The sequence below is a fragment of the Anolis carolinensis genome, chromosome 6 (genome assembly GCF_035594765.1).
Source record: "Anolis carolinensis isolate JA03-04 chromosome 6, rAnoCar3.1.pri, whole genome shotgun sequence".
In the NCBI taxonomy this organism is placed as follows: Eukaryota; Metazoa; Chordata; class Lepidosauria; order Squamata; family Dactyloidae; genus Anolis; species Anolis carolinensis.
In genome coordinates, this window is record NC_085846.1 from 71239812 (window position 1) to 71367599 (window position 127788).

Here is a 127788-nt window from a genome sequence, read left to right on the forward strand (position 1 = left end):
GGACATGCCTTCTCTACATATCCCAACTTAATGTGTAGTTATTAGCTGTATGAGGTTTCTAAGAAAAGCAAAATCCTAGTAAGACATACCCTTCGAGTAGATGATGTCCTGGTCAACTTGTTTTGTGGTTGTGCTATGCCATTTGAAAGTTCTTGTCAAAGCCTAACTAACTTCTTTAACAACCAGTGATAACTTGGATAAAGTGGATTTTGAGTCCACAACTGACTGCATGATCAAATTACTTGCAAGTACTCTTTATGGGAGGAGCCCCGGTGGCGAAGTGTATTAAAGCACTGAGCTGCTGAACTTGCAGACCAAAAGGTTGCAGGTTCAAATCCCAGGAGCGGATTGAGCGCCCGCTGTTAGCTCCAGCTTCTGCCAACCTAGCAGTTCGAAAACATGCAAATGTGAGTAGATCAATAGGTACCGCTCCGGCGGGAAGGTAACGGCGCTCCATGCAGTCATGCCGGCCACATGACCTTGGAGGTGTCTACGGACAATGCCAGCTCTTTGGCTTAGAAATGGAGATGAGCACCAACCCCCAGAGTCAGACATGACTGGACTTAACGTCAGGGGAAACCTTTACCTTACTCTTTGTGGGATTGCCATTGAGGCTGCTATTGAACCTGCAGCCAATGCAGAATGCAGCATTAGAAGTAGACACTGCTATATGTGTATTTTAGATGGGGTGCTTAGAAGTGGACATAGCTATATTTATGTTAGATTTGTGTTAAAAATACAGTTGCTAGCTATTACCATATATACTTGAGTATACGCCAAGTTTTCAGCCCTTTTTAGAGGGTGAAAAAGCCCCCCTCAGTTTATACTCGAGTGAGGGTCCTGGCCAGCTCATATTCCAGTCAGCTTATACTTGAATCTATAGGTAATCAGAGTTGGACAGTCTAATCTTATTAAAGTTTTATTATCTTAAATTATAGTTTTATGTAAATATTCAAAAACATTTAACCGACTGATGCCTTAATGTAATTTTATTGGTATATATTTTTATTTTTGAAATTTACCAGTAGCTGCTGCATTTCTCACCCTCGCCTTATACTTGAGTCAATAAGTTTTCCCATTATTTTGTGGTAAAATTAGGTGCCTCAGCTTATATTCAGGTTGGCTTATACTCAAGTATATACGGTAGTTTTCAAGTGATAGTCAAGATTCTTTTACTGAGTTATGAAGCCCTAAAAAACTCAGGATCAAAATACCTGGCAGGTCACCTTCTACAATAGGCACCCAGTCAGTATTTGAGAACTTAAGAGGTGGTGCTATTAGCCATCCTGTGACCAGTTATTCCCATGTAACAGCTCCAGAACAGGCCTTCTCTGGAGAAACTTCCTGCATACAGAGAGACACATTGATAAATTTCAAACACTTTCTAAAATCTTATTAATTAACAATAGCTTTCCCTAGCTTGTAATACTTTCAACCCTACTCTGTTTAATTTTTAATATAAATTGTTCAATGTGCTGATAATATATTTTAACATTTTAGTTAGGTGATATTTAACTGTGTGCGTAATGATTAAAAAATTTATCTAAGAGTGATGTCAGTGATTTTTTTTGCTTATTTTGAATGAATATTTTGGAATAATAGCATAGATTATTGGGGGAAAGTTGTGCTTGTGCAAACTTTCAACTTACAACACTTCATTGGTCATGCCAGCAGAAGGGTTCTGAAAGTTATAATTCAAAAAGGGAACTAATTTTTATTACTGATTCAAAGTTACTCGTTTTAAAGGTAAAGGTTTTCCCCTAACATTAAGTCTAGTCGTTTCCGACTCTGGAGGTTGGTGGTCATCTCCATTTCTAAGCTGAAGAGCTGGCGTTGTCTGTAGAAACCTCCAAGATCATGTGGCCAGCATGACTGCATGGAGCGCCGTTACCTTCCCGACGGAGTGGTATCTATTTATTTACATGTTTTCAAATGCTAGGTTGGCAGAAGCTGAGGCTAACTGTGGGAGCTCACCCTGTTTCCCGGATTCGAACCGCCAACCTTTTGTTCAGCTTAGCTGTTTAATTTGCTGCGCCACCGGGGCTCTATACTCTTTTTAATAAGAAGATATAATCTGCTTCTTAGGAACTGTTCAATTGGTAGATTATTTTAATCTTTATATTGTAAGGATAATCCTTTCCTTTTTCCATAAATAGTTACAACTCACTGCTTAAAAGAAACATTGGCCAACAGGGGAGCAAGTCCCGGCAGCATTTGTCCTAAAATTAAAGTACAGTAGAGTCTCACTTATCCAACACTCGCTTTTCCAACGTTCTGGATTATCCAACGCATTTTTGTAGTCAATGTTTTCAATATATCGTGATATTTTGGTGCTAAATTCATAAATACAGTAATTACTACATAGCATTATTGAGTATTGAACTACTTTTTCTGCCAAATGTGTTGTCTAACATGATGTTTTGGTGCTTCATTGGTAAAATCATAACCTAATTTGATGTTTAATAGGCTTTTCCTTAATGCCTCCTTATTATCCAACATATTCGCTTATCCAACATTCTGCCGGCCCGTTTATGTTGGATAAGTGAGACTCGACTGTAGCTTCACAGGTCACATTAAAAAAAGTGATTCTGCCAAGCTTGGTTTTTCAAACTGGCAAAGGGTCTTAACTCTGTGAAACAGTGCAGAGGTGGGCATCTTGAAACAAATGCCCAGAGTAAAATACAGTCAGACCAGACTTTGCAGTATTTGTCATCTTCATTTGTGTTATAGGAAACAAAGAAACACAGACACATGCCCATATTATTATCACCAGGGTTGAATGTTTTTCCATACCTTAAGTAAATTTCCTTGTCTTCTATTGTTTTTTGAGCATTACATACTATGATTGTTTGTGCAAATGTGCTTCTAATTTCTACATTACAAAATTGTATCCACTTATAACTACATGGTCATTATTCTTTGTGTTGGAAATAGCAACCTTCTTTAAGCCTCCACTAGTAATTTGTTTTGTATATGATTCTGTTTGCTTATTGTATTGTATATGTATATTTTGGTATGCAGATTTCCTTTTACTCTATGTTTCTTGAGGTTGTGGGAGGGACTGCAGACCACATGATCAGATATGGGACTACTCAGATCTCAGACTCCATTTTAGAAGACAGAGAGAAGCTATTAGACTATGGACTGAAGAGCAAACTCATGTTGTTGTTAATTGTGAGGAAGATGCCCTGTGTATTTTCAGAGAGAAACCACTTCAAATCTATCTGTAACTGGATTGATGAGTTATGTACCTGCATGCTGAATACATGATGGTTGTGAGTAAACCAGATATGTTACTTTTAACGAAGTCTACTTTATTTTTGTCTCTTGAAAGCATGATATAGAAACAAGATATTTTATGGCAGAGTAGATGTTTTTGGGCACTGAAAAGAACACTTCTGAAACTGCTGTTTTTGTGCATTGGCATAATCTCTGTTCCTAACAGATCAGAGATGACTAAGTAATCAGTCTAACAACTGAAAACCAAATCACCTTGCATAAGTACATGTGGTTATATACCACGGAAGAGATTTTACACAAACAAGTTTTTTGGCTCTTCTCTGGAAGATCATGTTTTTACAAAAGGTTATGATTTTCAAATGATTGTGAATGCTATTATTCTCCAAAAGGTTGTGGAGATTGTGGTTTTCCAAAAGGTCATTATTTCTAAAAAGAAGTCATGCCTTTCCAAAACTTTGATTTTTTAAATCTGTATTACATTTTGCTTATCATCCGGCACACATACCTGCATAATCATTATTGGGATCCTTTCGTAGCCCTTAGCCAGCACACAGTCTTATTTATGCATATCTTTTTAGGCATAACTTGAACTGGGTTCAGGGGGACTTGCTCCCTGGAAAGTAAATATAATATGGCAGCCATAGGCTTTTTCTGATCAGCATAGGTAAAGATAAAGGTTTTCACCTGACATATATTTATTTACAGTATTTATATTCCGCCCTTCTCACCCCGAAGGGGTCTCAGGGTGGATCACATTACACATATAAGGCAAACATTCAGTGCCTTAACATAGAACAAAGACAAAGACAAACGCAGGCTCCGAGCTGGCCTCGAAATCATGACCTCTTGGTCAGAGTGATTGGTCTCAGCTGGCTGCTCACCAGCTTGCGCCACAGCCCGGGCATTAAGTCTAGTTGTGTCTGGCTCTGGGGATTGTTGCTTATCTCCATTTCTAAGCCAAAGAGCTGGCGTTGTCCATAGACACCTCCAAGGTCATGTGGCTGACATGACTACATGGAGCGCCGTTACCTTCCCACTGGACTGATACCTATTGATCTACTCACATTTGCATGTTTTCAAATTGCTAGGTTGGCAGAATTGTAATCATATTGTCATCTGATTTAAAGTAAAATAAATAACATCACAGGCAAATTCATTTGTTAGATGTCATATTTCACTATAACAAGCTTTTAGAAGCTTGAGAAAACCCATTTTTTTCCCGAAGTTAAAATGGATAACAAGTCTTGTGGAGAAGATGAGCCAAACAGTTTTTAGGGGAGATGCAGCAGTGTGTGTATCACAATTATACAGACAAAATACTCTACACATTTTGCTCAGTTACCTACCTGTGGCTAGGCGTCTGTTGTTCCTAGCTGGGAGCTTTAATTTCCTGATAGGTTCAAGCTGTTCCCTGTTTATTGCACACCCACAGCTTTAATCAGTTTGCAAATGGTTTTCAGGAAAAACGAGAAAAAGAGCACCAGTCTTTGCTCTGTTCATACAGACAACAACACATTATAGACAGCAGGTAGACATGTGTAAGAATGGAGAGAGCCCAAACTTCACAAAACCTGCTCCAAGATGTTCCAGGCCCTAGATCTGACAGTATTTATTAGCTCTCGGAGTGACCCATGTCTCTCAGAGCCATCACCGAGGAGGGAAGGGAGAAAGCCCCCTTAGATCAGGCTCTTTAATGGTATTCTAGAACAGCCTGTCATTTCGGTTTATATGCCGGCATCAACAGTCCAGGGAGAGCACCGCTGTCGTCTGATTGTACGCTGCCACGAGGTGCCTGCTGCACAGGGAACTGATTAATAGATGCAGAAAGATTTGGACCACTGATTTGTCACTTGATTAAGTTTGCAATTTCTCTCAACAGTGAACAGGCAATCCTCTAAACGGAGGTAGATCTTTTAAAACACCCAAACCCATCCCTGAGCGTTTGCCTTTTTCAACAAAAAAATTCAAAAACATTAAAAGATATAGTTTTAGATTGTTGTTGTTTTATTTGTTCCTGCATTTCTTGTAGACCAAACATCAGCACTTAAAGGCAAATGGCAATTCCCTACTGTGTTTTCATTTTGTGTACATCCATACACCACTGACAGCTCGCATAAAATCAGCTGAAAAGACATTGTTTACATATAGGGTGTTAACATCAAAATATTTTATTTCAAATATAAAAGCAAACATGGAACAGCAAAAAATTGTTTGGAATATTTGTATTTTATGGCCTCATGCAAGCACGTAGTACAATTTCATACTATGGTGTAATTGGCTAGCATTGCTGAACTAAGCATCTGTTTTCATAAAAATGCAAAGCGTGTTCTATACCACAGTGGTCTGAAAGGCAAGTGCGAAAACAAAGATCTAAAGGATATATTAGCAGCTTGTCACCCTCAAAATAGCATGCCTCCGTCTCAAACTGGGAATTGCAATTTGTATTAGAATATCAAGAGAGAGCTCACTCAGGATGGTTGGAGCTGAGTGCGTCTGATTTTCAGGCAGATGTTATGTGGGTCAAACTGGTTGTTTGAAAATCCTTCATTGTTCCCCGTAATATAATATGGCCAAACAGGTTTTCAGAACAGATCAGCTGCTTATTGCAGTAACAACTAAATCTAAACCACACTCTACACAATGCATGGTTTGCCTGTGAATGTCTGATCTGTTACCCAGGACAGCAACAAAAGCCAATTAAAATGCATGAATTGGAAGGGGGGATTGCTTTGTAGTGTTCTGTGAATCATCTGTGAAGTTCTGTTGGGTTCAGGTATTGCTCCTAGGCATAGGATTGCAACCTGAGACTAAACGCTCACTTACCTGGGAGTAAGCGCCATTGAACACAGTTGGTATCAAATTGCATCAGGAGAGTTCTAAACTCAATTTATTATGATGCACTGCAACCATTTTGTGCTTCCCTGCTGTTCGTTCTACAGCAGGAGTTGGCAAAGTGTGCCTCCAGATATTTGTTGGACTGCAACATCCCAGATCCTTCAAAATTGGCTGTTCTGACTGGGGCTGATGGGACCTGTAGTCCAACAAAATCTGGAGGGCTGCACTATTATTATGGAAAAAAGAAATCTGGATTTTTTGCTGATTTGAAATTGTGGTTTTTGTATCTCAGGATAAGAAAGGTGTGTATTCACATATGCATAGATCTATCTGATGCTCTCCCAAAACAAGTTGATCACCATTTCAGTGATAATATTGCCAAAGGGAAAAAATTACATTAGCTCTAGTAGCTAGAGTCCTTTCTTTTTACCATAATTGATGTTGCCCAGTTTAGATTCTCTGTTTGCATAGATAAGTAAAACAAATATTATTTCCAAGGTCTGCTTCTTCTTTGACTTCCCCCACCTTATTTTAATCCACAGCATTTCCTAAAATTCATGTCTTATTGACATCTTTTCTAGCCGTCAATGGGTTATACGAATTCATATTATTTGGCTTGAAACATAGTAGGACAAATTTTGAATAGCACTTTATAGTCGGCCATTCCAACGTTGAACTCTGGGTCTCCATAACTGGCCCATCAAGGGAGTTTTGTTACCAGTTTTTACTTTCATTTTTTGGATGATATGTTATGTATTTTTGTTTTCCACTTGTATCATTTTAAATTGTTATATGGTTTTGTTTATTACGTGTATTGTATTGTATTGTATTTTTTATCACATTGGAAACTGCCCTGAGTTCTTTGGGGAGATAAGGCAGTATATAAATAAAGTTTGTATTATTATTATTATTATTATTATTATTATTATTGTATGGCACAGCAAACAAGATAGATATGCTGGATTTCGTTTCACAAAATCACAAGTCGAACACTTCCCAAGTGTCTAGGACTGTGTGATGTATTTTCGGATGATGCATGCAGACCCCACTAGGGTGGCCTTTTGCAGTTGACAGATCATAATTTTGTCAATGTCTATTGTTTCCAAGTGCCGGCTGAGATATTATTATTATTATTATTATTATTATTATTATTATTATTATTATTATTATTATTATTATTATTATTATTGTACCTGGCAGGAACAAATCAAGTTCTTTCTAGCTGAAATCTGAATTGCATGTGATTTTGCATTCATATATCAAGATGAATCCCTTAACTTCTCTGTAATCAGATGAAGAGTTTTACACAATTGATGTACCTGGTAATAGTCCCAAATTTTCACTCTAATGAACGGATAAAGAAGCTCTTTCCTATTTTCCATTTATATTTTCCACATGTGCATTGCATGTACCAGACCAGAAATGATTGCTTGGTTATTATTCCGGCTCTGCTACATACATATTTCCCCTCTTGACTCCATTTTTCCCCTCAAAGGCTGCAGACAGATATAGTGAGCCATCGATCGAGAGATGTTCTGCCTTTACGAGATTAATTACAAATACAGGGATGCTGTGTCTAGCCTACATGTATGATTGATCTTAGAGGAGGAAATGCAGTCGGAAACTAATGCTTCATTTTATCCAGTAAGCAAAGTTCAAAGATGTTTACATTCTGCTAGGTAAGCACAGCTGTCGAAAGACGTGAAGACGAATGGACTGTTCTGTCAGCACAAATTCACACCAAGGTAGCACAGCGAGCCCTCTCTGTGGACTTCTGCCCAGCCACGGGGCTAGAGGGCAAGAATTGCTAATTTAGCAAATAGTTTAATTGTCCCGTGTTATAATTAGCACAGAATGCATGCCAGGCCAATATGGGATGTCTAGCGAAACACAATCCAATTCACTTTATTATTACAGTTGTTTAGACTCGGTGAACGGCAAGGAGTATTTGATCTGACAGGCTGAGATGCTCGGCATTTTGCGGGGCTTTTGCAGCCGTTTCCTCGCATCACACTCAACCGGCGCTCGGTGAATAACACACTGAACTGCTGTCTAAAACTAGCTGTGCGCAGCTCAAAAGAAGAAGGCGACTTCCATCTTTAACTTTCTCTTTTTCATATCAGATAAGAATATCAGTGATTAGAAGGATGCGCTGTTGAGTTTGATGCACTTAAGTTAAAGCTCTATGAGGACTATTCTCTATTCTGCTGGCACTTAAAACACAGAAATGACATGTAACTTTTAGCAAAATGTGCAGCCTTTCCTTCCTTGTAAAATGTTCCACTCCACCCTCCACAATCCTGTTTTTTTTCTCTTTTTCTAACTGTCATTTTGATGCATTCCTTTGCTCTTGAGCATACTCTGTGGGCAGTTTGGAGGGGACATAAGCAAACTAAGCAAGAATAAGGAGCAAACTCGTAAACTAAAATGTTCTTTCAGAGACGTTGTGAAGATAGATGTGATAAGAGAAGGCGAATATTCATTCTGCTCTTTAGGGACAGAGCAGCAGAGCTACAACACAGATTAAGGAGTTATATACAATAAAGCTAGTTTGTTTTTTTACTGTAATGTATTTTCAGAACCAACATTGTTAAAATAATATTAAGTAAATATTGACTATTATATCAGTATTAAAATAATGTGTGCGGGGAAGAAATGGACTATAATAAAGATTTTAATTAGATTAGTTCTCCATATAGTATTAAAACATATTGTGTCATCATAATCAAGAATTGCAGAGTTAATGCAAGTAAAAGTACTTTAATTTTGCAAGGTTGAAACTTATTGACTGAAACAAAAACAAATGGAAATTTGAGGATACTGAAAGAAAAATACACTCTTCGACTGAATAAAAATAAGCTTTATTTATATCCCGCAAAGTGAAGTATTGTATACTGTCTTGCTTTCTATATTAAATATACTTTTAGCTGCAGTTTCAAAATAATTTGAGTCAATTTAACAATGAAAGCTTTCTGTACTATCCAGGGTCAGGTAACATTATGAAAATGTAGTTTATACAGGGAAAGGACAAGAAAGGCAGAGAAAGACTTTGAGCATGAAATACACACACAATTTAGCTATGAGTATCATGTATACCTTAAGTTAATTTTCTCCCAATATAACAGTTTATAACACTTCACACTTTGATTTGTTACGATAGATAGCTGGTTTATTTGCAGGTTCTACTGCGTTTTAGGAAATGTTATAATTTTATAATTTCTTACAAATGTATTAGTGGGATTTTATATGTATTGTTGTTTTATAATTATGTCATTCTGTGTGTGTGTGTGTGTGTGTGTGTGTGTGTATTGTTGTTTATATGTGGCACTTGAAGTGCTTCTGTGAGCCACCCCGAGTCCCTTCAGGGAGATGGTGGCAGGGTATAAATTAAGTTTTTTGGATTATCATCATCATCATCATCATCAGACTGTGACTTTAAAGAGAAGAAGGAAGTGGCCTTTTTATAAAGTTAAAAATATGAAGTATTCGCCACTTTAGATCCAGGAACGAGGCTACTCCTTTAAAAAAAGATGTGTGCAGTTTTCATTAGGGAACCAAGTGAACGGCACAAAAATGGGGTATTTTCAGACTTTGTTTCTTTTTAAACATATAAATCTCGCCTGGAAAAAGAATTAACACTCCCAAATGTTGATGTTTTTCCTTGTCTTAATGTTAATGAGCCCGCTACATGGTAAACAAGACGAAAAAAGGAGTTTTAATGTCACCCTTCCTTACATGTTTGTTTAATCTGTTCCTAAGAAAATGAATGAGCGGTGCCTTGACCAACCTCTAGTCCTTATTGTACAGAGAGTGCACTAAAAGAGATTTGAACTGATTTTGTTTAAAAAACCTCCACTTAGTACGTTCAAGCTGACTGGATAAGGTGGGGTGTCTGAAAGAGCTTGGAGGCCTATTTAATTAAGTATCTTGACATTCTGTGTCTGAAGGACATTGGCAGATGTCCAAATACAATGTTTGACTCTTAAACCATTTAATTGAAACTATATAGAAAAAAAAGAGATCTTGGCAGAGACCTTCTGTGAGGTTTTTAACGACTATTGGATTGACCAGACAGGGCAACAAAGCTCATAAAACGGGATTAGCAAAATTGGGTTGTTGGATATTACACGCTGTGTGACATGTACTGTAGCAAAGAAATTTGGCAGGATTAACCTGCAGAGGATAAAGATATCACAGGGAAGGGGTGCTGAGTTGTTGGGCTGCTATTCCCAAAGAAAGAAAGTCTCATGTCCTGCATATTAATAGCACTAATGCATTTCTAGGGAATGTTCGCTCGACTTTGGAACATTGGTGCAACTTTGGAACCAATTCTTTGTTAAATGGTTATCAGAATAGTAAAGATAGCAGGATAATATAATAATAATAACTTTATTCTTGTATCCCGCTACCATCTCCCCGAAGAGACTCGGGGCGGCTTACAACAGGGACATGCCCAGATAACATCATAAAAACAGTGATTTAAAATAGTAGTTAACACAATACAGCAATAAAATATGCACATTAAATAAATACCTTAAAACTCAACATCGATACACATATAATAAAAAGTGAATAGTGCAAGGACTCTAAAAGGGTCCATAAGTAAATTTAGGGCAGGAAGGGACGAACTAAGGTTCCAATATAGTGCTAGGACATATAGCGTGGGGAGCAATAAGAAGGTACAGTACAATTTTCACATCTGGTGGCCATTTTACTGAAAGGCACTTCGGAAAATCCATGTTTTCAGTGGATTGCATCAGCACTCTTTTTTGTTTTTAAAAAATACGATTGAAAATATAAGTTTTTCTGTTTTTACTTTGAATGTTTTGAAATTGTGACTATAATGGATGTTTTAAAGATTTTTATCTGATCGTATAAAACGTTCTGATAGCATCAGATGAGTTCCATAGCTGTGAATCTGAAATTACAGAAATGAATAAATCCCATTGAGATGGATGTGTGTGTGCATGTGTGATTAAACCATACTAAGTTGGCACAGCGGGTTAAACTGCTGAGCTGCTGAACTTGCTGACCAAAAGGTTGGCGGTTCATATTTGGGGAGAAGGGTGAGCACCTGCTGATAGCCCCAGCTTCTGCCAAACATGCAAATGTGAGTAGATCAATAGGTACCGCTCCGGCAGGAAGGTAACGGCAGTCCATGCAGTCATGCTGGCCATGTGACATTGGAGGTGTCTACGGACAAAGCCGGCTCTTTGGCTTAGAAATGGAGATGAGCACCAACCCCCAGAGTCAAACATGACTAGACTTAATGTCAAGGGGAAATCTTTACCTTTACCTATGTGATTAAACCATACTATGAGAACACAGTGAAGTATTAGACAAAGCACAGTCAAGTTTTGTTTTTGGAATGTAATTCTTCCAACCCCACAGACAGCCATTCTGACATTTTTTCACGTTTTATGTCATCCTCTTAAGGTAAAGGTAAAGGTTTCCCCTGATGTTAAGTACAGTCATGTCTGACTGGGAGTTGGTGCTCATCTCCATTTCTAAGCCGAAGAGCCGGCATTGTCCGTAGACACCTCCAAGGTCTTGTGGTCAGCATGACTGCATGGAACGCCGTTCCATCCTCTTATCACCCCTAAGTCCCCTGCTTGTAACTACAACAACAACAACAGCAACAACATAGGAGTAACAATGAAAAGCAACAATGAAAAGCATCAGTTTGAATATGTCCAAATACTTATTTCTTTGGAAATAGCAAAGTTTCTGACTCAGCTCAATTGTGGCCAAAAGTGTGTCTACACTGTTGAATTAATGCAGTTTGACAGCACTTTAATTGTCATGGCTCAATGCTGTGGATTCGTGGGAATTGTAGTTTTATAAGGTTATTCCCCTTCTCCGCCAAATAGTCCTGTTGCCTCACCAAACTACCACTCTTATGTTTCTATAACTTTGAGCCATGACCGTTAAAATGTGATGTCAAACTGCATTAATGCTGTCATTTAGATGCATCCTAAATCTCTCGGTAGCAGGAAGAAAAATTAAAACAGGGAGATGCGGCTGCAACAAAAGTGGCTCAAATGAGAGAGATAGTTGACTAAACTAATGTGACAGGCATTGCGCAAAGGTTAGTACATAATCCATGCAGTGCCAAGTTTCAGGAAGGGAACCAAAGATGTATAGGTTAATTGGGACATTTGGCTTCGAGATCGATGGCTTGTTTACTTAACCGGAAATATCTGACCATGTTTTTTATTTTTAAGAAACGGGAACCAACACAAATCATGTGTAGTACTTTGGTAGGAAAGTGGCTGTCATGATGAATTTCTGGTGAAAAAGGACTGAATATATTCCTAAGACTGGTCAGTGTTAACGTTGCCTGGATACAGTGGAATACCAAGGGGGTTGACGTCTCTGAAATAATCAGGGGAAAATGACTATGAATATCTAAAGAAGTCTTGCCTTCTCCTTATCTCAAAAATCCACAGCAAATGCTGATGCCACGTCAGTTGTACTAACTTAGCAAGGTTGCCTCGCCAAATACATTAATATGAAATAAATAAAATAGGCTGGATGCAACTTTGTTTAAACCAGACCACTCCATGTGAATAGTAGCCAATCATATACATATTTCAATATGTCCCATACTTGACTTGCAGCAACATGTTGTTGTTGTTGTTGTTGTTGTTGTTGTTGTTGTTATTATTATTATTATTACTTTGATTAATCTCAGGAACTGAGACCCAAACAGGATAGTTTTGCTCATAGAGCTGCACCATAAATTATGCAGTAGGAAATTATGCAGTTGAATACTGCTGTTTTATCTACAGCAATTGCTGTATTTTATTGTTTTTACCAGGGGGTACTGTGAATTTATGATGTTGGGTTGCTTGTTTATTGCCTATGTTTTGTTTTGCATTTGTTGTATTTTGTATGTCACACCTTGAGTGTTTTGTGAGCCGCTCCGAGTCCTTCTGGGAAATGGTGGCGGGATATAAATAAAGTTTTATTTATTATTATTATTATTATTATTATTATTATTATTATTATTATTATTATTATTATTATTATTATAAACCTGGTTTTGTCAGAGAATGTAAACTGCCTAGGAAATTGATGCCAATGCCTGCTCCCTGAAAAATGGTTTTGTGCAATTCATTTATTTGAAAAGTCATCACTCTCACATCCACACTTTATATTTTCTTCCGCCAGGATGAATATTTTCGCTAATTGCAGCGAAAGATTAATAGTTTTTTTAAAATATGAGGACATACTATAGTTATTTAAACAATACATTTAAATGTGTTGTTGAAGGCTTTCATGGCCGGAATCACTGGGTTGTTGTGAGTTTCCCAGGCTGTATGGCTATGTTCCAGAAACATTCTCTCCTGACGTTTCGCCCACATCTATGGCAGGCATCCTCAACCTCTGAGGATGCCTGCCATAGATGTGGGCGAAACGTCAGGAGAGAATGCTTCTGGAACATGGCCATACAGCCCGGAAAACTCACAACAACCCAATACATTTAAAGTTCTCCAGGGAATGACTGAACAACCCCAATGTCCTCCCTGCTCTCTTTCCATGCAGAATTCCTTGGACAGAGAGGAATGTTGAAAGAGGTCCAAACAATTCATAAATTTCTAATCTGTGGAGCAACATCATTGGCATTTGTCTTGGTTAAAAAAAAACTTGTAATTTAATCTGAGGTTTTCAATTCCTGGAACTAATGTGACTACAACATCGCCCATATGCTGTGAAAACCATCTGATGGACATTTATTAGTGCTGCTTTCATGCAAATAGATTTCCCTTCCTTGGCAATAGCCAATTAATTCAGTTCTCTTTCAGTCCTCTGCAGACAAATCTTGCCAAATTTCTTTGGTACAATAAATGCGCAGTATAAAGCAGTCCACAGGGTAGTCAACTAGAAGCAGTTTTCACCTTCCACCAACGAGCCCCCAGTGGCGCAATGCATTAAACCCTTATGCAGGTATGACTGCTGACCGACAGGTCAGTGGTTCAAATCTGGAGAGAGCAGGTGAGCTCCCTCTGTCAGCTCCAGCTCCCCATGCGGGGATATGAGAAAAGCCTCCCACAAGGATGGTAAAATATCAAACATCCTGGCGTCCCCTGGGCAACGTCCTTGCAGACAGCCAATTCTCTCACAGCAGAAGCAACTTCCAGTTTCTCAAGTCGCTTGTGACACTGGGGAAAAAAAACTTCCACCAAGTATAAGACTATTTTATCCATGCTGCATTTTAGATGACTCCTGTAATGAATGTGTTAAAAGAGCTTATTGTTACCTTTAGAAACTTAAAACCATCTTGAGTAACTGGTGCCTTCACATAATGTTGATTTCTATCTTCTCGCAGCACTAGTCAGCATTGATCCTTTTATTGAACCTACTCTGCATGTCAGTACTAATTCTTGCTTTCAGTTCTAAGGTGGTGATTTTGAGGGGACACCTTATTATGTGTAAGCCAGTATTTCTTGTTGTAATAACTATACATCTTTGCTTTAAGTGTATTCAAGCTCTGCTTTATGTGTCATTTTGAAGATATGGTAACTTTAATTTAAGGTACATTCACATAACATTTGTCATTGCTAATGAATATCTTGTTCTATGTTCCATGACATATGTCTCAGAGATGAGCAAATAGGTACATCATTTTGGCACTTTGGGTTGAATACTAGCTATTTTGCAGATGGGAATATAAAAAAATAAGAAGATGCTTGTATATTAAAAATAGAATAGTTAATTTAGTAAAGGGCAGGGGCGCTATTGGCAGGGAGTCCATTGAGCACATGCCCTGGATGTATTTTTACTGCTCTTAGGGCTCAGTGTGTTAAAGCGCTGAGCTGCTGAACTTGCAGACCTAAAGGACCCAGGTTCAAATCCGGGGAGCGGAGTGAGCACCCGCTGTTAGCTCCAGCTTCTGCCAACCTAGCAGTTTGAAAAAATGCAAATGTGAGTAGATCAATAGGTACCGCTCCAGCGGGAAGGTAACGGCGTTCCATGCAGTCATGCCAGCCACATGATCTTGGAGGTGTCTATGGACAATGCCGGCTCTTCGGCTTAGAAATGGAGATGAGCACCAACCCCCAGAGTCAGACACGACTGGACTTAACGTCAGGGGAAACCTTTACCTTTACTCAGGGCCCTTCCACACATCCCTATATCCCAGAATATCAAGGCAGAAAATCCCACAATATCTGCTTTGAACTGGGTTATCTGTGTCCACACTGCCATATAGTTCAGTTCAAAGCAGAAAATGTGGAATTTTATTCAGCTGTGTGGAAGGGGCCTAAGTCTACTAGCTGTGTTTGCAACTGGATATATGTGTTTGCTGTGATTCACTCTTAGGTAAGCATAGAAGTAGGAGAAAGAGTTGCAGATGTATGAAAAGATATTGAATTTGTAGTTTGAACTAATTGAGCAATACACAAATGGCAATGCTGGGAAGATCTGGAAGGCAAATGAACAAGAGGGGAGGAAATCTGTTAAAGGGGTGGATGTGCATGAGTTGGTGTGCTTGTGCGAATGATTCACTTGCCTTCTCTTAAAAGGCATTGCTATGCTTTAACCAGCATTTGGAGTTAGAAGCGTATATTTTCCTGTGCTTATTTAAGTTTATATTCTGCTTTTTTCCCCCCCTGAATGGTACTGAAGATGCTGAATCACAATAAAATTCAAATAGAAGCAAATACATAAAAGATAGCATAAACAAGTTTAAAGTGCCTCAATAAAAAAATAATACTTTGTATCAGACACATGATTCCCATTGTCAGTCTCATTCATTTTTTGATTGTATTCAGACATGATGCTAGCCCAGGCATGGGCAAGCTTTGGCCCTCCGGGTGTTTTGGACATTCATTTGAAGAACATTGAAACCCTTCAACTAGCAGGTTTAACTCAGAAGTATTTGAAGGGAGTTTGGGTGGGTATGTTGGAAATGTCAGCCCCACACATTCAAAAAAACGTCACTATTTGTCACCAGCAAATGGGAACAATCATTGAGAAATCCATGCTTACATGTCTCTATGTCATAAGGACAAAAGCATTCATTAGAATCTTCCAGCTCTTCCAACATAATATTCATGGTCATATTCATCCAAATGGAATATGATTTTAAATGTGTAAGAACTGAGGTTTTAAACTTATAGTGACTTATGGTGACCTAAGACAAACCAATTGCAGGGGTTTCTTGCAAAATTTGTTTAGAACTTGTTGTCTTTGTCCTTCTCTGAAGCTGAGAGTGTGTGATTTCCCCAAGGTTACCAAACAGGGATTATTATGTTTATTTATTGTTATGTTTATTTATACCCTGCTTTTTCTCTTCACAAGGAGTCCATTGTAGTCCCATGCTCAAGTCATTCCGCCATGCTTCCTCTTATAAAACAAGAATACAGTATAAACCTGCTGAACTAAAATGTACTCTCTAATTGAATATAATTCATTTGAGACTTAAAAGGGATTTGAGGGTATGTTTCCTACTCCAGAAAATAGTTGTTAAGTGTATTTTTGCTACATTATTGCTGTTGTGCGCTGGTCACTGTTTTCTAAGGCCGAATCTACACTGCCCTATATCCCAGGATTTGATCTCAGATTATTTGCTTTGAATTGGATTCTCTGAGTCTCCACTTCTAGATAATCTGGGATAAGGAGGTAATCTGGGATCAGATTTTAGGATATAGGGCAGTGCAGATCCAACCAAACTTTTATATATATATATGTATATGTACAGTAGAATCTCACTTATCCAACGTTCTGGATTATCCAACGCATTTTTGTAGTCAGTGTTTTCAATACATCGTGATATTTTGGTGATAAATTCGTAAATACAGTAATTACAACATAACATTACTGCGTATTGAACTACTTTTTCTGTCAAATTTGTTGTATAACATGATGTTTTGGTGCTTAATTTGTAAAATCAAACATAATTTGATGTTTAATAGGCCTTTCCTTAATCCCTCCTTATTATCCAACATATTCACTTATCCAACATTCTGCCGGGCCATTTATGTTGGATAAGTGAGACTCTACTGTATATAAAGCTGCTGTTTACCTTTTATTATTCTTTTACCTGTATGTGCAGTTTTGCTACTTAACTATAATATTCCGTGAATCTGACTGGACTATATTCATGAAAAGATTATCCTATTAAAAAAAATTCAGGTGAAGTGTTTACACAGCTCTACCCTGAAAAGCAAGAATGCCATTCCCAGTTTTTCTCCGTCTATTTTATGTCTCCTATTGTGGATTTTATCCAGGACGCTGGTAAAATCAGGCATAAAGTGAACAATGTGAAGTCAGGCCCCATGTATTTACTTTAGCTTCACAAAATTTGATTTAGGCTGATTTGAGGGAAACATTATTAACACTACATTGAATGAATTATAGTATTTTTGGAGTAGTGTGCTTCTGTATTTTATAATGCTTAAAAGAACAGCAACAATAACAAAGGGTTTAAGATTCGTCCTAACAAGACTTCTTTATTGTTTTTTTCTTTGTAGGCGGAAGAATCACCAAGGAGTCATAATCCCAAGAATGAGATCCAGAAAGAAAATCAGAAACAGGAAGAATGGTGAGCCAAACCATATGGCTTGGTGTAGCAGCTGGTGTTGTGAATCAGGCCGTTGCCAAAGAGAGAACGGCTACTTCACAACACCAGGGTTGCCCCCTGCCACAATCAACTGCCCTATGAATTATTCAGAAGGAAGACGCCCTGCATCCATGAGGAATGAAAGATGGATCGATTCAACTTCACTACCTGGTTGAGAAGTATTTTGGTTTTGGGCTCTTTTAGTCCACACCAGCCATCATTTGACTACACAACCAACCCACACTGTTTTGTAAATTCTAGGTGGCTGTTGTAAATTAATGTGGATGTTTGCTTAGATTTTATGCTATTATATAATTTTATTTAACTATGTCTAGTTTAATTTATTGATGTTAGATTTAATTCACTGATATTATGTTTTAATTTGGGTCCCTGGTGGCACAGTGTGTTAAAGCGCTGAGCTGCTGAACTTGCGGACCAAAAGGTCCCAGGTTCAAATCCCAAGAGCGGAATGAGCGCCCGCTATTATCCCCAGCTCCTGCCAACCTAGCAGTTCGAAAACATGCAAATGTGAGTAGATCAATAGGTACCGCTCCGGCAGGAAGGTAACGGCGCTCCATGCAGTCATGCCGGCCACATGACCTTGGAGGGGTCTACGGACAACACCGGCTCTTCGGCTTAGAAATGGAGATGAGCACCAACCCCCAGAGTCAGTCACGATTGGACTTAACATCAAGGGAAACCTTTACCTTTACTTTTATGTTTTAATTTGATGTTACATTTTTAATGTAATATAATTTTAATGTTAATGTTTTAATGTTATTTCCATATGTGGGGTTTCTTTGGGATTTTATGCCAGTATTTGTTTGTTTTATTGAGGCATTGAATGTTTGCCGTTGTATGTTGGAATCTTCTCTGAGTCCCTTCAGGGGGAGATAGGGCAGAATACAAATAACATTTGATTATTATTATTGAAACAAAGGCATAGTATGACACAGCAAACGAGATGATGTGTACAGATCCCAGTAAGGTGGCCTTTTGTAGTTGACAGATTGTAATTATCATCATCATCATCATCATCTTCATTATTATCATTATCATTATCATTTTATTGTATGACACAGCAAACAAGATAGATATGCTGGATTTTGTATCACAAAATCACAAGTCGAACACTTCCCAAGTGTCTAGGACTGTGCGATGTATTTTCAGATGATGCGCGAAGATCCCAGTAGGGTGGCCTTATTATTATTATTATTATTATTATCATTATCATTATTATTATTATGGTAAAATCCATTTTTAGAATTGTTTCTGTTAATATAGTATATGCATAAAGAGAATGATAATGTTGGGAACATGCAAAGGAATCTAAATAGCTTGTGGTTGGGAGGAGCCCACAATGGTGCAGCGGATTAAACTGCTGAACTTGCTGACCAAAAGGTCAGCAGCTCAAATTCAGGGAGCAAGGTGAGCTCCTACTGTTAGCCCCAGCTTCTGCCAACCTAGCAGTTCAAAAACATGCAAATGTGAGCAGATTAATAGGTACCGCTTCAGTGGGAAGATAGCAGCGCTCCATGCAGTCTTGCCGGCCACATGACCTTGGAGGTGTCTACGGATAACACTGGCTCTTCGGCTTTGAAATAGAGATGAGCGCCAACCCCCAGAGTTGGACACAACTAGATTTAATGTCAGGGAAAAACCTTTACCTGAGAAGAACCATAATTTTAACTCTGTGCCACATTTTCAAAATCAGTCTTAGCCTCCCATGACTGTCTCTTGCTGGTCTTTCTAGGTAAGGAACACTGTTCGGTGTTTCTTATATTGTACATTTGTTGCCATCTACAACTAATAGAAACATTGAGCCATAATTGGCATTGGTCCCAAAGGCCAATGCAAGGGCAGTGCTCTGGGTTTTTAACTTGCCCCATCTTGCAATCCCAGTGGATCCAATTATGGAATTTTTCTCTAGTACTAATACATTTCTATATCCTGCCTGTTTCATTCATGGTAACATATATGGCATCTACTAGACTTAAACCTTCGTTTCTGCAAAATGATCACAGCATGCGCTTTTAGAACGTGCCTTGAGGACTTACGTATCACAGCTATGTTGTCCATCACAGTACTTGAATTCCTAGATGCAACCACTGGCATCTGATTTAGACATGTCAGACAGCAGTAGGGTTGAGAACATTATTATTCCTATGGAGTGAAACTAGTTGAACGATAATACATTGTACTTGAATAATTCAGTTCTGTGAGATGTCAGTTTTATATGTTTGAAAGTAGAAGGAGACATTTAAACACATCCGTACAAAAGCAAGAAGTTTTACTGAAACTCCAGCTATTCCGAAAAGCGCACGTTACAGTGCTGTTTTCAAGATAAGCAGCCATGGGCCTTGTTTACTTGAATCATAGAATCATAAAATCATAAAATAATAGAGTTGGAAGAGACCTCATGGACCATCCAGTCCAACCCCTTGCCAAGAAGCAAGAAATTGCATTGAATCCCTCTTGTTTGTATTGTGTCTTTGCCATAGAATTCTTTGTAAATGCAAAAATGAATATAAATATTCAACATTCTACAAAATTATTTTCACACCTCTATGTACTGCATATAGGTATGTATATAACATATGTATTCTATAAAGGATTTAAATAGATACGTTCATGTGTTTCAGTGTACGTATATTGATAGCTGCTTTCACCCATAAACATACATTGTTGTTGTGAGGCTTTAGGTTTTTGATCTGGCAGCTCCTAAGCCAATCACGAGTTTTTCTTGATACGAGTTATTTAGAAGGGTTTTGACATATCTGTATATATAATAAAAGTCAGTGTTTGTATGCGGCGGTGTATGTATGTATGTGGCGGAATATGTGCCAGCTTTCTGATTGGCCGACACTATCACAGGCCACTGTGTCCACCAGGAACGACGGACCTGGCCCAAACTTGACACGCTTAACCCCCACGTCCCGGTGCCGTTTGCGGGACGATGGACCATGGGTGATGGGATTTGTAGTACTTTCAATCACTACAATACCCACAAGCCATTCCGAAGCCCGCCAGTGACGGAACTTGACCAAACTTGGTACACAGAACCACCATGAACCCCTTTCTGTCCTGGGGCAGATTGGGGGAGAATGAACCAAGTAGCTTCACTTACTTCTTTCTCTGGGAGTTGTAGTTCACCCTTATATAGTCAGCACTGAATCCAGCCGACTTTGAATCTGGACCAAACTGGCCACACTGCCTCATCATGCCCGACTGAACATACAGGCAGGGTTTTGTGGTGATTGTCCTTTGGTTCTGGGAGTTGTAGTTCACCCTTATACAGACAGCACTGAACCCAGCCGACTTCAGATCTAGACCAAACTTGGCACACAGCCCTATCATGCCGAACTGTGCATACAGGCAGGGTTTTGGGGTGATTGACCTTTGGCTCTGGGAGTTGTGGTTCACCCTTATACAGACAGCACTGAACCCAGCTGATGACGGATCTGGACCAAACTTAAGTGATATTTCCTCACATCCTCAAACAACTCAGTGCCGTCTACTAATAACCCGGGCACCGCCGGGTCCCCAAGCTAGTATAATATAAATTACAGCTGGACATTCAGTCAAGCATCTCAGCCCAGTCACTGAAAGCAAAATAAAGAAAGGGGGGGGGGACCTGGAATTCATCCCCCTCCAGTCATTTATCTGATAGCAGAAGGCAGGTGTATTACAGGATAGCAAAGGCGCCGTATCTGACACGCAAAGAAGAGGAAAGAGTGTGTAATGGAGGTCAGCACAAGACAGCGGCAGCACGTTATTGCTGCTCCTCTATACGGGCTTTCAAATAGCCGAGATAATGTCATCCAAAAGCACAATGGCGCTTTCAGCAGCATGGCCGTGATAAAACCAAGAGACACAATTGAAAATATAATAAATAAAAGGGGCAGACTGTTTATTTCCCCAGAGGAGGTCTGTGATTAAAGTGTCTGCTTTCTATGTTAACAATAAAAAAAAACGTAAGCAGGGGTTCCCTCCCCCTCCTGGACTCGCTCTAGGCTTTGTCCGATTTACCCACAGTCTTGGTTTACAGCCCCAGTCCAGCCTTTCAGTTCATTCTCTGAAACTATAAAAGAGCTGTGAATATACATTTAGAGTTAAAGTGAGGAAAAGTTAAGTCAGGACTCTGGGCTGCAAGGCTCCATGATCGTACCAGGGAGTAATTGAAAACATGGTTGTTCCAGAGCGCGTTTGAATGAATAGGCCCAATAGAGCTGTCATCAGAATACTTCTTTATGTTTTAAAAGCATATGGCACTTTATCACTGTTACTCATTTCCATGATACAGCACTTTATGAAACCTGTCCCCGCTGGTTTGCTGATTTTATCTGCTTGGATTTTAATGTATTGTTCACTATTTTATTTTGTGTATCATTGAAATGTTTTAAGTTTTTGTCAAATATGTTGTGTCATTGTGTCGGGCTTGTCCCTGTTGTGAGCCACCCCGAGTCCCTTCAGGGAGATGGGGCGGGATATAAAAATAAAGGTTGTTATTATTATTATTTTTAATATTATTTTTATTATTATTATTTTTATATTATTATTATTATTATTATTATTATTTTATTATGACACAGCAAACAAGATAGATATGCTGGATTTCATATCACAAAATCACAAGTCGAACACTTCCCAAGTGTCTAGGACTGTGTGATGTATTTTCGGATGATGCACGCAGATCCCAGCAGGGTGGCCTTTTGCAGTTGGCAGATCGTAATTTTGTCAATGTCTATTGTTTCCAAATGCCGGCTGAGATCTTTTGGCACGGCACCCAGTGTGCCGATCACCACCAGGACCACCTGCACTGGTTTCTGCCAGACTCTTTGAAGTTCAATCTTGAGGTCCTGATAGCGGCTGAGTTTTTCCTGTTGTTTTTCATCAATGCGACTGTCACCTGGGATGGCAACATCAATGATCCAAACCTTTTTCTTTTCCACAACTGTTGTTGTTGTTATTATTATTATTATTATTATTATTATTATTATTATTATTATTATTATTATTATTACCACTGAAAAGCACTGACATTGCTACTGAAGAAGTACGTCAAGGTCTATGCAGGTAGCAATGCTGCGAATATTTTTTTTTTAACCTGGACTTAACCCTATAGAGTTAGCACTGTGAAGCACCATATGAACACATTTCTCAACAGACATAATTCCACAATGCACTATCTTTTCTACATTCATGATTTCTCAGAGCATTTTCTTCTCAACTACAGAATAAAGACCTGAGGGTTGCTGCTGTTGTTCTGATGCAAAACATTTACACAAAAAAGAAGCGTAGCATCTAGGAACAGCATCAGTGCTACCACTGCTCAGAGAAAAGAAAGTCCTTTCTGCCTGCTTACTCTTGTCTCTTCCTACTTGCGCACTGCGCGTAGAGATTGTCTTGATATCCCTCTTGAAGAACCAACTCTTAAGCAAGCTGCGTGGTTAATCAGCCAAACCGATACCTTTCATTCCCTTACTGCAAGGAGATGTACACTTCCTGCCTGGGGTAGCATGGCCATATCCAACAGGGTTGCCACTGAAGCACTTTATTCATTCATTCATTCATTCATTCATTCATTTATATCCCGCTTTTCTTCTATGGGTGGAATTTAAAGTGGCATACAATGGTTAAAACGACAAAATTACATAACATAAAATACAAGAAAAATCATATAAGCAATGTAAACAGAAATACACACTACATAAGCCAAAATTAACAAATAAATAAATTAAAACATTATACCATTAAAAATTCCCTGACCCAATTCCCTGGCCATTGAATTAAAATTGTTAAAGGGATGCTAATTATAAACAACTGTAAACAATACAGCACATATTAAAGGTTGTTTCCCTATAATATCCCAAAGGCCTGCCTACAAAAGGAAAGGAAGCAAGGGGTCAATCTAGCCTCTTTTTAGAAAGAGAGTTTGAGAACCTGGGAACCACCATTGGGCCCTCTCCTTTGCCCCTACTGTCATGGTTTGCAAAAGCGCTGTGCTGTGTGTGTTAACCGATTGACTGAACCTGCAAAGATCTGGGGAATGATTTGATACTGTTTCTGTTCTGCTGCTGCAGAACCAGTTTGGACAAGTTTTTCAGTGTTGATTGAGTACTGCCCGTGAACAGAGCAGTGTACTCAGAGGGGCCTTGCTATTTTGAGACCTGTTTGCTGCTGAGAAAAGAGGGTGAAGAATCAGGACTGTATTCTTCTCTGAAGCAGATTTGTGGACTGAGAAAGGACTGTTTATGAATGTGGACTTCTGTAAGTGATCAGAGGGACCATTGTAAATATTATTTTTTTGGAATTAGTAAAATTCCCATATTTTGTTCTGCAAACCTGAGTGACATGTTATTGTTCTGTGGGTAACTGTGGATTGTGGGCACACATAAAAGCTTCCATTTATCATCATCAATCCGTTATACCTACCAGTTGTACCTGTGAAGTCGGTAGGATGGAACGAAAGAAAGCCTCCCACAAAGAACACACGTGGGCAGCCTCATATGGGAGAATCCGGTCCTTTAGATAACCTGGATCTGAAGTTGTCTGTGCTTGCACAGGGCATGACTAAACATCATCTTACACAGATTTGTAAGAAACAGTTATTAACTTTGCTATTGTTATTTTGAAGGGGGGGGGGGGAATAAGGCGATGTACCAGTGGGGGGAAATAGGTAGGAGCAATAATGGTCTATCACTAGAAGAAACTAGCTGTGCCCGGCCATGCGTTGCTGTGGCAAAGTGGTGGTGGTATTGCTTAAAAATTGTTGTGGAATTTTTATTTGAAGTTATTTGTATTTTTAAATTAATTTTATTGTAACTTATCTTTTTAATTTTTTTATTTTTAATTATTTTGTGTTATTATAGTATTTTATTGTATTAATTTTTTAGTGTTTTTAATTATTTTTAGTGTTTTTTATTATTTTTATTGTATTATTTGTATGTATTTTATTTTTATTGTTTTATTATTATTTGTATTATTATTTGTATGTATTATATTTTATTATTTGATTATATTATTTTTATTTATGTTTTTTTAATTGTATTATTTTATTGTATTGTATTGTATTTATTTCTTTTATTATTTTTGTTTGTCTTTGTATTGGGTTGCTCTGAGTTCTGTGGTCTGCCTGGTCATGTTTGAAATGTATTCCCTCCTGATGTTTCTAACTGGCAGCAATTGAATAAAAACAATTATTCCTTTTCTTCTCATTAGGAGTTTATTTTTCTTTTCTTTTTGTTGTCGGCACCTAGGTGCAAGGATTTTGGGTCGTGTTGCCAAGTTTCGTGTGTTTGGGTCATGTAGATGCATTGTTGTGCATGTTTGCCAGTTTTTTCGGTTTTGTGGCTCCGGATTGTGTTTTTGTGGTGTGATTGTGTTGTAAGAACCATGAGGCAAGGCTTTTGCGTTGTGTTGCCAAGTTTCGTATTTCTGGGGCGTCTAGTTGTGTTGTTACAGTCACGGCGCAAACAATTTTACCCTTTTATATATATAGATGGGGCTCAAGATGCTGTAAACTCAGTGCTGATTCCCATTCCATTTTTCTAAAGGCAGTTACTGGGAGGTAGATTATTAATTCTATTTATTATCGTAACTGTTTTTATTTCTATGACCTATTTACCCATTATGGTCATTAATCTATATATGCAATGGAGTGTCACTGGATATTATTTTTTTAATATTTATAGAATGGCAATAATTAGAAAATGCAATTGCTAAAAAATCTCACTGGGCGCTACTTAGTTAAATTAACCTTATGCTACTAAGCATTTAGCCTTAGGCTAATCCATTGTGTCTGTTTTAATATGCAAACACACATATCCTGATCATCTATGGTGTGTAGGGATAATAACGGTGTACTTCAGGACAAGCTCGAATTCAAGGAGTTCACCGAAGCCTGTCTTTTGGTGGCTCCCTTGCAGGCTTGCTTGCTTGAAGGTCGATTACAGCATTACTCCAACACGTGTCAGGCAGCTGCCATATTAATTTCCTAAAATAACCTGAAGCAATGCTACAGCAGGAGGTATAGCGGGAAATTAAAGTGGCAGCTGCCTGGCACAGATCAGAGTGCCAGCTTTAAAAGGGGCTCCAAGGCAGGCATTAGTGATGAACCATGCTGGGAAGCCTGATATTCGCCCCAAGGCATGTATGCTAACATCGGGTTTGGTCGACCTCAAAAGGTTGTTGTAGGCCTTGTTTGAAGCTGTGACACACTCTGGGATCTGGGTGACAAGCAAAGTGACACAATGTCTTGTATAGTACAGTTAACTCCCAGACAAGACCTAAACCTCCAGTGTTTTTTCAGTAATTCCGGGGCAGAAAAAGGAGGAAATTTGGATGTTGCCCTGTATGGAACACATACCTTTTCATGCCTTGCTGCAGATCCCATTTTTTTTTTGTCTAGGAACATACTTTCTTGGAAAATTAATGAGGAAGAACATAAGGCTTTCTCTCTTTTCATTTTAAGGTGGGCAGAATTGTCATAAGTGAATTTATTTATTTATCATGTCAGAAGCGAACCAAGGGTACAAGTTGTAATGTATTTGAAAACACAAACAAAGTTTTAAAACAACAACAACAAATTGGCATTGAAATTGAAACAAAGGGCGGGTTGTGGTGCAGGCTGGTTAGTAGCCAGCTGCAATAAATCACTATAACCAAGAGGTCATGAGTTCGAGGCCCGTCCGTGTTGGAGTGAACACCTGACCATTAAAAAATAAAAAATAGTCCTGCTCACTGTTGACTTAAGCAACCTGAAAGATTTTTTTTTCGTGTCAGGAGCAACCGGAGTTGCTTCTGGAGTGAGAGAATTGGCTGTCTGCAAGGACGTTGCCCAGGGGACGCCCGGATGTTTTGATGTTTTTACCATCCTTGTGGGAGGCTTCTCTCATGTCCCCGCATGGAGCTGGAGCTGATAGAGGGAGCTCATCCGCACTCTCCCCGGGTGGGATTCGAACCTGGCAGCTTTCAGGTCAGCAATCCAACCTTCAAGTCACAAGGCTTTTATCCCCTAGGCCACCGGAGGCTCCATCCCTGAAAGATAGTTTCATCTATCAAGTAGGAAATTTAGGTACCACTTGTGTGGGGAGGCTAATTTAACTAATTTATGACACCATAAAAATCGTCCAGCAGTGTTTGGAATGAGGAAGTCGGCGTCACAGTGGACGATGAAATAGCTGCTCCCCCTGTGGCCGGAATCGAGCATCCCCTCAGGAAACTGGAAGCTGGAGAAGGTTAAATTTCCTCTGTGTCTCTGTCTTTGTCTCTGGCTCTATGTTCATATGGCATTGAATGTTTGCCATGTATGTGTACATTGTGATCTGCCCTGAGTCCCCTTCGGGGTGAGAAGGGCGGAATATAAATACAGTAGAGTCTCACTTATCCAAGCTTCACTTATCCAAGGTCCTGTATTATCCAAGGCAGTCTGTCTTTTAGTAGTCATTGTTTTTGTCGTAAATGTTGCAATGTTTTGGTGCTAAATTTGTAAATACAGTAATTACTACATAACATTACTGTGTATTGAACTGCTTTTTCTGTCAATTTCTTGTAAAACATGACGTTTTGGTGCATAATTTGTAAAATCATAATGTAATTTTATGTTTAATAGGCTTTTTTCCGAATCCCTCCTTATTAACCAAGATTTTTGCTTATCCAATGTTCTGCCGGCCCGTTTATCTTGGATAAGTGAGACTCTACTGTAAATAAATAAATAAATAAATAATACTAAATGTCCTTTGACCAGTAGCTGGCCACTTGGAGTGCCTCTGGTGTTGCTGTAAGAAGTTCCTCCATTGTGCATGTGGCAGGGCTCAGACTGCATTGTAGTAAGTGGTCTGTGCTTTGCTCTTCACACTTGCATGCCATGGACTCCACTTTGTAGTCCCATTACTTAAGGTTGGCTCTGCATCTCGTGGTGCCAGAGCGCAGTCTGTTCAGCACATTCCAAGTCGCCCAGACTTCTGTGCCAAGGAAGGAATCTCTCATCCAGCGTCAGACACTGATTGAGGTTCTGGATTTTAGCCTGCCACTTTTGGACTCTCACTTGCTGAGATGTTCCTGCGAGTAGATCTTAGAAAACTACTTCTTGATTTAAGGCGGCATGCTGGCTGATATCCGAACTGGGGATGGGCCGGATATGTCAATGCCTTGGTCATTTCACTGAAATTATAAACCGTATAATTTCTCTAGTGGCATGGGGCATAGACAGCCTGTGATAATGCAACATGTCTTATTAAGAGCCACATCCACTGTTTTAACGTGGTGAGATGTATTTCACACTGGGCATGCATATTCAGCAGCAGAGTAGCAAAGCGCAAGGGCAGATGTCTTCACTGTGTCTGGTTGTGATCCCCAGGTTGTATCAGATGTTATTTCATCGTCATAAGTGAATAAGTAATCTATATATATATAAAAGGGTAATGAAATCTCGGCCTAGGACAAAACAACAAAACTATACATCCCAGAAACACTAAACTTGGTAGCACAACCCCTCACCCATGCCTCTACGTTCATACAACAAAAAGAAAAGAAAAATGAAGTCCTAATTAGAGGGAGAGGAATAATTGCTTTCATCCAATTGCTGCCATTAGAAGTCTAATTTCCGCCCACTTGGTCTCCTAGCAACCCACTCACCCCAGGGGACAGGCAGAGTTAGGCCTCACTTAGGCCTCTTCCACACTGCCTATAAAATACAGATTATCTGATTTGAACTGGATTATATGGCAGTGTAGACTCAAGGCACACAGCTATATAACCCATTTATAATTTTATATTATCTGCTTTCAACTGGATTATCTTGACTCCACACTGCCATATAATCCACTTCAGTGTGCATTTTATCCAGCTGTGTAGAAGTGGGCTCATAGAAGGGGACTTAATGTCAGGGGAAAACCTTTACCCTTTACCTTAACTACCACCAATTCCTCAATACTTTATTTCCCATACCACCATACTTCGCCACAGCAACGCGTGGCCGGGGCACAGCTAGTTGTATCTAAAGGACTGAGTAAAACAAAATCAACAAAATAATCTTCCCCTTTTTGAATCTCTTCACCATCAAATTATTTATTCCAAGTGATACATGTGAACAAGGTGGCTGATGTGACTATATTCCCCTTTCCCCAAGCACCTTGCTTTGTTAATAGACTCCTTTGCTTTCTTTCACTCAAGGGCCTCTTATAAATCAGTAGTTCACAAATGAAAACCATGTCAAAAAGAGTCTATTAGGAGCCCAACACAGCCGTTATATGTTTTTTTAACCTTATGTTTGTATTTGATGTTAGTATGTATTATTTTATTGCTTTGATGTTGACATGATTTTCCAGCATCTATATGGATAAAGTTTAACACTATAATTACTTTAAAAATCAAATAGATCCCATACCCAGGCTATAATATCCAAGCTATCCATAATGGGTGATAAAACTCTTCCCTAGATCATAACCATCATAGCTTCTACTGTTTATCACTGGAGCCACTGCTTGCTATCTCTTGCAATATTTCCTCCCTCCTCCTCTCTTCTTGGTTTCCTGCCTTTTCCTTTAATCTGCCCACACTGTCGTCCTACCTAGCTTGCAATATCCTGTATATCTTCTTGTTCTTCCACTGGATACTAATGTGATTTTCAGAAGACAGACAAGCGTATCAGATCTTGGGTTGCTATGAGTTTTCCAGGCTGTGTGGCCATGTTACAGAAGCATTGTCTCCTGACATTTCACCCACATCTATGGCAGGCATCCTCAGAGGTTGTGAGGTCTGTTGGAAACTAAACAAGTTGGATTTATATATCTGTGGAAAGTCCAGGGTGGGAGAAAGAACTCTTGTCTGCCTGAGTTAAATGTGAATGTTGAAACTGGCCAGCTTGATTAGCATTGAATAGCCTTGCAGCTTCAAAGCCTGGCTTCTTCCTGCCTGGGGAAATCCTTTGTTGGGAGATATTAGCTGGCCCTGATGGTTTCTTGTCTGGAATTCCCATGTTTTCTGAGTATTGTTCTTTATTTACCATCCTGATTTTAGAGTTTCTAATACTGGTGGCCAGATTTTGTTCGTTTTTAAATGCTGGACCACTCTCATAATTATCATATCAGACTACACAGAGAAGCCATTGAAATCCACAAGCTTGTGGACAATTTCAATAGAAAGGAGGAAACCATGAAAATGAACAAAATCTGGCTACCAGTATTAAAAAACACTCTAAAATCAGGACAGTAAATAAAGAACAATACCCAGAAGACAGGGAAATTCTAGACAAAAGTCAGGCCAGATAATGCCTCCCAACAAAGGATTTCCCCAGACAAGAAGCAACCAGGCTTTAAAGCTGCAATGCTATTTAATGCTAATCAAGGTGATCAAACATTCACACTTGCCTCAAACAGACAAGAGTTCCTTCTATATATTTCACAGATATATAAACCCCACTTGCCTAGTTTCCAACAGACCTCACAACCTCTGAGGATGCTGCCATAGATGTGGGAGAAACGTCAGGAGATAATGCTTCTTGAACTTGGCCATACAGCCCAGAAAACTCATAGCAACCCAGTGATTCCGACCATGAAAGCCTTCAACAACACATATTAGATCCTATTTTCTAATGGCAAAGTCCAGCACAACTTGTATGCTTGATTCCAACATTTTAAGCATAGTGGGTTGGTTCTCGACAATTGGTCCTAATTTCCTTTTCATATTATTCCTAATTAGATCGAAAGCCTCCTCACACTGGAGCATGAATCCACATTAAATCTGGTTTCTGCCTCCTGCAGCATTTGGGGTTTGTAGTTTGGTAAGGCCCAGGACCTGTCTGGCTGAGCTGTTTAAAGCCCCCTCCCTAAAAGGAATTAAACGTGGATTTAAAGTGGATCCAAGCTCTAGTGTAATGAGGTCCTATAGAACTGGCTAAGTTGGGACCCATCCCTTTGGAAAGATACCCCCATGAAAGGATCATTTGGAAGCACATGTCCAGGAGCTCAAATCAGGCCTAGCACATTTTGAAATAAACAAACAATGCATATTGCTGTCTGAAGAGTAAACAAGAAAACCCATGCACATATCCACCCCATTAAATTCAGAGTCTATGTCAGTGATGGCGAACCTATGACACGCGTGTCAGCACTGACATGCCTAGCCAATTTAGCTGACACGTGGCCTCATGCCAAGAAGGATGTTTCATCCTTGGCTCCTGCACGGCCAGGTGCAGTAGCCTAGGATGAAACATTTGCTGTAGTGTAGTGTAGACACTTTTGTGAGACCTTATTGTCAGTGTTAAATAATATCAAAACCAACAAAAGAAACAGATGAAGTTAGTAGCGCTTGCTTGGGCTTGAAATGTACAAAATACCAGCCTTCAATTGAAGATTTAGCCAATGAAATTCAGCAACAAAAAAGTCATCAATAGGCAGGTTAGTTAAAGAATTCTGCCTCCCCCTCACTTATCTTAGTTCATGGCACCCCACACAAGTTAAATCATATCAAGACCAACAAAAGAAACCGACTGACGGAGGAACATAGAAGTCACTAAGCAGGTAAGTTAAATAGTTCTTGGTTTATTAAATACAGTTATATATTACAACTAGCTGTGCCCGGCCACGCGTTGCTGTGGCGTAGTATGGTGGTATAGGAAATAAAGTATTGAGGAATTGGTAGTAGGTAACGTAAAGGGTAAAGGTTTTCCCCTGATATTAAGTCCATTATAAATGGGTTATATAGCTGTGTGGAAGGACCTTGAGTCTACACTGCCATATAATCCAGTTAAAATAAAATAATCTGTATTTTATAGGCAGTGTGGAAGAGGCCTAAGTGAGGCCTAACTGCCTGTCCCCTGGGCTGAGTGGGTTGCTAGGAGACCAAGTGGGCAGAGCTTAGCCTTCTAACTGGCAGCAATTGGATAAAAACAATTATTCCTCTCCCTCTAATTAGGACTTTATTTTTCTTTTCTTTTTGTTGTATGAACGTAGAGGCATGGATGAGGGGTTGTGCTGCCAAGTTTAGTGTTTCTGGAATGTGTAGTTTTGTTGTTTTGTCCTAGGCTGAAATGTCATTACCCTTTTATATATAGAGATTATACATTTTTGTTATTTAAACCATACATATTGGAAAATTATGGGGGGGGTTTTCTCGAAGTGACACACCACCCAAGTCATGCTAGGTGTTTTGGCGGATTTTGACACACCAAGCCAGAAGGTTGCCCATCACTGGTCTATGTAGTGAACAGGAACTTTCCATCTGACTACACAGTTGCAAAGTGACGAAAAGAACGTGAGGATCAAAAGTATTTGTATTTAGAATATCCAACAAGATCGCATAGTAAAAAGAGAATACTTGGCATCCATCATTCTCTCCTAGTCTCTTCTTCCTTCCTCTTGCCAGCCCACTCCAAACATTGAAGGATGGTCAGAGTAATAGGATTACATTAAGAAAAAAAAATCTGGGGTGGGAAGATTGATTGGTTTTAATTAGTGTGAAGAATTATAATCACTAGAGACACACTATGTCATAGTGACTACGGGAACCAATTTTGATGAGACATCAGCAATTACTATTTCTATTTAATCTTAAACTAGTAGTGTAAATAAAAACACAAATTACTAAACCACAACTTTTGATGGTCAAACATGCTGGTGGTTGTCAGAGTTTTTAAACATTCCATCATTTCTAAAGTGACAATAAGTAATGCAACAAGCATTAAGGATTTAATTACCTGGCCAGAATTGAGTAATTTACAGCCGGAGTGAGATAGCTGAAAAAGTATTAAAAGAAACAAACTTCTCTGTTAGAGTTGTTGTCAGTGTTGAGCTGTTGGAGATTCTAAGTTTGACAGATTAATGAAGAAAAAACAGAGAAGCTAATACTATGGAGAAGGTATGAACTAACTGGGAGTGTTGGAAAGAAGGGCTAGAAAAGAGTCAAGAACATCAGCTAGATATAAGTAAAAACTGCTGTATAAAGTTTTCTACTACAGATTCAAGTTGTGCTTGTCTGTTTCTTAACCGGAGGGGGACTGCTTCTTTTTTATTACCATATATACTCGAGTATAAGCCGAGCTTTTCAGCCCTTTTTTAGGACTGAAAAAGTCCCCCTCGTCTTATATTCAGGCCGGCTTATACTCGAATATATATGGTACATTATTATTTTTCTCTATTATTACTGTTACTATTACATTTATTTTACTCTATTTTATCATTAATAATACATTTATTATTTCACCCTGATATTAATATTGTTATTACATATATTATTTTACTCTATTATTATTAAAAGGATACATAAGCATATTTACCCTGAAGAAGCTGAGAATAATGATTTAATCAGAGTTGGACAGTCTTATCTTAAATTACAGTTTTATGTAAATATTCAAAAAAATTAACCTACTGATGCTTCAATTAATGTAATTTTATTGGCATCTATTTTTATTTCTGAAATTTGCCACTTTTGGCTTATATCTGAGTCAACATTTTCCCATTTTTGTGGTAAAATTAGGTGCCTCAGCTTATATTCAGGTCAGCTTATACTCGAGTATATAAGGTAATTAAATTTTTATTACATTTCTATTCATTCTGTTACAAAAAAAACACCTTTACAATTCATACAGTTAATTCTTCTCCTTTCACCGATGTGCTATCTGTTGTGATCCCCATCTCTGGAGTCCTTTTCTTTATGGTTCCCATCTTCTCTCCTTAATGTTCCTTAAATAAATTTCTTCCATATACTTTCAAAATCATTATTCTACCTTAGGCCTTTTTAAACATTTAAATTACATGTTAATTTATCATTTATTGCTAATTTCCTTGTACCATTCTTCTATCTTAATTTCCACCTCTCCTTTCCAATTTTTTGCTATTAATAGCCTTGCAGCCGTTAACAACATTGTTATCAAATTATTCTCACTTTCTTTCCATTCATCTGTATTATAAATTGATAACAGTATAGTCACTGGGTTTATATTAAATTTTTTCTTCATAATATTTTCTATCTCTACTGTAACTTTTCCCCAAAACCTCTGTACACATTTACATTGCCACCACATGTGAATATACGTTCCCCTTTCTTGGCAATCCCTCCAACATTTTTCTGAGCATATTGTGTATCTTTGTCGGGGTCAAATACCATTTCCATACCATTTTGTAGTCGTTTTCTTTTATTCAAATTGATAATTTTTTGAGGTGTCTGGATTGGTTTGCTGCTGAACAAAGAATCCCAAAAATTTGCTGCGATAATGGTCATATACATGACAGAGCCAAATATGAACTGAATTTTAAATATGTATCTAGTTAAAATATGTTTCTCTATTAAAACCTATTGTAGGATTTTCTCCCAACATCATTAATCAAGCCAAGGGCAATTATATTGTGACCATCCCAAGGACTAGCTAATCTGCACACTGTACAAGCATCTAAGAAGGAAAAAAGCTTTGTGATTTGTAAATGATCAGTAAATTTCAATCTATTTACTGTTTAAATTATTGAACTATTGGATTATGACCTGTTGGGATCACAACCTAATGGGGATTATGACCTGTTAGGATCATAACCTATTGGGTAGCAGAGTTTCAGCGATGTTCCTTTAGTTTATTGGGTAATGGAACATCACTTGTTACTATTCGACGCTATCAGCAAAGATTCAAGTAGACTTCTTTAAAAAAAACATGTTTGTTTTACTCATAATTTCATGTATTTAAATATACAGGCACATTTCTTGTCAGGTTAAACTTTAAAAAGTTTCAGTTTGTATCCTTAACATATAGTCTTTAACAGTCTCTTCAAAACTATATTACTCTGTACAGTTCTCTTTCATAACAGTCTACTTCCAAGGAACTCAAGCCTCAACTGTCTTCTAACTCCTAACACTGGCTTCTGTACTCAAACAGACTCAAGCCTCAACTGTCTTCTAACTCCTAACACAGGCTTCTGTATTCAAACAGACTCAAGCCTCAACTGTCTTCTAACTCCTAACACTGGCTTCAGTACTCAAACAGACTCAAGCCTCAACTGTCTTCTAACTCCTAACACTGGCTTCTGTACTCAAACAGACTCAAGCCTCAACTGTCTTCTAACTCCTAACACTGGCTTCTGTACTCAAGTAGACTCAAGCCTCAACTATCTTCTAACTCCCAACACTGGCTTCTGTACTCAAACAGACTCAAGCCTCAACTGTCTTCTAACTCCTAACACTGGCTTCTGTATTCAAGTAGACTCAAGCCTCAACTATCGTTCCTCAACTGTCATCCTTTTAAAACTGCATTCTAAACAGTCACATGGTCTGCAGCCCCTCCCACTGCTTTAAGTACATAGAGCTAAGAAAACTGCAAACCAAACAAGACATACACTTCAGGAAATAAACTGACACATTATAAAACAAAGCATTAAATAGAGGAGGCTTGAAAAGGTTGCTATTTATTTATTATTGACCTAATTTCTACCCTGCCTTTATCTACCCCGAAGAGGACTCAAGGCGGCTACATATGGCAACCATTAGATGCCTTAAAATACATACAAACAGAGACTTAAAATCAATTAAATTTAAAATTAACACATATTAAGCATTTAAAACATTACATTCAATATTAAAATCACATCATCCGAAAATCATAGTCCAAGGCCGTTCCATCGTCAATTATCTATAGTTCCAAATCTATTATTGTACTAATCACTGAAAGCCAGATTCCAGAACCAAGTTTTTACTTTCCTTCTGAAGGCTAGCAAGGAGGGGGCTGATCTAATGTCACTGGGGAGGGAGTTCCACAGCCTTCCCAGATGATCTTAACCTCCGAAATGGTTCATAGGGGTTTACGTTCGGACAGGTAAACTAGGCCAGAACCGTTTGCATCCAACATTAATTGAATACAATTAAGGTGCATCTACACTGCGAAATCAATGCAGTTTGACATTACTTTAACTGTCATGACTCAAAAGTATGGAACCATGGGAGTTGTAGTTTATTAAGGTCTTTAGCCTTCTCTGCCAAAGAATGCTGGTGCTTATTCCAACTCCCAGAATTCCATAACACTGAGCTGTGGCAGCGAAAGTGCTGTTGATCTGTATTTATTCTACAGTGTAGATATATCCCTAATGTCAGGAAAGAAAGCCAGTGAGGTGTCATGGTATCAGTAAGCCCTTTACCAGCCAATGAAAAATGTCTGTGGCCATTGCAAAGACAAATTAAACTATCCTAGACATCTATTGTGTCAGGGTTTGAAAAGATACTACATATGTGTGTTAACTGGAAAATCAAATGCATGATGCTGAGTGGCTGATTTTGCAAGGACCTGGGAATTGGTTTGTAACTGTTGCTATCCTGCTGCTGGAGAACCAGTTTGAACAGGTTTCTCTCTGTGTGTGTGTGTCTTCAGAGTACTGGCTGGAAAGAACATGACTCTGTACTTAGAGAGGCCTGACTGTTTCTGAGGCCTTGTTTCCTGCTGATCTTCACTGAAGCAGATTCATGGACTAAGAAAGGACTGCTTATGACTGCTGTTTTTTGTAAGCAATCAGAGAGACTATTGTAAATATCATTGTTCTGTTGATCTCTTGGATTAAGTAAAAGTTCTGCAAAGCTGAGTGGGATGTCTCTGGGTCACAGGCACATATAAGAGCTTATATCTATCACCCACAATCCCCAACATGTTGAACTAATGTCAACTTAGTTACCCACTGCATTTAATGAGATTAGTCCTTGAGATTTTAGAGTGCTTCATAAGACTCAAAACCAAATGATACTGACACAATGTTCCATTCATTGGTACTACTAAGGAACCTAAGAGTCATCTTTGTCTTCTTGGGAACATTATATTTTGCCAAATGCCTTTTAGTAATCAGTTAAAGGACAACTCAACACACATGAAGTAGCTGCCATAACAAATTGATTAGGTATTTTGTTGCTGCCTTTCCCATGAAGAAACAAGATTTTGCCAAAAAATATAACTGCTCATAATTGTCCTCCTAGGTTGCATCCCTATGAAGGCACATTACTGCTCTACAGAAGTGGTCAGTTGTAACTCTTTTGTAACTCACATTCATAGCATGTGTCCTTGAGACTCAATTAAAATGTACTATTGTGTGTACGAAACAATATAGCACAATATTATTTTATTCTGAGTACTTCCCTAAGGCAAGGATTTTCTACTGTTCTCATATTCTCTGTGTATTCTCTTTTCTTTTCCTTGGAGTTTCTAATATTTATCAACCTCATTTTGCCATAAAAAACAATTAACAACTGGCACAAGGCCTGACAGTTATTGTCATGGATGAGACAAGGCTATTAAACACAGTTAGATAGCTACTTGGAGTCAAGCCTTAGGCTCTGAATAACTAAAATGAAAGAGGGGGATTTGCCTTATGTCAATTACAATTGCTAAATGCTTCATGATCTTACTTGTGAGGTTCACAAATGGCTGGAGGATGTACCTTTCTGGTATTCTTTTCTTCTGAGTAAACAGAAAGAGATGGTCACCATCATAATATTCTGAAGGTAGATTCTGTATCACCACTGGAGAAGGCTATTGAAAAATACTATATATTCAGCTTTTTCCAAAACAAAACAGGCATTCATTGAGAGACGTAATTCTTTTTTCCCCCTCTGTTGAGTTCTTTCCAACAGAAAGTGAATTTTTGGCACTTCCATACCAACATTTACTGACCCATGTTCGGAATTTGAATTAATATCTCATGAAAAACATTAGATGAGGTTATTAATCAAAACTTTTCATCACAATTTGACAGCTTTCATTTTCCATAGCAACCAATGAACCCAACTATATTTCTCTTTCTGGAAATATAAGGCATACATGGATCTTGATGCCACTGCTGTTTAATTGTATTTCAGTGCTTTCCCCTCTCTTTAACAGTCTAGATTCTCAGTCTCTCGGGCCTCAAGGTCTACTGAACTCCAATGTTTATTTGCATCAATATAGTTGAACTCAAACAAGAATTCGTAATAATAATAATAATAATAATAATAATAATAATAAGAAGAAGAAGAAGAAGAAGAAGAAGAAGAAGAAGAAAATTGCACAGACAGACTACAAACAGAGGCACAACTATGTGGCCCAAATGATTCATTGGAACTTATGTCTCAAGTACCACCTCCCAGCAGCAAAGAACTGGTGGGATCACAAACCTGCAAAAGTATTGGAAAATGAGCACACAAAGATACTGTGGGACTTCCGAATCCAGAGTGACAAAGTTCTGGAACACAACACACCAGACATCACAGTTGTGGAAAAGAAAAAGGTTTGGATCATTGATGTCACCATCCCAGGTGACAGTCGCATTGACGAAAAACAACAGGAAATACTCAGCCGCTATCAGGACCTCAAGATTGAACTTCAAAGACTCTGGCAGAAACCAGTGCAGGTGGTCCTGGTGGTGATGGGCACATTGGGTGCCGTGCCAAAAGATCTCAGCCGGCATTTGGAAACAATAGGCATTGACAAAATTACGATCTGCCAACTGCAAAAGGCCACCCTACTGGGATCTGCACGTATCATCCGAAAATACATCACACAGTCCTAGACACTTGGGAAGTGTTCGACTTGTGATTTTGTGATACGAAATCCAGCATATGTACCTTGTTTGCTGTGTCATAATAAACTAATAATAATAATAATAATAATAATAATAATAATAATAATAATAATAATAATAATTATTTGTATTCCATCCTATCTTCCCGAAGAGACTCAGGGTGGAATCCAGCATACACAGACACAAAGACAAACATTCAATGCCTAGAAACGACAACAGAAAGATACACAAACAGAAAGGCTGTTAGGGATTGTGGATGATAAGTAGAAGCTCTTACGTGTGCCCATGAATCCAGAGTCACCCTGCAGAATGATGCACCACTCAGTTTTGCAGAACAAATAACACAGGAACTTTTACTAAGTCCAAGAGATCAACAGAACAATGGTACAGTAGAGTCTCACTTATCCAACATAAACGGGCCGGCAGAACGTTGGATAAGTGAATATGTTGGATAATAAGGAGTAATTAAGGAAAAGCCTATTAAACATCAAATTAGGTCATGATTTTACAAATTAAGCACCAAAACATCATGTTATACAACAAATTTGACAGAAAAAATAGTTCAATACGCAGTAATGTTATGTAGTAATTACTGTATTTACGAATTTAGCACCAAAAGATCATGATGTTTTGGAAACATTGACTACAAAAATGCGTTGGATAATCCAGAACGTTGGATAAGTGAGTGTTGGATAAGTGAGACTCTACTGTATTTACAATAGTTACAAAAATCAGCAGTCATAAGCAATCCGTTCTTTGCCCATAAATCTGCTTCAGTGAAGATCAGCAGCAAACAAGGCCTCGGAAATAGTCTGGCCTCTCTGAGTACAGATCCATATTTTTCCAGCCAGTACTCAGTAGACTCCGAGAGAGAGAGAGAGAGAGAGAGAGAGAGAGAGAGAGAGAGAAATGTGTTCAAACCGGTTCTCCAGCAGCAGGACAGCAACAGTTGCAAACCGATTTCCAGGTCCTTGAAAACTCAGCCCGTAGGTTTCATGCATTTAATTTTCCAGGTAACACACATATAGTATCTTTGCAAACCATGACAAAGGCTTCCCCTTTCATCTTTGGCTCTTGGGGTGGTGCTCATTTCCATTTCCAAGCCGAAGAGCCTGCATTGTCCGTAGACACTTCTTAGGTCATGTGGCCGACAGGATTGCATGGAGCACTGTTTTATCTTCCCATCGAGGCAGTACCTATTGATCTACTCACATTTGAATGTTTTCAAACTGCAGAAGCTGGGGCTAACAGCAGGAGCTCACCCCATCCCACGGATTCAAACTGACAGCCTTCCAATCAATAAGTTCAGCAGCTCAGCGGTTTAAGCATTGCCCCATATGTTTTCGAAGACAATTTACCAATTCCTAACAATTCTTTTGAGAATGCTTTAAAAATAAATCCAAAGATATATACCATTTTGATATTCGTGAAACACAGATCTAAATTTACTTGGATCCTACCTGGACAGCCATCTAGAACATTTTTCAGTATTTGGGAATATGTGCCCATGAAAATTTGAATTACTGTGACTCAATGTTGTCTTACGCCCAAAAGTATAGTGAGGCATTTCTATACTTTTTCACAAAAGGAACAGCTTCCGTGTGGCAATTGCACTACATGGTTGTACGGCAAAACAACTTTCCCAGTTTCTTTACAAAATTTGAGAAATGTTAGCATTAGCTTTGTGAGAGCAACACTGGAAGTCCTCCAACATATTAAATCTTCCTTGCTGTATCTGGAAGGAGCCTTCAACCTGGTCAAAGCTCTGGCTGACAAAAGTATTACAAGTTCTTTGCATTGCTATGCAGGATAAATTACTGTCATGCTTTTGCAGGCGGATTTAAAAGCAGCTGAAAGACAGCAGTATGGAAACGTTTCTCTCTGCTGGTTTATCTGTCTTCGATATCCCTTCGATACTAAAAATGGTTAAAGAATAGATGTGAACGTACAGTCTCGAGCTTATTTTATTCCTCATTAAAATTGGTTCTCTTTCCAGTCAGTGACTTTCTCTTCGTCTCTGGAACTATATGAAATCTCTTACAATTCTAAGATACAGACAAGTCTTCATATGAATACATAATATTATATTCTCAGCATAATTTGTAGTTTGTTATAAGGAAATTCCTTTTACACATTTCCATTATTTGTCACTAGTAGGGTTTAATAATCATCTATACACATAATAAAAGTGAAAATAAGTATGTGTGTGTGTGGCTGGGGTTTCCACTTCCACAAATAGCTATAGCTACCAATAAGCAGGAAACACCAATGGCCCTCCCTCCAATGACATTGCAGGTTATAGCGAGCACTTTGAACATGTACAAGAGCCTGTAAATGTCCTCTACAAACACCATACTGCTCAACACCCAAGTGGAGACATTCATACAAGGACAATGTCTTCCTAGATTTTCTATTTTTCCTCCACCAAAGACATCTCAGTGTTCCTTAGTCTCTCCGTGGGCGTGTAATTGGCATGATCGGGCTGTGGCATAGCTGGTTAGAAACTGCCTGCAATAAATCACTACTGTCTGAAAGGTCATGAGTTCGAAGCCGGGTCGGGTTAAGCTCCCGATCGTTAATAGCCTAGCTCGCTGTTGACCTAAGCAGCTTGAAAGACGGTTGCATCTGTCAAGCAGAAAATTTAGGTACCGCTTTATGTGGGGAGGCTAATTTAACTAATTTACAACACCATAAAATTGCCAGCAGCATGCAGAAAGGAATGAGGAAGTACTACCATCAAGGACTCAGTGTCACAAGTGGTCGGTGAAGCGGCAGCTCCCCTGTGGCCAGAATCGAGCATACTCTCATGAAGCCGGAAGATGGAAAATGTTAAATTGCCTCTGTGTCTGTCTATATGTCATATGTCTAATGGCACTGAATGTTTGCCAGGTATATGTGCGTTGTAATCTGCCCTGAGTCCCCTTCGGGGTGAGAAGGGTGGAATATAAATACTGTAAATAAAAATAAATGACCCCGCCCACTGCCTCTCCCATAGCTCTATCCTATTCTTTTCTATGGCACACAGGAAACAAAGTAATTGATCAGCAACTGAACATACTGGAGGGGTTTGGGGAGAATTCACCATGATTTATAGGAGTTGTAGATACTGGGATGTATAGTTCACGTGCAATCTAAGAGCACTCTGAACTCTACTAACAATGGACCTGGAACTAACTTGGCACATAGAACCTCCAGCAAAAAATACTAGAGGTCTTTGGGGGAAATTCATCTTGATTTGGGAGAGTTGTAGTTCACCTACATCCAGAGAGCATTGTGAATTCAAATACCAATGGATCTGGACCAAACTTGGCACACATACCTGAAATTTGATTACTGGAGGGGTTTAGGGGAAACTGACCTTCCTTTCTGGGAGTTGTAGTTCACTCACAACCAGAAAAACTGTGACCTCCACCGATAATGGACCTGGACCACACTTGACACACAGAACCCCCATGACTAACTCAACCTACTGAAAGGATTTGAGGTGACTGACTCACCATAGTGGAAGTTGTAGTTTACTCTACAGCCAGAGAGCACACTGAACCTCACCAATGATGCATCCAGAGCAAACTTGCCCAACATAACAAACTTTAAATACTGATAGAGTTTCTCGGGGTTAACTTGGTGTGATGTCAGTTGTAGTTAATCCACAACCTTATGCATTTTGTACAATTAAAGAACTGATCTTTTCAAATAACCCAGGCAACACCAGGTACCCAAGCTAGTGTTCTGATATTGTTACATTTCAGATCACATTTTTATTTTATGAGTGTATTCATTATTTTCATTATTTTTCTCCTACATCTTTTCAGTTATAAACATCAGCAGAGTGGAAACAGTTATGACCATCAGCTAGCAGACATCCCAGCCAGTTTACCAGCTGTTAGGATTTCTGGGAGTTGAAAATCAAAAAAATCTGGGGACCCTGTTAATGATTGTAGATGATGTTAAATAGAAGTTCTTAACTTCCACCCGTGAACTAAAGTCACCCTGCAGGGTAATGATGTGCCACTCAGCTTTGTAGAACAATTAACAGGAACTTTACTGACTTCAGAATGATTAAACAGAGCAATAATATTTACAATAGTATCTCTGATTGCTTACAGAGAACAGTAGGAATAAATAGTCCTTTTCATGTCCATAAAATTGCCTCAGTGCCATCGAAATAATAGGGCCACTGAGAGCCGGCAGCCATCTTCTCTCCTGGCTGTTTCCAGTCAGCATACATACACACACACACTCTAAGGTAAAACCTGCTCAAACCAGTTCCCCAGTAACATGGCAGAGAAATTGACCAATCAGATTCCTAGCTGTTCACACGCTCGGCCAATCAGCTTCTTACACGTACCTTTCCAGTTAACCCATCCATAATGGTGTCTTTACAAACCTCAACAGATCCCAGGTTGAAAACCACTGAGGTAGATGGTTAGAAGCCATGCCATCTTTTTCCCATTTTTTGTTATTAATTTTAAGTTTTAGTTGTTAGTTATTAGAATATTTTGTTTGTTTGTTTAGTTTCCTTAGTGTAAATTAGTGGTTTGGGTAGTTTTATGATGTAGTGTGCTTGTGTGTCCCATTTAAGTGTTTTATATATTATAACAATTGTTGATGTACTTAATAATTAACAATAGAATCCTGTAACACCCCAAAGAGAAATAAATTTATTATACCATGGACTTTCCCAGATTATACCCAATTCATCAGCTGCATGTATATGCTCAAGTATAAGCCTAGTTTTTCAGCCCTCTTTTTAAGATTGAAAAAGCCCCGCTTGGCTTATTCTTGGCTGAGGGTCCTGGTTGGCTTATATTTGGGTTAGCTTATACTCGAGAATATATGGTACATTTATTATTTTTCTCTATTATTATTGGTATTATTACATTTATTATTATTTTTCTATTATTGTTGCTACTATTACATTTATTTTACTCTATTTTATTATTGATAATACATTTATTATTTCACTCTGATATTATTATTATTATTATTATTATTATTGCATTTATTATTTTACTCTATTCATTATTACATGTACAGTAGAGTCTCACTTATCCAACACTTGCTTATCCAACGTTCTGGATTATCCAACGCATTTTTGTAGTCAATGTTTTCAATACATCGTGATATTTTGGTGCTAAATTTGTAAATACAGTAATTACTACATAGCATTACTGCGTATTGAACTACTTTTTCTGTCAAATTTGTTGTATAACATGATGTTTTGGTGCTTAATTTGTAAAATCATAACCTATTTTGATGTTTAATAGGCTTTTTCTTAATCTCTCCTTATTATCCAACATATTCGCTTATCCAACATAAACAGGCCAGCAGAACGTTGAGCAGAAGTGAGACTCTACTGTATTAGTTTCCTGTAAAGGATACATAAGCACATTTACATTGGAGAAGATGAGAATAATGATTTGATCAGAGTTGGACAGTCTTATCTTAAATTTGAGCTTTATGTAAATATTCAAAAATATTTAACCTACTGATGCCTCAATTAATGTCATTTTATTGGTATCTATTTTTATTTCTGAAATTTACAACCCTCAGCTTATACTGGAGTCAATGTTTTCCCAGTTTTTTTGTGGTAAAATTAGGTGCCTCGGCTTATATTCGGGTCGGCTTATACTCGAGTATATACGGTATTTCAATAATATGGGCATACATAGTTGATGTGTGATTATAGAAACTGAAATCAAATTGAAATTAAATTTAAAAGTATTGGCAGGAACACAGTTCAGAAAAGGAAATTGTGCATTCTTGTTTTGAGAATGAACCATTCTCAAAACCAGAAATAATTTCAATCTTGATCAGAGAAAAAGGTAACATTACAAAGTGTTGTTTGGTGCTGACTTTTCATTAATTCAGCTATATTATCCAGAACAGCTTTTCCAAATTATTAAAAATAGTCATACACAATGTCAACTCTAGATTAGGATTAATTGGATTGCACTCAATCATAAAATTCCAAAATCATATTAAAAACATTTATTTCTAATCAGGATGCCAGTTGACTTACCCATCTGTGAAGAAAACAGAAATATGGTTTTGCTTAGCTTGCCTAACTAAATGAAGCTTGGTTCACTTGCCTGCAGCCGAAGACAAATTAGGCTGATTATACTGGAAAGGGCACACAGTATATCTAGGAATTAAAACTGAGACTGGGCATTTAGGATAAAGAAAATGAATCGCCCACATTACCCTCGGACTTTGTACAATTAAGTGTGGCCAGGCTGGATGCTATTAATTTGAAAAGGACATTTCCAAATATTTTAGCATGGTCACAAACACTTTCCGTTTTGAACTTTGGTTCAGTCGGGTTTATATATGATTTGCATAAAATGTTGTCTTATTTATTCCAGGATGATATGAGGAGCTTATACCACTGTGACTTGCTGCCATTATTATTTTTTAATGCGAACAAGCAGTCCTGCAAATAAAATCCCTCCAGTTTTTATTAACAGCTGTTTCCTTTATGCATAGATCGCATATTCCCCAGATCATTTTTGTTCCTTCGAGATATTGCCTGGTGTGCACTTTTAAAATACGTGAATACTTGGCAGATGGTATTTGCCATACCAATTGGTATATGAAATAGGATAAAACAATAGCTACAAGCATCCATTAAAAAAACACTGAATTAGCCTAAATCTATTTATTCTTAAAATATAAAGCACCAGGTCCGGACGGATTCTTGGTAGTATATTACAAAGCATTTGAAGAAGAACTAATACCACATCTTAAGAAATTGATGAATAGTATTCTTAATGAAGAAAAACTACCAAATACAGTAGAGTCTCACTTATCCAAGCTAAACGGGCCGGCAGAAGCTTGGATAAGCGAATATCTTGGATAATAAGGAGGGATTAAGGAAAAGTCTATTAAACATCAAATTAGGTTATGATTTTATAAATTAAGCACCGAAACTTCATGTTATACAACAAATTTGATAGAAAAAGTAGTTCAACACGCAGTAATGTTATATTGTAATTACTGTATTTACGAATTTAGCGCCAAAATATCACGATATATTGAAAACATTGAAGGCAAAAATAGCTTGGATTATCCAGAGGCTTGGATAAGCGAGGCTTGGATAAGTGAAACTCTACTGTACATGGAAAGAAGCCAATAAAACAATAATACATAAAGAAAAGACTGATCCGACGAGTGTGAAAAATTACAGACCTATTTCCCTTTTAAATGTTGGTTACAAAATATTCACCAATATATTAGCAAAGAGAATGAAAGAATTTTTAGGAGATTGGATCAAAGAAGAACAAACTGGCTTCCTTCCCAATAGACAACTGAAAATGTCAGGACAATTATCGATATTATTGAATATTATGAAATGAATAATCAGAAGAAATTAGCCTTACTCGCAGTGGATGCAGAGAAGGCCTTCGATAACATCAATTGGGACTTCTTCAAATTATTAATGAAAGAAATAGACTTAGGATATCAATTTATAAACGCTATACAGGCAATCTATGAGGAACAATCGGCAACAATCTGGATGAATGGACTTAAAACTAAAGAAATAAAGATTAAAAAGGCACCCGTCAAGGATGCCCTCTTTCCCCACTCATTTTCATTTTTGCCATGGAAATCCTATTAAAGACGATAAATATATAGAAATCCTTAACTACTACAGCGTTACTCAACCTGGGGGTCGGGACCTCAGGGGGGTTGCAAGGAGGGTTTCAGAGGGTTCACCAAAGACCATCAGAAAATACATATTTCCGATGGTCTTAGGAACCCAAATCCCTCCAGTATTTTTTGTTGGTCATGCGGGTTCTGTGTAGTAAGTTTGGCCCAATTCTATTGTTGGTAGAATTCAAGGGGCTCTTTGATTGTAGTTGAACTATAAATCCCAGCAACGACAACTCTCAAATGTCAAGGTCTATTTTTCTGAAACTCCACCAGTGTTCAAATTTGGGCAAATTGTGTATTCGTGCCAAGTTAGATCCAGATCCATCATTATTTAGAGTCCACAGTGCTCTCTGGATGCAGGTGAACTACAACTCCCAAACTCAAGATCAATGTCACCAAACCCTTCCAGTATTTTATGTTGGTCATGGGAGTTCTAAGTTTGGTTCAATTCCATAGTTAGTGGAGTTCAGAATGCTCTTTGATTGTAAGTTAACTATAAATCCCAGCAACTACAACTCCCAAATGACAAAATCAACCCACCCCCATCAACCCCATCAGTATTCAAATTTGGCCACATGGGTATTTCTGCCAAATATGGTCCACTGAATGATAATACACCCTGCATATCAGATATTTACATTAGCAAAATGACAGTTATGAAGTAGCAACAAAAATAAATTTATGGTTGGGGATCACCACAACACGAGGAACTGTACTAGAATATGGAACACTCACTTGATATAATTTTAAAATTTAATAAAATAAAACACAAGCAACTAAATCCATCAAAGCTTGGGATCTACAAATGGCCAGGGACTTTCTAGCACCCATGCTGGCAGTGAAACAACTAGATAATTAATGACTCTGGCCTTAATGATTCCTGCCTTCTGCTTCAGATAGCAATATATATTGCTTCAATTATGAAGCACAGAACTAGCATTTCCCTTCCTATACTCCCACTCTATGGAAGGAGCAAGCTTGTTTTCCACTGTACTGAAGACTAGGACGGAACAATGGCTTCAAACTACAGGAAAGGAGATTCCACCTGAACATTAGGAAACACTTCCTCACTGTGAGAGCTGTTCAGCAGTGGAACTCTCTGCCCCAGAGTGTGGTAGAGGCTCCTTCTTCGGAGGCTTTTAAGCAGAGGCTGGATGGCCATCTGTTGGGGGTGCTTTGAATGCAATTTTCCCGCGTTTTGGCAGGGGGTTGGACTGGATTACCTATGAGGTGTTTTCCAACTCCATGATTCTGTGATTCTACATGAGAGCAACAGGCCGGGTGAGGCTGGATTAACCATTAAGCAAAATTTTGGGGAGGGAGACTCCCCTTGACTGGCAAATGTTCTTTAAAGTAAGAAAAAATATGGTACCCCCAGTATTAATTGTAGAAGGCCTTGGTAGGCACCAGTTTCCATGCTGATGGCTGACCTGTTTGCAATACCAATACAAATGTGGCAGTGATAGTGTTGGAGACTAGCCCAGAGGGGAAGTAAAGGAGAGAATTCCAAGAGAGCAATAAAACAAGCCTTTTATTATTATCACAGCTGATGATAAGGCAAAACAGCCATAAGGTACCCATTTTGTGCATCTGTACCATGCAAATGACCGTTGTAACATATGCATCGTAAACAAAGAATTTATATCTCGGCTTATCTAAAATTGACCAATGGCTGAGAATCTTCCCCACCTTCCACACCTACTTGGCATAAGTGATACCTGTTATGGTTGAGCCTTCGGGCTCCGATAATAGAAGAAGGGGTCATAAGACTCCTCGAGAGTCAGACTCTTTCGAGGAGCGTGAAAGAAAACGGCTCCGGGATTTGTTTACAGACCCGACAGATGAGGAATCATTTGAGGGTTTTTCTCAGGGCTTGGAGGAGGAGATGGCCAGCTCGGAGGAGGATGACATGGAATGGACTCGCGTGACGGAGGATTTGGGTGTTGGGGAAACAGGCAATGACAGCATGGGAGGTGATTGGCGGGTTGCAGGATCAGACCCATGGACTGGCTGGAGGGATGGAGCGGGATCCACAGCTGGGGATGCTGTGGGGCGTAGTCAAAGGTGCTTAAGCTCTGATGAGGATGATGATGTTGGGGCGTCTGGAATTGGGATGGCAGCTGACAGCGATGATGAGCTTGAACTGGGATAAAATGGGGTTTGGGATCAATGTCTAATTGCGTTGGGCAAGGTAATCTGGACGGACGCTTGGGCTCTTGTTGGGGAACTTCCTGAAGACGGGTGTGATTCATTGCTGGATACGTAAGTTTACCAAGGACACTGGGCATTGATGGCGGGAGGAACTGTGCGGGGTTTTCCTCTGTGCAACTTGTGTTTAATCTCAATAGCTTGGACCTCCGTCGTCTTTTTGACGGGCAATACCTACTTACTGGATTGACGCTGAACTGACTGACTTCGATTCCGGATTATCCCTTCTGCTGGCTACCGGTGAGACTCTTGGATTTCTGGACGACTACTCTTGGCTATAGACCTCTGGACCGGATTGGGACCCCGCTGACTGCCGTTACCCTGACCGCTGTGCTTGGACCTAGATTTCGTTGACCGCTGAACCTCAAACTGAATCCTGACTACGACCACGCTTTCGTCCGCTGCAGGAAGGGATAAACAAGCCTGGTTTACTCCCCCTGCTGTTTCTGAGTAGCAGAGAGGAATCTGCCACCAGTCTGTTGTTTACATTCTGACTCCTGTTGATCCTCTTTTGTTTGCATTGTTTGCCAGGCTGAAGTAAGCACTTTGATTTATTCCGGATTATACTTCTGTTTAACCCGGTTTATTCCTTTGAACCGTTTAAGCTCAAACTGAGCTGCTTTTTGTTACTTTTCACACTGAAGTCAAGTGTTTGCCCTGTTCTTTGTTTCCTACGGGCGTTTTTTAGTTCTGTAACCTCAATAAACTGAGTTTTGTTTTAATTGCTGGCGTTCTGTCTCTGACAATACCTGTGACCTCACTTGTTGATTTCAAGCTAACTTTTGGTCTTGGAGCTTCCTATAGAAAGGCACCAGCTCACAGGAAGGGAGGGGCACAGGCCCTGTGTTGCACATACTACTTTGGTTCATACAAAGTGCTTATATTGTCTATATAAAGGCTAGCTATTGTCTATATAAAGGCTAGCTAGAGGCAAAGCTACGTTAGGCAAAAGTTTACTATTTTTCTGGCTTATGGTCCCTACAATAGTCCCTATTACAACTTTATTTCACGTTTTCAGCTCCCTCTAATACCACACTATGATGCTGCTTGGCTACATTTTTCCAGGTTTTCATTTGTGAGATATTGGGTGGTATGTGATATCCCTTTCTGATACCCACTGAGTAATTACGGAGAATATATAGACTATTGGTTCTCATGCCAAGCCCTTGCAGAACTACAAGTTTATACTGGTTGCTGACTATAAGCAATGCATATATATATGAAGGTAAAGGTTTCCCCTTAACATTAAGTCTAGTTTTGAGTCCAACTCTGGGGAGCAGTGCTCATCTCCATTTCTAAGCCGAAGAGCTGGCGTTGTCTCCTAGGTCATGTGGCCAGCTTAACCACATGGAGTGACGTTACCTTCCCGCTGAAGTAGTACCTATTGGTCTACTCACATTTGCATGTTTTTTAACTGCTAGCTTGGCAGAAGTTGGGGCTAACAGTGGGAGCTCACCCTGTCCTGCAGATTCAAACCACTGACCTTCCTCTCAGCAAGTTCTACGGCTTAGCAGCACCACCCCTTGCATGCATATATATATATATATACATACACACACACACACACACACACACATACAAGTTGCTACCAGCCCACACCCAAGTTTTTTCAGCAGAGTAGGATCTATTTAGTACACCTCATGAGGGATCCATGAAATACTTCTGAACTCAAATAAAAGCATTTATTTAATAATAATCAGTCTGCAGATTCTTTGGAGATGCTAGGAAATTGGAGAAGCAATAAAGTGTTGCTTATTGTTCAAAATAGTAAAGACGTATCACTTCATTTTCTTGAGCCCCTGAAGAGTTGTACAGTCTGCAGATTGCAAGGGCAGAGGTCTGAAATATGATATACATTTGATATACATAATGGATTACTTGCCTCTATAGAGGTGGGGAACTATTATTGCCATATTATGCACCTGTTTTAATTAATGGGCATATTTCTGTCTCGGTGTATTCAAATAGCATAAAGTGATTAACTAATCATGCTAATTGCACAGCAGCATTAATGTAGTGGATTGAACATTGGGCTTACCTATTCCAAATCCTCATTCTGGCATGAATCATTTGATAGGTTAAACAAATACTATTTCACAAAGCTGTTCAGAAAATGTGTCAGTCACACAACAAATACTTTCAGATACTGAAATGTGCTGGGGGAACGATAGCCACATCTTAGGGTAACATGATAAATAAAACACTGTGCCTAATGGTAAGACGAATATTTCAAGTTGATACAGTTATTTGCATAAATATATCATCTTCTTTTATTTGCAAAAAATGTTTTAAATATATTTAAAAGCAATAGTAATGACATCAGAAACAAACAATGAAATACATTACTAGATGAACTGGGAGTATTGTCTATTTTATAGCTCTGAAATAATGTCCTAATATTTTACAATATTTAAAATAGTTTGGATTTATTCCATAAATCTTCACCCAAAATGTAGAAAAGGCACCACACAATAGTTTGTCAAAACACTACATGAACAGTTTACTGCATTAAAACTATTAACAATAAAATCAAACTGCAGAGCTTTCTTTTATTGCCTCCTTTGTGTTCCTGTTGTATAATTTTTATGAGAAGTATTTTCATAACAACATAGGCATTATTCTGTGGGAAGGATAATTTAACTGCCTTATTTTTATACTGCAGAAAATTATGACTACCTTGTATTCCATAGGTGCAGGTGAAGGTGATTTGCAGACAACTGGTAATTCCTAACAGAATTCAGGATATAAAATCTGGAATAAAATAAGCATTATTATTTTTTAAAGGTGTGTGGGAGTTTATAGGTAGGTGGTCAGCGTGCATGCCAAAGAAAGAGATGAAAATATTTGCCAATACAGTAGAGTCTCACTTATCCAACATAAACGGGCCGGCAGAATGTTGGATAAGCGAATATGTTGGATAATAAGGAGAGGTTAAGAAAAAGCCTATTAAACATCAAAATAGGTTATGATTTTACAAAGTAAGCACCAAAACATCATGTTATACAACAAATTTGACAGAAAAAGTAGTTCATTACGCATTAATTCTATGTAGTAATTATTGTATTTACGAATTTAGCACCAAAATATCATGATATTTTGAAAACATTGACTACAAAAATGCGTTGGATAATCCAGAACGTTGGATAAGTGAGACTCTACTGTACTGCATTTCTAATTAAGCAATAGGCATTTTATTTTAAAGCTAAACTAGCTTTTGTTCACAAATCCAGATACATAATAACAATAATAATAATAATAATAATAATAATAATAATAATAATACATCACACAGTCCTAGACACTTGGGAAGTGTTTGACTTGTGATACGAAATCCAGCATATCTATCTTGTTTGCTGTGTCATAATAAAATAATAATAACAATAACAATAATAATAACAACTACTACTACTACTACTACTTATGGAGCCTCCAGTGGCACAGTGGGTTAAACCGCTGAGCACAGACTCTGAGGGTTGGTGCTCATCTCCATTTCTATGCCACAGAACTGGCATTGTCCATAGACACCTCCAAGGTCATGTGGCCGGCATGATTGCATGAAGTGCCATTACCTTCCTGCGGAACGGTACCTATTGATCTACTCACATTTGCATGCTTTTGAGCTGGTAGGTTGACAGAAACTGGGGCTAACAGCAGGAGCTCACTCCACTCCCGAGGTTCAAACTGCCGAGTTTTTGGTGAGCAAATTCAGCAGCTCAATAGTTTAACCCACTTTGCCACCGGGGCTCTCCGTGGTAAAAAAAAACAAATGATTAATTGGTACTTCTGCCAGAAATCACAGAAGTGGCTGAATTGAGTCAGTTTGGTTGCAACTGCAATGTGACATGATCTCTGATTAAATAACAATTGCTTCTGGATGGCCCCTGAGTTTTCATGAATAGTTTCATGAAAATGGACTCTGGGAGAAAGTTGTGCAAAAACAATGACTAGGTTATTTTAAAAATCCAAATGATGAACATACCTAGAACACCATTAAACCCATTATTAAAAAATGGAAAAAAATATGTTGTGACTTTGCTTGGAAAACTCACTGACTGCATAACATGGGCTTTAGTCCAGTAAACAATCAAGAGGTTGATGCTATCTCAGAAAAAGCTGGAGAGATCTGCCATTGAGATGGGAAGAACTATTGATGGAACAAATAACTCCCAGACACTCCACAAAGAGGGGCTTTAATGGAAAATAGTAAGAAGAAATTCATTGCTTTTTATTTATTTTTTTAAAATCCTATTTAAAAGAGTTTCCACAGTGTTATAGAAATACAGCTTTGTCAATTATTACTTTTACTTATTCAAATCTCACCCATTGCATATCATTATGATAATGTATTTAATAATTATCCATCCAAAGTCTTAATTGAAAGTTTCAATTTACTTTTACTCGTGAAGCTGATAAATGGTTTCCATGTATTATCAAAAGTGGAAACGATGTGATTCAAAAGTGATCCAGAAGAGTTTTATTCTAGCAGTGCAAACGCCATGAATACCAGAAGGATCATTTCCCATTGCCTGGACTCCAGCCAGCTAGCGATTTCTCAGTCAAGTGCAGGAAGCTTGTGGGAGACAGAAAGATGGATTACATATGCAGAGAGTTTTGTGCAGCCCCACGGGGAGCCTTTTAAGCCACAGAAGGAGTCTAAAAGCATTTTGCGTTCAACACACTAATGTCTTCAGGAAGATTCCGTATTCCACTGAAGGATACATTTATACTGATTCTTTAAGGGAAAGGGTGTGGCAGGATGAGCCATATTTACAACTAAGATGAGTGCTTCAGAATTTAATCATGTCACATGTAAACAACAGGAATAACAAAATCAACCAACATCCATGTTCTCAGAGAGTAGATCAGTTTTTTAAAAATATGGACAACTCTTTCTCACATAGAACTGCTGCATATATGCATGGCTAACTTAGTCATATATAAAACAAGGGCATGTTTGGGAACCAAAATACTTACAGTCCCCGAGTTACAAACATTCAACTTACAAACAATTCATTGTTAAGAACAGGGGTGAGACAACAGGAAGTGAGAGAAAGATACCCCCAGGGAGAGAAATTTGTCATGGTTTGCAAAGGCACTGTGCTGTGTGTGTTAACTGGAAGATGAAGTGCATGAAACCGACTGACTAAGACTGACTAAGACTAAGGTCTTTACATGGGGATTGATTTGATACTGTTTCTGTTCTGCTGCTGCAGAACCAGTTTGGACAAGTATTTCAATGCTGACTGAGTACTGCTGGTGAAGAGAGCAGTATACTCAGAGAGGCCTTGCTATTTTGAGGCCTGTTTGCTGCTGAGAAAAGAGGGAGAAGAACCAGGACTGTATACTGATTTGTGGACTGAGAATGGACGGTTTATGACTGTGGATTTCTGTAAGCAATCAGAGGGATCATTGTAAATATAACTGTGTTTTCTTGATCTCTTTGAATTAGTAAAGTTCCTGTATTTTTGTTCTGCAAACCTGAGTGGCATGTTATTGTTCTGCATGTGACTCTGGATCGCAGGCACACATAAGAGCTTCCATTTATCATCATCAATCCGTAATAAAATTCACTTCTGAAAGAGTTATCATGGGGAAAAGGTGTCTCAACTGAAGCTTTCTCATCAATTCTTGTTTCCTCAAGAAGTCAAATTTTTCAAATCCCAACTATCCCAAGTATAGAAAGTGAGGTGAAATCTTCTGAATGAGGACATAAGACAGCAAGACAGCATGTTGGTAGTTCTTACCTAGTTACAGCAGTTGTAAGAACCATACTGCCAGGCTTTTCAGCGTCTGTATTTATACAGTAACTATGATACATAATAAATCTTCAAACAGGCTATAAGCACACAAAGACTGAAAGAGCTCAAATTTTGTTCCTGTCTTTTACAAATACTTTTACAATTAAACTGACCTGGGGAGCTGGTCTCTTTTTGTCTGGATATACACTGCCGAATGACGCAATTTGAACTGCATTGAACTGCATTAAATAGGTGTACACTGATCACAGAATACAGTTCAAACTGTGTTGTTTGGCAGTGTAGATCCAGCCATTGTTCTGAGAGATATTATTCTGGGATAAATAAATTGTGTGTGGATTGCTAAAATGAAATCAGAAAGAACAGGAACAAAATCTGGGACTTTGTAGTCTTTTAAAACTGTTCTGAAAACACCAACGATTTCAGTAAAATAAACATACCAGATTGAAAAACATTTTCTCTGACAGTAACTGATAGATTAAAATACATTCTCACATCACAATAAGAACAAATATTACCGACAAGAAAATCCTTAAAAACTGGAACAAATTTGAAGAGTATGTTTTCTAAAGATGTTCTCTGCCGACAGCATTTGTTTGTTTGTTTTAGGGTGAAAGCAAGATCCAAGGTATTCTGTATAACCACTCTATGTAACACTGATGAGATGAAGAGGACGTTTGAGTGGGAACTGAGGAAAATCAGAATGAAGTTTCATTCTCTTCATGAAAGAAACCTTGGCAATATTCCTGCTGTGCACTCAAGAAGTTTTAAAGTCACAAGCTCTTTGAAACTCTTGGTGGTTTAATCTATTCACTGAGCAATCAGTAATGTTTTTAATGTATTCAAACTGTCTCTGTTTATAAATGGATTGTAAAGGGAAATTAATCACAACTAGAATAAATCTACATGTTATATATTGCACAAACTTTCACCGTTTAAACTCAGTGTCTTTTATTTATTTTTATTATAGATGTCATCATATATCTGCCCCAAAGTAGAGATTTCTGCATTGATTTGAGCCTACTCTTAGGTAAGTAAGTAAAGGTTTGTAGCAAGGTTTGTTGTTATTTTAGCCAAAATTAATGTGATTAACAAATAATATAAACCGATTTTAGGGGGGGGGGTTGTAGGAGAGAATTTCTAGAGCTTCAATTTAGGATCTGTCTTCAATGGACAAAAGGATTTTGTGTAAATCCCTCTTTCCCTTTCAAGAGATTCCTTGCTTCCCATCTCAGCTGATCCTATTCAGCATCATTTCCCAGTGTGTTTTCAAAGGGCTTCAGGGCTTGCTGTTGAAAGGATGAGTGAGAAAGTGCATTTCAGCCAATCCAGTTGTATATGCCAAAATCTGGATCCAATCCTGCATGTGGATGTAAGATAGAAAAAGAGAGATTGAAAGGTCCATACTAAGTGCCAAAGAATTCATTTATTAATCACAGGTTTACAAACAATATATCAAATGGGTTGCTGTGAGTTTTTCGGGCTGTATGGCCATGTTCCAGAAGCATTCTCTTCTGACATTTCATGCATGTCTATGGCAGGCATCCTCAGCAGTTGTGAGATCTGTTTGAAACTAGGCAAATGGGGTTTATATATCTGTGGAATGCCCAGGGTGGGAGAAAGAACTCTTGTCTGTTTGAGGCAAGTGTGAATGTTGCAATTGATTAGCATTTAATAGCCTTGTGGCTTCAAAGCCTGGTTGTTTCCTGCCTGGGGGAATCTTTTGTTGGGAGGTGTTAGCTGGCCCTGATTGTTTCATGTCTGAGAGTCATTCTTTATTTACTATCCTGATTTTAGAGTTTTTTTTAATAATACTGGCAGTCAGATTTCATTCATTTTCATGGTTTCCTCCTTTCTGTTGAAATTATCCACATGCTACTCACATGCTCTGAGTAGTCTGACATGATAGTTGTTAGAGTGGTCCAGCATTTTTGTGTTCCCCAATAATATGCTGTGTCCAGGTTGGTTTATCAAGTGCTCTGCTATGGCTGACTTCTCTGGTTGAGTTATTCTGCAGTGCCTTTCACGTTCCTTAATTCATGTCTGGACAATGCTGCGTTTGGTGGTCCCGAAGTAGACTTGTCCACGGCTGCATGGTATACTGTAGACTTCTGCAGAGGCGAGAGGATCCCTCTTGTCCTTTGCTGAATGTAGCATTTGTTGAATTCAAATATGAATATCCGTGAACCCTATATTTTGACTATACTTTAATTGGAAGCATCCCATAGATGTATACTGGAGGGTATAGGGAGGCTCATAAACACATCAGGAATGGGACTATTCGTTTTCTGAACATAGTTTAGTAAAATACGTGAATTTCGAAATTCATACATGTAATTAATTGTATACAGTAGGTGGTTAGATTAAATAAGCAGAAATCCCCCAATATTAGGGTCTGGATCATCCAGTAAAATGATTGGCAGTAGATTCAGGACAAAGAAGGTTCATTTTCTCTTGATGTGTAAGTTATGGCAATTTGTAGAATTTGCAGCCACAGAATGTAATGCAATAACACTAACCTATATGCCTTCAGAATAGTGTATATTTATGTATGGGTATGTGGAATCTCCACAATCAGAAACATATGAATTTGGAGTCAAGCCACTTGTCCATATAGCTCAATAGTGTCTGCCTTAATTTGCTATGACTTTCCAGTATCTCAGGCAGATGTCTGTGCTATCACTTGTTACTTGATTACTTGATTGGAAGTGCCAGATATTGTGCCTCAGACATATAACACATGAATTGTGGTCCTTTTCTAAACACGTGGGAATTTTCTTAGAGGGTCTGTAGATAGTTTGTAGGTTGTGTTTCTTCATCAGCTTCCCTATGCAGTCAGTGGTTCCCTTGATGTATGGTAAGAACACTTTTCCTCTGGGTGGATCTTTGTCTTTACTCTCGTGATTTGTTCTTGGTCTTGCAGCTCTTCTGATATCCGAGGTGGAGTATCCATTGGCCTGTAAAGCCCAGTTTAGGTGGTTCAGTTCACCTTTGAAAACACAATATATCATTTTTTCTGGTTTTGGTGGACAAAATAGTATAAATTTGATATATGTATGCTAGTGATACTGTTTATTTATAAAGAGTGAGAAGTAGAAGTCTGAGAGCTTCTAGAACAGGTGTTTCCTGCTCAAACAGGAATGGGTAAAGACCACCAATCTAATTTTCAAACTTTATAACCTAAGGGTGATATTCTGTCCTTTTTCTTGCCATCTGCACTAAAACATAGTTGAAGCAAAGCTGTATTACACTTCCTCCTCCAGAGTATGTCCAAGTGTTTGCATTCCTGCACAAATGAAATGTGTTAATGGCAGCCTTCCGGCAAAGCAAATGCCGATGCTGTGCCCTTCAAAGGGTTTGTGAGTGATCCTTACCCTGCTGTCTTCATCCTTAATTGGCCTCCTCTGTGGGGAGCAATTAAAAATAAATGGTCGCTTGCTGCGCTGCTGGGAGGGATGTTCTGCATCTCTGAACATGAACATCCTTACATGGTCCAGCATCCATGTCAGAGATAGGCAAAAGCAGAAGAAGCATTATATTAAACAACTGTAGAAGAAAGCAACCAACTCAAATCACGGTAGTGGTCTGAAACAAAACTAAAGACATTCAAAAATTGAGTTTGTAATACAGTATGATCTGCATAACTACAAAACCAATATACATAGTTTCACTTATTCATTTAGAGTCTCCTGTACAACTTGCACACGCTTCTTGGGACTTCCATCATTCTTTCAATCGAAAATAAGCTTGATTAGTATCTGTGGGTTAAAAAAAACCCATGTTTTTCTTGTTTAGCTCTGCCTTCACTCCTCACCTCTTTTTCCTCTGTGACAAAATTTAAGTTCTAATCCTCAGGAGCGAAACCTGCCCTCTTGATTTTGTACATAAAGTGCTACTCATAGATACAACACTGAAATTTAAATGTTTTAAATGCTAGGAACTTCATGGAAAGAGTGGCTACAGAAATTGGAGGAAGTTGCGTGTGCTGCACCTTGCTGAAAAGGTACTGGTATCAGAGTTATTAAGATCATGGCTTAAAACCCTGAAAGGTTGCCAATTCAAATTTTGGTTTGGCTATGAACTCAGTGATAATTAAAGAAAGCAGCGTCATTGTGAAATACTTTCTAATTATCTGTAAAATACAGATAACACTCAAAGTATGTTATAAAAGCAAATCTGATCAACCTGATGTCATCCATCGTATTTTCAGCTTCTATGTTCCCTCACCTTTGGCTATGCAAGTCAGGACAGAATGAAATGGCCATATATCCCAGGATCTGATCCCAGATTATCCTCTTATCCCTGATTATCTGGCAGTAGAGACTAATATAATCCAGTTTAAAGCAGATAATATGTGATCAAATCCTGGAATATAGGACAGTGTTGAAAGGGCCTAAAAGGCCACCCTTGTGAACTCTGAAATAATAATGCTGAATATTTAGTACTTATGTATTAGTACCTCTCTGAAATTTTTATTTGGTATCCAAGTGGCTAAAATGGGACAAGAGCTGATTATTCTTTAAGATGTGGGATGAAATTACACTGAAGAAATATGAAACACTTTTCCATTTTTGTTGGCTTTGCTCTCTGGAACAATGGTCAACTTAGTGCATTCAAGTGATTTGTGAAAGACCCATTGGTTACTTTATAGTTATTCAAGGTTTGTAGCAGTTCTAAGCATTGCCTCAATTACAAATGCAAACAGCAACGGAAGTGAATAATTGTGTGTTTTTATGTGCCTTCAAGTCACTTGTCAACTTATGGTGACCCCATGAATTTTTCAGTGGGTTTTCTTCAACAAGGAATACCAAGCCCCTTCTACACTACTATATACAATCCAGATTATTTGCTTTGAACTGGATTATATGGCGGTGTAGACTCATATAATCTAGTTCAAAGCAGATAATGTGGATTATCTGCTTTGATAATCTGGATTATATGGCAGTGTAGAAGAGGTCTCAGAGATAACGGCTAATTCCTGCCTTGTATAGCTATTATTCCACAGAACAATTGCTGCAACAAAAATGTGGAAACTTCAAAAAATATTTTTGAAGATTTAAAACTGGAATGCCAATGAAATCCTTGTTTGCCTAGAATATTGTGTTCAGTTCTGGGCCCTAGAATTTAAGGAGAATATTGAGCAGCTAGAAAGTGTCCAGAGAAGGGAGACCAAGGCCCCTTCCAGACAGCTGTATAAAATCCACATTGAACTGGACTATATGGCAGTGTGGACTTAAATAACCCACTTCAAAGCAGATATTGTGGATTATCTACCTTGACAATGTTATATGGCTGTGTGGAAGGCCCCCAAAATGATCAAAGGTTTGAAAACCAAGCCCTTTAAGGCTGAAAAAGGATATCACATGGAGGGGGGTATTTTTTGCTGCAGGAAAAGAGATTCCACTTAATGTTAGGAAGACCTTCCTGATGGTAGGGGCTGTTTGGCATTGGAATATGTGGCCTTGAAGCAAGGTTAAGTCTCCTTCTCTTGGTTTTTTTTTTTTTAAAGAAGCTATATGGCCATCTGTTGGGAGTGCTTTGATTGTGTGTTCCTGCATGGCAGAAAGTTGGACTGAATTGCCCATATGGTCTCTTCCAGCTCTATGATTCAACCTTATTTCCACTTCTTTGATTGATAAAATTCACCATAAATTCTGATGAGAAGCAATTGGAACATGATGTCGAGGCAGAAGGTGCTACAAGATCTTTTAAGACATTATGGAATAAACTATTTTTGTATCAAGGTGCCCTATAATAAAGATAAAGAGAATGGAGGATTGAGTGTGTTCTGGTTATTTATTAGCTTTTTTTAAAAGATGTTGTACATCTGCTGTCAGGAAAAAATATTTTCAAATTATACTACAGTACTTATAAACGCAGTATGTGCATAGAGAAACACTGTTTGAGTGGATGAGGGCTTTTAATGTATACATCATGAGATTCCGACACACCTAAAGAGATTATTGAAGGCCCTTTGCTTAGAAATGCCCCTCGCCCACATCATATTGTAAAATTTCCAACCACCCTTCCATATTCTGATTTCAGAAACAATTTGAAGCCACGTAACAGCCATCAATACAATAAGAGACACCCACTTGTAACTTAAAATCTGTAAATCTAAGGAACCTGTCAAAGTGTTTATTTTGAGTAATAAACTGGCTGAGAGTTGAACAAATTGAAACTTAATCCAGAGAAGGAGACAGAGAGAAATGCTGAGCTTGGAGACTTAAATTCAGTTCACCTGTACTACTACATTGAGTCCAGAACTTGGAATCTCAGGTTTTGACAATGGAGAGAGTAGTATGTTTGCACAGCTAAAACTACTGTTATGTTCATTGTGGCTGTTCCCGAAAATAGCATATCTGGTCTTCTTGTCATATGCCTTTGTTATACTCCATTGGGACAATATTAGGTGGTCTGGAAGGCTGCAACCAAATAGATTACTGTCGAAGGCATTTGGATTTATGATTACTAGAATTTGGAGTTATAATTACTTACGATAATGGTTAATTAGGTAAATGGCTACAAAGTATACCAGTGCAGCACCATCTACTGGTAGACTAATCTAAATACAGTAGAGTCTCACTTATCCAACATAAACGGCTGGCAGAACATTGGATAAGCGAAAATGTTGGATAATAAAGAGGGATTAAGGAAAAACCTATTAAACATCAAATTACGTTATGATTTTACCAATTAAGCACCAAAACATCATGTTTTACAACAAATCAACAGGAAAAGGCAGTTCAATACACAGTAACGTTATGTAGTAATCACTGTATTTACGAATTTAGCACCAAAACATTGCAATGTATTGATAACATTAACTACAAAACTTTGGCTACTAACAAATTGACTACAAATAAAGATAGAAATGCGTAAAATGAACTTACAGTAACAACATTGTCGGAAATTCAATCCGTAAAAAGTTCAATCCTTGCTGCCTAGAGAAATAGCTGTGGATCCAAGTGGGAGACAGACTTTGTTGGATAATCCAGAACGCTGGCTAAGCGAATGTTGGATAAGTGAGACTCTACTGTATTTTGAACAATAGTTCCATGTTAAGGAATCTATTATCCACCTTGAGCTGCAGGGAGAAGTGAGTAATAAATTATTATTATTATTATTATTATTATTATTATTATTATTATTATTATTATTAATAGAGTGATTTAAATGTTATAGATATTCAGTAAAGCTAATACTCAGTAAAGCATAATGTCAGGGAAAAATCTTTTTTTCCTCTGACATTAAGCCTAGTTGTGTCTGACTCTGGAGCTTTGTGTTCAGCTCCATTTCTAAGCCAAAGAGCCAGTGCTGTCCGTAGACACCTCCAAGATCATGTGGCCAGTATAACTGCATGGAGCACCGTTACCTTCCTGCTGGAGCGATACCTATTGATCTACTCACATTTGAATGTTTTTGAACAGCTAGGTTGGCAGAATCTGGGGCTAACAGCGGGAGCTCACCCCGCTCCCAGGATTCGGTCCGCCAACCTTTTGGTCAGCAAATTCAGCATCTCAGCGGTTTAATCAGCTGCGCCACCAGGGGCTCCCCATGGTAAATAAACAAATGGGAAATTGGTGCTACGGGAGGCTTTTCAGTACTCTTTATTAATCCAAAGATTGCAATCATTCAGACATTTATGGACAAATAACAAATAGAGGCCTTATGAGCCTTGTTTTTAAGATGATAATCTTCTGCATGCAGCTACACACTGCAAATTTTAATACATCATGAAACATTTCATCTTATAGCTAACTCATGCCTTCCAAGAAATAAAGTTTCGAGAAACAAAAACCCAAACTAAAATTGTCTGATGAAAGGACAGAAAAAATTAATGGTTATGTTAGCGAGTTAGACTGTCAGGGTAATTCTACTCGGGGCATTTTAATGGAAAGGCATAATTTAACTAAGGCCCCTTCTACACAGCTGTTTAAAATCCATATTACAGTAGAGTCTCACTTATCCAACATAAACGGGCCGGCAGAACGTTGTATGAGCGAATATGTTGGATAATAAGGAGGGATTAAAGAAAATCCTATTAAACATCAAATTAGGTTATGATTTTACAAATTAAGCACCAAAACATCATGCTTTACAACAAATTTGATAGAAAAAGTAGTTCAATACGAAATAATGCTGTGTAATAATCACTGCATTTACGAATTTAGCACCAAAATATCACGATTTATTGAAAACATTGACTACAAAAATGTGTTGGATAATCCAGAACGTTGGATAAGCGAGGCTTGGATAAGTGAGACTCTACTGTAATGCAATTCAATTTAATGTGTTGTTGAAGGCTTTCATGGCCGGAATCACTGGGTTGCTGAGTTTTCCAGGCTGTATGGCCATGTTCCAGATGCATTCTCTCCTGATGTTTTGCCCACATCTATGGCAGGCATCTTCAGAGGTTGTGTGGTCTGTTGGAAAACTAGGCACTTGGGGTTTATATATCTGTTGAATGTCCAGGATGGGAGAAAGAACTCTTGTCTGCTTGAGGCAATTGACCACCTTGATTAGCATTCAATGGCCTTGGAGCTTCAAAGCCTAGCTGCTTCCTGCCTGGGGGGATCCTTTGTTGGGAGGTGCTAGGTGGCCCTGATTGTTTCTTATCTGGAATTCCCGTTCTCTGAGTGTTGTTCTTTATTCACTGTCCTGGTTTTAGAGTGTTTTTAAATACAGTAGAGTCTCACTTATCCAACATAAATGGGCAGGCAGAATGTTGGATAAGCAAATATGTTGGATAATAAGGAGGCATTAAGGAAAAGCCTATTAAACATCAAATTAGGCTATGATTTTACAAATGAAGCACCAAAACATCATGTTAGACAACAAATTTGGTAGAAAAAGTAGTTCAATACGCAGTAATGCTTTGTAGCAATTACTGTACTTATGAATTTAGCACCAAAATATCACGATATATTGAAAACATTGACTACAAAAATGCGTTGGATAAGTGAGACTCTACTGTACTGGTAACCAGATTTTGTTCTGGTTTCCTTTCTGTTGAAATTGTCCACATTTGAGGATTGCAATGGCTTCTCTGTGTAGTCTGATAATCTGATGGTTATTAGAGTGGTCCAGCATTTCAGAGTTCTCAAATAATATACTGTGTTCAGGTTAGTTCAAGTGCTCTGCTATGGCTGACTTCTCTGGTTGAATTAGTTGGCAGTGCCTTTCATGTTCCTTGATTTGTGTTTTGTGATTCCTATGTAGACTTGTCCACAGCTGCAATTTAGTTCAAACAGCATTACATGGTAAGTGTAGACTAGACCTGGGCAAACTTGGGCCCTGCCGGCTGTTAGGAATTGTAGGAGTTGAAGTCCAAAACACCTGGAGGGCCCAAGTTTGCCCAGGCCACCACACAACCCTATATTCCAGAATATCAAAGCAGAAAATCCCACATTATCTGAGTGTGGACTCAGATAACCCAATTCAAAGCAGATGTTGTGGGATTTTCTGCCTTGATATTCTGGGATATAGGGCAGTGTGGCCTAAGGGCCCTTCCACACAGCCCTATAACCCAGAATATCAAGGCAAAAAATCCCACAATATATGCTTTGAATTGGATTATCTGTGTCCACACTGCCATATAGTCCAGTTCAAATCAGATAATGTGGGATTTTATTCAGCTGTGTGGAAGGGGCCTCAGATAACCCAGTTCAAAGCAGATATGGTGGGATTTTCTGCCTTGATATTCTGGGTTATATAGCTGTGTGGAAGGGCCCTGATATAATATAATGCAGTTCAGGTCCAGCTTTTCCCGACAAGTAAGGAAGTGCCTATATTTTTCCAGCGAGGATGGAAAGAAAGAAAATAACTTTCTTCATAACTCCTTTTGCCTTTGTAAACCATGGGCCCAAAAGGCCTGATTCTGGGTGCAAGGCAGCTGCGCCATTTTAAAACACGCGCGCGCTCTCTCTCTCTCTCCAGGGTCCGTTTGGGATAGACCCGCCTTCTGGTAATAGTGTGAGAAGGAAACCTTTCCTTGTGGCTTAATGGCCTCTTAGGATGTATTTGAAGGAGCTAAATGGAAGAAAACTCTGGCTAAATGGTGGAGGAGGGGGAGGGAGAGAGCCTTCTCGCGTGGCACCTGCGTGGGGCGCGTCCCGCTCCCTATTTACTCCGAGGAAGGGCCGAGCCTCGCTCTGTGGAGTGAGTTCAGGAGGGAAGGAGGAGGCGGCGGCGAAGAGCGTGGCTGCCTCGGGAAGGCTTTGGTCAGGTTTCTAAGCGGCGGAAGAGGGCGAAGAAGGCAGGAGAGGGCAGCTGCGCCCATAGGGCCCGTTTGGGGCCTGCGCTTGACTCCGGCCCAGCCTAGATTTGTAGTTCGTGGGGGGTTTGTGAGGGCGGTGGGTGGCTCAGAAGCGCCCTTCCTCGCTTGCCTGCAAACGCTTCAGTATCTCACCTTTGAAGGGCTCAGGCAACGAGAAAACAAAACCACCTTGTTTGGTTTGCCTCTTTGGCGAGGCTTGAGGATCACTCACGAAGGCCTTTTCAAAATAATTAGGTTGGGGTCACTTTTTGGTTTTTTATTCCTTGGCTAGAAGAGTTAGTTTATCTCTGTCTTTTGGTTTCATGAGCCACAGGTAATTCTGAACTCCTCAAGGACGTTTGTAGTTTATTTTACAGTTTAAAACCAATCACTTTGGAGTCTCCCTTAAGGGGAAATTTAGGAGACTTCTTGATTTCTATTGAACTAGGAAGAGTTGGTTTGCATCTGCCTAGGTCTCATAAACTAAAGGTAATCTTGAGCTTCTATTGCAGTGGTTCCAAACTTTTCAGCCTCCAGGTGTTTTGGATTCCAATTCCCAGAAATCTCAGCTGTTAGGAACTGTGGGAGTTGAAGTCCAAAACACCTGGAGGCCCAAAGGTTGGAAACTACTGTTCTAGAGGAAGTTTGCCGTTTATTTCATGGTTTAAAAATCATTGGAGTCTCCAATAAGGCAAAAAGACTTCTTGATTTATTGTTTAGCTGGTTTATATATCTCTTAATTAGTAAAGCATAGGTAATCCCGAACTTCTAAGTTCTGGTCCATTTCATGGTTTAAAATTGTGTCTGTAGGAAAAGCTAATTGCTTTGAAAAAGGTGCCTCGGGATTGTATGGAAAGGCTGGAAAAATCAGAGGAAGCCCACATTATTTTGTTTTGTTGCCAGTAATAATGTTGAAAACCATATTGTAGTAATGAAGTTAGAAGAAGTTTTGATGGAAGGGAATAAATCAAAGAAAGCTGCTCAGATTAAGCAGGGAGAGCAGCCGCATCTTGCATGTAGAATTCGTTTGCAAAATAAATCAGCAACACAGGACAGAAAGAATAGAGTTACCACCTCAAGGCAATGTCACAAGAAAGACATAGCCCCAGGGAAAAATATAAATTGCTTGCCAGAAGCTGGACAAAAAAACCCAGACTGCATGCAGAGTGCAAAAAAGCATAGATGTTCCTTAATAAAATTGGGGGTTCAGGAGAAAGTTAAAAATATATCCAGCAGCTCTGATTTGAAACGGGGGACTCTGAAGAAAACGTGGAATTTTAGATCAAGGACTAAACTAATTCAGTTTGAGCAGAAGACGTGTGGGAATCATGTTGAAGGACAAAGAACAAAGAGGAGATCCCTCTCTCTCTTAGAACATAGAGTGCAGAACATAAACCTTTCGAAGTATAGGGAAAGAAAGGGTGCTCTTAGTTGCTGCAAATCACAGCTACATAGCCCTGAGAATCTTAGGGGGGATGTGGAGGAAAGGAGGCCATCTTCTATCACACACATTTCAAGTGGTAATCATAAGGAAGAAAGAGAGCTTATAGCAAAGAGCTCCAGGTCGAGATTAGTTAAGTCAAAGAAACCAGAGATAAAAACAAAGAATTCTGTGGCAGTGACTACGTCAAAAATGCCAGACGGTGTAGAAGCTCAAGAACAAAATAAACCCTGCTTCTTGAAGTGTGCTTCAAATGGTGAAGACACTGAAAAGTTCGAAGGTACTACAGAAGAAGGAATCCATATGACAGTAACTCAAGCTTTTTTGAAATCAAATATGTGTAAAAATGATGGTAAGAAATTAAACTGGAAACCCCCAAAAATTTCTTACTGAGATTCCAGAGTGTAGGCAGCTGGTCTTAAAAAGAATGATTACTGCACAAATGGTAGATAGTATATCTACAAATGATCTCTCTGATACTAGAACAGTGGGCAGTAGAAAGAAACAGGAAAATGGAAAATATGAAGTTATGACTTCAGCTGAAATTTAAAAAAATCAAAACATCTAGTAGAGAGCATATTTCCTCTTTTTCTATATTTTTTTGGATAATTTTACTCTTGGGATTCTGTTTTTCTCTTTCTTGCCTGTGAATCAAACTATCGTATCTTCCTGCTTTATTAGGTGTAATACAAAAACCTAACCAAATTCTCATATTTTAATATACAAACTACATTAACAAGAACCTGTTTTACTCATGTGAACTGGGATAATCAAATAATTATACTTTATATTTTGGGCTATTTTACTATCCAGCTTAGAATTCTAACAGGTATAGTAGAACAAAAATGTCCCACAAACAGAGATGTGTCCCCCCCCCAAAAAAAACACACAAAAAAACCCAGAGCCAGAAAACCCAATGAACCAATGGTAAAGTGAGTTATAGTTAACATACTTTTAAGAAACCCACACAATTACTATGTCACGTGGTATTTTTTTCTTTCCCAAATGTGACAGTTCTGTAACAAAAATGCATTTGAGAGAAAAAGGTCCAATTCCAGTACATAGAGGAGTAGGCAGGATGAAAGTCTTAGAACATCACAAAGGAAAGTTCCTGCAAGAGACTGAAATGTCATGTTTTAAAAGTAATTTCTTCAACAGAATTGAAAACCATATGTTAGGAAACACTGCTTCTTGTGTTTACAGTGTTTTTCAAGATACTACATTTGTCTGTTTAAATTTTGACTTGGAAAACAAATATCACAGAGTTAGTTCATTCTGAAAAGCTATTGAAAGCTATTGATTAGCTATTGATTGATTTCATTTTCAAATGTTTAGTTAGATATTTGTAATAAGATAGCAAGGAATGTGTAATACATCCCTTCCTGTTAAAAGAAACAGGTGTGTTCAAAACCACGTAGTATCACTGAAGGTAGCATAGTCAGAACTGTCTTGGCTGATCTTGAGTATAATGTAACAATGATTTGTGTTCTGATTCATTCATTGTTTGAATTTTTGTGTGTGTGGCATTTTTGTTAAGGTGCTATATGGATGTTCTAACTCATGCTAGAATTAACAGTCTAAAGAGCATCATTTAAAAACAAATGTGTAACATTTGATGTACTAAGTAGCACCAACCATAGTGGATCAGAACCACTACATACACTAATGTATAGGTTGACCTCATGTGTAAGTTGAAGGCAGGTTTTGGGGACAAAATTGTGGATTTTGACATGACCTGTGCATACGTCAGGAGTCATTCTGTAGAGAGGAGAAAGTATCAATGCCACTTCAAGGAACCAACCTGGTGGATGCCATTTCTGCATCTATGAATTCAGAAAGGCCAAAATCAGCACCATGGTGGAGAGGGTTGGTGCTTCTTTAGGTTCTCCCAGTATGGACAAAGCTCTCATCTTTTGCCATTCAAAAGAGATGGTTCCCTTTATATATAGAGAGAGTTAACATACAGTACTTACATTGAACCATGCATAATTCAACCCAGATTTTGTAGGTTGATTTTTGACTGATTTTTTTTTAGATTTATACATGAATATATAGCCAGCATGGACAAAGTTTGGCTCTTTCCCATAATTCTTAACAGCCAGTAAGCTGGCTGGGATTTCTGGGAGTTGAAGTCCGAAACACCTGGAGGGCCGAAATTTGCCCATGCCTGGTATATAGGATTGCTGTTTCTGTTGTTCATATCATTTGCTCTGATTGCAATTGCTAGACTTGCTGTTTATAGAAACTGTTTTATACAATAAGTGTCTATAATTATTTAAGGAGAACTTATATTTTAGGCTACATTACATTTTTAAGAATTAATAATGACTGCCTTTTCTTATCAGAATTACAGAGCTCTGTGGTTTCAAACAGACAACACGGAAAGCTGACAGAGATTGATAAAGATTTGAATGTCCAGAATCTGCTAGAACTGTCTACATGTCTTCCAGTACCTAAATCAGATAAGACGGAAAACAGCGATTGTATTAACCCGTGTTTTGGAAGGGAAGTTGCAGTATATCGGGATGCTGTCTCGTCTCCTCTTAAAGATGTCAAATGTCCACAGTGTTTGGATATAAAAGTAGTTGCGGAAAAAGTGGAAAATAACACATTGGCAGTGTGCCAAGATGCAAAACGTACGTGGCTTGCTAAGCATTGTGACTTGCCAAGTAGCATAGAAAGGTTTCCAATAGTTAGATTGCTTGACTGCTGTTACATTAAGTCATTGTTAAATCCTGCTGGTGCCAAGAGCATTCAAAGCTGTAAAGTTCATTCTGGATCCTTACATGTTGCATCTAGTCAAGGAAAAGTTCTGCCTTCAGGTAGAGATATGAGACAGAATGATTTGAGCAACAGCCCTAACTTACTGCAAACTGGAAGATTTCTGCCAGAAGAAAGTATATTGGTGGGAAAAGAAATGTGCCAAAATAGTAACAGGTCATCAAGATGTCAAAATGGAAAACCGTTTGGGGAAAGGAAGCAGTGTGTAGATTTTGAACGGCCAAGCAAAAAGATAAAAATGCAAAGAAACTTAGAAAAATTAGCCATCCAGAAAGTTCTTACAAACGTGAACATGCATAGTGAATGTGGATTACAAATGGAGGATAAACTTGACACAAAAACATTTGGGGGGAAATTAAACTATAATGAAACAACTTGCTTATCTTCACTTGAACATAGAACTGATTTCCTTTTGGAACAGCCTACTCAAAAACCTCAGAATCAACTTGTTAGTTTGTCTTGTAATGAAAAAGTTAGCGAAGCACAGGCAATCACCTGTGATTCCAGTGACATTGAGAAATCTCTGGTTCTCAGAAATCAACAGAATGTTCCTGAAATAAAGGACATGGAACCACAAATTAACATTGACAAAAACAAGAAGTATGACGTTTCCTCTGTGAATGTGCTGGACAGTGAAAAAATGGTTAGTAGCAACAGTAGTATTGGTTGTAGTATAAAAGCAAAAAGGATATGCAAAGATAGAACAAGATGTAAAGCTAAGAAAAACTTGCAGGCATATAGTTGTCAAAGAGTAGTCCCAGTTTCTGGTAAAAATGTTTGGCCCCGTGAATCATGTGCCAGGACCTCTGTGTGGATTCATAAAAATCGCACATGTGACTTGGAAATAACATTACGAAGTACTGATTTATTACTTCACTCTGGGCAAGAGGAATTGCATATGCCATTGATAGATACTACCAAAACTTTGGCAGACATGGCAATGGATCATAAAGCAGAACTACCTGTAGAAAGCTGTACTTCAGGACCTGTATTTCATGTAGACAAGACTTTCTCAGCTATTGAGAATGAGAGTAGATTTTCTTCTGTGGATAAACCTAATCGGTGCCCACCTGAGGCTAAAACAAGAAAAAAACTGAAAGTGTCTTTGGATTCTTTAGCTAAAGATGTTAAAAACAAGAGAAGTATATCTAAGAGAAATAATTCCATAGGTGTACAGAATAGTGGATTTTCTAATGGAAAAAGCAAAACGAAGGAGCAGAAGACATCCATTACTAAACAAGAACTATTACTGCAAACAGTTTCAAGAAATTTATCAGACTTCAAAATTCCTTTACTCAAGAATAAAAATGAATATGGAAAATCAGACTACTGTAGATCATCAGCAAGAAATACTTGTTGTCTTTTGGACATTTTAGAAGATGCTACTATTTCTAGGAACAAAACCGGAGCTGAACAGACTTCATCTGATGAAAGTTATAAATTCCACTTCCAGTCTGAGCATATGAATGTTTCTATATCAAAGGAACATGCAAACCAATTTGACAGTAATTATCCTGAATGTCTTTATAAAGAAAATAATGAACACATGGAGACTTCCAATGAGAGTGAGCTTAAAACATCAACTTTGGATAATAATTTTCACTCTTGCAGTACTGACTTTAAAGAAATGCTAATTCGAGAAAATAAAGATGAGAGTAATAGCAATAACTTGGCACAAGTCAAAGTCAGTCATGGAGATATAATTCAGGCTTATGATGATGATGTTCTTGTGATTGATGTAATTCAGGATGATCCTGATCTATTTGGAGATATTGGTGAACAAGAAACTGCATATACAAAGGATAATTGTACCAAAACCAACTTTAACACCAACATTTTCTCAGAACAAAGGCTCAAGTCAGAACCAGAATCCCCTCAACTTCTAGAATACAGATACCTGAAAATAGGTTCTAGGTAGGCATGCTGTCTTAAAATACTTGTATAATGGGTATTTTTGTCATGCTACTTTAGATTTTGACTAGTTTTAAATAAGTTTACTTTGTGTGTTGTGTTGTACTTTTTTATTTATATATCTTGTCTTTTCCCAAAAGTTGGAACACTATGTGGATGATTTATGAGGAGTACTTAGAAGATGTGCAGTTTGAACAATCAAGAAATCTTGTTTCACAAGTGTGTTCAGTTTAGAATTGAAGTAATAGCTTGAGATTTACGATTGTTCAGTCAGTGGGAATGTTTTCCAGTAAATAGTATTCTAAGTTTTTTTCATCTTAAGCACTAAATATTAGTATTTGATATGTTTTATTGATGCCTATAGCTGTATCAAAACATTTAACAAACACATTTTACACATACAACATGCAACCCACATTATAACCAAAATTAAAATAATCAAGCTGTAACCACAAGGGGTCAAGATCCTGAACCAGATCAAATATCTGCATCACCTCTACAATTTACACCAATTGACTCCAAATACACAGTTCTCATCTGAGTTGCTTTAAATAGAAAAAGGGCCGTTTTTTATGTTGTTTTAGCATTCTGGCCGGCCAATAAAATTATAGTTTTAATATAAGGATCAGAGTTTGTCTTTTGTATAATGTGTGGCCCAAGGTATTGGTTTCCCTCTTGTACAAGTTACAACTAAACAGTACATGTGTGATATCTTCTGCCTCTGCCACTTCACAGATACAAAATCGTTCATTATGGAACTTAGTTAAACCTTCCATGTTTGACCATGTATCCAACTGTTCAAATCTGGTTCTGGTAAATAGCCTCCTGAGGTGTTTAGACTAATGTCTTTAGATATTGGGCTATTTGAAAAGTATGTTTAAAACAACCATTTCAATGAACCAGCTTTACTGAGTGTAACAATGTCTTTCTGAGCTTCTATATCCAATAGTTGTTGTGCAACAATTTTTGGATCTAGTTCTTCTAGAAGATTTGGATTTAGGATCGGAAGTCCATAACTCCTAATGTGTTTTGTCAATTGAACTAACCTGATGTTGATTTTTTGTCTGCTCTAACAGACACAGTTTTGGTAATCTGTCACTTGCCATGGCATTCCATTTTATCCAGTACCTGTATGCCCTAATTTTGGATAAATCATTAACTTTATATACTCTCAGTTCTGCTCGTACTGCAGTAGCAGAGATCCTTTTGTCCACTCCCAAAAAGCTTCTAGTGATAAGTGATAAGACAGAAATCCAGCCTATCAATGTGACCACTGAAGAAACAACACGAGGCTTGGAAGTACAGCATTGGGTTGGGGGGTGGGGGTGGGACAGAGAGAGAAAAAGCATTTTGTAAGTCTGCAGAATATTAATATTGTTGAAATATTGTTTTCTAAAAGTTCACAGCAGAACTTGAATTTAAAAATATATTCTCTATATGTACATTGTAGTGGTTTATGCCAGAGCCTTTGTAGTTTGATTTTGAGGTCCTGATAAAGACTGAGTTTTTCCTGTTGCTTTTCATCAATTCGACTGTCACCTGGTATGGCAACATCAATAATCCAAACTTTTTTCTTTTCCACAATCATGAGGTCTGGTGTATTGTGTTCCAAAACTTTGTCAGTCTGGATTCAAAACTCCCACAGTATTTTTGCGGGTTCATTTTCCACTCTCAGGGATTCGGTTCTACTAAGACATTATGAATGTCTGATATATTTGTTAACTCCTTTTCCGTTTCTGACAAAAGATAGTAGCAAAACTCTCAAGAGACAGATCCAAAGCACACCCCGTACTGGGCCAGACAGTTGTAGTTCAGTCTTTTTCTTCATTTAACCAGGGAGCTGTTTCAGGTATGTTTCTTGGGTGTCAGACCTGCTGTCACTGTCTAGGGGCAAGTTCTTCATCCCAATCTAAAATGCTACAGGTATTAGAATAATACCATAGTGTCACCTCGATTCTCAGTCCTATCAGCAGCTAGGACATACTCTACCAACAAATCTTATTGATATAAATGGAAATGTTTGTGCTCTTTTGCATCATCAAAATCTGAACATCCTTCTTCTGTGGTTGCTGATACCATTCTGCATTTCCTGGCTTTATCTTCTTTAAAGGTTTATCTGCCTGTAGTTTTGCATGAACAGCTAGTCATTCAGTCATTTCCTTCTCAAATATGGCTCAGCAACCAGCCTCTTCAAATTTGGCCACTCTCTTCTTGAATCCTGCAGTTTCTCAAGCTCTTAGTGCACCTTTATCAGTTGCTCCACAGACCCCCTCCTTGGTCGCTGCCCCTAGTTCTCTGATAGCTTATGTGCAAGTCCACTCTCTTCGTGAATCCTGCAGTTAAGAAGTTTTTCAGGCGCTTAGTGCACCTTTATCAGTTGCTCCATAGACCCCCTCCTTGGTTACTGTCCCTAGTCCTCTGATAGCTTATGTGCAAGTCCTTTGACCCACTTACATTAGTTGGCAGGCAGTTTTTTTACAGTCAAGCTGGCATTCCTTGTGGCTATTACCTTTGCAAGACGAGCATGTAAGCTCATGGCTCTTCGTTCTGACGAACTATTGCTTGTCTTTCATTGTGATAAAGTAGTCCCTTTCTTTCCAAGATGGTCTTGCATTTCAGCCAAGTCAGAAAGTTGCCTTTGCTAGTATCTACCAGTGTTTTACTCCTGGAAAGATCCCTCCTTTGTCTAGATGTGCACTGGCCAGTGTTTTGTGGGCATATGAATGAGCTAAGCAACCTTTTCTGGTCAGCTTAATGGCAAATTACAAGACAGTGGTGGCTTCTTCAAAAACTGTTATGATGATCCTCTGCCTGAATTATTTAAAGCAGTCACAGGGTTGCAGCCATCCATATTTTTCTGTTACTGTACCAAACTTCTTATTTAATTAAGTTTTAAGTGCCTAAATGTATTTTAGCTGACTATTACAGGACTGTTGGGATAGAGATTTGGGTTTATTGCGCCCTTGTATACTTGTCTTTTGTCTTTTACTGTTGATATGGTCAGAGGACTAATCAAACAAATCTATCTGTTACTGTACACTGGATTATACAGCCAGGGAAGATGCCTGGTTTGGGTGTTCAGTGTTTTCTGATGGTCTTCAGTGATCTAACCCATCAACCTCTGGTATGTTTCATAGTTTCCCTTTCATGTGAGGCACAGAGACTATGAAGAAGAAGAAGAACAATGACAACAATTTGCTTTCCTGTAACACTTTGGGGGGGGGGGTGGCATGGTCATCTGTGTCCTTACGCACCCTGCCCTACCTCTTCTCTCTCATTTTGTTAAAAGGGTTTCCAAATCGTTTAGCTTGAACTTTCTGGCAGCTGTCCTTTCTGTGCCATCAGCTTGAAAGATGAATGTATCCAAGCTGATTTACAGTTCTGGAAAGGCTGCTATTTCAATTAGACTCCGAGATAACAGAGTGGACCCTTGATATTCAACCAGAGTTTGGTTACAGAACACCCCAAATACAAAAATCCACAGAAGCTTAAGTTCTATTGTGTACAGTGACATAGTAAAATGGTGTCCCTATATAAAATGGAAAAATAAATGTTTGCATTTGGGATTTTTTTTTCTTTTAATACTTTCATACGGTGTATAGTGGGATCCATGGATTCTGAATCCATGGACTAATTGTGTACCCTATTCCCTTAGGCACTTGAATTTGAAGCTGTTACATTGTATTTTTAACTGTAAACTGATGTCCTTTGATGTTTTAACTGTTGATTTTATGATATTGTATGATTGTATTGGGCTTGCCCTTGTGTGAGCCGCTCTGAGTCCCTGTTGGGGAGATGGAGCCAGCATACAAAAATAAAACTATTATTATTATTATTATTATTATTATGTCCTAAAGAAGAAAAAATATCAGAACGAGTCAGAAGAAAAATTGCCCAAGATAATCCTGGTACAGAACAATTTAAAACTGTACTTTTAAGGTAACAAATATGTTTCTGCTAACTTGTGTGTTTTTATTTTAGAAAACCTTTTTTCACTTGAATGTTATACAATCTGTTTCTTATAGAGAGAGTCCTGTTCAGGATTATGAAAGATTGGAGTCAATTGCTGATCTATCAGCAGAAGGTAAGAATAGGAACTGACATGCGTAATCTAAACTTTCTATGTTTTTACTTTTATAGCTATCTGTGTTTTGGTGACCTAATTGCCTATATTACCCAAAACCATATTTTGTAGAGTTTTGTGTGCAATGGTAGAAAGGAAGGAGGCAAATTGACTTGTTCAGCTATGACTAATATTATGCTTTATGTCTTGTTTGGGTTAGGTTGTGAGACTTGGTTGATTATCCTGATTCTATTCGAGTTTTAGTTTGAATCCTTTTACAATACCAGGGATTAACAGCTGCTCTGAAAACACTAGCATGCATTCCTTGGGAATACATAGACACGTGTTTTCACGGGAGGGGATTTTTCCCCTCCTGAAAAACAAACAAAAATAACAGACCTGATAGTTGTTTTTGTCAAGACTTGCAGGCCAATGAAACAGGGATTCATTTGTCATTTGTGTGGCCCATTATAAAATAGGTTCCTCATTTACATATAATGTGAAAATTATAGTGTGTGATCACCCAATTACTTGTGCAGAATTATCTTCTGTCAAGGAGTGATTGCCCTGCATAACTGTTTGATATTTAACACACAAGATTTCTTGTACAATACTGTCACTTTCTGAATGCAATGATATACTTAATTTTTCAGTTAAAATAGTCTATTCTTAATTCCACAATTATTCAATTAAACATGTTGCATTCTTTTTCTAGTTGATGAAGTTAAATCAGAGTCAGCAAGTGAAATCAGTTCCATAGAAGGTGTAACAGTCCCAGCTTTTGAAGGTGTACAGCTGACTGTATTAGATGATGTTACAAGGAGTTGTATTACAGATGCCAAGGTACACAGTTGTATAAAAATGATGTTATAGCATGCAGAATTATAATTTATTGGAGACCGTTCTCTTATATGTAATTTGTTTTACTACCAGAACAATATTATGCATGTCTGTTTTGAAGTACAGTAGAGTCTCGCTTATCCAACGTAAACGGGCTGGCAGAATGTTGGATAAGCTAATATGTTGGATAATAAGGAGAGATTAAGGAAAAGCCTATTAAACATAAAATTAGGTTATGATTTTACAAATTAAGCACCAAAACATCATGTTATACAACAAATTTTACAGAAAAAGTAGTTCAATACACAGTAATGCTATGTAGTAATTACTGTATTTACCTATTTAGCACCAAAATATCACGATGTATTGAAAACATTGACTACAAAAATGCGTTGGATAATCCAGAATGTTGGATAAGCGAGTGTTGGATAAGTGAGACTCTACTGTATTTCATATTAAGATCAGTTTCACTCAGTAAGTGTACACAAGTTTGCAATCCAAGATTACATTTCTGTAAATACAGTAGAGTCTCACTTATCCAACACTCGCTTATCCAACATTCTGGATTATCCAACGCATTTTTGGAGTCCATGTTTTCAATATATCATGATATTTTGGTGCTAAATTCATAAATACAGTAATTACTACATAGCATTATGTAGCATAGAACTACGTTTTCTGCCAAATTTGTTGTCTAACATGATGTTTTAGTGCTTCATTTGTAAAATCATAACCTAATTTGATGTTTAATAGGCTTTTCCTTAATGCCTCCTTATTATCCAACATATTTGCTTATCCAACATTCTGCCAGCCCGTTTATGTTGGATAAGTGAGACTCTACTGTACTTGGTTGGGACTTGGAGACAATCCGTCTGAATTAATGGGGTTTACTTCTGTGCAAGAATTCTATTGGTCTTACTGGTGGCGTGAATGTACATCTGAAAGCACCAGTATGAAGATGAAAAAAGGCTATGAGTACACTGGTGTTGAGGAAAGGAATTTAAAAAGTGGAACACTAAACAAAGGAATACACAAGACTTATGGGTGGTGAAGGCAAAAGATACTTCCATTATTATGTGAGGAATTCTACAATGATGTGTTTGGCTTGGGCTAATGGAAATTGAAGTTAAATATTTATAATTTATAAAGTCTGTATTGCTGAAACATGCCTGAGCTTTGCTTTCTTGCTGGCTTCTTTATATCTGCAGTGATTAATCTTCTAGTGATAAAACTTAAGCATAGCTGCCCATGTTTGTTGTGCCTTCAGTGCTACAAAATGGAATGAACTATGTGTGTGTTAAACCTACATGAATTACTGATCATCAGTGAGAAAAGATTTTAAAAAATGATGACAGTGGTAATAGAAAAAGGCTACAACTGCATCCTTCTGATTTTTCAAATTCCTAGCTTTGTGGTATAAGGAGAATTCCTTAGAGCCAAATCATGCTGAGAGAGATGTCTTAACTAACTTTCAGTCTTGTGACACAGTTAGCTATGCCATCTCTCCCGAAGTACTTGGTTTTCAAGATATCCTGCTGAAAGGTGAGCATTTGGGCAACAAGCAGCACAAAGTTGGCAGACTTACGCTGCTATTTTCTTAATTGGATTCCAGCCTTAGGAACACTGTTTCTTTAATGCTAACATATATTTGATGGCCAGCTGTAACCTTTCATAAGGTAATCTAGCAAAAAAAAAACCCTGAATGTACTGAAATCTCAATTCAAAACTCGGAAGCCTATCTTTTGATTGAAATATTTAGCAATCAGAATGTAAACAGAGCAAAGAAACTACAACATGACAATATATAAAAGTACATATCTTATTTCAAATACAATCTAGTAAGATATATATACTCAATCCAGGGAGGTGGTGGAATCTTGTTTTTTGGTTCTTCATTAGTCCTAGAAGCCAGTAATTTGTCAACAGTCAACCCTCTTCTTCCTGAATATTTGTGAATAAGAAGAGGGTTGCAAAATGGAAGTTTCAGTTCATTTTAACTGAGTTATGATTTTCATTTTATAGTACAAATTTCCAGAGAAAATGCTTGCTGTAAAAGAAGAAAAAGCAAACATTTGGAACATTGCAAAAATGTATGTATTCAACTAGTAATGTATAAGGAATCCTAATTATATGAAGAAAGGGAAGGACAATGTTTTCTGTCATCTAAACTTTTTGTTTACTCTGGTCTAAATATCACGATTAGGTAAAAGTCAGAAAGATAAAATAAGCAACAACTTAAGATTCTCTTGATGGAGCTTCCCTCCAAAAGTGTGGCATTGCAACTAAACCTTTGTCACCTACCTAGTCTCTGGTTGATAAATGGCACCAAAAATATAGAGCATCAAGAGCCTGGAATGAGCAGTCCTTTAGACACATTGCTCCCAGCTTTTATATTATTTTAGAGTTGAAAAGTAATGTTTTGAATTTTCTCAGAAATCTGCAGAAAACTATGAAGCTATATTTAAAATGCTGAAGTATCCAATTAACTCAGCATTTTTAAGTTGCTGATTTTTAAACCAGTTAAAGTTGTTTTTATGATGTGATGGTTGTGTGATTTAGATGGAATAAGAGTGTTACTTGTTGTCTCAGCTGTGACATTTTATAGAATTGCAGCTAGTATTATATGTCAGAGAAAGCAAATTTTCCCACTGAAATGCATTGAAATGCTATTAATGCGTTCTGGCCTGCCAACCCCCCACCTCTAATTTTTTTGGTTATGTGTTTTTAAATAAGAAAATGTACTTTATAAATAACATATAATATAAATCAACTTTAAAATGGTTGAAGCACAAAGTTGTGGCAAGGAAGTACATTTGAGGCAACAAAATGTGTGTTGGCCAGTGTAACAGCCAGGCAAAATGTGCACATTCACATGGAGCAATAAAAAAGAGATCAGTTTTAAAATGATAGAAGCACAAAGTTGTGGCAAGAAGGCACAAAGTGAAGAGACAGAAGCAACATTTTCTTCCTACTGTATTCATTTCAGCCTCCCTCGCTCTCTCCCTCCCTTTCTTCATGAAGCCGAGGATACTAGGAATAAAAACTGCATGAAATCAACTAACTCAAAGTTCCTCAAAGTGAACAAGAATAAAGTGGACAGCAGTCCCTAAAGCGGACAAGAACAAATAAGACTGCAATCTCTCATAGCGGACAAGAGCATGAGGCATGGAGGCTGCTCCCTTGAAGCCATAAAGTCCTGTACTCTCATGCTAGTGCTCTCTCTGGTGCTAGTTCTCAACTCAAAACATTGCTCATATGTCAAAGCAAAACTAGGGCTGAGCCAGCTCTTAATTCAAAATGCTCTTAAGTTGGGACACTTGAGGTTCCACTGTATTACTAAATCAGGTAAACGATCTATCAAAAGTCTTGATAACCTAGATTGAGCTTCAGAGTGTTGGCCCTTTTCAATAAAAAGAAGAAACAGAAAAAGTGTCATCAGCACTCATAACACCAAATTCTTGGCGTTTCTCACCTTTTCATCTGTTTCACTATAGAAAATAACATGAAGCTTTGTGAACCCTGTAACACTTATACAATGAAACAAAGTGGATTGCTAACAAAATTATAAGGGAGCCACTGGAGCACCATTCTTCAGTGTCCACCCTAAGTTAGGTGCTCCAAAAGGATATTGGTCATGTTCCCATTAGCTTACTGGTCATTCAGCAGGCTGATGATTTCTGGGCATGAACAGAGTAAGCAAGTACTCAAAAGTGGATGCTTTTGCTGCTTTTCCTTGTGACACAAATTTTAGAAGTCAGTAATGGGCATGTGCCATAGTAGACTCCAGCATCTTCCCATAACGTGGATGTATGATTTGAGAAAATCATTATGCTCTGCTGACTAGAAACTGAAAAATGTTGTTTGATGGTACAATATAGTTTGTGCATAATATAGCAATTCTGAAAGAATATTTATAATTTTATAAAGAAAATGCTGGAGTGCTCCATTGGGAAGCAGACATTCAAAACCATGTTATGATTGCCACATTTGCCCCTAAAGAGGCTCAAAGTCAATTGTTTTAATTTGTATGGACTATCGTTTAACTTGACACAGTTACAGTTTACGTGTTCCATGCAAGTTACAATAATGTCATGGCAGCAGATCCAGGAAAGCAATTGGTGTTAGGAGCATTACGTGGGGAAATGTCTTATGCTTCCTGACAGCAACAGTTCCTCAACAGTTTTTCTCTGAAGAAAAGATTTGTCATCCCCAGTTGCAAAAAAAAGGCAGACAAAGACTTTTGATGGGAAAAGAGCTTATTCTCTCTTTTTACTAATGCTGGATGCTAAATTGCTATATTTTGCATCATAGAAATTTAGCATGACCTCCATACTAATTAATATGGATAGTTTGTACTGTTTTAACATACAGTTTGCCCCCTATTATCACCAAAGTTAGGAAATTAGTAAAACATCCAGTTGATTTAATGGGCAGCTAATAAAGCTAGCTTGCATGAGAGAAATTTTCCGTTTCTTGTCCACAGAAGCAACCAGACAAGTGTTGCCTTGTGACGGTTTCCAACTCTTGAGCCCATTGACAAGATTCTTGGATTATTGGACATAGTTCAGTGATGCCTTGTATGCTTCAGCATTCTATAACTCTTAAAAACAGGGGTGGAAAAATCTACCTGAAACACCAAGTCATAGTAAATTATACCAAATGATGACAGACAATATGAGGGGCTCTTTGTGTACTTCCATCCACTTCTCAAACAGTTTTTCATTTCCAGTTCACTTGTGCTACCTTTCTTTCTTACTACTGATTGATAAAGGCTGTATGACCCCCCCCCCCCCCCAGATGTTGGAATGGTCAGTAGTTCCAATTACAGAAAATATAATGCACTTCATATCATGTTATCAGTTTTGCCTGAGACCTTTTCTTTTGCATCATTAGTCACATTAGTGTCTTTTCCCCCTGGGAGTTTAGTGAAAATACCCAGGATTTTGAACCTGTGAGCCATGACCATCACCTGGAATTGCCACTCCCTACTGTGAAAGCAGCGGAACCCCAGTGGCACAACAAAGCAGTGGAACCATGGATGAATGGTATTGTCTTAATACTTGAGATTTATTATTTTACTTCAGCATGATTATTTCTGTACCAATATAAAAGGCTTGATTCAAGCATTGTCAGGAACATAGTAGTGTATGTGATTTTGTAAATTCAATTGAAGTGTCAAACACGATATGGGATTTTTCCTAAATGAAGGCTTTTAAAGGCAGTGAAACACATTACTGAATAAAACATAAATAATATCCTATTTTCAGTGATAGGTGTCCAAAGAATGTGACTAGTTTTGGGCATGAAATTCTGTTTTCTTCTTTGTGAGTCACATCAGTGAATCATCTGCGCCTGCACAGTGTTACATTAGGTTTTACTGGTAGCCACACACACCTCCAGTGCCATTATATATCACCTTTTCATCCTAGACCATCTAGACCAGGGGTCCCCAAACTAAGGCCCGGGGGTCTAGTTTACCTGGCCCCCGCCCTCAGTTTTATAATATAATATATTGTATATACATATAATATTGATAATAATATTATAATGTAATACAATATAACACTAATAATATTACCATATAATAATATTAATTATATATCCTATATTACATATAATATTACTAATAATATTACAGTATAGTGGTATAGTTCAGTATAGTAATATATAATGCTAATATTGTGCTATGCTAATAATATAATATATTGTATGTACATATAATTTGTAAGCCACTCTGAGTCCCCTTTGGGGTGAGAAGGGTGTGTTACAGATGTAGTAAATTAACGCAGTAAATAAATAAATAAATAAATAATACATTTTAGACTTAGGCTCGCCCAAAGTCTGAAATGACTTGAAGGCACACAACAACAACAACAACAACAACAACAACAATCCTAATTAACTTGACTATCTCATTGTCCAGAACACTTCCCATTGAAATCCCGATAAATGTATGTTGGTTAAAATTGTTTTTATTTTTATTTTCTTGTTGTTTTTGCACTACAAATAAGACATGTGCAGTGTGCATCGGAATTTGTTTGTATTTTCTTTTCAAATGATAATCCGGCCCCTCAACAGTCTGAAGGATTGTGGACCGGCCCTCGGCTTAAAAAGTTTGAGGACCCCTGATCTAGACCCTCAACTCCTTTTTATTTGCCACTGCAGCAGCATTATTAGAAATATCGGCAAGAGTTTCAGTTGTTTTTGTGGTATTGATTTTGGTTTGAATCTTACTTTGTTTCTGCTTTATCCTTTGAAATTGAGATGGAATTGCTGGCTAAACAGTGCAAACATAAGGGGGGGGGGGGGGGAAGCAGTCCGAGGAGAAAGATCAAGAGATCACAGCTTAGGAGGTTCTAGTCAGATGATTGCTTCCCAGGTGATGTCAGATGTACCCCTTTTATCCTGACAGGCTTATTTCTAATGTGTGCAGTTAGCATCTGTTTCTCAAGTATGTTCCCCACAATAGAGCAATGTGCTGCACCTGGTGACCGGAAACGCTATGATCATGTGTGACCTGGACAAACAAGGGGGTACAAGATCCAGTCTACTTGTCAAACATACCAGCACTTATGGGACTGATGCATTGACAGGAAAATCTCCATCTTAACCATCTATCTTGCCAGTGAGAAGAATATTTTGACAAATGCTCTCAGCAGGGCCTTGGATTCAAGCCTCATGTGAGCACTCCATCCTGAGGTGCTGAAACCCCAGTGGTGGATCTTTTCACATCCACAGAGAATATTCATTCAGCTCCAGGACTCGGTGCTTTGCTTGATGTCATTAGGGGAATTAATCTCCATGGTACACAGACCATTGAAAAGGCACCGTTTGCATATAAGTGAGGCAAGTTTCAAGCCTTTTTGGCTCTGCTATGTATTCTCTCTCAAGCATGTGTTCATGCTTTTCCTTTCTGACTGGTTTTTCCCTTTTGCCTCTCTGTGGCTATTTGGCTGCCACATCAACAGACTTCCATCTCTTCAGAAGGGTTTCCTGTTTCCTAGACTCTTTGGTGAAAGGTTTTTGAAGGATTTTAAAGTATTTCCAGTTGTGTTTACTATTCTTCCGTAAAACTTAGGGCTGGTATTCTCAGTTCTATAAAAAGCCTTTGAACTGATTGGCTTTCTCCTGCAACCTCTGTCTGCTTTCCTAGAAGGCTTGCATTTCTGGTTGAAGTTACATGAGCAAGGAGAGATGGAGAGTTGTGTGCTCTCAGAGGATAGCCCTACCTGATGTTACATTTAGATAAAGTGTTGAGAGTTGTCATGTCTGTTTTCCATATGAACCAAGGCATTATTCTCCGTACTCTCATGTAGAATCTGATTTCTGAATTTGAGGAGAGACTGCACTGCCTCAGCATTTGGGCCTTCTATGCTTAACGGTCTTGGGCGGTCTCCCATCCATTCCAAACTGGTGCCGTCCCTGGTTAGTAGTCTTGGGCAGTATTTCATCCATTCCGATCCATGACCATTCCTGCTTGGCGCCCATAGGCAGTCTCCCATCCATTCCAAACCAGGGCCTTTCCTGCTTAGCAGTCTTGAATGGTCTTCTATCCACTTTGAACTAGCAGCATCATCCATGTTAAGCACCCACTGACAGTCTTCCATCCTTTCTGAACCGAGCCCATCCCTGTTTAGAGATCTTGGAACAGTCTCCTATCCATTCTGAACCGGGCCCATCCCTGCTTAGCAGCCATGGACGGTCTCCTATCCATTCCAAACCAGGGACGTCCCTATTTAGCAGTCTTGGGCAGTCTCCCATCCATTCTGAATCTGGAGTGTTTTTCCAGCTAAGTCCGAACCAGGGCCGTCTCTACTCAGTGGTCTTGGGCTGTTTCCCATCTATTCTGAAGCTGGGCCATCCCTGCTTAGCAGTCTTGATGTATACTTGCATAGTACTATGCTAAATCTAATAAACTGTGGTATTGATATTTCTAACATACTGTTGGTTATACCCAGTCATCCTGCTAATATTCAAGAAAATAACATTTAAAGCTCAGGGGAACACTAAATCTGTAAATATGGAAGTACTCTGGCAGTAGAAGGATCTATGTAAAATACATAATTGTCAGGAAGCAATATTACAGCTGTTGACACGATCATTTAAAGTTAAAATATTGGTATGTGTGTGTATGTATATGAGATTTTCTTAATCAAGGAATACTAAAGAGGTGGGGGTTTTTGCCAGACCCGTTTTCTGAAATATAGTCCACAACACCCTGTATTTATTAGTATTCTAATGTATTAGAATGTTTCTTTAACAGCATGGTGTAGTGGTTTGAATATTGGACTGTGATTCGAGATCAGGGTTGCTTGACCATGGAAACCCATTGGGTGACCTTGGGTAAGTGACACTCTTAGTGGGAGGGTGCAAAAGCAACCCTCCCACTGATCAAAGTTTGCCAAGAAAGCCCTATGATAGGTTCATCCTTAGGGCCACCATAAGCTAGAAATGACTTGAAGATACACAACATAACCTATTGTTTTCTGCTTAGAATATTAAGTTATTTAGTATAGAAATGAAGAGCAACTTGGCCTAAAGCCATCCAAACACATAAAGTGTTGTGTGGAAAAAATGTTTAAAACACTGTATGTTTGTCTGACAAACTAGAATAGAGATGACTGTACATAGATTCTCTGAACTACATTCATGCTATGACCCTGCCATTTTTATAAACCCAGAACCACTTCTGTGTGTTCCTTCACCATCTTCAGGTAGATTGTGGATACTGCAGGTCTGAAATTGGAAGTTGACAATTGTGCCTTTAGGGGATTTAATTTCCTCCTTTTTTTATTAATTCAGAATAATGAAAACTAACTTGGAGAGGTTGAGAGTGCCTTGGGGACACTCCAAATCTCCCCTACCCATGCATAGGGGGGTTGTATTTCTACACAGGCATATAGTGAAGCACTAATGAAAGAGATGGAATATGGGCACTGCCCTACACAGATGTGAAATCATTGTAAAAAAAGTATTGCGCTAATAGTTGTTTCAAATACCTGTTATTTTCTACCCTCCCAATATTATGATTTTAAAATTTCTATCTCATATGGTATTAGCCTAAAAAATTCAGCATTCTCTTCGGGAGTTTTTTTTTTTTTTTTGACAGCATTAAATGTCAGCACAAAGGAAAGGAAATTTTCTGGTTCAATTCAGCTTTGGGATAAGACCAGAAAAATGACTAATATAATTTTATGGCATTGTAATAAGTTTAGGGTTAAATAATTGTGTGACTTGGTAATTTTGTTTAGTTGAGCAATATTCTTATCTCCAATGTTAGACTTTGAATTCTCAAGAAAAGATTCTCTTTTGCCTACATCATATCCTAACAGTCAGGATTCTTGGAAGATAGACAAAAATGGAATGGTAAGTTCTTGAATTTCCATATATTCTTGTAACTAAACCTTTTGTATAGGAAATCAAAATCTTATTTACTTGATTTATATCCCACTTTGCTCCTAATGTAGGATTTGGGATGACTGAAAAGGGAAGAGGGAGGCAATTGAATGTTCCATAGGAGGGAATTCCACAGTCTGGGAGTGCAAAGGCTTACTCCCAGCATTAACTGCATTTGCTAAAGGTTTCTATTTATTCTGTAAATGCTCTGCTTTTGTCAAGGGGAGACCTAAATGATATCTGCATTTATCAGTATAGTGGGTTTGGCTCTTTACTTGGTGGAAAATACATTTTTCCGAAAGGGAAAAAAAAAAAAGAAAAATGGATCTTTAGAGACCTCAATTTCATAGTTTTTTAACTGCTTTGCCTTCAAAGAAAGAAGAAAGGAAGGGAAAATCAGCCCTAAATGGCTCTGCAGTTTAAACAAATAGAAACAGAAACGGAGCTGTTTGTTTGAGGCTGGATCACCCCTTCTCCTCCCCCTTTGGAAGTAAGGCATTAAAAAAGAAAGAAACTAGAAGAATCAAAGGCAAATTTCCTCCCCTCACATAATTGTTGCTCCCCTCCTTTTAAAAAAGTGTGACTATTACATGATGAAATATGGTAGATTAAGACTATAAATTATGATATTAAAAGGGAAAAGGTAAGTTGGGTTAAGTGCCTTATATTAAGAGTTCTTTATAAGGTACAGTATAAGCAAGTAAATAGAGAAGGAATAGTAGTGCCATGATGATGAAGGAAATGCATACCAGGCTCATCCTGGAAGAAGTGAATTCATATTTTTTTTGCCTAAGAAAGTGTTGCCTAAATGTGATTTGACACCACTTTAGCTGCCATGATTCAAGGCTATGAAATCATGAGTTGTGGTTTTACAAGATCGTTAGCCTTTCTGCAAAAAAAAAAAAAAAAAGTATTGGTTCCTCACGAAACCACAAATCCCATGGTTCTATAGCACTGAGCCAGGGTAGTTCAAACTGCATTAATTTTACAGCATAGGTGCACCTTAGGAGATGGAAGAGTAGATTCACTGTGTCTATATTCAGCACAACACATACACCACAAGGCAAGCTGAGTCCTTTAAAAAAGTACTGTAGTAGCAAGGGCAAGGGTCTGGTTCTGAATAGAAAAAATGTTCACGGCAGGAAACAACAAATTACAGTAGTTGAAAATATTTGAGAAGAAAATGCCAGAGAACTGAGAAAGAAAGGCAACAGAAACTATTAGGATGGAAAAAAACAGCTGTACACTTTTTTGTTTTATTTACTCCAAGCTACTAACTTACATTAAAACCTACACTTAACATTCACAATACTAAAATCACATACTGCAGAGCTCTTATTTCTTGAAGTACAATATTATACAGGAAGGATTTTAAAAAAGAAATCTATTCACCTTTTCCCAAAAACCTATGCATTGACATTTTGGTTGGTGTCAACTTTATGGACATGAGAAAAAGTCTTGACAGAAAAGAGGTCAGTTGCTGAGATGATCATGCCATGTTTGATATTTACATACTACTCAAGAGCATGAAAGTCAGAGCTTCCCCAGCTAATCTTGCATCTGGTGCACATTCCCACTACTAAACCTTAATTTATATTTGTGCATCGGTTTGTCTTTTGTGCAGCATCACAAGCAAGAACCCTTGTTCTTCTGTTGAAGGTTGCTTTAGATCTTAACGTTTAGATTCTAGATGTACATTTTTTTAAAATGCTGCATACAAAGCAACTTCCTTTACAGTAGGAGAATACAGCATTGGTATGTATCTTTTCTACAGCAGATGGAGAGTATCCTTGTCCCTCCCCCTTGGTTGCCAGTGTTCACATGTGGGAGCTACAGAAGAAAGGTCCCTGTTCTTTTTTCTTTTTTCTTTTTTACTACATGTCAGTTGTATTATTGATCAGCCGTTCATGAGTGAGTTAATGATACTTTCCACATCAAAACTCACTTTTCCTAGGCCTGTTCTGTTTTGCTGTGTTACATTCTGAATGCTCCTTCTGCTTTTGGAAAAAAAATCTCACTAAGTTCAGCATACTTTTATCTATAACACAGTAATCCTATCAACTAAAGCTATTGGAAATAAGAAAAAGACTGTCAATTTTCAGAACAACTCTGAAAGGGAAATTATTGATTTCTCTTGGATTATATTGCAGACTAATTTAGGATTGCTGCATGTACCTCATCGATGTTGCAGATACCATTTCAATACGTTGAAAGGTTGTGAGAGAGCAAACTGCAAGTTTCATCATGTTCCTCCGCCAGGAGATGAAGAGGTAAAAGCAGTGGTTCTTCTATTCATAAAATACTCTCCTAGCACGGATCTGGGCAATCTTTATTGGGTCTCTAGAATAAGAGTTCATTAATTTTTGGAGAATGTTTATGTTTGTGGTCTGGTCCACACATATGCTCATTGTTTGTACATTTCAGAATCCAGTGACGAGTGAATGAAACTATTAAATAAAACACTACAGAAATTTTTATGTCGCTTACATACAAGTGTTTTGTTTTCAGTTACAAATAATCGGATGTGGAATAATCAAGTGCTGTAATGAGTTTGAATGTATTACTCATTCCATTGACCCTTTGTATCATGTATTTAATTTGCAAACTGTATTACTGTCTACATTCAGAGACTGCAACTAAGTATAGGAGACACATAGTCATGTTGGTAACATACACTGATCAAATTTGCTATTTAAATTCTTCCTTGAATGGTATGTGAATTCTTGGAAATTGATTGCAAAAATACTGAGACACCCATTAATCATTATTTTTTCTTTTAGTGACTACAATGCAAATACAAATCTGTAATAAGCTATGGTTCTCGCGATGTGATAAAAATTGTGAACAAAAGAATTTTTCCAATTTAACATTGTTGTAACTGATTCGCATTGTAAATCCATACAAATTTACCTTCTAAATAAACAATTTGAATTAAAATAATGCCATCTTATTATTGAACAGCTTAGTTGAGTGTCATTCCAGATTATGAATTACAGTAGCCATAGTTTGGGAGCCAAACTGTTATTTGAGCTTCCAAAAATAAAGACCAACTATGGTGTAGAGCTGCTTCATTTTATTCATCTCCACCTTCTCAATCTGAGAGGAATTCCATACTATTTAGAGTAGATAGCATAATTACTTGGGTATAATGTGAATGTGATACATACCTCAAATTTGAAGGTGCACATTACAAAAAACAAATTTGCCCTCAAATATAATGTGCCCAACAGTGCAGACATAGCACATGATGGAGGCGAACCTACCAGCCTTGCACGATTTCCAACTGGCCTCATTCACCAGGCCTTCAAAACCATGGGGAGGTTTTGAAGGCCCTGTGAATGAGGCCAGATGGGAACTGCATAGGATTGACCTAGGGGGGTGAGGCGGGCAAGAGACCTTGAGGGCCTCCCTGAAGGCAGGATACTTGGCTAAGTGGCAGGAACAACTGGGTCACCAGCTGGGCTCTCTTCCTCTGTGTGCAACAGAGCCCTGAGGTTGCCACCGCCACCCGGAAAAGCCTTTTTGCCACCACATCTCCCTGTTTGGACTCCAGGGTTCTGGGTCTCTCTGGGCCTTGTCACACAGTTGGGTTTATGTGCACATTTCTAATGTGCCATCAAATCTAATGCACACCTCAATGCTGGCAATATCATTTAGCCAAATAAAGAGTGAGCATTAGACTCAAGTAAATATGGTATCTATATACAGTACTTTGATTAATTAAAGCATAGCAGTAATTACTCCGCCCTTTGATTGCTAATATAACCTTTCCCATTCTGGGATAAAGGTGAAGTATCAATTCAATTCTTAAAATAGATGGCTGTTAGTGAATTTCGATACTGGCCTAAGTCCAGTTATTAGGGTAGATCCACTAAAACTGTGGAATCAGTAAGTCATCATTTAATGCAAGATCCATTGATTCTGTGTACTGTGCTTGGAACTGACAATTGAATGTGGATCATATTTGTTTCTGCAATCTTATATTTACTGGAGAAGAAGCCCCACTCTTTCCAATGGAATCTGTTTTCATAGTCAGTATGCTTTGGATTGTAGTCAATAATAAATGGAAGAATTTTTTAAAGTCATCTTACACCAAAAAGTATTGTGCAAGTCAAAAATATTACTAACTAGTTATTTGTTTACAAACCATTTATTCACAAATAAAATTGAATGGATTTTCAGGTTTTCAGACTAAATTTATGTGTTTGTTTGTTTTTTAGTTTTGCAGTGACGTACTTAAAAAATATTTAAGTATTGGTGAAGTAGTTCTGCTTCAGCGTGCAGGTATGATGTAATCCATTCAGTGGCCTCAAGGACTGGCATGTAATGGTTATATAACTGTAACTATTTATATTACTCATTCGAGGATTATAATGGTATTATACAAACACAGTAATATATTTAATAGCAATTTGCTGATAACATTACCTAAAAGAATCATTGAATTGGAAGAGACCACAAGGACTTTCCAGTCCAACCCCATGTCATGCAGTAACACACAATCAAAGCACTCTCAGCAGATGGTCATCCAGACCCTGTTTGAAAAAAACTCCAAAGAAATACACTCCATCATACTCTTGAGGCAGCATATTCCACTGTCAAACAGCTCTTGCCTAATGCTTAGGTAGAATCTCTTTTCCTGTAATTTGAATCCATTGTTTCATGTCCTAATATTACAATAGTTCAAACAAACAAACAAAAAAACCCTCAATGTAAATATTTACAGATGTGGCAATTACAATTGTTGCTGTAAAGTGAGAAACAGCTGTTTTCATCATGATGTAATTTTGATTTCTAAGAAATAACTTTTCTTAACTTTTAAAGTGGAAAATGTGCTCTGAACATGAAAAATCATGTTGCCTAGTAATCTAAAGCAGGGATTCCCAAAAATTTTCAGTCATGGAACGCTTCAGAAGACTTTTTTTCCTGCCAAACCCTAACTCTTATCCTGATTTTCCCGTGGAACCCTAACTCTATCCCTAAGGATTGTGCTTCTTCCTTTCATCTATTCCTAATGCCTGAGTGTTTTGTATAGTCTAGTAAGTTTGGAAATAAAGAGAAGACATATTAAATTTCACCACAAATCTTTATTTTTGTACAAGAAAATATTGGATACAATGACACTTTTTTGATACAGGAAACTATTGGATGCATACCTAAAACAATGAATTAAATTGTCACATTTTTGTACTTTAAATGGTTTTGAAATTGGGCTTTATGCCTGACAGTTGAATATGTAAATCTGGGATAGCATCAATTTGCTCCTAAATGTACTTATTATGTAAGCATAACCTGAAATTCCTGATAGGTGAACATGAAGTGGATAGTTGCTCAAATAGCATTTCTTCGTCATGAAGTCTGTGAAATCGCACATATGGGTTAATTCCTGCGCATGCGCAGCTTTTCGGAACCTTCTAGATCTCAAATTTGAAACTTTTTTGGCGGAAGCCCCGCCCAAGCTCCCCAATAGTATAAATGCCCGGAGGCGGGGACTACGCCCCCAGTTCCTTTTTCTGCAGCTCAGCAGCAGCTTGTTGGTTCCTTCTAGCGTTCTTTCCGCCATTTCTAACGGTTTTTTTGACTCGGATTGACTACTGGACCGTCTGACTACCCTATTGATCGCCAGTTACCTACCTGACCCGGACCGCCTGACTACGTCTCGTCCCGCTATTTGGATCGCAGGCCAGTTCTCCCAATATGAGTACCACCTCGTTCTTTAAAAAATGTGCGGCCTGCGGGGGAAAGCTCCCCGATGCAGACGGCCACTCCATGTGCCTGCTTTGCCTGGGGGAAAGTCACCTACCCCAGTCTTGCAAAATCTGCCTTGCCTTCACTCCCCAAGCCCGGAGGAACAGGGAGTCCCACCTCAAAGCGCTACTTTATGAGCGGGCTCTAGCTCCTGAGTCGGCCCAGCCACAAAAGCGTGCAGCATCGGAAGCGCCCGAGGCCGCTTCTCCGGAGGGGCGAGAGGAGCATTCCTCCCCCAAACTGCTCCCGCCGCAGACCGGCGAAGGCGAGGAGGAGCAGATCCCATCAGCCCCTAAGAGGGCTAAGTCCTCTAAACATGGCCCTGCGGGATCCAAATTGAAGGAAGGCCACAAGAAATCCAAGAGAAAGGGGCAACTTGCCGGCGCCAAGCCCTCAAGTCCCCGATTAAACAAGAGCTCGCCCAGTAGGGCAGTAGCCCAGGCTTGCTCCTCTCAAGAGGACGCCCCGGACAGCCCACCTGCATTAACGCAGATATCTGCGATGACCATGGGGCTTGAATCTCAGGCGGCTCTGGATTCGGCTCTGCCGTCCCTTACTCCTGAGGCTATCCCCCCCCTCTGAAGTGGGAAGAGGGGGACACCAGGAATCCGTTTCCCCCCAGCCTCAAGCCACGAGTCCAGTGGAAGTGGCTAAAACCTCAGGGGACACAGCTAGAGGCCGGCCGCGTGTTAGAGACTCCCATACTACCTCCCATCACCGTCGCCGCTCACCTTCGATTTCTTCGTGGAGTTCTCGATCCCGAAGCCCGGTTGCTGTCTCTTTTTACTCTAATCCAGGATCTCCAGGCAGGCGCCCGCCATTTTACTTCTATGATTATGGCCATTACAAGTATGCCCCTCCTCCCCCTATGGGTTTCGGCTATTGCCGCCATTTTGATTGTTGCGGAGGGGCGGCGCCAAGCGGAAGCCACGCCCACGTGCCCTCGACGCAACACCAAGGCGCCGCCCCAGGGAGAAAAGCGCTCCCTCGACCGTTCAGGGCCCCGAAGCAGGGCCACACCCCATCAGCCTCTCGGCAACCAGAAACGGAGCGGAGAGGCTCGGGAGTCGATCCCGACGCCTCGGTACCGAGGCGCCCAGTTCAGGCCACAGTAGCAGCGGAGGCTGTGAGCGACCTTCACGATGGCCCTACCGAGGAAGGAGACCATCTCTCGGTACCGTCAGGAGAGGAAGACCTGCCCTCCCCCGTGGATCCTTCCACAGATGTCGAGGCTACATTGCCGGAAGAGGTGAAAAGCTTTTCTGCCCTGATGATTAGGCTGGCGCGGGCCTTGAAATTGACGGTCCCTCAGCCAGCCAAGATAGTTGACGATCCCATGTTCCCCTCCTCCCAGCAGCAGGACCCACCTACAACGACCTTGCCTTCGCTCCCATTTCTACTCCAGCTGAGCAAGGCGTCTGGGGTAGCCCCAGCTTCAGTCCCAGCTACCCCAAGAAGGGCGGAAAATATTTACAAAATTGATCTTTCGTCTGCTCCATGGCTGGCGGGGCAACCAAAACCTAACTCCATTGTGGTAAACGTGAGCCAGACTAAACCTGGCCAAAGGTCCCAGGTGACTCGGTCGGATAAGGAAGGAAAAAAACTGGAGGGGATGGGGAAGAAGATCTATTCCTCCGCCTGCCTTTCTACGAGGATGGCACACTATGCAGCATATATGGCTGGCTATCAAAATTACCTGTGGGATAAAATGAACTCATACATAGACCTCCTCCCCCCCAAACGAACAGGTTCTAGCAAGGGCTTTCCACCAAGAAGCCTCTACTCTGGCAGTATTTCAAAAAGAGATGGCAAAACACATGGCTGACTCCGCTGGCAAACTTCTGGCAGGTGCAGTGGCTCTACGTCGTCATGCTTGGCTGAGGGCCTCAGGCCTCTCCCAATCGGCCCGTACGGTGATAGAGGACCTGCCCATGGGTGAGGCGGGCTTGTTCAATCCGTAAACGGATTCCCAGCTTGAGCATACTCAAAAGATGCGGCAGACTGCTCACAAATACGGTTTTTCTCCATACCTTTCCCAGTACCATAGATCATACTGGCCAGCACGCTACCAATACAACCGACGTGGACCTAGCTCGCCTGCATTTCGAGGACGACAGCATTCCAGCCCTCAGCCTACTACGAGGAGACCTCCAGCCCCTTATAGAAACCAGCAACGGGGAGGAGGTAAACATGGAGATAGACAAAGACGCCGCTTCTAGCCCAAACGCTAGAAGCAGCCTCTCAAGTTCTTCAAGTTCGGTTTCTTCTGATGTTCAAGTTTTGTTTAAATACTCCGTTGAGTCTAGTTCTTATACTAAAGCGGGGCTACCGTTCAAGCCTATTAACCGACTGTTGCCCCTAGGGGTTTTTCAAGACCGTCTGCCTCCCTTTTACCAAATGTGGAAAAGGATAACCACAGACCGTTGGGTGCTTAGTATTATTGAGAGGGGGTATGCCATCGAATTTCAGACGCTCCCCCCGGTGGGTCATGTTCGAGTTACTAGACCCTCTACATTACTGCAAGAAGAAATAACAGCCCTTTTAGCCAAGGGGGCTATTTCTAGGCTTCACCCTTCCGAAGCAGCAAGGTGCTTTTTTTCCAGATATTTTTTGATTCCAAAACGAGATGGCGGCCTCCGACCCATTCTGGATCTGAGGGATGTTAATCTCTACATAAGGCCCCAGAAGTTCAGGATGGTCACCCTATCCAGCATCATCCCTCTGTTGAAACGCGGGGCATGGTTTGTGACGATCGATCTCAGAGACGCCTATTTTCATTTATCAGTTCACAAGGACCATCGTAGATTTCTTAGCTTCGCCATAGGACAGGAGTTCTTCTCCTTTAATGTTCTCCCATTTGGCCTTTCAACAGCTCCCCGTGTATTCACCAAATGCATGGCGGTAGTGGCGGCTTATCTTCACCGTAAAGGAGTAACAATATTCCCTTACCTGGATGATTGGCTTCTCACATCAATATCGAGGTCACAGTTGAAGGCTGATGTATCCCTCACTCTGTCTCTCCTCCAGGATCTGGGACTCATGGTGAACGTAGAGAAATCAATACTAACTCTGACACGCCGTATCCAATTCATCGGAGCAGACATAGATTCCACCACTCAGCGGGCATCCCTCCCAGAGGACCGTTTCTGTATTATCCGGTCTACCATCGTGAACCTCGGTGCACGTGGTTGTGCTACAGCATGGGAAGTTCAATCCCTTCTCGGCCACATGGCGTCCACTACCGCTGTAACCCAGTTTGCAAGATTACAAATGCAGCCCCTACAATTCTGGCTCCTCCAAAACTTCAGTCCCGTCACCGACAGTCAAGACACCTGGCTACGCCTCCCACCAAAGTGCTCCGCTCGCTTCGGTGGTGGACAAAGAGACAGAACGTGTGTGCAGGCATGCCCTTCACACAGCCCCGTCCATCCCGGTGGCTGACAACGGACACGTCACTACAAGGCTGGGGTGCACACCTGCAGGGCCTGTCGGTACGTGGGAAGTGGTCGTTAGACGAAAAAAGTCGACATATCAACTTCCTCGAACTCCTGGCAGTTCAAAAAGCCCTACGAGCCTTCGAGGCCTCCCTGCGCGGCAAAGTTGTCCAACTGCTAACAGACAATACGACGGTGAAGTGTTATATCAACAAGCAAGGGGGAACACACTCGCGGACTCTTCTTCAGCTCGCGGCCAGAATCTGGGAATGGTGTATCCACAGGCGCACTCTTCTGACAGCCATTTACCTCCCAGGAGAAGAAAACTGCCTGGCCGATGCCCTCAGCAGAACCACCACATCGAACCATGAATGGCAACTCCATCAGGACGAATTCCAGCATCTAGTCCGCCGCTGGGGCCAACCATCGATAGACTTATTCGCGTCACCAACAAATGCGCAGTGCGCCACGTTCTGTGCCAGACTTTGCCCGGGGTCGGCTCCGGGATGCATGGGAGACGCCTTCATGCTCACATGGAATCGGGGCCTTCTTTACGCGTTCCCACCAATACCGATGATCCCAAAGACGGTGGCAAAAGCTGTATCGGACAAAGCAAACTGCATTCTGGTGACCCCCTGGTGGCCGCGACAGCATTGGTTCACAACGCTCCTCAATGCAGCAGAAGGGGACTACATCCACCTAAGCCACAGACCAGACCTGTTGTCAGTCCAAGGCGGCCAGGTTTACCATCCAGACCTGGTTTCACTGCGCCTGACAGCGTGGAGACTCCGCCCCCCGTCGCACTGTCAGGAACAGTCAAGGCCATAATCGATGCAGCCCAGAAAACATCAACTAGAAAAGCTTACCAGTACAAATGGTCTCGCTTCGCCAAGTTTCTCGAACCTCAGGGCCTGGACCCGTATTCAGCACCCATCCCAGTAATCTTAGACTTCTTGGTCCACTTGTCATCTGCAGGCCTCTCACTCTCATCTCTAAAGACTTACCTGGCGGCGATATCCCAATTGTCTAAACCCCCTTTCGAGCCTATGGCCACTTGTGACTTATCCCATCTGTCTTGGAAAACTGCCTTCCTAGTGGCCATTACTTCAGCGAGACGCGTGAGTGAAATTTGCGCACTGAGGTCAGACCCACCATATCTTCGTTTTCACAGAAAGTTACCTTACGCCCGGACATCAAGTTCCTCCCCAAGGTAGTTTCCAGTTTTCACCTTTCCCAGGACATCTCGCTTCCAGCCTTCTTTCAAAGCCCGACCTCCCCCTTGGAAGTGGCCCTTCACTCCCTGGATGTGAGACGAGCCCTGGCGTTCTATACTAATAGAACAGCCCCACATAGGAAATCTGTAAGGCTCTTCCTCAAGTACAGGAAAGATGCACTGGGGATGCCAGTCTCCACACAGAGAATGTCTTCCTGGATCGTATCAACGATCAGATTGGCCTACCAGTTGGCGGGCAAGGACCCTCCGCCGTGAATTGTGGCGCACTCCACTAGATCTGTCGCAACCTCGCAAGCATTCCTCAGAGGCATTCCAGTGGATGACATCTGCAGGGCGGCGACTTGGTCCACTCCACTGACTTTCGCCGCCCACTACAAACTGGACACAGTGGCCAGGAGAGACGTGGCTTTTGGCAGAGCGGTGCTATCATCGTGCCTTGCATGAACCCGCCTCCAAGGTTAGTAGCTTGCTATTCACCCATATGTGCGATTTCACAGACTACATGACGAAGAAATACATCCCCGCCCATCCTCCCCGCAATGTTCATGCTTCAGTCTTGTAGCTGCTGCTGGCGGCTACGGAACTGGCATTTATACTATTAGGGAGCTTGGGCGGGGCCTCCGCCAAAAAAGTTTCAAATTTGAGATCTAGAAGGTTCCGAAAAGCTGCGCATGCGCAGGAATTAACCCATATGTGCGAATTTCACAGACTGACATTCGAAGAAACACAGATACAGGTAAGCAACTCGTCTTTCCAGCTACTGATGGCATTGTACCTATCAGGCCTACTCAAAAGGCATTCAGTGGCACAGATTCAAATTTCGTTTTTAAAGCAGAGGTACGTTAAATTTCAGTAAGCTCTTCATGATCCAGCATGGACTACTTAAAAAGATTTTTTAAAGATTTTTTGCAGTACCCCTACAATGCTTTTTGTGGAACCCTTGGGTTCCATGGAACACGGTTTGAGAACCACTGATTTAGAGTTTCTACGTCGTAATCTACAATTTCTGCCTTTTAAAATCATTTTTTCTGTTAATTGATGCTTCAATATTAAATTAGTTAAATCATTGTAATAATATCACACTTATATTTCTCCTTTTCTTTAGTTCAGATATTTACAGATTACTGCAAAAGGAGTATTCCTAGGTTATATTTGGATTCACAAATTTTCAAAGACCTGCTTGCTTCTTTGCTCCAGTCCTGTTTGCTGAAAGAATTGTTTCTTGTAGTCAATACTGGCATAATTATTAAAATACTGGTAAGTGACCTTCTTACATGTTTCACAACACACTGTTGAACTCTGTTAGATTCAGTGAATGGGTGAACTTCCAGGTGAATGGGTGACGAATTTTGACTTAGAAAACCTTTTGATTTAGGGAAATAATTGACTGTGTCTTTTATATAGTTGATTGTTTTACCTGAATTTTTGATTCTAAGCTTCTTCTTTTTCAGGACAGTTAGTCAATTTCAAAAACTATAATAAATGTTTTAAAGTTATATGTTTGGTTTTTTCTGCTTTCTGAGAATCTAGATGCAGTTTAACAATAAAACTTTTGCATTCTTTGTCCATCTTCTGTTAACCTTGCTTTTAGTTTTAATCTGTTTGTACGTATATCAAATATGCGATTAAAATTGAAATTAAATTTCAGAAGTATGCCTGTGTTCAATTGCTACAAATTATGCCAATGGTTTTTTAAAGACTTATATAATCCACCCCTCTATTGTTTAAATTCCACATTTTTAGGTCCCCAAACCACCCACAAATAGGGTACCTCTGCCTCTCCAATCCTCAAACAGAAATTAAAAAGAAGGAAATAAACAGGTGAAAGCGTTTTCAGTGTGCCCAAAGTAATGTGGGAAAATTGACTCCCATCTGCTGTAGAGTTCATATTGCACAAACATGAGATCCCAGAAACGGCAGAAGAAACCATCTCCACAGAGTATAAGCTCTTTGTAGCCTTGTAAATGATGCTCAGCTGATACAGTTTAGTCTGAAATTGTATCTTGCATTTTGTTAAGTAATTAATTACTTTTGATATAATTAGCTGTCATTTTAATATATTTATTTTTTACATAGCCATCAGTACAGTTTCTTCTCAAAGTTTTTGAACAAGTGGCTTCCATGAAATTAAAAGACACAGTGCCTGATTTAACTGACATGTCATGTAAGGTATGGCTTGAATTAACTTTGTTTGATCCCATCATAAATGCTTCTCTCCCTGGGATACAGCTTTTGTTTGTCTTTCTACTTCCGCTACATACCTTCTTTTCAGTCTCCAAAATCTTTTTGATCATTGTCAGAGTGCCAAAACCTTATAAAAATTCTGATTCTAATCCTAATTCCAGCTTGTAAGAAATAGAAATATCTAAGTGAGAACATTCCAAGAATATGAAAGAATTATGAATAAGATTGTTTCCATAGTGCCAGTTGCTGTTTCCATAATACAGATTGTGCATTGCTTATCTGCACTTCCAAAGTTCAAAATACTCCAAAATTGTCCACATGGATGGTTGAGATAGTGACACTTTTGCTTTTTGATGATTTGATGCATACAAACTTTCATGCATTGGATTATTTAAAAAAATATTATATAACATTACCTTTGGGTATAAGTGTATATAAAAGATAAATAAATTTGGGTATCATTTCCTAAGTGTCTTATTATGTACACATATGCAAATACAGGTATTCCAAAATCCAAAACACTTCTAGCCCCAAGCATTTTGGATAAGGGATATTTAGCATGTGTGAGATAGATAGAAGGTAGTTTGGGATTTACTGGTATTTTCCTTGGTAATTTTCAGTAAGTAAGCAAAACCTGATAGTGTTTGGAATATATTAAATATGTTTTCCTCCCTCTTAAACTAGTTCAAATACAGTAAATATAGTAGGTGTAGTAGTCAAATAGCTTCTTCCTTTGCATTTTTGTACTTATTTGATGTAGCTTGAGACCTGAGACCCATCTTGTTTCACTATTATGAATTTAATATGATTGGGAATGATTGCCTGTTTATCTTGGAGATGATAAGAAGGGGGTAGGTTAAGGGGATAGGAGGAAATAAAGTTGCTGCCTATGTCATACATAAGCAAAAGATTAAGGGATAGATTTATTTGGAATACAAGCTTAAATGAACTCTGTGATGCCTCCTGCACGCTGACATTTCTCTGGAGCCTTGTGAATGAATGGCTGTGAAACGATTCAGTCCAGAAAGTTCATTTGATGGCACTAGGTTATTGGAGTCTGCTTCCAAATTTGTACGCCTTACAATGGATACAATGTGATCCACACTACCTATGGATTGGTACACCTGTTGTGTATTTGGAATTAGATAGCTGTAACCACCAAAATTACAGATTTCTCTGTAGATTTCTTTTTACCAGTCTAATTTCAGCATAAACTTATGTCATACAAGGTGTAACATACAGATGCATTATCAAACTATTTATGTTCTATCATTTCTACAGAACACTGATTTCAAATTATGTGGGAGTCCTCTTAAAATGTTCATATTCAGAAGTGAATTTTTATTTCTGTTTTTGAATACCCTAGCTTTTTGATGCTGGACTGGCCCTTGAATATGAACATATTTGCTGTATTACAAAGTTTCTCAATCAATTACAAGTTTCTAATCATGAAATAACCACTTTTGTGTCCAGGTATGTATTTTTTCTCATAGCAATTATATTACAACAGGTAGATAAGTATATTTTCCTAATTACACCATGGGGAAATGTCAGTCTAGATTTCTGCCCTAAGAAACCCCCACTGAAACAGGTGACTTGATTTTATATCTTGTTGGAAGATATTACTACTGGGTCATGTTTAGGAAATGCTGTTAAGTCATAAAGCATGACAGCCGTGTGTTCAAATGAGTGCATATAATGTGTTTCAAATTAATATTTGGGAATCTTTGTTATATCTCTTATAAGCTATTTATTCAGACCATGAATAATGAGCATTGTGATCATGGATGGCTCTTTGTTTCGTTTCCATGTTTTCTTTTATTGTCCGCATTTTGGGAGTTCATTGAGCCATTATCTTTTACTTTTCCAATCTGTAAGTCATGGAATGCAAACTAAAATGCAAAACCTGGATCAGGTCCACTTTAAGCCACAGTTCTCTGACATCCAGTAAAGCAGCTGATAGGCTACCGAGATGCATACTTCACTCAGAAACTGTAGGGAGATAAATACAGCAGTTCACGAATACACAGTATACAAAGTATACTGTACACAAAGTAGGTATCTGAAAAAATGGGAATTTCCCCTCCAAACTAAAAAGAGTAATCCCAGCCGAGCAGTGGCTACATTTAGCTTTCTAAACTTTGTCTTGTTTGTAGCCAATATGTGTGTTAGCTTGTTTGTTTCTTAAAATAATAATAATAATAATAATAATAATAATAATAATAAAAACTTTATTTATACCCCGCCACCATCTCCCCGTGGGGACTCGGGGCGGCTCACAACATTACAAAAGTAACAGCACAAATACATTAAACAATATACACAGTTTAAAACACAAGAAGATGATAAAACAGAAGTTAAAACAAAGGTTTATATAACAGTAATAATATCAAACAACCACCAATGCAAATCCGTCAACTTCAAAGGTGGGGCGGGGGGGACTATAGCAGCAATATAAGATAAAATCATTAGATTAAAATACCCCAATGAAAGGAGCCTAATAACATAACATTCAGGATAGAATTATAATGAGGCTGGTCATCCGATGGCTGTTTCTCCAAAGGCCAGCCCAAACATCCAGGTTTTCAATTGTTTCTTAAAGGATGGTAGGGAGAGCGCCAACCTAATCTCCCTGGGGAGGGAGTTCCAGAGCCTAGGGGCCACAGCCGAGAAGGCCCTCTCTCTCGTCCCCACCAGACGTATCTGTGAGGAAGGCGGAAGTGAGAGGAGGGCCTCCCCGGAAGATCTCAGAGAGCGCATAGGTTCATAGGGGATGATGTGGTCATGAAGATAGGCAGGTCCTGAACTGTTTAGAGCTTTATAGGTAATAACCTGCACCTTGAATTGGAATATTGTCGGCAGCCAGTGAAGCTGCTTGAACAGGGGGGTTGACTGCTCCCTGTAAGCAGCTCCAGTTAGTAACCTGGCTGCCGACCATTGTACCAACTAATTTCCGGACCGTCTTCAAGGGCAGCCCTACGTAGAGTGCGTTACAGTAATCCATCCTTGAGGTAACTAGAGCGTGGACCACCGTGGTCAAGCCAGACTTCTCGAGGTACGGTTGCAGTTGGTGCACAAGTTTTAATTGTGCAAAGGCCCTCCCGGCCACCGCCGACACCTGGGCATCAAGTGACAGCGATGAATCCAGGAGGACCCCCAAACTGCGGACCTGCGCCTTCAGGGGGAGTGCGACCCCGTCAAGCACAGGTAGCCACCCTATGCCCCGATCGGTCGAACGGCTGACCTGGAGGACCTCTGTCTTATCAGGATTAAGCTTCAGCTTGTTGGCCCTCATCCAACCCATCACAGCGGCCAGGCACTGGTCTAGGATCCGAGGGGCCTCCTTGGAAGTAGGTGGAAAGGAGTAGTGGAGTTGAGTGTCATCTGCGTAGAGATGGCACTGAACTCCAAAACCCCGGATGACCTCGCCCAGCATGTAGATATTAAAAAGCATGGGGGACAGAATGGAACCTTGTGGGACCCCACAGGTCAAAGGCCAGGGGTCCGAGCAGGAAAACTAATTTCCGGACCGTCTTCAAGGGCAGCCCTACGTAGAGTGCGTTACAGTAATCCATCCTTGAGGTAACTAGAGCGTGGACCACCGTGGTCAAGCCAGACTTCTCGAGGTACGGTTGCAGTTGGTGCACAAGTTTTAATTGTGCAAAGGCCCTCCCGGCCACCGCCGACACCTGGGCATCAAGTGACAGCGATGAATCCAGGAGGACCCCCAAACTGCGGACCTGCGCCTTCAGGGGGAGTGCGACCCCGTCAAGCACAGGTAGCCACCCTATGCCCCGATCGGTCGAACGGCTGACCTGGAGGACCTCTGTCTTATCAGGATTAAGCTTCAGCTTGTTGGCCCTCATCCAACCCATCACAGCGGCCAGGCACTGGTCTAGGATCCGAGGGGCCTCCTTGGAAGTAGGTGGAAAGGAGTAGTGGAGTTGAGTGTCATCTGCGTAGAGATGGCACTGAACTCCAAAACCCCGGATGACCTCGCCCAGCAGTTTCATGTAGATATTAAAAAGCATGGGGGACAGAATGGAACCTTGTGGGACCCCACAGGTCAAAGGCCAGGGGTCCGAGCAGGTGTCCCTCAGCTTCACCATCTGGGATCGGCCCTCCAGGAAGGACTGGAGCCACTGCAGAGTAGTACCCCCAAGGCCCATCCCAGAGAGCCGTCCCAGAAGGATACCATGGTCGATGGTATCGAAAGCCGCTGAGATGTCCAGGAGAACCAACAGGGACACACTCCCCCTATCAAGCTCTCTGCGGAGGTTATCCACCAAGGCGACCAAAGCCGTCTCAGTGCCATGACCAGGCCTGAAGCCAGACTGGAATGGGTCAAGATAATCGGTGTCATCCAAGAATCCCTGGAGTTGAGAGGCCACCACCCGCTCCAGAACCTTGCCTAAGAATGGGAGGTTTGAAATTGGTTGATAGTTCGATAGAATGGAGGAATCAAGGGATGCCTTTTTTAGAATTGGTCTAATAGTTGCCTGTTTCAGGCTGGATGGAAAAAGCCCTTGTTCCAGTGAGGCATTGATAATCCTCAAAAACCAATCGACCAACCCACCCCTGGCAAGCTTTATAAGCCAGGTAGGGCAAGGATCTAGAGCGCATGTGGTTGGTCTCATCGCTCCAAGGATCTTGTCCACGTCATCAGGCCAAACAGGTTGAAACGAGTCTATCAAGATGGAATCGACAGATGCTCTAGGTACCTCATCAGGCATTGTATCAAAGCTGGCGTCCAAGTCGGAGCGTAATCGAGCAACTTTATCTGCAAAATGATGCGCGAACTCGCTGCATCGAGTGACCGAGTTGTCAAGGGGCTCCTCCACCTCACGAGGATGAAGGAGCTCCCGGACAACCCTGAACAACTCTGCTGGTCTGTTTGTTGCAGATACGATGCGGGCAGTCGAGAAAATAATACTGGTAGCATTCAGTGTTAGTTTTCCAAAACATACCTTTTGTCTTTTCCAAAGCAAGTCCTACTCTATTCCACACCCTCCCCTACCTTTTCTTCAGGAATATGTCTGTAAACTCATACCAAAAAATTCCTAGCAGAAACTGTCTGCAGCAAATTCATATCCCAACCAATTATTGTTATTTTATTTTAATCACCAGTAAAAATACTGTTGTAGCTGCAAGCATATAATCTCAGGCAAAAATGTCTAATAATGAGGTTATCTCACAGGGCACTTCTGCTTTTAAAAAAAGGGTAGACTTTATCACACCAAGCTGTTGTCTCACAGCAATTGCACTGTTTCAGCAAATGAAACAATCACACTTCTCTTCAGTCCCATTACGGTGCTGCTTTGGTGATTCACAGTCTCGCAATTCCTCTTTTGCATCACTTTGATTACCCCGCCTTCCTACCCATGTATGTTTTTCCCAGAGCATGCACTTCTTTCCATTTTTAAATTTATTTTTTCTGCAATTGCACAATTACAACAAAACAATAACATTTAAAGAAGAAAAGTATAATTTTTTTTGAATAAAAGCCACTTATTTCTGCTGGGGAATAATGAGGGAGAGAGGAGAAGAATCATATCTACACAACACTCCACATGACAGCTGGAATGTTGCAACTTCTGCTGTAGCAGGGCCAGTTGTACCAGGGGCAGTATTGGGACAGCAACAGCACTGGGAGCCATTGATGGTTTCTCCCCACCAATGAACGAAAATAAATGTTTGGATAAAGATTGAAATGTTAAATATCCTCAGGAGAGACACGATTTCATCTAGTAAGTACAAGCCAAGCAGGCTATACTGCTGTATTTTCATTTAACTACCCTCATGTGATAAAATTCATCGCTTCTGATTCCTTTCTTTCCTTTTTGCATCATGGGAACCCCTCTAGAATTGCAGCTTTTGTTTTTGATTATTACACACAACATTATACACATGATTTGGGCTTGCCCATGCAGTACCTTGCCCAGTTTCCAGCCCTTTTGCTGGTTTGATTTCATTTGACAGTTTCCCAAAACGTTGATGTCACTTCTTCCCTCCCGGTTTAGAATTTGTTCTCTTTTTAATATAACCACAGAAACACGTGCCTTTCTGTAGCCCACTGTTGAACAATTCCTATGTTAGTTTCCCACACACCCACACAGAGATACCCACACGCAGGTAAATATAAATGAACAGAATCTTACATTTAAAGAAGCTTTCATTTAATTACAAGTGCAGAAGAACAAGCCACCCAGCTTTCTGCCCCCTTTCCCTTGTTCCTGGAGCTTCCTGATTCAGGATAGATCAGAGTAAAGTAACTACTGGTTTTTATCTGCCGGCAACTGATTGAGCCTGAAGCTTGTAGTAACAAGAAGGAGGAGGCAAGGCTAATGAAGTAAATGCTTTTTAACTGTAAGGTCTGAAACTCTTTGATTCAGTTGGGAAAAGGAATCCAGGTAGGTGAGACAATGAGCAGTTTTGCCTTTTTGGCTTCTGTGACAATCCCCAGAGGAGGTGGAGTCATTTGCCATTGAAATCTTTGTATATGAGAACTTTTAAAAGTTTCATTTACTTTGCCATCTGAAATTGAAACGAAATCAAATTGAAATGTCCACCCTTTCTATTTCTCACCTGATCACTGGAGGTAAACTGAGGTTTCCCAGTGTAATAATTTAAATGAATGGGCACTTAAGCCACATCCAAAGCACACTCATAGAGTGTCACTTGACCATCTAATATCAGCATAAAGTGGAATTGGCATTTCACACTAGAAATTATAGCATAACAGTAGCAGGAAAGGAGATTATTAACCGTCTTTCTTTGTGTTTGTAAAATCAAAATTTTCCAAATGTTCTCCTACCAGAAGAACAACAGAAGAGAAGTTCAAGCCAAAGACACTGCTATCAAGCTGTATTTGGAATTTGCTTGTCTTGTGTGATGTTCGAGTAATATCGGTCTTTTGCCACCATCCTAGGCAGTAGTCTCAGCATTTACTCCAAGCTGTTCAGATGAACACTGTAATGTTTCTGGATTGCAGCTGTTTCTCTTCAGCTCTTTTACTCAATCATGGATGCTGCAAATATACTGTATGTTATGAAATCCTGACTTAACAGGGAGAGGGAATAATTAAAACTTTAATTTTTTAATGTTAAACCTAAATTTAAGCTTTCTCAAATGGATGATTATATAACAATTATTCTTAAGATTTCAGGAAAGACATTTCAAAAAGGCCAGTCTTTGTGACTTCGATTCAGCTGTAGCAGAATTTCAGGTACAATGTGCATATTTTGTGTGAAAGACACTTAATACTATAATGCTAATCTTATAATATGAAAGTAAGATCTGATAGAATGATTACACCTGTAAGAGAGAATGACTGGGATGTTACCTTTTAAAATAATTCATTTTCAATGAGAAGATATGTTGAAGCAGCCTCTCCTGAGCAAATTGCATTTTAGATGTGCTTACACTAAAATCTTGATATTCAGAACTGTAGTTTGATTCTAAGTAAGGATATTGTTAAATATAGCAATCATATCCTCTAGGAATTCTTTAGGTATTTCAGTGCAACTCTGTGACAATCCCTGGGAGGATCATACCATAGAATTGCCTGTAGAATCTAGAAAATGCTTAAACTGTTTTTTTAGTAAGTCCATGTATATGGTTTTCTGTATACAGGCGATCTTTCTGTATTCATGTTTGTCATATTTGTGTTGTCACCATCATTTATTGTAACGTCTATATTTTTTATCATTTCTTTTGAACAGCACTGTAAAGAAAAGGGTGACTGGGCTAAATTGGGAACTTTGTACGTTAATGTGAGGAGAGGATGTGGGGACGTGAATGAAAAGTACTCAGTGTCCATTGCTAACATCTTAACCAGTGTCCTAAAGGAGAAGCTAAGGATTCCTTTTTGTGAATTTGCAGCTGCAGGTAACATTGATAGAATATTGTCCATTATTTCAGAAACAAATCCAGAGGGAAAGTGATGATTCTGTTTAATGAAATGTGAGTGCCTTTTCATTTTAAATTCCACTCTAATTTGAAACCATTAATTCTTCCATATTATGAGCACAATGGAACCACATATGATTTAGTACCAAACATACAGACCAATCAGAAAAGGGAAGTTTGGGGTGAGGCCCAAACAGGGAGAGTATGTTAGAGAAAGACCAACGTAACTATGGTAATACCTTTTTGGCTTCCTTTTCTCGCCACTTACAGTAGAGTTGTAGCCACTGCCAATTCCCTAGGCTAGTTTGAATGTCATGGTAAATGTTTTACCTACTCTGAATCTGGGGTTGGGGAAACGTACATTTTTATGAAGGACCTTTGACTTCCAGGAAAAGCCAACCAGGAGCTGCGGATGGCTGTTCTGGAGTTAAACATGGACAAACTTTCCAATATTGTAGAACTGTATGTTCATTTGTCACCTCTCTCTTTCCCTTCTATTTCTGAATCATCTCAGGTGAAATCAAGCTCACTTTCCCCACCATAATTATATGAACTTAAGCTTTGTAAAATTGTCGAAGCTTTGGCAGACCTTTGGAATCTGGAGGTAGCCAGGGCAGTTGGCACACTCACACTTGAACGTCTGTTTTCACAAAGCAGAGCCAAATTGGCTCCCTGGTACCCTAGGGAGCTGACAATGATGAAACAAGAAAAACGGAGACTAGAGCAGCGTTGGTGGCAAACTTGCAGCGAGTCTGACCGAGTTTGCCACTAACGCTCTAGAGCTCATTTAAACGGCAGTGAAGGCGGCACAAAAATTGTTTAGCGCTGCCAACATTGCATCTGCAAAGAACCACGCGAGGGAGCTGTTTCGAGTGGACAGAGGGCTTTTAAACCCTGCTCAGTCCGGGTTCCCTGACCAATCAACAGCTCATTGTGAAGATTTTGCTAGGTTCTTTGCAGATAAAGTCGCTCAGATCTGTTCTCCCACCCTAGTCACAAGTACAGCTGGTGGGAACAAGAGAAAGAGCCTTCTCCGTGATCACCCTCCACCTCTGAAACTCCCTCTCTAAAGAAATAAAAATGACCCCTTCCCTTCTCTCCTTTAAAAAAACAATTAAAACCCATCTGTACTCAGTAGCATATGGTGAGGAAGAGGATTAGATAACTATAGATAGCTAATATACCTCTGCCTGGAAATTTCTATTGTACTCTGGCCTTGTTGGCTCAGTTGACATTACTGCAACATAATTAATTTTAAATATTTTTCTTAATGAACCTTTAGTGACTTTGTAAATTGAGGTTCATGTTCATGTTTTTATGTTAGATATAATTTAATTGATTATGTAATTTTAGGTTCTATGTTATAATTTTTTGTTAGATGTTGGTTTATTTTGTGATTTGGGTGGCCCATTATTCTATCTGTGTTCATGCTATTTCAAGGTATTAAATGTTTGCCTTTGTGTTTTTGTCTGTTTTGTCCACCCTGAGTCCCATCAGGAAAATAGGGTGGAATATGAATAAAGTATTATTATTATTATTATTATTATTATTATTATTATTATTATTATTTCATGTAAACAAATTAATTTATGCCCATTTTGCTTCATTTAAAAAAATTGAAGAAGTCTAAAATAGCACTTGCTAATATTTTTCTTTTGTAGTGAATGCTGATGCAAATCATAATGAAGCAGACAAGCATTTGCTGGGAAGGATTGGAATAAGTGTTATGTTTTCATATTACAAGAAGCAGCAGTGGTCAAAGGTACTTAGTTATATTGTGTAGATTTTCTAGCTTAAATGTTTACCTTGAAAAAAAGTAGATAATCCACGTTTTTAGTTCAACACATTACTTTAATATGCAGGCAATCCCTGAGTTACAAACATCCAACAAACATCTAACTTCTTGTTAAAATGGGGGTGAGGCAACAGGAAGTCATGAAATCTACTCTAGGAAGGGAAATTCACCATTGAAAGAGTTATCATGGAAAAAGGTGTCTCCACTGAAGCTTTCTCACCAATCTTGTTTTCATGGCAACCCATTTTTTAAAAATCCAATTGTCACAGAGAAGGAAAGTGCGGTGAAGTCTTCTGCACAGAGACAGTAAAACAAACATTACAGAGATGTTAACCCTTCTCTATGCTATCCAAATCTAAATTGGCTGAAGTTACACTTAAAGAATGTACCTGTTTTAACTTACATACAAATTCAACTTAAGAACAAACCACAGAATCTATTTTGTTTGTAACCAAAAGACTCTGTGTAGGATATAAATGCAGTGGGCTACAAGAGCAAGCTTCAAATTAACATTGGTAGACACTCCATAAACCTTAATATAATTTTTAGAATTTCAAGTCAGTTTCAGCAAACTTTGAATATACACCATTGTAGCAGTTGTGTTTTGAGCAGTAATATTAATTCATACTCATAATCTGCTTATAAGCAGAAGAGCCTTCCTGTGTTGTAACTTGGACAAATTGTTATTTTGAAACCTTTTTATGTTTGAACCTAGGGAAAAAATGTACAATTTTATGTTTGAACAAATATCCTAAAACAAAATACTGATGCTGTGGTAATTCTCCATTCTGCTTTCCTCTTTTTGTTTCATAGGCCAAGAAGATTCTGGATGCACTTCATGCTTTACAGATACCCTTCACAGTTTTGAAAGGACTTCTTGGTTATGAGAGATTGGCATCAAGATGCTCTATTATTAATGTTGCTGTGGAAATCTTTCTCAAATGTGAGTGCATAGATGGTGCAATGTGGGTGCTAAAAGGTAAGCTTTTCATTGGATGAAATGATGCTGGTTTTAGATGTAGTTGTTAGTTTAATATTATAACAAAATACTTGCAGAGATAACTGAATGCTGAGAAAGCTAATATATACGTAACATTTTTATTCCGCACTTTACTGAGAAAGGCATTCAGCATAGCTTTCAATAAAAACAATACATTCCCTGTTTATAATCTAAAAAGCCAAAGAGAATTTAAGTTACTAAGCCAATACACTGTAGTCTACAAATAACACTAAGGGACGAATAGAAGAATCGGGTACTAATCAATATAGTAAATACATACAGAAATGTAATTACATACAGAAATGTAATTATTTTCTGTTATTGTAAACTTAGTAGAATCATAGAGTTGGACCATCCAATCCAATCTTTTGCTATACAGAAACACAATCAAAACACTTCTGACAGATGGCCATTTATGTTTAAAAACCTCCAGAGGAGACTCCACCACACTCCGAGGCAGCATATTCTACTGTTGTACAGCACTTGCCATCGGGAAGTTTCTCTTAATATTTCAGTGGAATCTCTTTTCCCATAGTTTGAATTCATTGCTTTGTATCTCAGACTTTGGAACCATTAAAAACAGGCATGCTCCCTCCTGAATATGAATACATTTTTTACAATACGCATAATGAATTCATAATGAATTTTTTATCACATGGATTTTCTAAGTAGACAATGATCTAATTAACCAATAAATTATATGTTACACAAATACATTATGGTATAACTGTATATTACTGAATACCAAGCTAAGAATGATTTGCAAATTGAATTCTGTAAGCACGAATTCATATTCTCACCATCCACGCTAGTTCCTTCCAAATGTGTTGCATTGTACCTGTGTTAGATGAAGAAATTTTATTTCTTCTTTGCGGTTTCTGTGAATCACACAATTGGGTATCCTCTCGCATGCGCAAAGCACTGTTTGTAACCTTCTAGAATCACTAGGCAGAAAAAGTTTAGTGGTAGCCCTTCCCACCATCTTGAGGCTATATAAAACCCAGTTGCTGCCAAAACCCCTCACTTCCTTTTGTCCGTGTTGCAACCAGTTCATGAACCTTCACTCATTGAGTTTGGTTTTGCTGTACTAGGCCTTACTAGTGGCAACTCTGGTCTTCCTTCGAGGCCAATCTCTGTTCTCTTGCAGCCAGTCTCTTGTCACTATTGCTCCCATTCTGAGTACTTTGCCCCATGAGTACAGTGCTTCTGCTAACTTGGTATGGCTTCCACTACTCTGTTTAAATGTGTTTTGGCAAGTAGCCTGATACAGATACTTTCAAGTGCATCCCTTGCTTGGGCAAAGGTTAGTCCATCCACAACTGTATTCGTTGCCAGGCATTTATGCCTCGGGTATGAAAAAAAGAGGGAGGCAAGGCTTCTCTACTCACTGTATTAGCAAGCCTTTTCACCTTCCTCATTGGTCTCGATGTGGACTTTGACTTCAAAATCCCATTCAGGAATGAAGCATGTGGATAATGGGGCCTTCAGCTTCGGTCTCCGTGTCGGTCTCGGGGAAATTAGTGCCCCTTTCTACATTGTTTGTGAAGGTGGCTATGAAGCACTTAGCTGAAGAGCTGGCTGCTTCTCATTTGAAAAATACGAAATCCAAAACCCCCGCTACTTCCCCTGAAAAAGAGTTATGAAGCTGAGGAGGCCTAAGAAAAGACTCACAAAACCGAGGAGACCAGAAAGAATAATGCCAAGAAAGTGGCCAAAAAGGGCAATTTGCCAGCACTCATACAAAACCGCCAAATTTAATCACTAATGTACCAGGGGCCCAGAGGGCAGTCCCAGGGCCAGATCTCCCAATTGTCATGATAGATGGCTGGGCTGATGATGTTTCCCCCCCACTCTGGGGGCAGTAAATTCGAGGTTCCTATGGAAGCTGTTGGCCTTCCTCCTCTGCTGCCTCCACCCAATGCGTCCTCCAAGATGGGGATCATTATATGCTGCAATGAGTATGACTCCCCCACAAGGTCAGTCTGCTCAGTGGATGATGATTTCTCGGACAAAGATTACACTGGGGAACATAATTCCTGTTGTATTCAATTTTTCAGCTGTTTTAGACTTAAAAGGCATGCTGATTTCAAAGCTACAGTTACATTTTATTCTATCATGTCATGTTTCTTCTCTACACCTTATCTAATTGTGACCACTCCAGGCTAGATCAAAGGAAGCACCAGTTCTCTCCTACTGGCTGAGAACAAACCTCCCTTGAGTGAGAGTATCCTGTACCTTGAAAAGTTGATGTGATAGAAAAAAATGGGTCATTTTTGGATTCAGGTGGCAAAAGTTAGTCAAAAACAAGTATTAACTAAAATTGTGTTATGCTCCTCACTTGCCCTCTTGGTTGGAGGTCAACTCATGTGCTTCATCAGGATACTGTTTCCCAGATAGATTCCCAGAACTGAGAGTTTCAATAATCAACGCTCCATCCCCGACCAATGATCTGAGGCAGTTTGCAGACCAAGTTTTGCATAGAGCCATGACCCTGAGCCTTGAAGTAAAGCAGTCGATGCAGTTGGTTGATGATCCTTTGTTTCATAACACCCAAAGAGCTGCCTCTTCTGTTGTGTACCTATCTCCCCCCCCCCATGTTTGCTGCAAGTATTGTAATGAAATTATCCTGGTCCATGTGTTCAGCATCTGGGGCTATCCGGAAGTGCCACTGCCACCAATGCCCAGTGCTACCTGTTTTGTGCCAGAGGGCCCCCAAATCTGGCAGTGGATTGCCTATGGGATGCTTTCCCAGTGGAGTGAAAGCATAATCTCTTCCTAGCATTCCCACTATTGCTCCTAATCCCAAAGGTTTTGGAAAAGCTCTAGGCCCATGCTTCTCAGTGCATCCTGATTATTCCTTGGTAACTATGACGTCATTGATTTGCCCGAGTACTGCTAATGCCTCGACACAGATATTTCCGTTTCCCTCCCTGTGCGGACCTGCTCTCAATGTTTGATTGCGGTTTGCCATGTTGACACCAAAGCCCTACACTTGATGGCTTAGAGAATCAGGTTCTACATCTAATCCAATGGTAAATCGGCTCCAGCCATCTTCAAACCTAACAGTCTGCCATATATTGGAGAAGAAGTGGGGTTGTTTTGTTGCCTTCTTGGAAGGCAAAGAGATTTCTCCCCACCAGGCCACTAATGCTGAAGTTCTTGATTTTCTGGAAACCCTGGCCAAGAAGTCACTTTCATTATCTTTTGTTACAAAAATAGGGCAACCCTTGTTTTTCTCATCCTTGGGTTCAGAGTTTTTAGCCTTCCAACTCCCAGAAATCCTAACAGCTGGTAAACTGGCAGGAATTTCTGGGAGTAGTAGGCCAAAAACATCTGGGGACCCCAGGTTGAGAACTGCTGGTCTAGTGCCATCTAAAGAAAGTTTTGAGGTACAATGTATAACCCAATTTTTTTTCCCTGAGAATGCCACCATATTCTGGGAAGGAAGGGTGACTTGACATTATTGCAGGGTTCTTTGCAGATGTTTTTTCTGTGCTCTTGGTTCTTTGAGATCCCATTGCTGCTCCACATTTTCATGACCTACTTCCAGTGATATTCTTAGTTACTTTGACCAGTAGCAGCTATCCAAGGAATAAAGTACATTGACTTGTAGTTGCTAGCAGTGTTTACATTTCTTCCATGTGAATCATTACAAAGAAGAGGGTATTCTCAAATTTGTAACAAAAGAATGGGCCCTTTCCCTTCTGTTTACGTTTGCTAATAAAAGGAGTCAAAGATTTGAACCCACATAAATGTTATTGCCTTAATCAGGTGAAAAAGAGAAGGCAGTGCAGCATCGTTGAGTATTAGGCCTTGTGATTTCTTTTTTGTCAATATTTATGACTTTATTTTGGCGACTTTTAAAATGTCAGTATTAATATCTCCAGAGTCAGACTGGGTAATAAATACACTATCATGGCCTTGTGATAGAATGGATGTCCTTACTCGACATAACTTGTTATGTACAATGGCATCTGAATACATTACGAAGTCACAATATGGAAAAGCATTCGAAGTCTTGAAAAATCTACCAGGCTTTCAGAATTCTTGTGGTAAGTGCTTTGTTTATAATTACAGCTAATAAATATATGCAGTTTAACTGTCATTTTGATGAGTAATTTTTCCTCTGTATCCCATAAGTGGTTGATATGAATGGCTCATTTCATTAGACAAATATTGATTACTATCCCTTTTTTCTTTCTCCTTCAGACAACCACCTTGTTTTTATCCTGTATTTACTTCCTTGAGATTTATAGAATTAAGTACGATAATTATGTTGTGTCTTAAAAACCTTGAGGAATAAATAAACTATGATATAGTGAAGGGCAAAGTAGATATGATATTCTTAAGTGGTTGCAACTCTGCCAGGGAATACAGTGTTTCCTCATCGCGGGGGTCACGTTCCAGGACCACCCACAATAAGTGACAATCCGCAAAGTAGGGCCGCTATATTTATTTTAATAATTACACATTATATTAGTAGTTATGTGGCCTTTCTCCCCTTTATAAGCCTTCTTCCTGCGCTTCTTCTTGGCGGCCTGCTCTCCGGCATCTGTCAGTTTCCTTTTTGCACATGCACCTCCCTCTCCTTGGCATCCAGAGTGGCCCGGCTGGATGTTGACGAGAGGGAGGGCGCATGCCCAAAAGGGAAACTGGCACCTTTTGCGCATGTGCCACCGCTCAGAAAAAAATCTGTGAAGCAGTGAGGGAATGAAAGGCGAACTGCAAAGTAGGGAGGGAACACTGTACATCTATACACATAATAAAAGTGAAAATCTGTATGTGTGTATGAGGCAAAGGTGTCCATTTATACAGACAGCATCCCGCGTCCACAAATAGCTTTAACCCACAGTGCTGAGGAGACACCAAAGCCCTCCCTCCACTGACATTGCAGTTTTTAGTGAGCGCTACGTCCCAGGGTTCCTTTCTCTCTCCATTGGTGTGGAATTTTCATGACCTGCTCACTGCCTTTCCCTTAACCTTTTCTTACTCTTTCCTATGGCACACAGCAAAGAATTGATCATCAACTGAACAGACTGGAGGGGGTGGGGGACTGACTCAACAGGATAGAAGTTGTACTTCACCCTGCATCAAAGCACAGCACTGTGACCCCTACCGACAATGGGCCTAGACCACATTTGGCACACAGAACCCCCATGACCAAGTTTGGGGGGAATAGACCTTGATTAATAGGAGTTGTAGTTCACCTACATCCAGAGAGCACTATGAAGCCAACCAACGATGGACCTGGGCCACACTTGCCATTGATGATGGGATTTGTAGTACCTTCACTCACTTCTAGAGACCACTGCAACCCCTATGCATGACACACTTGGATGACACCCCATAACATTATTTACATCCTGGTGAGTTTTGGAAGAGGTTGGACCAGAGACGATGAGAATTCCAGTATCTTCACTCACTTCCAGAAACCACTGCAACTTCCACGAATGATGCACCTGGACAAAATTTGGCACACATTCTCGCTATGACTCACTTTATGTCCTGGTGAGGGATAGGAGAGGATGGCCCACAGATGATGGGAATTGCAGTACCTTCACCCACTTCCACAGGCTACTGCAACCAACAGAATATACTGGAGGTGTTTGCTGGGGGGGGGGGGGGGGAACCAACCCACCCGCATGAAAATTGTAGCTCACCCTGCATTCAGAGCACTCTGAACTCCACCAGAGACAGATCTTGACTTCGGCAAGTGGGCTACATTTTGTTTCTATATTGGTGAGATTGCCTGGCATTGAAGTTATTGGAAACAACCCTTGATTACTTTATTGATTCACCCTTGTTTGGACTGAGTACTGTGTATGACTCCAAGCTGCGTTTTGACTACTCAACAGTGAGCCACTGGTTTAGCAGCTTACACAACTCCAGATGGAACTGATCGAGCTCTCAGTTGATGACATTTTGAAGTCATTATTTCATCCTAAGAAAAGTCAAATTAAAATATGGAAAAATTCAGTAGAATACACATACTTTGGCAACGTGTCTGAATAATGCTTTCTTGGTTTTCAATCACTTATTGCTACAATTTTACGTTCCCCTACCTAATCCCAATCAAGATGCCCTTAAGGTCACAAATGACAATCAACTGAAACTGCAGGCCTCTATGTTGCAGCCAAATATTAAGATGCTTTCCAACAAAAATTAGATTCAAGTGATGGGACCCAGCAAGATGCTGGGGATTTCTCAGAGAACGAGGAGGATGATGGGTTTCCTATTGAGGATTCTGTGTGTGATCAAGGTGATTTGCAGGCCTTAGATCAGAATGAAGTCAGACAATTGAAGATGAGCCAAAGATTCCAATGTCTATTCCTTAAAAATAGGAGAAAAGTCCATTTTTCATGGGAATCGGCCTTCAACTGATGGGGAGTTTTCCCACGATATCAGATTGTCTCCATATGGAGGGATTGAATGATAGATTAATTAGGCACTCAGAGGGGCTCTGGGAAGTCCTTGAAAACCAGGTGTGTGAGACATGCTCTCATAGCTTCTTGTTCGAGCTTGAGCTTAAATTGAGTGATATTTTTCTTGGTACCTCAGAGCAAACAACGTTGCCAAAAGATTCTGGTTCCTGTCTTAGCTCAAGCTCATGATTCAAGTTTCCTGTGTTGCCTATGTTCCTGAAAGTGTTTTGCCTTGGAGAAAGTTCCTGCTTTCATACTTACGGATTTATGCCTGTGATCTGGACTTCCTTGATTTCATGTAATTTGTCATTTTTGGACTACTGTTCTTTTTATATGGACTACTGCTATTTTATAGCTCCTTTCCTACTGCTCTTTTGGAAAATGCACTTTTTCCCCTTTGTACCTGTTTTTCTTAATAAACTGTTGTAGTTAGTACTACTGGACTCTGGTGTGATGCTGGGTGAAAAGGTATCTCAAGGCTAGAGTGCAACATCAGCAAAGTCATTAAAAAGTTAACTTCAAAATTAAATAGTTTTCATTTTTTGAAATTATTAAGTACTAAGTAGTTGGACTTTTATAAAATAACGTACATTTTAATCTAATTGAATTTTCTTGAATGCTGTGTTATTTGTTTACAGCTATTTTAATGTGTTTTTCCAGGAAAAGGTTCCCTATCTCTGAAACAGGGAAATATGCAGTGCTGTGGTTCTCACCATTATATTTCTAGAGTCTGTGGGCTACGTCGGAACTACGACACTTCTCATTTGCAATACTCTTCTTTTACAGATACTCTGGATGTATCGCAATACAACATTTTGTTTAATAAGCTATTTGGTGCTTGCCTAGAAAACAAGCACCTTGAAATATCATCGGCTATTGTAGACTTCATGTTTACAAAGATCATACCTGTTGAATTTAATTTACTTAGAGAATTAATCACGACACTGGGAAGAAACTGCTTGTGGCTTAAAGCCAGGACACATTACAAAAGTAAGCTCCCTTAAGAACAGTATCTGCTATATTAAAGTGTTGGGAAAATTCACATAGAAAAGTTTGGGCTACAGTCCAAGCTACTTATGTATCACTTGGCATTGAAGATTATGTTATAATTTTGCTGGGCTGTTTAATGGATGCTCTATTAGGTTATTATTTTAAAGATATCAGACAATCAATCGCAAAAAAAAAAAACTATACTGTGTCAGAATGGAAGTGAGCTAGACATTAGAGATAATCTTCCATTATTGCTTTGGTTGATATTTGGTTGCTTTAAGATATGAATTGATACTGTGGCTTTTTAAAAAGCTACTTGTTTGAATTCTGTGTAGATTTTCTGAAGAAGGGACCAGTTTTTAAATGAGCTTTTATATGTTTTAGCATAACTCTAGTCTCCCTTAGGGAAATTAGGAGTTTGTGATTGGCTGTGCCCTCAATGACAGCCATTTCATTGAATAATTCTGCTGCTTGTCTGCCTACCTACCTCCCTTCTTGGTAGCCATTTAGTGAATATCTATAACATGCTGCTTTTCAAATGCACTCGCTGTCCCAAACGGAATGGGATCCCAACAGCTATTTTGAAAGAAGGGGAATAGCAGATAATAGAGTAGCTGGAGAAGAGGGATGAACAACTGATTAGTTTCCCAATGACAGTGGAATTGCATGGTCATAATGTAGGAAATGAAGAGTTTCCCATTTTGATAAATATGCACCGGAGCACTTCTGGTCTTTCTAAACCATGGTTTTCAACCTGTGGTTCCCCAGTTGTTTTGGCCTACAACTCCCAGAAATCCCAGCCAGTTTACCAGCTATTAGGATTTCTGGGAGTTGGAAGGCCAAAAACTCTGAACCCAAGGATGAGAAAAACAAGGCTTTGCCCTATTTTTGTAAATGCCAAGAAACAACAAATAAACATCTGGGGATCCCCAGGTTGAAAACCACAGTTCTAAACCAACAGGATAGGATTACCTTCTCCTCTGCTCCTATATCCCATGTGTTGACAATGTACAAAACAGCAATTATAGTAAGGCTGGAAATGGAAGCAGCTGAAAGTTATCTAGAAGTTCAAGTGATTTCAGATTATAAATGAGTCAACTATCTATACCAGAGCTTTCCAAACTATCAGCTGCAGTGTGTGCAAGTGTGTTTCGCAATCCTAAGGAGAAACCTTGTAATCTATGTGAAATAAACAACAAATCATATATTTTTAAAAAATATAAATGAAAGGTTTTAATGAGCTAATGTGTCCATATCTCTTATATGGAGTTGGTTTAATCTCTGGTTTGCTAGTAAAACTTAATTATGTCAAAAAAGGATGCATGTCTAAAAAACAAGTCACCAACATAAAATCTTTGGAAAGCTCTGGTCTATCCACATACCTGAAGATATAACCTTTTAGCACCTTAACCCTTTCTTCATATTTTTACTGATATTTTAGGCGCTTTAGGATTGGGCTGCTACCCACCACTGGAGGGAAATCTTTACCGTAAACTTCTCCTGATTCCATCTTACATGACTGAGGTTGAGATGCTGCTAGCAATTGAAATTTTCTTGGTTGCAAATGCTAGCAGTATTCAGAGCCTGGGTGCTTCCAGTCAGTTACTTCAAATAGTACTAAAAAGGTTGGTAAATTGGTAAATTATCTACATATATAATTTTATAGTCTTTCAAGTTCTCATCTGTTGACTTCCACTATCTTCTTCATTGTGGTCTCTGTACATCACACCGTAGACTTTGTGCTTGCATAGAGACTTCTTTGGGAACATTTTAGAGTTTTAGAATGGAAAGCTTGGGAACATCCTCACCTTCTCCTCCCTATTGCACATGTCCCGACCACTAATCTGTTTCCTTAGTTTCACTTCATTTGCCGATAGAGAAACACCCCTTTGGTTGTTCCTGAGCTTTTTAAAGGTTGCACCTTCTAATCTGCTTTGATTCTATTTCCCGTTTTCTATATATCCTTACTCTGAATCATTTTATTCTTCTTTTCATCCCTCTCTCTCTCTCTCTCTCTCTCTCTCTCTCTCTATATATATATATATATATATATATATATATATATATTCATACCACTCTCCCTTTTTCCATCCTCTATGGCCTCTTCAGTCCTTTTTAAAGCTTTGCACTGTTGCTCTTTCCAAAGGTCACTTGAAGTGGCTGTTTTATCTCAGAGAGGACCATATTGTTGATAAATGTTAGACTTACAGAGGATTTACTTCACAAACCGAGGAATTTAGCTTCCCATCTTAAATCATTCTATTGGGAACAATTCCCCCCCCCCAAACTTATCTCCCTCAGGGGGCCTAGAATCAGCCTCTATCAATTTTTTTTACCAATCAATGAGACTAAGAAACATCAAGCAGCCTCTATACCGATGCCTGACTCTGCCAAAGAAACGTCTTCATCTAAGACCATTGAATCTTCAGTGGAGTGTCACTCTCTGCAGAATCTAGCAAGCAACTAAGACCACTCAGAAAGTTATTTTTGGAATTGGCTTTATTGCTCAGATTTCTACAGTCCAAGAAAAAGCCACTAATGGCATTTTCGCCCAAACCCCCCTGTTTTTCCTCCTATTCCCACTACCCGCCCCAGACCCTTATCATTATTTTCCCATGAGAAAAGGTTAGTCCATCCATTGCCTTTCCACCAGCACTTCTGCTGGCCTTGAGATGTCACGGAGAAGATTTATGATGAACTTCTGAGACAGCAGAAATCAGCTCCTGACATGGCATGTAAGACTAAGGGTCTTTAAAGCTGATACACAAATTCTCTCAAGTGTTGAATGTGACAGATTCTCTTGCTCTGATACTGAAAAGATATTGAAACATCTTAAGCAACCAGTGGTCTTGACGATACCAGCTGCGATACCAACTCTGATTCCACCACTTTTGATACTGAACCTATTATCAGTTCCAGCACAACTTGATACCAGTGTAGTTGGTAATCTATTGGAGGAGTCTCAAATAATTCAGACCAGACAGACCAACCTCAGAGAGAGCACATTGCTCATCAGCCTCTCCCAGCAGCTCTAACTCAGAAAAAATACCTTTCTGCAGGGAAGGATCATTCTCATCCATAAGATACTGCAACCATGAAAACAGTAGGGACCTAAGTCTTCACCATTGGGAGGAATCCCTCTTTGCAATCTCTTACATCAGTAGACAAATAAACACTTATGGAAAGAATGCCCAGGGTCCTACTATTCCTGCTTACTCTCATTGTGATTGTTATCATCACAAACCCTCTTGGTTTCCTTTACACTCTTGGTACCGTAGCCAATATAGATCACTGGAATCCATGCACAGTCACCTGTCCTGGTATTAGTCATCAACCTTGTTGGATTTGAGATGACGGCTCACCTTCATCAAGGCACAGACCCATCTCTTTGCTGCCCAGGCCTTCAGATTCTCCCTGATGTCTATAGCACTTCAAATCTACGGGTCCCAACACAATCAACCTTTATTAGCATAGCACCATCAGACTTGCCAAGTCCTCCACAAATGACCCTCTGCTGCAAGGGAGTTGTCCACTGACAGTTTGCAAGCACCCCACCTCATGAGATCACTTCCCTTATAGCCCTAATGGCTTTCTTCTATCCAATTGCAGCACCAGTGTGTAGACTCTCAGCCTCCTCAGACTCCACCCCAGGATTCAAATTTGGAAGCCTCTTTGGAGGGGTATTATGAATCTGACTCAGTACCTGGATTCTCCTTTTACCTTACCAGCTGGCAAACCTCAAAATAACAATCCACCTCTTTTCCCAGAGGATGATGTAAGTGTTTGCTGACATTTTCCAGTGGTGGCTGAGATTGAGATTCAGATAACCACCTATTACGAGTGACTTATTCAGTATTCCAATTGGTATAACATCACCAATAATTCCCCTGCTACTTAAAATACCTCCTTAAGCAGTAGTAAAGGAAGCCAGCCTCATTACCATCCCCATTACGTTGACTACAACATCTAATGTAGATTTTAACAAAGACAACCCAATATTCACACACCCTCAGAATTCCATTGTCACAAAGGTCTCAAATTCCAAAAGGGATCTCATCTCCATTTGATAAGAAATGAAGGCATCTAGATGTCGAGACAATTCAAGCATGCCAACTGTGTAAATGCTCAATCCCTGAGAATTTGAGAGTATATTTGTCATGAGCTGGAATGCCTATGCAGCACTATTGAGAGGTGTTTTCTAGCCAAATGTATGCAAAGCAGCAACTTGATCTCAATAATCTACTTTCATACAGCATTAGATCCCAAATCAGTGCTGCCTTTGGCCATGCTGTCCTAGTATCTGTCATGCAGTGAGTAACCTGCACACCATTCTCTGGTAAGCCTCTCCATCATCTATTCTGTGATGCTAAGCAACCACAAAGAACAGGTTGCTTACCTGGAACTGTGGTTTTTGGTCATCTGTGCACTCACACCAACCCCCTACCCTACCCTCTTTTAATTCACTGACACCTTCTCCTGGGTCCTCAAAACTAAGAGAACAATAGCATAACAGATGAGACATGTGAGATGGGGAGGATCTTCCCAAGCTAAGGGCTCTAGAATGTTCTGAATAGGGTTTCTGTGCAAGCATAAGAAAATAAGGAATTGAAACACCATATTGTTGAAGCAACAGATACTCTAAAAAGGGTGGTTCTCCTGTGATCATATTTCCCTGCCAAAACTCATGCCCATTGACAATTCAAAATCAATTGAACTGACACAATGCTACAGAAGTGATAAAGGAGGTCATTATCAGATATTTTGTGTGAAAAATACTGCTTTATAATTAAGCGGAGCTTTCATATGTCTCAGTCCACACGAACACCAGGAGATAGGGGGAAAGCTTCAGCTGTTACTGAGCCCAGAGAGATCATCCCATAAATGCAGATTGTTGTATCATACTTCATTTATTTATTTCTTCTGTCAGAAGCAAACTGAGGTACAAATTGTAATGGATTTGCAAACATAGATATTTTTTAAAGAAAACTTGGCATTAATACTAAATGTCTTTTGCCCAGTAGTTGACCACTGGTGTTGCTGTTAGAAGGTCCTCCATTGTGCATGTAGCAGGGTTCAGAATGCATTGCAGTAGGTGGTCTGTGGTTTGCTCTTCTCCACAGTCGCATGTTGCGGACTCCACTTTGTAGCCCCATTTCTTAAGGTTGGCTCTGCATTTCGTGGTGCCAGAGCGCAGTCTGTTCAGCGCCTTCCAAACTGCCCAGTCTTCTGTGTGCCGGGGGGGGGGGGGGGGAGTCTCTCACCCGGCATCAGCCACTGATTAAGGTTCTGTAGTGTGTCTTGAGGAGAAATAAATATAAGACAGTGTCTTATTTTCAGAGAAACACGGTATCTTAGTGCTATTGTGCTTTACTTACCTTCACCAATAAGGCTCTTGGACACAAATTATGTTGACAACACATAGCAATGTAATTTTTCTTACTTCCTAATAATTCTTCAAAGTTATTGTTGGGCACACTTCTGCTGCTGGTTCAATGTTCCATTCTTTCCTTTTTTCCTGATAGCATAAATGTGATATAATAGCATCCACAGTCAATTTATGTTAAGTCAGAATGTGAATATGCTTAACACAGAAATGTACATATTCCTTGGAATGTTATGTTTCTTGTAACAGCTTTGATCCTATCTCTTTCTAGTAATTCTTTATCCATCCTCCCTGATATTTTTATTTCTTCCTCGATAAGGATTCAGTGCTTAATTCCTAAAATTTTCATGCAGTATTTTCTCATTCTTATTTTAAATAGTGCACCATACTTTAGTTGGTATTAAAAAGTTATTATTTATTAAAACTATGCTTGGCAATTAAAGGAAGTGTTTCCTAAACTGTGTTGTTCATACTTTGCTACATAATACATTAGTAATATTTGTTCTTAACTTTAAAATGACACAAAAGTAAATTGAAGCCCATTTTAAGGGGAAAAAATGAGATAGTAGTTCATGCCCATTACTATACTGAAACAGCCACATTTCTTTTTCAGATGTGAAGCCAACAATGTACATAAAGAAGATGACTACCAAAGTGCAATCAGTAGGCTGATGAAAGCTGCTTGCATATCTACACCAAAGCTTTCCTTAAAATACTTGACTGTAAATATTAGGAAGGAGGAGGTTTACAGTTTGCAATATGCTTCTGTTCTTAGTTGGTTAAAAGAGAACATGAAATGGGCAGGAAAAGTCTGGCTTTTTTAGTCACCTTGTTTAGATTTCAGTTCATAATAATCATTGTTAAAAACGAGAATTCAATAAAGATTTTTTCTGTTGTGTTCATGCTTTTCTCGTAGTTTTTATAATCCAGTGTTTACATTTCTGCGATGTGAATCATTACAGAGAAGAGGGTATTCTCAAATTTGTAACAAAAGAATGGGCCCTTTCCCTTCTGTTTACATTTGCTAATACTAGGAGTCAAAGATTTGAAGCCACATAACTGTTATTGCCTTAATCAGGTGAATAAGAAAAGGCAGTGCAGCAACCAAGGGTGGCCTTGGGATTGTTCCATCACTGATGCAGGGAATTAACAAGGAAGGAACATATATCAGTGGTGAAGAACTTTAAACATGGTACTTTGGATACTACAGTAGAGTCTCACTTATCCAAGCTAAACGGGACGGCAGAAAACATACTCAGCCAAGAGTACAAAGTCCAACAAATTCCTCACTTGCCTTGCAGACAATTTTATGGTCCAGAAGGTAGAAGAGGCAACAAGGGGATCAGCAACTCTTGATCTAATCTTAACAAATGTGGAAGACCTGATCAATACAGTCGAAGTGGTTGGATCCTTAGGGGCAAGTGACCATGTGCTCCTGCAGTTTGCATTACAAAGGAATGCTGAAACTAATACAAGTCAAACACGCATTCTGGACTTTAAGAGAGCTGACTTCCAAAAAATGAAGGAATTACTGAGCGGCATTCCATGGACACCAATATTAAAAAACAAGGGAGATAAGAATGGATGGGAGTTTTTCAAAAGTGAAATACTCAAGGCACAAATGCAAACAGTGCCAACAAAGAAGAAAAATAAGACAAGTGCAAAGAAGCCAGAATGGATGTCCAAAGAACTTCTAACTGAGATCAAACTCAAAAGTGACATGCACAAGAAGTGGAGAAGGGGAGAAATCACCAAAGAAGAATTCAAACGTATAGCCAACTCCTGTAGGGAAAAGGTTCGCAAGGCTAAAGCGCAAAATGAGCTCAGGCTTGCCAGGGACATAAAAAACAACAAAAAAGGGGTTTTTTTGCTCACGTTGGTAGAAAAAGGAAGAACAAGGAGGCGATAGGGCCACTGCGAGGAGAAGATGGGGTGATGTCGACAGGGGATAGGGAAAAGGCAGAACTGCTTAATGCCTTCTTTGCCTCAGTCTTCTCACAAAAAGAAAGCCATATTCAACCTCAGCAACATGGAATGGACGAAGGATTGGGGGAAATCCAACCCCAAATAGGGAAACAAGTTGTCCAGGAACACCTGGCCGCTCTAAACGAATTCAAGTCCCCAGGGCCAGATCAGCTACATCCAAGAGTATTGAAGGAACTAGCGGAAGTTATTTCAGAATCACTGGCAATTATCTTTGAGAGTTCTTGGAGAACGGGAGAAGTCCCAGCAGATTGGAGGAGGGCAAATGTGGTCCCTATCTTCAAGAAGGGAAAAAAGAACGACCCAAATTACCGTCTGGTCAGCCTCACGTCGATACCAGGCAAGATTCTGGGAAAGATCATTAAGGAAGTTGTCTGCGAACATTTAGAAACAAATGCAGTCATTGCTAATAGTCAACACGGATTTACCAAAAACAAGTCATGACAAACTAATCCGATCTCTTTTTTCGATAGAGTTACGAGTTGGGTCGATACAGGGAATGCTGTGGATGTAGCATACCTGGATTTCAGTAATGCCTTCGACAAAGTCCCCCATGACCTTCTGGCAAACAAACTAGTAAAATGTGGGCTAGACAAAACTACACTTAGGTGGATCTGTAATTGGCTAAGCGAACGAACCCAAAGGGTGCTCACCAATGTGTCTTCTTCACCTTGGAAAGAAGTCACGAGTGGAGTGCCGCAGGGCTCCGTCCTGGGCCCGGTTCTGTTCAACATCTTTATTAACGACTTAGACGAAGGGTTAGAAAGCACGATCATCAAGTTTGCGGACGACACAAAACTGGGAGGGATAGCTAACACTCCAGAAGACAGGAGCAGAATTCAAAACGATCTTGACAGACTAGAGAGATGGGCCGAAACTAACAAAATGAAGTTCAACAGGGACAAATGCAAGATACTTCACTTCGGCAGAAAAAATGAAAATCAAAGATACAGAATGGGGGACGCCTGGCTTGACAGCAGTGTGTGCGGAAAAGACCTTGGAGTCCTCGTGGACAACAAGTTAAACATGAGCCAACAATGTGATGCGGCAGCTAAAAAAGCCAACGGGATTCTGGACTGCATCAGTAGGGGTATAGCATCTAGATCCAGGGAAGTCATGCTCCCCCTCTATTCTGCCTTGGTCAGACCACACCTGGAATACTGTGTCCAATTTTGGGCACCGCAGTGGAAGGGAGAGGGCAACTAAAATGATCAAAGCTCTGGAGAACAAGCCCTATGAGGAGCGGCTTAAAGAGCTGGGCATGTTTAGCCTGCAGAAGAGAAGGCTGAGAGGAGACATGATAGCCATGTACAAATATGTGAGGGGAAGTCATAGGGAGGAGGGAGCAAGCTTGTTTTCTGCTGCCCTGCAGACTAGGACACGGAACAATGGCTTCAAACTACAGGAAAGGAGATTCCACCTGAACATCAGGAAGAACTGTGAGGGCTGTTCGACAGTGGAACTCTCCCCCGGGCTGTGGTGGAGGCTCCTTCTTTGTAGGCTTTTAAGCAGAGGCTGGATGGCCATCTGTCGGGGGTGCTTTGAATGTGATTTCCTGCTTCTTAGCGGGGGGTTGGACTGGATGGCCCATGAGGTCTCTTCCAACTCTACTATTCTATGATTCTATGATTAAGCTTGGATAAGCCAATATCTTGGATAATAAGGAGGGATTAAGGATTAAAGGAAAAGCCTATTAAACATCAAATTAGGTTTGATTTTACAAATTAGGCACCAAAACATGTTATACAACAAATTTGGCAGAAAAAGTAGTTCAGTACGCAGTAATGTTACGTTGTAATTACTGTATGTACGAATTTAGCACCAAAATATCACGATATATTGAAAATATTTACAAAAAATGGCTTGGATAATCCAGAGGCTTTGTATTGATATATACTTTCTTCTTCGTGAATGCACACTGGTGGAGTATACTGCATGTGTGCAAGCTCTAAAGGAAGCTTCCCAAGCTGTATTTCAATTTTTGGCAGTAACCCCACCCACTCCTCCCCAGGGCATAAAAGGCACCCTGGCTCTACGCTCCCCAGTTCCTTTTATTCTGCCACCGCAGCAGCTTTTCAGAACTTTGTCTGTGATGTCGACGACTAGATTCAAAAGATGTGTCCAGTGTGCATCGAAGATCCCGAACTCAGATGGACATGCTAAATGCCTACTCAGCCATGTTGTGAGCTCGTGTGTCCATTGCCAAGCCTTCATGGCCCAGGCATGGAAAAACAGCAGCCTGCCTCAGAACGGTGCTCTACCAGTAGGTCTTGGCGCGATCAACATCAGTAGCGTCCTTGACATATGGCTCGCCGATACCATCGTGGAAGGTGTCCAGGGTAACAAAGACCCCAAAGCCACCAGGGCCTCGGCATGATCACCCTCCTCCATGAGAATCGCTTTTAAGAGAGCACATGAGGAGACGAGAAGGGCACAAATGGAGAACATGGGCCACTTCCTGCAACCTCCAGTGCCTCCCATGCCTGGAAGACTCTTGATGCCCTATCTCCGCAAAAAAAAAAAAAAAATCCGCAAAAAAGAAGAAGGTTCATGAAACCCTACCCTGCCTTGTCTAGGCAGGGTCAATCTAGCTCATTGGAGACATCTCATTGATCTTCCCCAATGCAACCAGCCCAGCAAATTCTGTCACCATTGAAATTGCTCCAAGAGACCATGTTGGATGGAGAGGGCCAAGATTCTCGATTGACCCACACGGTGATCCAGTTATTGACACACACCCAGCTGGGACCAGCCCCGCCATATGTGGCCCATTAACAACTCGTTCCCGCGCCAGAGCAAACTGGAGAAAAGGCATCAGATTGCCTGTTTGGACAGAGCGACCATGGGATTGGCCGCCATGCCCCCATCCTTGCAAGGCATCCAGAACCTCTGCTAACTAAGAGGATCCCAGCTCCATTTTCACTCCCTTGAGCGAAGGTTGGAGGACTGCCCCGAAATTGAAGATGTTAAATCCATCTACTATCAGTGCTATCCTTGGGCCTTGATCTATCCCCAAATCCTGATGCCTGCGTTGTTGACCCACTGTCTCCAATGGACAATGTCAGAGCTTTCTCTGACCAAATGGTCAGGAGTGGATGAGCCCTACGTGATCTTTCACAAAGATTGAGTGGTACTCCGCATAGACATTACTTTTATACCAAAAGCAGTTTCAGCCTTCCACACCAATCAAGAGATCGTGCTCCCAGCTTTCTTCCAACGTCCCACCTCATTGATTGAGAAGCGCCTACACCTGGACGTGATAAGGGTCCTTCTACAAACATAGGACCCAGCCAGGGAGAAAGTCTCCCCAGCTATTTATTTCCTATTACCATAAGAACTTGGGACCTGGTATCCTCCCAGTGACTCTTGCACTGGATTACAACAGCGATAGAACTCTTGTTATCAGCTGGCCCATTTTTCCTCTCCTCCTTCAGTCTGACCTCGGTCGATGAGAGGTCTTGCCGCCTCCACTGCTTTCCTCTGAGGAATTCTGCTGGACTCAATCTGCAAAGCAGCCATTTGGACCAACCCCATGACTTTTCCAATTTCACAGTTGATAGTGTGGAAGATTATTATTCTCATCTTGTATCACCTTTTCAGTGCTGGTAAATAAAAGATTTGAGAAGTTAGCACATAAACTGAAAATTTGGGTAACAAGACACTATCATGCAAGGAATTGAAGAGAGGTAACATTCATAGAATCATAAGAGTTGGAAGAGGTCACAAGGGCTATCCAGTCCAACCCTTGCCATCAAAGTACTCATGACAGATGGCCATCCAGCCATTTTAAAAAAATTCTCCAGAGAGAGGGATTCCACCATACTTTAAGGCAGCACATTCCACTGCTGAACAGCTTTTTCTGTCAGGAAGTTCTTCCTAATGTTTATGTGGGATTTTTTCCCTGCAATTTGAATTCATTGCTCCATGTTCTTGTTTCTAGAGCAACAGAAAACAAGCTTGCCCCTCAATGGGACATCACTTTAAATATTTGAACACTACTATTGTGTCCCCTCTCAGCCTTCTTTTCACCAAGCTAAACATACCCAACTCTCTAAGTCACTCTTCACAGGGCTTGGTTTCCAAACCTTTGATCGTTTCGGTTGACCTTCTCTGGACACATTGTTGCTTGACAATATTATTTTATTTTAGTGGTGGTTTTGTTTTAATGGATTGTTTGCTTTTGTGTCTGTCTCATATGTAAGCCGCTCCGAGTCCCTTCGGGGAGATGGTCGTGGGGTATAAGAATAAAATTATTATTAATATTATGATTATTATTATCATCATCATCATTGAATTGCCCATTAAGGTGAACAAGAATATCTTAATGTTGGCATTGTAATTTTAAATCTTCAAATCAAAATTGGGTGACACCTCACGGGTCACTTCTCTTCAAGAGGTGGAGGAGCCATTGGGGTTTGGCCAGCCAACCAATTTCCAATCCACCTAACATAGTGGTTCTCAACCTGTGGGTCCCCAGGTGTTTTGGTCTTTAACTCCCAGAAATCCCACCCTGTTTACCAGCTGTTAGGATTTCTGGGAGTTGAAGGCCAAAAACATGTAGGGACCCCAGGTTGAGAACCACTGACCTAACAGGAGCATTGTCTAGCCCCCCGAGTTGACTTTTTGTGAACATAGCATTCTTTTCTAACTGCTTACTTTCTCGGTATTGATGTCAGGCTGATGGAGCAGTAACTGCATGCCCCCTTTTTTTGAAGGTAGGAACAATATTCCTCTACTGCGGCTACTTATTCTGTGCTGCATTTCCCTTACTGTAGCCTATGCTCCAATCCCTTGCTGAGCACTGTTTTACTTTTGAGAGAAGACCGAGGCAAAGAAGGTGTTGAGTAGCTCTGTCTTTTCATTGTCCATTAGCATTTCACCATCACCTCTAATTACCTCTAATTTCACCATCACCTCTAATGATTTCCTTGTTCTTTCTTTTACTATAGACATAACAAAAAAAAATCTTGGATTCTGTGGCATTTGTTAGATTTGGTTGACTGTTCATGATCAAAATTGGTGGAACATGGAGCAGAAACCCCTTTTCTCCCACGCTGAATGTGGTCAATGTTTGGAGCTTTTTCCACCAATCTTGAAAATAAAGCTGCATCTGGGTTGTTGTATGTCTTTCGGGCTGTGTGGCCGTGTTCGAGAATAATGTTCGAGAATCCTTATAGAATAAGGAGAATAAGGAGAGAATACTTCTCGAACACGGCCACATAGCCTGAAAGACATACGAC

General features: G+C 39.5%; 1 protein-coding gene and 1 non-coding gene across 2 annotated transcripts; both read left to right on the top strand.

Moving 5' to 3' along the window:
* Nucleotides 1-14027: 14027 nt before the first annotated feature.
* On the top strand, nucleotides 14028-121467 carry topaz1 (testis and ovary specific TOPAZ 1). The gene is made up of 22 exons (XM_062957851.1): nucleotides 14028-14045; nucleotides 63794-63938; nucleotides 67822-70171; nucleotides 74194-74252; nucleotides 74947-75074; nucleotides 77094-77161; nucleotides 79998-80116; nucleotides 84352-84437; nucleotides 86242-86310; nucleotides 86618-86737; nucleotides 88688-88751; nucleotides 95989-96140; nucleotides 96960-97052; nucleotides 98434-98540; nucleotides 104226-104292; nucleotides 104789-104954; nucleotides 106637-106737; nucleotides 107584-107749; nucleotides 111658-111822; nucleotides 114979-115182; nucleotides 116624-116807; nucleotides 121179-121467. Exons 1-22 carry the CDS (start codon nucleotides 14028-14030, stop codon nucleotides 121387-121389), a joined length of 4842 nt encoding a protein of 1613 aa, XP_062813921.1. The 3' UTR covers nucleotides 121390-121467.
* On the top strand, nucleotides 17634-17724 carry mir138-2 (microRNA mir-138-2). The gene has a single exon (NR_129857.1). It is a non-coding gene; the product is annotated as a microRNA mir-138-2 (primary transcript).
* Nucleotides 121468-127788: the final 6321 nt, after the last annotated feature.

Excerpts from the sequence above, each read along its gene's own strand:
- topaz1 (XM_062957851.1), top strand. Across the intron at positions 107,750-111,657 it reads TGCAATGTGGGTGCTAAAAG|AGTCAGACTGGGTAATAAAT; the intron begins GTAAGCTTTTCA and ends TAATATCTCCAG. Across the intron at positions 116,808-121,178 it reads CTTCAAATAGTACTAAAAAG|ATGTGAAGCCAACAATGTAC; the intron begins GTTGGTAAATTG and ends TTTCTTTTTCAG.